This window comes from Pipistrellus hanaki (assembly GCF_964339955.1).
Source record: "Pipistrellus hanaki genome assembly, chromosome: 7".
Taxonomy (NCBI): Eukaryota; Metazoa; Chordata; class Mammalia; order Chiroptera; family Vespertilionidae; genus Pipistrellus; species Pipistrellus hanaki.
Window position 1 is genome coordinate 14,490,524 of NC_140509.1, and position 144,179 is coordinate 14,634,702.

At 44.4% G+C, this 144,179-nt stretch overlaps 1 protein-coding gene across 1 annotated transcript; it reads right to left on the reverse strand.

Moving 5' to 3' along the window:
- Nucleotides 1–264: 264 nt before the first annotated feature.
- Nucleotides 265–87,020, reverse strand: CLIC5 (chloride intracellular channel 5). The gene is made up of 6 exons (XM_084889849.1): nt 86,446–87,020; nt 38,539–38,648; nt 34,494–34,619; nt 29,493–29,599; nt 10,264–10,448; nt 265–3,842 (listed from the first exon to the last, which is right to left on the reverse strand). Exons 1-6 carry the CDS (start codon nt 86,506–86,508, stop codon nt 3,675–3,677), a joined length of 759 nt encoding a protein of 252 aa, XP_084745975.1. The 5' UTR covers nt 86,509–87,020; the 3' UTR covers nt 265–3,674.
- Between the last annotated feature and the right edge of the window lie 57,159 nt (nt 87,021–144,179).

The following is a 144,179-nucleotide window of genomic DNA, read 5'->3' on the forward strand; positions in this document are numbered from 1 at the left end:
TCAGACACAAAACTAAGCCAGTGATCCCTTGGGAGTCGTGGACTTAAGTTTAACTATGAGCTAACGCTTCACCTTTCCAAGGTCTAAGACTTCGTTATTTTAATCCATTCCGCTCCTGAGATGGCTCCAGGCCAGGGGCTGAGACTCATAAGACCCTCCCGGCTATCTGCTGCCTCTGGGCCAATTTAATTTTAGGTTCAGACTCCCATTGGTTTCTGAGGATGAAAACTCAGATAGGCCTGCACCTTCCTGACTCCGCCTCCCCTTTACTTTTCTTTTTCCAGACCTTGCTGATTCCTGGGACTCTGGGATCTTTAGGGTCTTTTCCAGATGTGATCCTTTTGTGACAACTCTATGATGTTTCTGTCAGCAAAGTGGCCAATGGACCCTGGTAGGCTGAAGAGCTTCTATTGCTTCATTTGACAAATGCTAGAAAATAGGGGTTTTTTCCTAATGAAAATTCAAGATCCTTACTGGCCATCCAGCGGAGAAGTGGACACAGAGGACAGTGCTGTGCCCTGGGAAGCTGAGCTTTAGTCTGAGATCCTGTGGCCAAAGAAACTGATGTTTTTCACTTTTCTAGGCATTAGTTTTGTGCCAGGTAGCTGTATCCCTCATTTCAAACAAGATCCTCCTATTCGTGCCTGTGATTCTGAGTTGTCGGGCAATTATTTGACTGCCTTTGTCAAGAGATGAAGGCCAGTGATAAAAGGAACTATGCTCTGGATCCGTCAAGATTTTACTTACCCAGCTCATCTTTCAGAGTTATTAAAATCTTACCCAATATCTTCACTCTGGGCCAACCTGGGAGGTAGGCAGTGCTGAGTAGATGGGTAAATGCAGCATAGTCATTGCATTTGACTTGTTTTGCCTCTGACCCTCACAGGAAGGAAGGAAGGAAGGAAGGAAGGAAGGAAGGAAGGAAGGAAGGAAGGAAGGAAGGAAGGAAGGAAGGAAGGAAGGGAAAATCACGTGACAGTAACAGTTAAGGAAGATAAATTAAAAACCAAAAACGGGATTTCAACCCTTTTGGGGCCACTGAAATGCTTTCTGTGGGAGCAATGTTCATTTGGGACCCATAACAAGGGTTGCCTCCTGTCTTAAAATTGGAGTGTGGGGTCGAATTTCAAACCTTCAAGACTCTGAGTTGGTCCTGGGGACACCTAAGAACCTACCACACTTGCTGGGAGATGATTTGCTGTATATGACAAGGTGATGGCCTAGCCTCAGAAGGCTGAAGAAAAATCTCTTGAAAAAAAATAATCAGAAGGTAATATTATTATGATGATTATTTAAAAATACTCTGATAAATCTGGCCATAAGACCTTCAATCTCTAAGTCAATAGTTGCATTATATAATAATCTAATGTTGAAATAAAAAGATATTCCTGAATTAAAGTATCTTTCCATCTCTAACTCCTCCCCCTCTTTTAAATGGTTATAATTAATCATAACTGCCTATTAGTGTTATTTATGTAAAATTGAGTCAGCCACAGATGGAACATCTAGAAACAACAATATTGATTTGGTTTGGCTTGTTTGTTTTTAAAAACTGCTTTTACATACTCGCCAGTTGTTGGAATTCTGAGAATCAAGTCAGGGCTGTTAGTGGGTGCCAACACCGCTGGGGGAGCTGGCCCGCCTGGGCTCCCTGTTTTCTCTGTCCCCCAATGTGCTTCTAGAGCAGCGCCACGTAGGGGCTCTGGAACGCTGACTGCCTCTAGGGTCCTGGCCTGAGCTGCCAAGGCTGGGGAAGGATTTCACACTAATTAAAAGGCCTCCTGGGATCATTCAAGCTTTCATCCCCCAGAAGGCCAGTGGGGGCTTTCCCTTATGGTAAAAGGACTATTTCCTCACCATTTTTCCCATTTTAAACACTTTGGGGGTGGGGGGGCGTGGGGCCGGGGGGAGAAACAAGTTTCCAGGGAATTGTGGAAAGGATCCTTTAGAGGTGAAAATGAATCAACTCATTCTGCTTTTTCAAAACTCTCAGGCTTATAAAATGTCCTACTGAACAATTTCCTCTTCCTCAGTGGGCTGAAGGAGACCCCCTGTTTCCTCCCCTCTGCTCTGATTAAGGGGTCCCCTTTTCCTCCTGAGATCCCTGGAGACAGCTAGTTCTGGGGATAGCTTGGGCTGGAATTTGTTGATGTTTGTATGGCAAGGACCCATGCTGTCCTACCCTCCCTGAGCAATGAGTCAAGTCCTGGGGCTTTCCGGCATTTGGGAACCTCACTCGCCACAGGCAGGCAGCACAGAAAGGAGGATTGTTGAAGGTGAGGGTCTGTGGCAGTGGATTTCCTCACACAGGGCATTCATAGGAGAGGGAGCTGATGATAAGTTCATTTCTCTTAGTTTCCTGTGCACTGGTCACCATACTCAAGCAGGGTAAGATTTTAAGGAGGCGAAACTCAAGAGGAATGACTTGGGAGAGCAATATTGTCTAAAAAATAGTTTCCTTTTGTTCATCTGGTCGTTGAGTCAGGTGGTAGGAACATTAACCCAGATGGGCATACCTGTTTTCTTCAAGTTCAAACAGCATGGTTTCCCAGTCAGAAAAGCTCAAGGACTTTCTTCCTAAGGTTCCATGACCATGCCACCTCCTCATTGTGACTCTCCCCCAGGGGAGGCTGTGGGAGCCTGCAAAGTCATTTTTGGCCAATTCTTGGGTTTTTGCTATAAGGTTGGTAGTTACATGACAACATCAGTTCAAGACTTAGTTTAGGAGAGAGAAGACCTGACTTCAAAATTTCCAGGGAACATTGAGCATCATAAAGGATTTTTTAAATCTTCACCCTTCCCTCCACCTCCCATGCTCTTCTACTTTCTCACAGACCAAAATTCACTTGTAGATAAACATAGTCAAACCCAGGCATGTAACCTGCAAAGAAGCAACTACCCCTAAGCAAGCAAACCCCATGGCTGGTAGACCCCTAGGGCCTTTTGGCATCAACGCTGCTCACTTCCCCTCCTCCCCCGTGCCCCCAGTTTGGAATTGATGCCAATTTCCTTTCCTGGCAAGGCCTGGACAGTATAAACACAGAGGTCGGTGTCAGCCAGGTACACGATGGCATCGTGACCGTCAGAGCACTGCAATGAACCGAGACTGGGCCTGACGTGGCTTTCCAGTCTAGCCTTCAGAGTCCAGGAGTGTCAGGAAGTAGTGAGTGACTCAAGGTGTGTCTGCCCGATGTCAAAATCCACAACCTGCTTGGTCCCTCTCCATTCACTCTCTCCGACCCCTAAGAGCAGGGGATCTTTATGTAATAAGAGCTAAGATGGCATTTGTCCTTGGCCTCGGAGTTATGAACAAGGAGGAGAAGGAAGAGAACAGGGCATTGCAAGTTTCTAATGCATCTGAGGAGATGTTTTGATATTGGCAGAAGGGGCCAGTGTAACACTGACCCCAAATACGCTGAACCCAGACGGGACCCAAAGGCTGAGAGCTTGACTAGGTCTAGCATTTCTGCTTGCGGAGTCCTGTGTGATCAGATGGGCTGGCGCTGACCTTCACTAAGACGGCAGGCTGGAGTTTGAATGATGCCAGCAAGGCATGGCCTGACCATTAAAGACGTGTCCCGAGGCAAAGTGGAGGGGGGTCTGTGAAGAGGAGTCCTTTGGGAGAAGCTGAGTTCTGCAGCAGTGACGGGGTGAGGTGGCCGAGATGGCCAAGCTCAGGATCGGCTGAGGCGCTTGGCGACGTCGGCGTAGGCCAGCTCGATCTCTGAGTCAGCGGCACAGGTGTTGGTGAACTCGTCCCGGGCGTAGGCGTTCTTGAGGTACCGCCACAGGCCTGTCATCTCTGCCGGGAAGTCGTAGTTGCGGTATTTCTTGGCCACAATCTACAACAGAGATGGTGTGAGAGCAGGAAGTAAGGCATTGAGGAGGTGTTAGAGTGAGACCCAGGATGTGCACACAGCAAACCCCCTACCCGCTATGCATCACCCCAGACCAGCAGCAAAGTGTGTGATGCAAGGTGCCAATGCTGCCTCTGTATTTTATTTTGGTTTGCATTCTTTTATTTTGTATTTCTTAAATTAATATAATTTTCCCTTTGACCTAATCATTCTGCTTCTAGGGATTTTTCCTTAGGAAATAATCATGAATATACACAAAAATTTAGCTACTACACGTATGGGATCACAGGACTGTTTGGAATGGCAAAAAAAAAAAAAAAAAAAATGGTACACAACACAAGATGTCCAGCAACATATGACTGAATGAACACATTATCGTACATAAAGGCAATAGTATCCTGGACAGCCAGTAAAAATGATGCTGCAACAAGAATTCCAGTGACCTGAAGAACTCTTCCAGGTATATCATTAAGTTTAAAGTACAAGATACTTGGAGAAATATATATGATGACTATTATTTTAATTATAATCAAATTGTTTCCTATGTTTCCGTATCCATTTTATTTTACATAAGATCCTTATTTATAGAAGGGAATCCTATGTAATAAAAGCCTAATATGCTAAGTGTCCAGTCATCTGGTAGTCCGTTCAACCAATCAAAGTGTAATATGCTAACGATATGCTAAGGCCACTCAACCACTCGCTATGATGTGCACTGACCACCAGAGGGCAGACAGTAGATCGATCAACCAGTCACTATGAACTGCACTGACCACCAAGGAGCAGACAGTAAGTTTTAGCTTGCTGCTGGGGGTTCAGCCAATCGGGACTGAGAGAGGAGCGGGCCTAAAGCCATCAGTCAGACATCCCCTGAGGGCTCCTGGACTGCGAGAGTGTGCAGGCTAGGCTAAGGGACCCCCCCAGCCCCGACAAGTGCACAAATTTTGTGCACTGAGCCTCTAGTAAAAACATAAAAAGTAAGTTATATATTGAATGTATATCTAGGTTCCAGGTATATGGGAGTGAACAAAGCGATTTCTGTTCTCTCCCTATTTGCCACACTGGGCACCATGGACTTGGGCATTCGGGAAGTAGTGCTCATGTTGAGAGTTGCATAATGGTTAAAAGCACAGGCTCTGGATCCCAACTGACTGGATCTGTAATCCTGACTCCACTACTTAACAGCTGTGTGACCTTTGACTAGTTACTTAATCTCTCTGAGCCCCAATTTTTTTTTTTTTAATCTCTAAAATAGAGGTAATAATAGGGCTGGTCTTTCATAGGGCTGAGCGGCATAGTGGAGAGAACTGTAGAGACACATAAATTTAGTTAACACACATAAATGCTTGGAGGGGTGGCTGACTCAGACTCAGTGTTCAAGAAACATGACATACTGTTATAATTCATTGAGACCCACCCTTTACCCATTTGCATTGCATTCCTTCATAGGTTGGGGGAGGGTGTTCTCTTTTATCAGGTCTCACAGCCAGGAGGGCTTCACAGACATGTGGCCTGTGTGGTCATAGGGGCCTCATGCTCTTGGTTTAACGCTGTGTTGGCAATGTCTGGAAGTTCTGAATACTTTATATTCAAATATAATTTTCCCTTCTACCAGTCATTCTGCTTCTAGGGATTTTTAATATAATTTTCCCTTTGACCTAGTCATTCTGCTTCTAGGGATTTTTCCTTGGGAAATAATCATGAATGTACACAAAGATTTGTACACATGAGGGCTTGCACATTAGCTGGTCCTTCCTCTAACTTCGCAGGGGCTGGGGTGGGGATAGCCAGGGTCATCTCTCTCTCCCTCCTAAACACAGATTTCTGACTCCTTCCCTTGCTTTCTTCTGAGACAGGGGCCAATGGTCAGGATCTTCCCAGTCAGAGAACCCCCAGATCAGCCCCCATGGACTTTCACCTCATTTTGCTGCCAGTGATGTGCAGGGTTCCTCGGAAAGCTGTGCTGAGTGGCGAACAATGACGACCCACTACATGAAAGGCTCAGCCTCCTAGATATCATATTTCCAAGGAGGATTCATTCCCTCCTACGTCAGTTTTGAACTTCTATTACAACACTGAGATTGTTCTACTCTGAATCACAGTCACTGTTTCAGTGTCTCTTGCTCACTTCCCTAGGTGTGAGCAGGACAGGAACCACAACTTCTTCATTCCTGTGCCCCTCTATAATCTCAACAATGCTCTTGATGAGAGTAACCACTACAGCAAACCTTTCCCATGTGCTCTATTCCAGGCACTGCTGTGAGCACTCTGCAAGCTACTTAAATCTCTAAGTAACTATAAGGCAGAGTGTATTATAGTCCCATTCTGCAGATGAGAAAAGTAAGATAAAGAGGTTAAATAAGCAGGGATTCCATAAGCAGTTATATTTCATCTTTACCATCTGCAGCTACCCCAACATCAAAGTGTGGTTTGTGTTAAATGTAATCAAACTGCTTAATTTTAAAGACTGAATGTTCTTAGCAATGAGCAAACTGAAGCCATCAGAGATTTGGTGGCTTACACAATGTGACACAGGAAAACAATTAATTCAACCAATACTACAGAATAATCACTAATATTTATTATAGTCCCTGCTTTCTAATCCACAGGTCTCTCCACTTTGCCACTCAGGCCTGTGTAAATGACAAAGGACTAGCTCTCCTGGGAATCCCTCCAGTGCCAGTTATGCCACTCTTGTTGCTTTTCTATAAACACACCCTTGTATTTGCTTCTTTGTGGTGCTGAGGCTAAGACTGCTCAAGTCATACCTCTGCTCCCTGTTAGGCTCTACCAATAGGGGGCACTAGAAATAAAGCCTGTGATGGTGGAGGAGGGCAGAGGGAGTGCTCCTTCCTATTGGCTTCCTGTTCATGCCAGTCTTATTTGCTCCTTATTTGAAGCTGCATCCAGTTAGCTGTTTTGCCAGCACACAGGACCTGTGCCATCACACCAGCTCAGAAAGGCCAGTACCCAACAGTGGCCCCGCGGCAGAGGTTCGGTCCCAGTCTCACCAGCCGTCCTCTGAACTTGACCCCCAGCGTCAGCTGAGCAGCGCCCCACCTCAGAGATCCAAGGCCCCTCATCAAAGTCTCTACGTTTTAATAATCCCAACCTCTTCCATTTGCACCTCCTATCCTGGGAGTAGTAGCTGCCTCCCAAAGGTAGAACTTCATTGTTCGTTTTGTATTCCTAGTCCTTCAGTACTTACTACCTTTTTATATTAAAATCTCTCGGTTAAAATGACCTGTTTGATGTAGTTACCAAAGAAGGCACCCCCTCCCTGCTCTGTCCAGCTCAGGTGTGGCTAATAAGGAAAGACAGTGGAACCAGAGCCTTCAGCATGACACCCACCGAGAGGGAATGCTGGGGCCAGTGCCCACCAGTTCTTCTTGGTCTCTGCTCCCTGCAAGTTAGGGCCCCTGGGTTTGCCCACAAGCCTTTGGAAGAGGCCGTCTTGGGTAATGAGCAAATCCATGCAGGAGTGGTGGGTTACTGATGGATAGAGCGGTTTCAGGTCTCTCCATGCTGGAATTTATCCTCAAGCATTTAAAGGATATCCTATGAGCTTGAAAACAAGAAATGCAATGTATGAAAATATATTCATGTTTGCTGCAGGAGCTGGACAGATCACAGCCCAGGCAATGGCCCCAGCGGAGGCTACAAAAGGCCCGCCATGTCCTGCCTGCCTGAATCTGTGTGCCCGCCTTCGTCACAAAACTGTTGTTTCCTTGGGTGTTGGCTTCACTTGGGGAGATGAGACCTAGAAGGGAGCCAGACAAATAGAGTTCAAACCAGGCACTCAGTGAGCACCTGGGCCAGAGCCACTTGGCTTCCATGGATGAAGATGAACCTGAAAGAGAGCCAGGAGGGAGGGAGGTGGAAAGGGAGGAAAGGAAAGAGAGAGAGAAAGAGAGGAGAGAGAGACAGGAAGAGAGAGAGGAGGCACATAAGAGTGAGAGGGTGAGATTCGCACAGGAAGCTCTGACGTTTGCAGGGACTTCCAGGCTCATGTTCTGAATTTGCTCTTTCATATGAAAACAGTTAGCTCCCACAGCCCAGATTAAGTTTTGGCGTCAGAAGCCAAGCTGGAGGCCTGACTTGGCTCCCCTCCGCTCTTTCTACACTTCAGAGGTTTGCCAGGTCTCTGGGATCTGATAAGCTGGATCAGCAGAAATCCAAGGAGACAGGAGGTGAGGCCCAGCCTTTGTCCCTTGCAGGCCATCCTCCTCTGATCCCAGCCTCTCCCAGGGAACCACTCACTGAACTCCTTCCAAGGACAGGGGCGTAGCAGTCTTTCAGGGCTGGGAGGAACTGAAGAGATTATAGGATGAAAAGCACAGGGCCTGGGAGAGCCGTTTGTTTATCTTATTCAGCAAGCGATTCTTGAGCTGGTAATCAGCACATGTTTGAGTGAGAGAGAAGGAAGGAGGGAAGAGAAAGGAGAAGAGAGGAGGAGTAGAACCCATATCTCTTCTTTCAGGAAAGAGAAAAATGACTTCCAAAAAGAGTAAATGGCCTGCCCCAGCTTGCAGGGAGCAGAGACCAAGGAGAACTGGTGGGCACTGGCCCCAGCATTCCCTCATGGTAGGTGTCATTCAGAAGGCTCTGGTTCCACTGCCTTTCCTTATTAGCCACACCTGAGCTAGACAGAGCAGGGAAGGGGTGCCTTCTTTGGTAACTACATCAAACAGGTCATTTTAACTGAGAGATTTTAATATAAAAAGGTAGTAAGTACTGAAGAACTAGGAATACAAAACGAACAATGAAGTTCTACCTTTGGGAGGCAGCTACTACCCCCAGGGCAGGAGGTGCAAATGGAAGAGGTTGGAATTATTAAAACATAGAGATTTGGTACCAGATATAAGGCCAGAACTTGGGCCTCCTGACTTTTAGAATGGATGCCTTTCCATTATATCACTAGGTCACAGTATGACCGAACTGAAGTCAGATCATCCCACAGGTGTCACTTGATCCTCAGGAAAAGAGAATAAAGGATGTTTTGGGGGTGGAGTGGGGCATGCGGTACTTAATAACTTCAAAGGATGTTGCTTGGCTGGACCCACCATCCACCATTGGCTTGGCCCTGAACCCAAAGTGTCTTCCTATGGATAGGCTGTATCTGCCCAGCCCATCAGCACTGCTGTGCATGATTCCCTGCCAGGCTCAGCTCATGCTGAGCCCATGGGAACACCAGTGCACACCCAGCCAAGTGATTTCAACTGAAGCGGGTGTGTGCTGTGATTGGAGAGTAGCCTGCATATCTAGCCCAGGACCTTAGCTGATCAATGACTGAGTCTGATTCTTCTCAGTGAGAGGTAGACAGACACTGAGTATCATAAAGACACAACTAGATGATAAAACAATTGATCAATGGTATTTCTTAAAGGGCCACTACTATATGCCCATCATCATGCTTAGAGAAGGCCCTGTCTTACAGAGCTTATTGTCCGAGACAATAAGACATAAACATGTGTACAAATAGAAAACAGTCTAATTCGGCCCCATTGCATTTTTCTCCAGGCTGACAAGGGTCAAAAAAGGGTGTGAGAAGTGTTGGTTTATAGAAGTGTGGGGGACACACTGCTGTCTTCAAATGAGATGAAAAGGACAGCCCTGTCCCATGCTGTTCCAGAGAATAACGGATAGCAGGGGGCCAGTTGGAATGCTGTTTTAATCATCTGAGTTATCCAGAGTGGTGGGGCTGGTTTCTGAGGCAGAAATGTGAGGCCACAGATGCACAGGAGCCTGTCACAGCTGTGATGGATGCACAGAAAGTGGCCCAGTTTGGGAAGAGACATTGTATGGGATAACCTCGGAATTCCCTTCTTTCCAACTCACAGATCCTAAGATTCTTTTAGGAAAGGATTACACTGCCTGTCAAAGGTGGTCAGAAAGTAAAATAGTAAAACAATGATGTCCCTTCTTGCAGCCTCTATCCCTTCAATTGATAGAGGAGGAAGAGGGGTCACCTGCCGCCCTAAGGGGTTGCTAGTGGGAATGAGAAGGTGGGTCTGTGCGCATGCGAGCACAGTTAATACAGATGTGAGGGGTGTGGCCAGTGGAAACCTGTGAGGAAGAAGAGGCAAGGAACAGGCTTTTGGAGTGACAGGACTTTGTATAACTATACATGATAACGCAATAACAGCTATTATATTTTGAGTCCTTACAATAACATGCACTTCATGCATGTTATTCTCCCAACAACCCTAGAAATAAGCAATCTGTGGGTGAAAATTAAACTATACAGGGAGGCTATACAGCCAGTACGCACTGGAGACTGGTTTGGGGTCCCTATTCATGTGACTTCTCAACCAGCAGGTGGCACTATCCTTGACTTAACCACACAGGTAACCCCAGTTTAAGATGGAGTTGGATCTGGCCAGCACCTGTGGGAGAGGTCTCTTACCTTGACCACGTGGAGTTTGGGCAACAGATTGCAGTCGGCCAGGGTCAGCTCATCCCCATCCAGGAACTTGCGCCGGGACCCCCTGTCATCGTCCCCACAAGTGTTGGCGTCGATCTCCTCCGGCAGAGGAGTGCTCAGGTAGTCATCCAGTTTCTTCAGTGCCTTGTTCAGGCCTCTCTCGAGGGCTGGCGTGGGACAGCAAAAGAAGTGTCTTTAGTCATCCCTGCCACTGGTTACAGCCACAGTCTTCACAGTGAAATGGCTTACCCCGAATCCAGTTCCCCTCAACACACTACCAGCTCCCCAAATACAAATACCTGGCAGCCATTAGCACGATGCAGAGAGTATCAAGTAGCCTGAAAAAAGAGACCTTGACCAAATCCTTTTTAAGGACAGATAGATGTTATATAGATGACAGATCGATAGATAGATGATAGAGATGCAATCATTGGCATACAGATCAGAGCTTAGTGCTTATCTTCAAAAGATGTAACAACAGCCAACTTTCATTTTCCTTTCTTGTGTATGAATATTTTCCCAATATCCCACAATTAACCTTTACATAAAGAAAGGCCTGTTAAATAACTAATAACTGTAATAGCAGCCCTAGGACAGAGATATGCACCGGATTTAGTGGGAGCATTGACCATAGCTAACCCAACTGAGAAGGGAGGGAACAGGCTTCCTGGAGGACAAGACATAGGAAAGTGGGAGCCCCTGCTTGGGACTTTCCCCAGAGAACCAGTGGGTGTCAGGAAGTTGCTCTAAAAATCAATGCCGTCCAAAAGGAAAGGGCCAGGGACCAGGGGGTGGGCTCCACTGGGAACGTGCCATCACAGCCGAATGGAAACCTGCCAAGGCCGCAGCTCTGAGGATGAACATTTATAGGAAGAGAGAAGGTGGCAGAAGACTTTGACAGTCTTGACCCAATAATTATCTCTCCACTTATTCATTTAGTCTCAAGAGCAGAACAAAATGCTCAATAGAATAACTCCAGGAACTCACTCTCACTGAGTCGTTCCACTCAGAATCGCACAGACCACTTCATCATGGAGCGTTGACATGGCAACTGCCCACCTGAGCCCGGAGCAGGGAGCTGGAGGTGGTGGCTGGCTGCGTCACTCAATGGCCACTGCACCTGTTTCATCAGCTGCAGCCCCTACCAGCTGGATTTCCCACACTCTGATGCTGAGATCAGAGGAGTCAATCCTGATATTAACTCTAGCGAATAAATGGGAGGTACTGTCCCTGGAGGAAGATCTAGGGACTGTCTCTTGTTCAGAGTTTCGCAAATGTGCCTCCTGTTAGCCACTCCTCACATAACCCGAGTCGATCTTTTCATAGAAGGCCTTTTGTTTGAGACAATGAGATGACACCAGCCCAAGATAAATGAATCAAATGCTTACTGGAATGTTTAAAAACAGACTGGATGTTGGCCATAGTTTCTCAATACTTCCTTCTCCCTGGTGTGGCATTTGAACTTGAACTTCATCATCTGCTTTGTGTTTCCAGCTTGGGAGAACGGAGCAAGCAGAACTCGGGGAAATGCTTGCATTCCCCTTAGTAACTGTCTAGACTGGGATGGGATTGGAAGCCTATTCAAGGGCAATAGCTGAGGGTGGGTACCCAACAACACTTATTATGCTCCCTCCCCACCCTCCAAGGACTTGTGATTTATGTTGGGTTTGTTTGCATCCTTAAATCCTCTAACCATTTCAGTTTGGAAGATTATGATAAAATCTTAATTAAATGAAGAAAGAAAAAAATCTAGTAGAGTGCCTGTTGAAATTTGACCATCTGATTATCATCCAAGGGGAAGAGACATATGAAAGGAAATGAGACAATGCAGGTTCTGATTCCAAATGCCCTGAGCAGGCCTCTGCTCAAATCTGTGCCCAAGTCACTGGGTCTGGGAACTGTCATGTCATTTGGTGAAAGAGGCCCAGCCCAGGATAGCAATGGGAGCTTCTTGGGTGGCTTGTTCTGGGTAGTTACAGAATAGTCATGGGGATGTAAAGTGTAACACAGGGAATATAGTCAACATTGTAATAACTAGGTATAGTGTCAGACGGATACTAGTTTTATCGGGGGTGGATTACTTGGTATGTTATATAAATGTCTAATCAGTGGAATGTACACCTGAAGCTAATATAATATTGTAGTTAACTGTGTTTGAAAATTAAAAATTATTTTAAAAAGTTAAACTGTATTTCCAGTGATATCTTGAGATGGAAAGGTAAAATTTGGCAATTGGCTTAGTTGTTGCCTTATGTCACAGCTGAGTGGCCCATCCTGAGTGTGTCAGCTTCATCACTTCTCTCTGTGTGTTTGGATCAGGAATGTGAAGGTGCAGTTGGTGGGACTTATGGTAGAGAGAAGAGGAGATGAGGCGGGAGGGACGGGGCCGTGTGGTCTGGAGCTAATCCTGTACTTAAATTTTGATCCTGCCCAGGATGGATCTACTGTGAGGCTGCTAAGGCTTACACTTCAAGGCCCCATGATTGTGTGGACCCTTTCCAAGACCCTGAAGTTGACTTTTAAAATTATTTATTAGTATTTATTGTATTAGCTTCAGATCCTGCAAATCTTGAAAACATCCTCCATCTTGGCACTTACTAAATATGACCTGGGGTGAGTTTTCCCATATCAACTATGGGACTAAAAATCTCTAACCCTCATGCAGCCACTGTGAGATTTACTCTGATTATGCAGGGACAGTGCCTGGCCCATCGTAGGAATGAATGATAGCTACTGCCATTGCATCACCAAGTGTGACAGTCACTCTGCTCTCAGGCCCTCACCCCACATGCTTGGTCACTGTGTTCCTGAAAAATCCAAGGTGTGGCAGAGAGTGAGAGGTTCTGAGAAGCTCCAGTGTGAAGCCCGATCCCCCTGAGGAGGAAATAAACAGCCAGATGGACCTTCTGCTTCTGCCGACTTAATATACAATCACAGCCCCGTCCCTGTGCCTCTAGGGACCTTTCTCAGGGACAAGCCATGCTGAGGCACAGCCAGAGGGAATAGACCCGCAGGCCTGTGTGCTAACACGCTGCCTATTATCGAATAACAAGTGCCAGCGCCAACACACTGCCTGCCAGGTCTTTTCCGTCCTACCTGCCAACTCAGTGCTCTGACCCTGGCTCAGTCTGGCATCCATGGAACTTAATTATCTTTCACCGAGAGCACCCAGGCCACAGAACTGATAGTGTTGCACTTCCTGTTCTGGTGAGAGTGAGGGGATGTAAAGGCAACCAGAGTCACCGGAGGATGTTGATTCCCTCAGTGTTTGCATGTAAAGCCCTCTCTCCAAAAACTTCTTCTGAATAGCAGGATGGGTTACCCTCAGACCGCAGCAAACAAGCCTGAGGGCAGGGGACCCCGAGACTCAGAACCACTAACATCCCAGGCACTTGATGGATACCCAGGCCTTTAACTGCTTCTTCCTCTCTCCACCCCTTCCCATAAAGATTTATTCTGTACCACACACAAACGCACTGGGTAAAATATGGGATGAGGAAACAAGGGGGAATAGTTCATAAATATCCTCAGCCATATGCAAACAATCTCAAATTTATTTTGCTCTTTTTTGAGGAGGGAAAAAAATACCCACCCATTCCATGATCGCTTCCAGATTCATTGAGGTTGATATTACATAAGACCCAATATTGTTTTCTCGTCATAGAGAAATAATGACTTGGGAATGGCAATTTGAGCTAAGAAAATAGTATACTCTTACCAGGGCATGGAGGCTGCATGGGGACCCAGGAGCCAAGATGCCAGCTCTGCTTCCTAAAGGCTCTTGCAAGCACAGCTCAGCCCTGGGTCACTGGCGAGCTCTGTGCACCCAGGCGCTCACTGGCACATGGCCATGCAGACCCCTTGCTCGAGCAGAGCAGATGCCAAAGGCACTCCTTGAAAGACAGGCCCAGCTCTGGGGGCCCAGGGTGCTGTGCTCAGTTTCCCTGGCTTGCGAACTTGGGAGAGATAAGAACCAAGGGTCCCCTCTGATGAAATCTGCAGGCTGGATGGAGGTCTATTCAACTCTCCATGGTCGAGACTGCGGCTATGGGGGCTGGTCCCAGACCCAGCACCTGCCGTCCCACTGGGTTCCTCTCCTCGCTCTAGTCCTGCTCCCAGCACCAGCAACAAATGCACTGACTGAATGTCTGAGGTGGCCCACCGAGATGCTTACGCCAGCTAGCATTTAAATGTGAAGCTATTGAGATGCACCTTCGTATTCATCTCCTTGTCACAAAGAAACAGGTCTCCGACTTATCAAAGGCTCACATGTGCAAGCAAGCTGTTCAAACCACTACTGGCGTACAGAGAAAAGGTACCTGCCTATTTTTAACTGTATGGTTTTCCAACAAGCTCCCCACTCCCTTGGTGGTGGGAAAACAACTTCAATGTAGTGTCTTCTGGATTATAACTCAGTCTGAGGTCATAATCGAATGGTCCCTGCAGAGAATTCCCAGTCGCTTTTGCATAGAAATGTTGTTTCTCAGACAGTCCCCTTGTCTGCTCTTCTCCCTGAGTCCTGGGGGTGGGTGGGGAGGAGTCTCCTGTGACCTCATGGCACCCTGGAGCTATGAGTCCCGGGACCCACGGGGTAGAAGGTCTGGGGAAGGTGACACAAGTCCTGCGTCTCTTCCCAGTTACACTGAACCTACTTCCTTCCGGAGTAACCACGGGGTGCTGCCCCTAGAGTGTGGTCAGAGGTGGGCTGCTGGCCCCCCTCCAAAACCCTGGAAGGACACCGAGCGAAGTGCCCCATGGGGCTTTACGGACATGTCTCTAGTCCCATGGCACCCTTGCCTGCCTCCTCTCCATCCCCAAGCCCCCTGGCAAGAAGGAGTGGCCTTTCCTGTCCGTGCTCCTATGTCCACCACAGAGCAGCAAGCCTCCCTGTGAGCTGAGCCCTCCAGGCCTGGCTCTTAATGTGCTAAAATTAAGAACTAAAGAAAATTTAAGACAATGGCTTGGCTTGCAAAGCTACTGTCTTGTTGCAAATGCTATTTTAAATATCAGAAGCTAAATATTGAATTTCTTTTTCTTTCTTGGAATTTCTCTAAAGAAACCCTCATTTCTCATGGGACCGATGGATGCCTAGGGCAGATTAGAATCAGGAACTCAGAGAGGCAAAGAGAAAATATTTTAAAAATAGCAACCCTACTATATGAATTAGGAGAAAAACCAGGATTTAAAACAGGCTGTTGGATTCCAAAATGTAAACTTCTTCCACTCGGCAAGGTGTCGCTGGGTGCCAGGACCACCCCATGGCTCCCTGGCGGCCATCTTCTCTTAATGCCACAGACATCTCTCACTCACCCCATCCCCCTGACAAGAATGCAGCCATCATAAAGTCACTCCTTATGCCCTACTTTCCAGCCAATTTTTAAAAATATACTTTTTAAAATTGATTTCAGAAGTAGGAAGGGAGAAGGAGAGAGAGATGGAAGCATTGATGAGAAAGAAATTCGAAGCCCACTCCCTGAGCATGTGCCCTGACTAGATATCAAACCGGCAGCCTCCTGATACATGGGATGATGCTCAACCAACGGAGCCACAGCAGCCGGAACTTCCAGCTAATTTCTGTGATAACATATTTGTGTTCTGTTATGGATGCCTTGATGCCAGGCATTCTTGGTGCTCACGGGGACCATGACTGGGTCTACAAGGAGAGAGCCCACCGGGACCCTTCACATCACTACTCAGCAACAAATTCCAACTCTCAACTTGGCCTGTACTTGAACCCATGATGTCACACTGTCTGTGTGACAGCAAAACACCTGGGTGGAAAGCAAGACATGCATTTGGGTTTTGCCTGTGAAGAAAGAATTATCCAGATATTGAGAAAAACCCAGAGGACTGAATGAAGTTTTCACTTTCCATCTTTCTCTTTTGAAATCAAAGGATAAAAAAATAAATAAATAAAATAAAGTACAGTGGTGGTTCCAGGGAGCTAACAGCAAATATTTCTCTTGCCATCCTATATTCCTGGAGAGAAAATACGAAGATGACCATAGCTGGTATGAGCATACTGACTTTTGATCATTTTAAACATGAGTGATAATGTCATGGGAGAAAAATGAAATAAGAATTTAATAGCACCTCTCCCTCACCTTTGGGAGGAGGCAGCCTTCCTTTAGAAGAAACTGAGAGAGGTCAAATGGCAAGGCGCCGGGGGCCAAATGTGCAGGGGAGAGGCGGGGCTGCAGGAGGGGTGACAAGAAGTGATGAGAGCCCGGGAGGCAGAAAGGCAGATGCTGCTGTTCTGAGGCAAGGCCCACATGTTCTCAGGGAAGTGTGAGGACAGTTGGCTTGGTGGTGGGCAGTGTAATTCCCTGTCCCCAAGAAACTTGGTGGGGACTTCTGTATGGTGATAGAACTTAAGTTGGTGAGAGGATGGGGAGAAAGGGGAGAGTGAGCGAGCGTCTAAGAGCAAGCGAGCAGCTCAGAGCAGAAGTTATCTGAAGGGAGCTTGTCTGAGCCTCCCAGAGCTCCCTGGTGCAAGGAGAATCCTGGAGCTGAGAGGATGGAGCTCACCCTTGCATTTCCCAACAAGTCCAGGATCCCGAGTCTCCTCGAATCTCCTCTTTGGGTTTGGCATTGTTCTCTCCAGGTTACATGGGTGTGTCAAATGGTCTTGGTCTGATAGTTTGGAGAATTCGTGTCTATCTTTGGCATCAGACTGAGAACACTGGACGTGGCCTCATGGCCCAAGAGAGGATCTGGCCGAATTGGCACGGGCTGTGAAAGACCCAGGGGCTCCCACGGGAAAGCAGTTCCTGGGTCTCGGTTACTAGGCACTGGTGCAAACAGGAAAGAGGGGAGACCAAGAGTGGTTTATGAGAAAGCAAATTGTAAGGACAGCTTCCACAGATCCCCTCCTGCTCCCTTCGTGCTGCGTCAGCCAGGCTGGAGACGCAAGGGCAGCTCATGCTACTGTGGCTGTCACTTGTTTGTTTTAGAAAGGATTTTGGCCTTGAATGGGAGAGTGAATTAAATGACAAACTCCCGTGGCTATTCCAGTAAGAGGAATACTCCCAAGGCAGGATCCAAGTCTTACAACTCCGGTGGATTGGGATACAGGACCTTGCTGGACGCCCGACTCCTCATTGGCAGAGAGAATCATGGAGTGAATGAGACGCTGATATGTTTCTGGGAAATTCAGGGATTTCTAGAGGAAGAGACCGATCTCTGTATAGCTTAAGTATATAGCTTCCCTCCACCCCCAAGCCTTGTGAAGAATTGTAGCTTTTACACTGCTCCACAAATCAATCTGAGATTTGGTCTATGTTTAGAAATATTGTTCCCCATAACAACAACAAAACATGTTTTTAAAGGCAAGTTTTTGGCTGCGTTCAAAACACCAGCATGGTGAAGAATTTAAGGTGACTTCAGTGTGTCCTTCATAAGACTTTTTTACAGGTGTGAAGGGAAATATGGACAGTATAGGCAATTCCAGATTCAGATAATTTTCTGGATCTCCTAAAAAGCCATAGTAAATTGGAAGGCAAAGATAATCACGTAGGTCTTCTGAGGGTTTCTTTTGTGTACACAGCCTGTACCAGGTAAGCGCCCCAGATGTTTATTTACCAACAGGAGGAGGAGGACACACAGAGAGGGACTGACTGAGTGGAGCCAACCCAAAGAGGAAACTGCAGGAACTCACCAGGGAGGCTCGCTGCTGGTGCCACTGGCAGAGAATGTGTTCCCTGTTAGGGAGCCCTTCCAGGCTTTAGCGATGGGGCGGTGGCGGCCCCTGCTGGTCGACTTAAAAAAAAAACCTCCCCCGCGCCTCTCACAGGGAACATGTACCGGTATGTGTGTTTTCTATTAGGCTTTCCAGAAACTCATAAATGGTTGTAAAACCCATTGTGCTAATAGAAAGAACGACATAAATGCTGACTGAAGCTATTAATGCTGGTTGTAGTTTATGTAGCAGACTGCATAAGGCTGAAAACTGTGAGTTTTTTATGGTGACTTTATAACACATTTTTAAGTATCAGGCCATAGATTAGGTTAAGTGCTGATGTCCAAACATTTGGAATGAGCTGGTCAGGGGAGATTCTAACTTCCTCGGGTGGCAAAGGGGGGGTTCCTTCTGTCCCAGTGCTTAGGCCTAGACACTGTTCTTCTCCACCCTTGCTTCCTCCAAACACTCAGGCTGACACGATTTAACCACATTTTGGCTTGCTTCATCCTCAAAGGCCCACATCTTTTATACAAGAGCCATTAACAAATTTAAAAACAGCCACCCTGCCACCACAGCTTTGAATTCAAATAACTACTGCTTTTAGTCATTCTGTGACTGTCCTAAATTTGCTGCCAGCTGCCCTTCTTTCATTTGTTAAACTGGTATCTACGGAGAGCCTGCTGTGGGCCAGGTGTGATGCCCCTTGTCCGTCCAGGATTGCCGAGTCCAATGGGGAAGCTGGGTTGTTGAGTGTATTTAGGGAAACACACCTGGTATTTGTTCAGTTAGTATCTGTTGGTTTATGACCTGATTTGATCACAGGTTCCTAAATGACCTACCTGCTCTTGCTTAAAAACTCAGCACCACATGCATTTTAAATAATGGATTCTATTCACTGTATGAAGAGCACAGACCCTGGGACCAGCAGCCGGGTTGGGGTCCTGGCTCTGCCATGTACTGGCTTGGGCAGGCTGCTTAACCTCGTGTGCCTCAGTTTCCTCAGCTGCAAAGTGGACATCGTAACACGGCCCGGCATGTAGGGTTACAGTCAGCCATGCCTACAGAGGGCGTAGAATGGCGCCTGGCATGCCGTGAGTGGTTCTGAGGTGCAATTCATGATGATGTTGGTGTATAAGAACATAAGCATACAAAACTGCGAATAACTTCTTCGGATTGCAAGGAAACCGTCTGCTTGGTGAATACTGTCCTTGACTCGGCCTCCGCCCCGAGGAAGTCATCCGAGATGCAGTTGCCGTCTTCTCTGTGGACTCAGCTGACCCTTTCACTCTGACTTTGCTGCCGTGACCACCGCCCCACCAGAGCGAGCCTTCTTCCTAACAGCGCGATGAGTAGCCTTAGAGGGGAGGCTCCCCAGGGGCCGGGGTGGCTGATACTTTTGTAGAATTCCCCGGACGTGCTGCAATTTTACCCGCCACCCGCTTGCTTAGAGCAGTTTTCTGGCTGCCCTCACTTGCCCCAACGCAGATTACAGTCTGCGGGGAGGAGCTGCTTTTCACTGGGTGTTTTAGTTGCACAGCTTTGACTGTGTGAGTCTTGCATCTTCCAAAGTTTGAAGTAAGAGTGTGGCAGATTAACAGTGTGATTTGATGCTTCCCAAAATCTAGGTGGGGGATTTGATCACTCCAAAGGAGTTTGAAAAGTGTGTCTTCTCTGTTGTTGTTGGCATGGCTAGGTCAGATATTTTCACCATAATTTTAAAAAACCACCTTAAGTTAAAAGTGAATTATATGCAAGAATTCATTCTTGCATGGAAGAAGTGCCCCTGACCTTGAAGAGTGAGGTTAGACCCTTCCAACACGTCTCAGGTGATGTGCAGGCAGGGTAGGGGCATGGTGAAGTGCTTGAGTTACGTTCATTCATTCATTTAGCAAATGCCAGGGAGCACCTGTTCTGAGCCGGATGCAGAGCCGGGCTCTAAGGACAGGAATGAGGATTCCCACATGGAGGCTGCTCCCAGAACCCTATTCCCGAGCCCCTCCTGGACCAGCAGCAGCAGCAAAGTCACCTGGGAGCTCTCAGGTCCACCCCACCCCCAGACCCTCTGTATCAGCGTCTGCACTGGAGCAAGACCATCCAGGGGACTCAGTGTCCCTCCAAACAGCCTGGACAACAAGACAAGCAAAATGAACGGTCACATGACAGGTAACTCCCAAACATCTGCGTCTCTTCAGCTCCTGGGGCAGCTCAGGCTGAGCTCACGAGGGGCCGCAGTGGGCGGGGTGCCTGCCTGAAAGGCAGCTCTAGAGCACATTTTAAAAGGGGGTGGGGGGGTTTTAGGGCCAAAGTTCTGCGAAGCAACTGTTTTCCCCCAACAAATTATCCTCTCTAAGCGGCTGGTCCCTTCAGAATACCAGACTGGACTTGACCCCTGCTGTCCATTCTTATGAGTGTGTTTTACTGTTATTTCCTTTGCAGCCACAGAGCGTAACCACCGAGGAAGCCTTCTTTCCTGTGCCGTCATTGGCCCCGGGGCTGCGGATGTTTCCACGCTGCAGCTTCAGCGTGTGAAACAGAGAACATTGCCATCCTGGGGAGCAGTGGTGTGGATCTGACGAGGAAAGTGGATAATTGTCTGAAGTCTAAAGTTTTGTTGGAAGGTTCACACGCCACCTGGATCTCACATCTTGTCATTGTCAGCCCCGGCTGCCAAATGTGGGGGAAGCCATGCTACCTGCCATTACGCAGCGCCCTTCTCCACAGAGAGGCGGGGAAGCTTTTCCCAAAGCAAGGTCCTGATCACAGATGAGGGTCACCAGCGCAGCCCTCCTTATAAACCCGCTACAGTGATGCAGCTTAGACTCCCCCACATAGACCATCATGCTTCCAGGTCATGCAACTTCACACACATTTTTTTCAAGATTAATGCATACATGTCCCTGTGAATTCAAAGAGATATGTAATGACCCCTGATAGTGCACAGAAATTGCAGAACACATATAAGCTCTTTGTGTGTGTGTGTGTGTGTGTGTGAGAGAGAGAGAGAGAGAGAGAGAGAGAGAGAGAGAGAGAGACTTAACTCTCCGTGTAGACGGCACAAAGACAAGAAGTGTTGGTTGCACAGGATGAGGTAGCAGTCGCCAGAGGTGAAAGAGCATGTAGCTCTTGTTCAAATTAGTCCTTTAACGTTCCCTTTTTCCCAGGCCTTGATAGGAGGGCAGGCCAGGCCAGGAGAACTGCTTCTGGTCAGACTGCGGGAAATTCCCCCACGTGGAATGGTGTTGGTGGTCTCCGCGCTCCTCCCACCGGGAGCCCACAGAGCCAACACGCTCCCTCCACTAATGAATGCGCCCACCCACGCAGGACCCTCCCCACCATCCCGCCCCTCCTCCCCGAGCTGCCCCCTTCCACCAGCCACGTGGCCACCGACCGCCTTCCTTATGACCGCCCAAGGATTCATTTCAGGAGCAACATTTGTTAAATTATAAACTGCCAGCGTCTGCCTCAATAAGGAGCCAAATCCAAGACCCTCTGGAGGGATCCCATGGGCAGTCCTGGGAGGCGCCAGCGGGAAGCAGGGCCCCATCCCCTCCCTCCTCGCTCTTGGCCTGACCCTCCTGGTAGGAGGCATGTGCATCCTGCAGGGAGGGCGCCAAGCCTCGGAGGTGGGTCCCTCCCAGCCCAGGTTATTTGTTTTTCCTGGTAAGAATGCTAATCAAAGCAAAACTTCCACCCAACAAACAAACAAACAAAATACCCTGAGCTGGCTATTTGCACGCTGCACGCAGGGTGGCCGCGGAAGGCAGCCTGAAGGGCTCCTTTGTGACCAGAGGCGCTTTCTGGAAGGAGACGGCGATGGCTGCTTTATGAGAAAGTGGCAAGACCTCGTTATCTTCACCACCCGCCAGGGTGGGCCGGGGACCACCCGGAGCGCAGGGCGATAACCCCCGCCCCAGCCCTTCTGCAGGGTCCCGTGGGCCTGAGGTGGGACCCAGCGGTCTTACTCCAAAAGAAGGGGTCGGTGTTTCCGACAGAGCAGACACCTCGCTGACTTCTGCTTCCGAGCAGTGCAATTATGACTCCTGTTCCCACCGCATTTTACAGAGCAGGAGCCTGCCTGTGAGGTGGGGGCCCTGCCCGGCCCCTCGGAGAGGCCGGGCCTGCAGACTGAGCCCACCCTGTAACAGGGGGCTGAGGGCAGGGGGAGGAAGAGGAGAAGGAAATCGGCGCCCTGTGATTGAAGTGGCTTGGAATAATAAATACACACACTCTCTTTTAAACACGGCTCACCACATCCTGGGGAATCTGGAAAAATGCTCCACCTTGCCTCCCCGACACCCTGCTCCCGCCCCCCCCCCCCCCACTCACCCCCCGACAGCAGTTTGCTTTCATGCCGCGTGGAGAGAAAGCATGAGCCTCTGATAGACGGGGGCTTGTCGGTTCAGGGCTAACAGCCCTCCCAGGCCGCTTTGAATCCTTTCAAACACTTTTCTATTTCAGGTCAAGGAAGTTCATAAAAGTCAAGATCGGAAGTGGTGGAAGAGGGAGAGGAAAAGGAGAAAGACGAGGATGGGGGCAGCGGGTCATGGGACAGCCAGTGACTTCTGGAGGATCCATGCGACCTGGGGGACATGCCTGACCTTGGGTGTGGGAGAACAGATGATGGAAGATGACCCTGAGCCCCTGAAGAAAACCTGCTCTCTGCTGGGACCCCCAGCCAATGCTTAGGCAGAACTGAGTCAGGGGTCCTCAAACTTTTTAAAGTGGGGGCCAGATCACGGTCCCTCAGAGAGCTGGAGGGCTGGACTATATGAACTACTAATTCCTACTGTAACACCTCGGCTGCGCTCACTGCCCAAAAAACCTGGCAGGCCGGATCAGAGTCCTCTGCGGGCCGCATGTGGCCCGCGGGCCGTAGTTTGAAGACCCCTGCATGCTTGAAAACCCACAGACCTCCTCATGAGAAGCATGATTAGCTATGCTTAGTGCTGATTCCTCCACCAGCCAGAAGAGGGCAGCACATACTCCTACATTACACTAAAAGCTGGGTTGCCTGTGAGCTCCTGAAACCAACAAGAGCTGTCCCAATACCATAGCTCTCACATGCTGGTGACTACTGTGTGCCAGGGACTGTCCTTCTTGCTCTTATGCATTTATTCATTTAATTCACGTGACAATGCCACAAGGAAGAGCCCTGTTATAATCTCCACATCGGAGATGAGAAGATATAGTAATGAAGAGAACTTGCCAGTGTATCTGGGACTGCCTGACACTGAGCTCAGTAGATTACAGTCCCAAGGTCAAATCCACCCACTGCCTGTTTTTGCACTGCCCTCAAGCTAAGTACGTTTTTGTTTTTTCACATTTTTTGGATGGTTGGGAAAAGTCAAAAGAAAACTTTCCTGACACCTGAAAATTATGTGAGATTCAAATGTCAGGGTCGCCGAAACCGGTTTGGCTCAGTGGATAGAGCGTCGGCCTGCAGACTGAAAGGTCCCAGGTTCGATTCCGGTCAAGGGCATGTGCCTCGGTTGCGGGCACATTCCCAGTAGGGGGTGTGCAGGAGGTAGCTGATCGATGATTCTCTCTCGTCGATGTTTCTAGCTCTCTGTCCCTCTCTCTTTCTCTCTGTAAAAAATCAATAAAATAGATTTATTAAAAAAACAAACAACAACAACAAACAAATGACAGGGTCCATAAAGGAAGTTTTCTTAGGACAGCCGCATTCATTGTTTACAGTTCCAGCAGCAGGGCCCAGCAGTTGTGACAGGCTGCAGGGTCTGCAAAGTCCAAAATATTTACCATCTGACCCTTTACAGAAAAAGTGCCCACTCCTGACCCAAGAAGTAAGTGCTGCCTACAGGCAGGAGACAGCAGCAGACCTGACACGTCACTGGGCATGGAGCTGGGCCAGCCAGCCCAGAGGCCGGAAGCAATGCCGACCTTGACCCACTTTCTGTCCAACAAGGTGGCTCAAGGTCACGCAAAAGGGAGGGTTTGACCTTTCACTGCAGAGCCTCTAGGAAGTGGTAGAATGTTCGACTGAGAAAGGGCTATGGGAATCAACTATTATATTCCATCAAGACTAAGATGCACATTTTTTTTTTCACATTTGACACCTCTAAAAGCAAAACATTATAGTTTAAGTCAGTGGTCGGCAAACTCATTAGTCAACAGAGCCAAATATCAACAGTACAACGATTGAAATTTCTTTTGAGAGCCAAATTTTTAAAACTTAAACTTATTCTAACACCACTTCTTCAAAATAGACTGGCCCAGGCACTGGTATTTTGTGCAAGAGCCACACTCAAAAAGAGCCACATGTGGCTAGAGAGCCGCAGTGTCTTACAATAGGTCACACCTTAGATGAGGCAGGTCCAGCCTCCTTCGTACGCTCCCATGGTTGGGACACTCACTTCTTTAATTGAGAACAGATTTCATTACAAACTTCCTAGCATTGATCTGAAGTCTGTGAGCCTCCATTTCTATACATTAAAGTAGCTTCTCAAGGGTCTTACAGATTTGATTCCGAGTGAGGGGTACATGCTGGAGGAATCACTTTGACCACTGGTGTGGGAGGAGAGAACAGGCTGCGGGGCCTCGGTCTCTGGGGGTGGTTCCCCAGGCTGGCAGGTGGGAAGTAGGGGTGAGCATGTGTGGACACAAACCCTGAGAACATGACAGGGGAAGAAAGACTGCAGTGCTACAGACAGATGTGTGTTCCACCTTTTAGCAGAGAGAAACCAGGAGCAATAAAATAAAAAATTAAGAGATCACAGTGTCTTCCCTCAGGGACAGGAGCACGTCTTTGCCAATGCTACAAGGGGACATGTCGGTCATAATACAAAGTGACAGGCATAGGCAGGCTGCTCTGAATCTTAGAAATGACAAAGAGAAGCAGGAAAGATGGTGACATGGCCCTCAGGCTGCAGGGAGGTCTCTCGGGTCCTCAAGAGAAGATGGGGAGAGCCCTAGCCGGTTTGGCTCAGTGGATGGAGACCCTGCGGACTGAAGGGTCCCAGATTTGATTCCGGTTAAGGGCACATGCCCAGGTTGCAGGCAGCCAATCAATGACTCTCATCATTGATGTTTCTCTTTCTCCCTCTCCCTTCCTCTCTGAAATCAATAAAAACATGTTTGTTTGTTTTGTTTTGTTTTTAAAAGAGAGAGAGAGAGAGAGAGAGAGAGAGAGAGAGAGAGAGAGAGAGAGAAGAAACATAGTTTTCAGGTGTGGAGAAGGCACAGTGAGGACCAGAGGGTGGAAGGGTGCCTGCAGGGGAAGCCTGGAGAGAAGTCACATCGCTGGAAGCCAGTCGCCTGGCGTCTGCAGCCAAGGGGGAGTCCCAGAGGGAAAGACCAAAGAAAACGAAAATAACAGCTCCTTCCTGCCTGCCTGCGACTCAAACCTCCAAATCAGGAGTTTGTGTTCTTCTTCTGGGAGCGCCAACTGTAGCTGACCAGGTCCCTGCTGCCTGCTGGCGGTGGCGGCCGCGAGCGCGGAGCCTGCAGGCCCTGGGAGCTGCTGTTACTGTTCCCTCACCTGGAACTGAACCGTGGGACGTGCAGCATGTGCACACACAAAGTCCTGTTTCCCCCAAACCAGGGGTGGCAGTGGGGGACCCCACATGAGAAGAAGGTGAGCCCATGCAGCATCCTACTCAGTGTGGGGTCTGGAGACTGTCAGGAGGAAGTCATTTAAATGGAGTGAAAAGCAAGTTTGAGAAGGGAGGGCGTGGAGGTGGAACCCGGTCACCTTGCAGCGAGGGGCTGGCTTTGGCAGTTACAGAGCGGGGCAGTGCAGCAACAGACACAAAACCGTGACCTCGAGGTCAGAGACAGCAATACTGAGGTGTATCCACCAGAGCCAGGCCGCCTGGTCGCTTTGATATATACATTGGAGATGAGGAGAGTGCACCAAGAAACTGGGAAACAAAGTTAAACAAGCAAAAGAGCCTACCTGGGTAGGAGAGTTGGAAGTACTTTGTGGGGAGCCACACCCGCCACCCATAGTTTTCGACGCCCATAGTTGTCTCATTTTTGTGATAACAATGAAGTTAACATTTAGTGAGCATTTACTATGTGTCAGGTAGGGTGCTAAAGGATTTGCAAGCAGTAAGATGAATGAGTCTGCATTACAAGCCTTGGATACGCTATCAATTGCCTTATGGCAGCTGAAGAAACTGAAAGGATTGTTGTTTGTCTATTTTCCTGATGCCCAAATAGGCTCAGAGAGCCAGTCCCTCAGGCAGAGCTGTGCAGCTGTGAGTGGCAGGCCTGGAATTCAAGTCAGCCAGCAATTGCCTGTTTCTATGTTTCAGCCCTCAATCGTTCATCACAGGCAATAGACTTTGCTGCATTTGTCCTGGCACCTCTAAAATCCAGCACAGTGCCCTGTACACAGGAAATGCCCTACACATGGGCTCAGACTTGTAGCCACTCCATGCAACCTGAGTTTGTTGAATGAATAAAGGAATGGCTGAACCTACATTCTAACGGATGACTCTCTTGTGTGCTAGCTATGGGTGGCTGCCCCCAGTGGGGTCTGGGTTCCTGTAGCTGAGGACTTTGGAGGAACTGTGAACAGCAGGGGTATTTTAATATATTTTTATTATTAATTTTAGAGAGGAGTGGAGAGGGAGAAAGAGAGAGTAACATCAATGATGAGAATCATAGATCGGCTGCCTCCTGCACACCTCACATGGGGAATCGAGCCCGCAACCCAGGCATGTGCCCTGACCGGGAATCAAACCATGACTTCCTGGTTCATAGGTCGACACTCAACCACTGAGCCATGCCAGCCGGCCAACATGGGTATTTTATTTTGTTAAAATATGTTTTATTGATTTTTTTACAGAGAGGAAGTGAGAGGGATAGAGAGTTAGAAACATCGATGAGAGAGAGACATTGATCAGCTGCCTCTTGCACACCCCCTACTGGGGATGTGCCCGCAACCAAGGTATTATACATGCCCTTGACCGGAATCGAACCTGGGACCTTTCAGTCCGCAGACTGACGCTCCATCCATTGAGCCAAACCGGTTTCGGCTAACATGGGTATTTTAAATGGCGTTCCTGTGCCCACCCTGGGTATGGAGAGTGATCCACCCCGCAGACCACATCACAGTGCTGGGTGAGAGGGCAGGAAAGGACCAGGACCACAACCATGTGTGCACAGGAGGCTGGGATAGTAGGTGGGGGGAAGGTTGAAAGGGGAAGAGGGGGGCTTTGCTCAGAGAAAAAAGCTGGAAACACAAAAAGAACAATCTGAAGAAAGGACGTTGGAGAGGTAAATGCAGAGCTGAAGAGGCAGGGGGAGGTGGAGGGTGGTGCAGGATGGAGGTCACAGGAAGGCTGGGTCTAATGCTGATGTCAATGCATGATCTACAGAGGCTGCTCCCCCCCCACCTCCTACAGAGCCCCACAGAGCAGAGAGGGGGTGCGGACTGTCTCAGGGGATGGGGGACTGGGCTGTGTGCGGGGCCATGGCGCTGCTCTGCAGAAGACTTGACCTCTGGCTTCTGAGACTAAGAACCTTGGACCCATTGGCCACAACCAGGAGGTAAGGGGTGAGGGAGGGAGGGGAGTGGGTCAGCGATAGTTACAACGAAGGATGAGCACGTGGTGTCCTGTAAAAAGGCAGAAGAGAACAGCGCCAGGGACTGGGATCTGGAGCTAGACTCTGGGAAAGCAGAACTGCAGGCGCTTGGCAATGTGCAAATGAGCAGGGGGAGAGGAGTCACAAGGGTAAAACCCTCAGGAGAAAAACAGGGCGAAACAGAAGAAGAGGAAACAATGCAAGTTGGCCAGTGTGGAGTTTATAAGAAATGGATACTCGATGCTCAGTGGAAACTGTAGCTCTGGCTCTGGGGATGGGAGAACTGTAAGTACGGATAATATGTAAATACTGTTTATAACTTGGAGAATCTGGAAGGCTCCGATGAGCTGAACTTTCTGAGGGTGCTCTGACAATAATGAAGGAAGATGTTTGTGGCCGAGAGGAGCGGGCGCTGGGTGTGGGATCTGAAAACGAGGGTCCAGAGCCAGCTCTGTGGGTTTGAGGGGAGGCAGGGACAGGCCCCGGCCCTCCCGTTTGCCTTGCGACCTTGGCCCTTTCACACGATGGTGTGAGGGCTGCCTCAGTCTCCCAGGATGACAACAACCGAGTACCACAAGCTGCTTGCCTTACCACAGGAATCTAACCCTCCATTTTAGAGGCCCGAAATCCATGATCAGGTGTTGGCAGGCCCAAGGATCGAGAGGGAAAGCCTTTCTGCCTCTTTCAGCTTCTGGTGGCCCAAGGGGTCCGCAGCTTGTGCCTGCTGCCCTCCCATCTCTGCCATCTTCACGTGTCCCTCTGCCCTGTGTCTGTGTGCCCTCTCCTCTTTTCATAAGGGCACCAGTCATCAGACTTAGGGGCCACACTCAATCTCATCTGGAGATACTTTACTAATTACATCTGCAAAGACCCTTTTTCCAAATAAGTCCACACTCAAGAGGTCCTGGGTGGTCACGAAAATGTGGGGGACACTCCTCACTCCACCACAGGGTCCAAAGGCAACAAAGCAAGGGCACCGAGTATGTTCAAATATTTTCCACAGCCTTCCTCTTCTGGTCCCTAAAAGACTACTCTCCTTCTAGTGCCTCCTTCTGCACCTCCAATGGCTGCCACTGCCCCTCCATAAGTCCTGTCTCCCCGGCAGGCACTGCAGGCTCTGACCGCTTTTCCTGGTTCTGTCGCTGGTGTTTTCCCACCCTCCCCAAAGCATCCACCCAATGTTTCCAGACAACTGACTCCCTTTCAACCTTTATGACCCAGCGGAAACTTTTTCAAGAAGCTTTCTCAAAGCCCTATAGGAAAATTCCTCCGGCTCTGCGCCAGCCTATCGGGCGACCTCATTAATTCTCCCACTCAGAGGGCAAGCAGACATTCTCCTCCTTTCTCCTTTCCTTCGCTAGGGCCTATGTTCTAGGTGTCCCACACGCTCAATTTGACTGTTCTATTCATTCCAGTTGCATCAGTTCATTCTGAAAGGACAATGCCAAAGGAGGGACTGGATGTGTTCTGAGCCTCAGTGAGGCGCTCCAGGCCCTCTGAGAAGCCGCAACAGTCCCGAGCCCCACAGCCACGGCCACTGGAGAAGGAGCTGGCTCCGAGAAGTGGTCCCCCGCCCCTTCCGCCCCTGCCTTCAGCCTTCCCTGCCGTGGCCTCTGACAGCCCCCTGAGAAGTCTTCCAGGGACCAGAGGAAGCTGTTGTTCCAACAGGACTTCCTGAGAGCACAGCCAGGGTTGTAGGTTTGGAACAAATGGACCATAGTATGCAGAGAAGGAATCCTCCTGTGCACCAAGGCTGACTTGGCACGCACACTGCATCCCTCCCCCCAGTCCAGCAGTAAGGCCCATGGTCTTTCCTCCCACATTAGCCAGAAAGCGGGATGGACAACCCCTGCCCTGAGTCTAGGCGGGGGCATGAAGACCAAGGGGCATTGCTTCCTGTACCTCTCTGACCTGGGTATGAGATTCCCTGGGCAGGGATGGCACAGCCAGGGAGTCTTGGTGGCAGGGAGTCACTCACCAGCATTGTTCTGCTGCTTGGTGTTTTTGATGTAGGCAGAGAACTTGGAGAAGATGTCGATGCCTGCTGTGTTGGATTCCCGGTGCTTCGCAGCCAGTCTGGGGTACCTGCAATGAAAGTCACGGGGTTCTGGGGTCAGTGAGAACCTGGAGATCCTTTAGGGGAGAATCTGTTCCCGTCCAAGCAGCACCCCTGTCTCTAGCTGGATCTACAAACCCTTTGGGGCGTTACTCCCTCCTTTAGGAAGGGCGGGCATCTCGGCCCTCGTTCACCAACGGAGGACACGGAGGCGGCCGGTGAGCTGCCTGCAGGGACAGTCTGGAGGCAGGAACCGGAACACCATTCAGAGGACCCAGGAGGTGCCGAATTCCTGGACCACCAGCAACAATGCACCAATTAAAGGCCTGAATCAAAAATGTACTCAAACTTGGTTCTGTAGCAGGCGAGGTCCCTGACAGTACAACAACGCACACTAAAATCACTACCCACTGCCAGGCCCCTCATTATATCCTGGAGGGGATTTTGAGAGTGAGGATATGCTAGACACCTTGCCACTGAGGCCTCAAAACCACTTCCCGAAAGGAAGTGTATCATGGTCCTCTTCTGAAACATCCCCCCCACCCTCCTTATCTGTGTGCCAGAAGGTGAGCACGGAGCTCCGTCAGCAGCTAGAGTGTTTTCTTTCTTTCTTTTATATATATTTACTGATCTCAGAGAGGAAGGGATAGGGAGAGAGAGAGATAGAAACATCAATGATGAGAGAGAATCATTGATCAGCTGCCTCCTGCACATCCCCGCCTGGGGATCGATCCCACAACCCAGGCATGTGCCCTGGACCAGAATCAAACCTGGCATCCTTCAGTCTGCAGGCCAATGCTCTACCCTCTTAGCCAAACCAGCTGGGGCGAGTGTTTTCAATTGTGTCATTTCTAAGCATAAATACAGACTGGCAAGGATCCAGCCCCTCTCCCTTGCACATCCTTTCATTTTGAAGTCAGAAAAATATAAACGGTACGCTGGGGTTAGGACTGTTTACTATTGAGATAATAGTCCTTGAGACAGAATGAGATAAATTTACCTGTGTGGGAACCCATGGGTTTGACCCCATTCACACCATTAAAATGAACAATTCTGATATATATATATATATATATATATATATATATATATATATATATATATATATATATATATATATATATATATATTCATATGTATTCTGTGTGTTTAGCCAGGCTGGGATGAGGAGATGTAGGACAGTTGCTTGGTTGTCATTATCATCAAGTCTGTGTACCTTTGTGATCTCTGGGTGAATAACTGCCAATGGTGAGATGTTTGGTTGCTTTATATTTGAAAAGCAAAACAGGTTTTTTTTATTTAATGTCTTAAATAATTTGAACCAAAACGCCTTTAAAAATTATTTGTTGTTCTTTCATTTTTTCTGATTCTCCTCTGGCCCATTAGCTAGGACTGTCCACTCTTGGGCCATGATAGGTAGCTGTTTAATTTCAGATAGACTCTGCTGTTTTACCCTCAAAGCCCCCAAATCCTTTCTGTGCCTTGGCTGAACACTATAGATGAACTCTCTCCATCTACCAGGAGGGGGCGCTCTGCGCATGTTCTACACACACCACACACACACACACACACACACACACACACACACACACACACCTCTGTCTTCCTTAGTGTTACTGGAAATTTATCAAATTCATCTGCTCTGATTGGGGGCACGCTTTACTGCAAGATGCCAAGTAATCTACCAAGACCTGAGAATTTAGGATAACCCTTTCCTATTTTCGCCTTCTCACGGAGAATCTGGCATGCTCTTAGAACTGATTGCCTTAAGTTATTAATAGATACCCAAGGCTTTGTTTTTGCTTGATAAGGTAAAAATGGAAAGAGAAAAGGGCCTAGAAAATGCATTTTTATTTAGGCTTGGGTTTGTTAAGTGTGTTTTTTTTAATGCCATCATTTGTTCACACTTCCAGTACTCTGATCACTTCTTTATGATCAGTCTGAGACAAACATGGGTGCGTGGTACCCAATCCAAGAGAGAGGACAGGGTCCACTTGTGGGTGGTCAGGGAGACCGCTGTAGTGCTGTTTGTTTGCTAAGCACTAGGACTCATTGAGACCTTCCTGAAAAAGCAATATTCCCCACGTGAAGTCTGTCCTTTGGGGAGTGTGCCTTCAAATATGAATCTCACAGGTTTCAGTAACTAGACTTGAGGTTACTGTGTGCAGGATATTAAGGATATTTACTTCAGCTCCATATTCACACCATATTTTAAATATGCAACAGGGGGGCTACAGAGTCCATCCTCTTTCTCCAAAAGGCTAGAGACTAGTGTTTCATTCACAGAAACATCTGTGAAATAAGGTTGTGATGTCTGGTGACAGTCAAGGCAACGGCGAGTTTCTCTAACTCAGAGGTTGGCAGTCTACAGCCAGCAGGCCAAATCCAGCCCAACATCTATTTACACAATTAAAACAAGAGAGATGTTACCTTGTGATGTGTGAAAATAACATGAAATTCAATGTCAGCGTTCATGAATAAATGTTATTGGAGCACGGCCATGGCCATTCATTCACAGACTGTCTATGGCTGCTTTCACTTTATAAGAGTGGGGTTGTGACCGAGACTATGGCCCACAAAGGCAAGCAGACTCGCCATCTGGCGCCACACAAGACTTTGCAGACCTCTGCTCTAACTAATGAAAATTTTTCTCCACTGTTTTTAAGACATCTTATTTCAAATGTATTCATCTTAGACATGCTCTTTAGCTTCATTCTGGGAAGTAAAACAGTTGCCCCACCCCCCAAAAAAACACACTTTCTTTTGTAAATAGTAGCAAAAATTCATATATGATTGTAGATGGAAGAGCTTTCACTGGCCTAGAGTCCCAACTGGCTTCTCATTGGCCAGGCATTGACCATCACACCTCTGAAAAAGGGCCCAGTGCAAGTAAATCAACATGCCGTTCGCGCCTACCGGCAGCCAGGCCTTGACCCTGATGTTGGGGCTCCCCTGGAGAAAAAGAGAGCCAGTCTTCCTGTCCTCGTGGAGTGACCTTTGCTGATTTCAGGGGCTCCCCAGACAGCTTGAGTGTTGACTTTCCTTTTTCTAATGAGCTGAAAAGTGAGTGGACTTGCCCTCTGTCCCTTCTCCATTATCTCTGCTTCCTCTTCTCACCAAACCTTCCCTGAGAAGCAGGCTAATGGCTTCCGACTCTTCCGACCTTTGATTGTGAGTTTGCCTTGTCCTGTCTCTGCTCCTTAAGCAAATGAGCCTTGGAGGTGGACGGAGTCTGGCTTATTCATTAAAAGACACCCACTGGGATCTGTGATTTTAAGATCTAAGCTCACCCGCTGTCCTTACAGTCACAAAAGAGGCATTGACTTCTTTTTCTAACTCTTCAAGCTGCTATTCAATGAGCTCTTACGCTATGTCACTCACCAGGATACGTAGCACTATCTTCTACAATAGTCCCTTGAAATAAGCATTATGGTCATCATTCTATAGATGTGAGAACTAAACATTAGAAAGATTTTAAGCCCTGGCCAGTGTGACTCAGTTGGTTAAACATAGTCCCATGCACTGAGAAGTTGCTCCTTCAATTCCCAGTGAGGGCACATGCCTGGGTTACAGGCTCGATCCCTAGTAGAGGGCATGCAAGAGGCAGCCAATTTATGTTTCTCTCACCCTCTCCCTTTCTCTCTCTCTAAATCAATAAAACCATTTTTTTAAAGGAAAGACTTTAAGTAATTTACCTGTAGCAGACATCACTCATGCTCAGTAAGTATCCATGTGTTACTCTGCTTTTCCCAGCTTCTCACTCTGCTTGGTTGGGGTCACGTGATTGGATCCTCACCAACAGGGTGTCACCAATTGGCTCCTCCCAATTGATTTCTTTTTCTTTTCTTTTTTTAATCCTCACCCAATTTTTTTTTAAATTGATTTGAGGAAAAGAGAGAAACATCAATTTGTTGCCTGCCTGCAGGCACCCTGACTGGGCAATCTGGGCATGTGCCCTGACAGGGAATTGATCCCTTGACCTTTTGGAGTATGGGACAATGCTCCAACCAAGGGAGCCACAGCAGCCAGGGTTCTCCCTGTTGATTTCTCTACCTATAACTCTTCCAATCTCTGCCCTCCTCATCTCCCTACTCCCAACCTGGAAAGTAAGCCTGAAAACTGACTCTCCAGCAAATTCACTTAGAATTTTTCATGTATCCTTCAGGATAAAGTCAGAGCTCTATACATAATATTATTTTTCTATTAAAAAATAAAAGAACTTTGGTGATTGTCTTAATCCCTAATTATAATTGAATATAACAAACAAGTCCAGTTCCAGCTACTTTTAGACCCCATCTGCCTGTTACTCCTTTTTTCCTTGGGGAGCAGCTTACGTACCTGACAGGAAACTACAAGCCCCGGTCTCCCCTCCCCGTGCCCTTTCTCAGAAGAGATGTTGCTCTCAGTGTGTTTTCTCATGTCTAATTATAACCTCAGACCAGACCTGGTCCGATTTACAACTCGTATTCATGCCTTCATGTGGCTTTGAGTTGTGGGTTGCCTCTCTCCTGGCTTATTTTCATTTCATTAGCTTTTCCGCTCTCTATCTGAAATGAGGGAGATTTTGCCCTCATGCGGGGGGGGGGGGGGGGGGGGGGTCTTCAGGCAAAGTGAGCTGGAGAGAGGACTTCTTTAGGGAGGTGGAGGGTGCTAAGTTCCCAGTGCTCCTGAAGTCATGATCTGCCCACTTTGTAGGGGTGGGGCGCCCCCTTTTGGAGTTGGACTTTCTGGAGCAATTTTGAGATTGGCAGCTCTTCGGGGGTGAGGAGGGGTGCCCTGGCCTGTCTCTTTGAAAAGAGGGTCCTATGCTCTGAATGAACCAGGCCCCTTTGGAAATCCGCCCCCTCAACGTTAGCACTGCGATATTTTCAGTTCCCACATGGCCCTCCCTGCCCTTAGCCATGGAGATAAACAGCTCATTACTTTTCAGGGGTCAGAGTCTCCTCCAGGAACTCCTCGATCTTATTGACGTCCGTCTTCACGTCCCCGTTGAAGGTCAGGAAGGGCGGATGGGTGCCGGGGGCGAGGTTGTGCAGGTCGGCTGGCTTTCTGTGGAGAGAGCAAGATTCAGGGGTGGCTGACACCAGAGCAAGTCACGTTCAGGGAAACCTGGGGTTTGTCATGCATTACACTCGGGTGCTTTCCAACATGACTGTCAGCAAGACAGACTTACATTATAGGGCGGGGGGTGCAGAGGGGGGGCTAGAAAGGTTCTGAGGGGGGTGAGGTGACACGGGAAGTCCCTGGGAGAGGAGCAAGCTAGGAGGAAGGAGCTGAGTACTATTTAAAACAGAGAGTAAATGGCAGGTGACTATGTAATTAGTGCCAAGCATTCAATACCCAGGGCAGAGGATGGACTTAGCTTTCAAAGGTTCCTTCACTGCTTAGCTTAACAAAAATGCCCTGCCCAGAATTCCCAACTTCATACATGAAGGAGTGCAACCCTGGCACCTTTACGCTAAGAAGTGTCCTCTGCGTGGCTAAGGGTATATTCAACAGGAAGGGGAGTGAGCTTGGGTCTGACAGGGCCCTGTTCGTGCCCACCGGGGCTTCTGGGCTCCCACCAGCTGTGGGGATGCAAGAGAGGGATGGAGCCAAGTCAGGGGGAGGGGGCTGGTAGATGGGGGGGGGGGGGGGACAGCGAGGGAGGGGGAGCACTGGGAAGAGAGGAGGAAGCAGAGGAATCCATGGAGCCTTTCAGAGGGCAGTAACATTCTGCCCAGGCTCTCTCAGGTGCCACACTTGTGGGAGCCCTGAGCGGAAAACAGCAGATGAGGAAACTGAAGAGAAGTAAACAGCAGGAGAGGAGGAATCTGTAATGCTGCAAATTCCAGGCCTAATCAGTCTGGGAGGGGAAGAGAGGAATTTCAATTACCGTGGGGCTCCCACATCGCCCCCCAAACACACTCTGCCCAGCTGCACTCAGCACTCGGAGCTCCTCAGAGGACTGAGACTGCAAGTACTTTTAAAATCTAATTTACTGATTAATCTAATCAGTCCCTTTGTTTGCTTTGTACACGCGTCCCTCATTTCAGACAATGTAAGAACATTCTTTACCTCCTCCTCCTGTTTTTAGAGCTACAATGCTTGGGTTCTCAGCTGGGAGGGGAAATCCATACCAATTTTATTTTTTAGCAATTACCTCTCTAGCTTAAAGATTCAGAGATTTTTATTTATTTTATATATATATATATAGATATATAGATATATAGATATATAGATATATATATATATTTTTTTTTTTTTTATTTTTTTTTTTTTTTTTTGCTTTCCCCCCTCCCGCCTGTGACTGGAGAGAACAGTGGCCTCTGGAGTCAGGCATCCTGGGAAGCATCGCCCACAGCTGAGGCTCCGCTGGGCGTTGCCAGTGGATGCTGGTCAGCTGTGGTGCTCTCTCTGGTCCTCTTCAGCATTTATGGTTGAAATTATATACTTGGCATTTACATACACATTGCCAGGTCTAATTCACGGGTTACCAAGTATACTAGCTTCTTCCCCTGACTGAGCTGCATCTCCCTGAGGCAGGGCTGATGCTAAGAACAGCCAACACGTGCAGAGCTCTTGCTCTGAGCAGGCCCAGCACCGTGAGCAGATGCTTCACACGGCTGCTCACTGACTCCTCACAGTGACCCTAAGCAAGGCAGACGAGGAAACCGAGGCTCATGAAAGTAACTTGTCCAAGGTCACTCAGCCAATAAATGCTGGTGCCAGGAAAATAAATCAGTTTTGGAAATTGCTAAACTTCTTGTAGTGTATTATATCATACATTTAAAAAGTTCCTTAACTATATATATATTTTTTCTCCCTTTCTCTCCTCCTCCCTCCCCTCCTCCCTCTCTTCCTCCTCTTTATCTTTTTCTTTCCTTTGGCAGTGAGAAAGTTTGCTTATCTGTAAAACAGGAGTTATGATATTTGCTGTCCTCCCGCACAGGTGTTGGCAGGCTCAGATGTGATAACAGATGTGAAGGAACAGCACAAGCACGTGAGGAATGCAGGGTGGCTCCCTCTGCCATTCTGAGCTCCAGGTAACACACAATCCATGTTTATGGGTGGTAATCCAGAGGCCTCCTCCATTCCACTGAAGAAAGCTACTCCCTTTAGTTGTCACAGACAGTAACTTCACCGCAGATGTACGCTCATTTATTTGACAGATATTGGCTGGTGTCTAAATCAGCGGCTATGACTGATATAAGAAAACAAAACATGACTCCAGCCTCTTCCTGAGGGACTTAAGTTCTCATTTGGAGGACAAATGGTATGCTGTGAAGACAATGGCATTTGAGCCAGGGAGAGCGGGTCTGGGAGCAGGCCCTCCAGTTCAAGATGGCACTTGAGAAAGTCATTGAGATGTGTCCCTCTCAGTTTTCTTGTATAAAATGAACAAGTCAGGCCTTCACAAGGGCATCTGCTGTGTGATACTTTTATGAAAAAGCGCTCACTAGTTGTAAAGTGCTGGGCCTGTAGATACCACAGTAGGTGAAATGCCAAATGAGGACACTAGGCAACAGGGATAACACATGTTGGGGAGTTTGGAGGAGGCTGAGTGACAGATGTGCCTGAGAGCAGAGAGTGGGGAGGGGTGGTTTCCCGAGGGAGGGCCACACTGCAGGGGGCACTGGGACAACCTGTCCTTTCAGGAAGATGGGCCAGCCTCTGGGAGGCAGGGAGCATCTGCCAGGTGCTGGAGGCTGGCGAGGACAGGGCAGCAGAAGGCCGTCCAACCGGACGGCAACCGCAAGTCAGAGAGAAGCGTGGAGAGAATGTTAGGAACCAAGGAAAAGACAAAGGCAAAGGAAGGCTGCAGAGGAGTTACTCCGCAGGCGCTGGGAGGTGTCAGAGGTGTCCTGAGCAGAGGGAGCCATGTGATCAGAGCATCATTTTAGAGAGAATAACCTTAATAAAGGGGAGGGGAAGAGAGAGAGAAACAGACAGACAGACTGACAGACACCTGGAAGGATCCAGAAAAAGGAAGACCAGTTTGAAGAGAAAACAATGCAGCTGGCAGCAGTGGGTCCTGAACCAGGCGTGGGCTGTGAGAATGAACAAGAGAGCTTGGAGTAAGAGATGGCCCAGTGGCAGAGTCCCTGACGGACAATGAAGGTGGCAGGAGAAGGGAGCTGGAAATGCTTCAGCTTAGAAAATGGGAGAAAGGAATTCAGGAGGGGAGCCCAACTCAAAGGAAATGGACAGAGAATTCTCTACAGAACGAGTTTGAAGTGATCATTGAAAACACAGGTGACATAACCAGAAGATAGCAGGTTCTAGATACAGAACAATCTGCATAAAAGTGACTGAGTGAAGATGCTGAGCTCACAGGGAAGGAAGTCAGGCATATGATAAAACATTCAGGGAGTGAGCTCCCAGCAATGCCACACTTAAAAAGATAGGCGGCCGAGAAAAAATAGAAAAGATTGAAAAGAGGGTGAGTTAATACAAAATAACAGTGAATAAACGGTAATTTAAAAAAAAAATAATAATGTGGCTCCTGATAGTGAACAATGCCTGGTATTTTTATGAAGCATTTAAAAAAGGAACACTAATAACTTTCCATCCTGTGGGTAACCCAGAGCTCTCTCACTAAGACCCCTAAGGATGGGATGGAGCAGGAGAAATGAGCTGGATCCCAACTTCTGGAAACTCAGACTCTGGCCCCTGAAGCCCTGCTAGGTTTCCCAGGACTATGGGAATGGCTGACTCCTGGATTTTAAGATGCCATGCCCATCTCTGTGCCAGGCATTCTCAGCTGGGTACCCTCCACCCATTCCCTCCTTCTTCCTTGCTCACTGAACTCTCCTAATCTGGGCATTGAAGCGCTCAGCCCCAAGCGAGACACTGGCTTTTGCAGCCTCTTGTCACTAGGGACCTGGCCGAGGGGGCTGCCGGGAACCATGGGCAGGCTTTTCCCTCCCTCGTGGGAGGTTCTCTGTCTGCAGCTAAACACGTTCCTCATTAACATAGCACCGTTTACCTTTTCAGGTCCACCGTGGTGACATTGAACACGACTCCTTTCAGCCAGAGGATCATAAAGAGGCGCTGAGAGAAGGGACAGTTGCCGATGCTTTCCCCATCGATCCCGGCCTAGGAAAAAGAGCAGAGTCCTGAGCTGTGCATGCATATCAACAAGAAGGAGCAGAGGATCCTAACTCCCAAACAATGGTCTGAAGATAACTGACTAAACCCTGCCCCAACCCAACCCCTGAAGGTATTCGCCCTTGTCTTCCTAGCGTCTCTGCAGGGCAATGCGTGGCATAGGGTGGGGGCTAGACAGAATTTGAGTCTCCAGTATGGTGATTATGTAGTCACAGCTTTCTGAAACCATAGAACCCTAGATTCTGAGGGGGGAAAAGAACTTCAATATCACATCATCTAACACCAATGATATTGGGCCACCAACTGCTGCACCCCAAGTAATCATCGAGTCTGTGCTTGGCTATCCCCACTAATCAACCAGTAATTTATCTCTCAAAGCAGCCCATTTGGAGGACAGTTCTAACAATGAGAAATGCTTTTCTTTGACTCTTCCTGACCTAAATATGTTCCTCTGTACATAACCCTTTGGGCCTTGCTCCATGAGGGTGCCATGTGTACAAACACCTCAGACCTCAGCCCTATCTCCCTGTATCTCACTAGTCAGCAGACTCAAGACTTTAATCAATACACTTAGTTCTGACTAGTACTGGACCATCAGTGTCAATAAACCATTCATTTTAAAGTATCCTTTCACCGAACAAATACATATTGACTATCGATTATGTGCAAGACACTGGAGGAAATTATACAGGGGGTTCAGAGGAATCGCATGGCCTTGTGGGCTGGGCAGGGGATAGACAGGAACAGGAATATGACAATAGCAGATAGCATTACTGGGCACTGGCATGCTCTGCTCATCACACCTCCCCTTCTTGGAACCCTCCTCAAAACAGCGTGTTTTATGTTTTTGCTTTTGTAATGTCTGAAAGGCAAGTCTATCTTTACTTCTGAGTGGGTTGCAGGGACATGAATTTTATAAGAATTCATCTCAGCAAACACACACACACACACACACACACACACACACAGAAAGGCTGGAGAACTGATCTCTATGTAATTTACTTCCCCAGAGTGGTTTATTGTCCCCAGCCTTGGTACGTAGAGGGAGAAGTCACCCACTCTCCCTGGTTTGCTGCTGGCTCCCCTGGACACCGTGGCCTCATCTGGGGACCCAGGCACCCGGCTCCTCTGACAGGGAGGCCCGAGCGGGGAGGCCCCCAGACCAACTACGGTAGCAAAGCTGCAAATAATCCAACATATTGAAATAGGGACTCACTAAGATTTTTTTTTTTTTGGGGGGGGGGGGAGTAAAGCAATGCATTCTCAAAGCTCAACACATTATTTCCCCCCTGAGGTTTGCTTTGCTGAGGCCTTAGTATGGAGGAGTGAGGCCTTGCGTACCAAGAGCCTAATTGTGTGCCTATTTCTGTCTTGTAAATCACTCCCAGCAGAGGTTCGGGTTTATAATGGAAAACTGGCACTTTTGCCAGTGTTGGTTGTAGGTAATTGCTATGAAATTACAGTTATTTTACCTCTCTCTTAACTACACCAAGAGCCCCATCCCTATTCAGTTCTCACTTTTCCCCGATGCTGGAAACAGACCCACCACTGCGTAGTCGAGATGCCCTGGGCTCCATTATATAAAATTTGAAAGATGGGAGGGCATTGGTGTGCTTGCCAGCAGAGCTAAAGTTACAGATAAAGCTACTGGAGACAGGCAACTATTACGCTAACAATAGCTTGGAGCTAACTTGAGTTTGTGATGTCAGAGTCCTCACTCAGCAGGTACCTGGTACTTGGTCCTTTAAGACATCATAACAAAGGCACTTTCCCCAGGGCTGGTTCCAATGTAAGGAACAACTGAAGAATTAAAAAATAAAACAACAAAAGACACATTCACAAACTAGCCTCTGTTTTACCTCTGGTGATAAGAGAGTGATAAAAAAAAAATTAAAGGAGGAACTAGTAAAATACTAGAATTATTATTAGCTGGACAAAAATTACATAATGATAGTAATAATAACTCATTTCTATATTGCCAGGCATTGTTCTAAGGGCTTTACATCTATTGCTAATTCATGAGAAGTGGGATATTATCACCTTTTTACAAATGTGGACACTGAGGCACAGAGAGAACCATTCATATACCTGCTGGCCATTTTGTCTTCTTTGGAGAAATGTCTGTTCAAATCCCTAAAAAGTGTGAGGGAAAACCCAATGCCTGCACCATCTCGCAGTCCAGGAGCCCTCAGGGGATGTCCAACTGACAGCTTAGGCCCGCTCCCCCCTAGGCAGGAGAGGCTCCCACCACCACCAATTCACTCTCTCTCCAAAAACCAATCCTATCTAATAAAACCCGAATATGCAAATCGACCAAACGGTGGAATGACTGGTTGCTATGATGCCCATTGACCACCAGGGGCTAGACACTGGTGGTCAATGCACACGCCAGCCATGAGCCCAGCTCAGGGCTTCTGGCTGAGCAGCACTCCCCCTGTGGGAGTGCACTGACCATCAGGGAGCAGCTCCTGCATTGAGTGTCTGCTCCTTGGTGGTCAATGGGCATCATAGCAACCAGTCTTTCCACCCTTCGGTCGATTTGCATATTAGGGTTTTATTAGATAAGATTTTTTTTTTTTTTTCTGAGAAACATCGATGTGAAAAAGAAACAGCTATTGGTTGCCTCCTATACTCCCCCTGACTAGGATCAAACCTGAAACCTAGGTATGTGTCCTGACCTGACTGGAAATCAATCCCACCATGTTTTGATGTAGGGGAATATGCTCCAATCAACTGATCGACCCAGCAAGGGCCTCCTTTTTTTCACTGTTGAGTTGTTCAGCTTTTTCTTTTCCTCCTTCATAAATTCATCAGTCCTGGGGCCTGAATGAATCATTTGTTAAATCCATGAGTTAAATGGGGTGAGCTTGTGGCAACCATTTAAAACATTAAAAAGTGTGAGGGAAAAAACCCAAGCAGACTTTGGTCCAAACAGGCTCTGAGCACTGGGGCTGGAGGCAGGAACAAAGCGGTGTGTAGGTTGAATAATGCCCCTCTCCAAACTCATGTCCACCCAGAGCCTGTGAGTGTGACTGTATTTGGAAATAGGGTCTTTGCAGGTGAAATCAAGTTAAAATGAAGTCACACTGAGTTAGGGTAGGCCCTAAATATAACTGGTGTCCATATAAGAAGACAGAGACAGAGATTGGAGTGATGCTTCTACAGACCAAGGAACCCCAAGGATTGCCAGAAAGTGCAGAAGTTAAGAAAGACAAGATTCTTCCTGGAGAGGTTGGAGAAAACATGGCCCTTCTGACACCTTGATTTCAAACTTCCAGGCTTCAGAACGCCAAGAGAATACATTTCTGTTATTATAAGCTACACAGTTTATGGACATTGGTTATGGCAGCCACAGGAAACTAATGCAAGCAGGACAGTGCACAGCTAATGGAAAGTTCTCAAGTTCACAATTCTGCTTTGCCATGGGCCTAGTGGACATGCTCACAATTGCCAGCCAGCTACACCCCCAAAGTACTTCCTATAACCTAGAGTAAATGTATTGACTGTCAGTTACTCTATGTTATACTATATTATCTATAATAATAAAGGGTAATATGCTAATTAGACTGGATGTCCTTCCTTCTGGACAAAGCCACAGCAGGCGGGGGCCAAGGCAGAGGCCCCTCCCCCTGGCTGCGGCAGCAATGGGCGGGGGCCAGGGCCAAAGCCCTTGCCCAAATTTCATGCATCCAGCCTCTAGTATTACATATTATGTTACACTATATTATATATTGTACGTTGAATAAAACTTATAAAATATCATACAGTATACATGGATTCATGCACCAGGCCAGTTTTGGCCCGATCTCTGCAGGCCAGGCCAAGGAACTCAACCAATGCACAAATTCATGCACTGGGCCTCTAGTATGCATATGAGATCTTTGGTTAATCTCTGCCCCCCTTCTCTCCTTCCCACTTCCTTCTGTTCCATGTTTCCATGCCTGTGTGTTGATAATCTGCCCCTGGCGGTCAGTGTGTGTCATAGCTACTGGTCAAACAGTCGAATGGTTGTTTAGGCTTCTATATCCAATATAATAAAAGAGTAATATGCAAATTGACTCTAACTGCGGAATGACAAGAATGACCGCTCCACCATCACTATGAGGTGCACTGACCATCTCTCGAACCCTTTCCCCAGCCAGCAGGCTCCAATTGCCTAATGGCAAGTGGGGAACTGGGGATGGGTGGCAGGGGACATGGGTGGCTCCAGGCCAAGGCCCCCACCCCACCAGTCACCCCACATACAGATGGCAACCTACAGTGGGGGCAGGACCGGTAAGCAGGTGGGAACGGTCAGCTTCTTGGTCCTTTCCCCCAGCCATCAGGCTCTGATCACACAATGGCGAGTGGGGAACTGGGGTGGGTGGTGGTGGAGGGTGGATCTGGGCAGCCGGGGAAGATGCCACTGATCTCAGGCCAGGTCTAAGGACCATACCAATTCACGAATTCATGCACCCGGCCTCTATTTTATCATTTGATATAAATAATATCAAATGATAATAATAGCATAATGTAATTTCATAGGTTGTATGATTATACACTATATGTTATATGCTGGCAAAGTCATTATATGTCTTTCATGTAGTCTTTCCTATCAACCTGCAAAGTCCCTATCAAGCTCATCTACCCCCAAAACATGGACCATGTCTTATTTACTTTGATTTTAGCAACAACAAGCTGCCAGAGACTTAGTTGATACTCAATGCCTGTTAGAGTGGATGCCTGTTGAGGGGAGGGTGACATCACTCCTTCTTTATGGCCTGACTATCTCAAAATGCTGATTTTTGCACTCTGAAGAGTGTCCTGAGAAACAAGCAGAAGACCATGGCTCTATACCCACCCTGCCTCCAATTCACTGTGTGACCCTGATTAGGCCAGTCATCTCCTCTCTTGGCCTCAGTCATTGCACTCATAACTTCCTGCAATTTTGTGAATTCAAGTGGCTAATGGAGATTTATTTAGACAGCAGTTCTCAAACATTTTGGTCTCAGAATCTTTATGTACCTTTAAAGATTGTTGAGGATCCCAAAGATCTTTTGTTTATGTTGGTTATAGCTATCAATATCTCTTATATTTTAAATGAAAGCCAAAAATATTTTAAATATTTTCTTACTTATTCATTCAAATATTATAACAATAAACATATAACACTAGAGGCCTGGTGCACGAATTCATGCACAGGTGGGGGCCATTGGGGCCTGGCTGGCAATCAGGGCCATTGGGGCCGGCCAGCCAGGGAAGGGACTGCAGGAAGTTGGCCAGCCTAGGGTGTTTGACTGTGGGAGAGCATCTGTCCCCTAGTGGTCAGTGCATGTCATAGCCTCCAGTCATAACAGTTGCTTAGGCTTTTATAGATAGATAGATAACATGTTTTAATATAAAGAAACTTTTTTTTAATGTAGTAATGTAAATAAATTGGTTGATATATACATATGATTAAGTTTTGGCTTTACAGAGACATAGCTGGGAAAGGGGGGAGTAACTTAATAGACTTTTCAGATAGTTGTGGGTATTTTTCTTTAATATCATACTGAAACTTAACAATGGTAGTTTCCTTCTTTTTTAAGAATAGTTTATTAATTTTTAAAGAGAGAGGAAGGGAGATGAGAGAAACATGGATGTAAGAGTGCAACATCAAATGGCACGCCTCCTACCAGGACTCGAGCCTGCAACTTGGGCATGTGCCTTGGAGCAGGGGATGATGCCCAACCAACTGAGCCACACTGGCCAGGGCAACAATAGTAGTTTCTTAAAGGTTAGGTGATAGATGGAATTTGAAACTCTATCAATTAAAGTATTCTATTCCACTAAAATCAATTCATCTGTCTTAAATTTTGAATGGATCTTTTTACCCAGGATGATTCTGTAACCTCACGAATTCATCACTTGGAAAATAGTGTTTCGCTGGGTTATGCAGATCTTCCAAGTGCTGATGCAGTTCATTATGCAAAATCAAAGCACCTCATTCAGTAACATCACAGCCGAGCCCAGCAGAAAAGGTTAAGTAAGAAGCTGCCAAGCTCATAGTGGCGGAGACATGGTTTCCAATATTCTAATGTTCTCTTAAAAGCTTGTATTTTATCATTGGCAATAAATCAGTTGTTATCCTTGAAATTACAAGCTCACTTTGCTGACCTTGCAGGAAATACCTGTCAAATACCAGGTCTGAAAACCCACAGCTTGTCTGCCGGTGTCTCTTTCAAGTAAAACCTGTTCTGTGAAAGGAGCGGCTGGTTCAGCTCACAGCTCAGTCCCACCGGTGCTTTTCCTTGGACAGCTGCTGTTCTCCAGGACGCATCCCAGGAGCTGCCTGTGCACTTCCCACTTCGTCAGCCGGAGGTTTAAGAGACATGTCCTCCATGGCTGAGGTTTAACCATGTCATATACTTTTCACTGCTTCGGCAAGGACGTTCATAAATGAGACAGGCTCTTCTTTTTCTGTGCATGCATGGCTCCTAGAACCATTTATACCACTGCCTCAATTTGGGCTAAAGCACCAGTGATTTTGCCCACAAAATGTCAACCCCAGAGAAAAATGATATTACTCTGAAAGTAGTTGTGACCTCCCAGAATGCCCAAGAGGCTCTCAGGGACCCTAAGAGTCCATGAAGAACATTTGAGAACTGTTTTTCTTTAAAAAAAAAAAAAAAAAAAAAAAGTTTTTATTGCTTTTCAGAGAAAGAGGAAGGGAGAAGGTTAGAGAGATAGAAACATCGATTAGAGAGGAACATCACTGATTGACTGCCTCCTGCATGCCCTCTACTGGGGATAAAGCCCCAGGCATGTGCCTGACCAGGAATCGAACTGCTGACCCTTACTTCCTGTGTCAGTGTTCAACTGCTGAGCCACACCAGCCAGGCCATTTGAGAACTGTTGGTTTGAGACATCCCATGAACACACCAGGTACATGGAACTTTGTCCCCAGACAGTGAGGGGAAGCTGATAATTGTCCAAAAGCCTCTTGAGGGCACCCCAACATAGAAGAGGGGAAAATAATAAAGATCCCAGAAGACAGATGACACTTAGGCTTGACAGCTGTGTCACTAAGCAATTTATCTCTCAACTCCAAATGCACCTTCAGTAGAAGCTCTGTGAGAACAGGGGAGAATTCATTCCAGCGCTGCTGAGTGAGCTTGAAGGCGCTTCCTCAGAGGTCAGGGCAGGAGAAAGAGGAGCTCCTTCTATCTCCAGTGTGCGCTGGGGTCTGCAGTGCGTGAGGACAGCCAGGAAAGCCTGCCTCTGCACAGGTGGAATGGGAGCCCTCTAGCACCTTGCAGCCTTGGCTGGTGAACCTCCCTGCACCCCTCTTGACGCAGCGCCAGAACCCCATGCAGCCTGCACACAGCCTGCTGATGGCCCCTGTATCCACACAGATCTGCCATGTCCTCTGCAATCCCTGTGTGGCCTGCAGGCCTCCCATTCCCATTGATACCTGGATCCCACCGTACACCTGGATCCACTGCACACCTGGACCCACTGCACACCTGTGCCACCACTGCTGATCATCTGCTCTCCACCTGATCTCTGGAGGGGCCTTTGCTTGCCCAGCAACTTCAGTAGCTCTGGCCTAGCCAAACCAATGCACTTCTATGCTTTCTGCTGGGCTGACCATTCCTTCTCCACTGAGTTCGTCCTTAACTTGGCCACTCGCCTTCATCTCTGAGATACCATACAGAGTTTTCTATATGTTATGGTTGTGCTTTTACCATGGTTAATGCTTTTTTATGTTTAAATTCTATGTGAATTACTGTGTGATTTCTCTCTCCTGATTGAACCAAACTACTAGAGAGGTTTTAATGTCTGTATTTCAAAATGCAAGAATTTTTGGCTCCTTGTTTGATTCCTTTAAAATCTGGCAAAGCTAAAACCTGAATGAGGTAGTAGAAGAAAGAAATGTCATTTTTCCACAGAAAGCTAATTAAGTCACCATTTATGACACATTTCAACTTTTTGTTTATTCCATGAACCCTGTCACACAAAGAGATTAAACATTATATTCTGTTTCCAGATAAACATTCTACAACAGTGGGGCTGGTGCTGACATCAGGGGTGATATGGTCTAGCTCTTTCTTTTTACTGGTAAGGAAATAAGCCCAGAAGGTTCTGACTACTTGCGAGTGGCTGCCCAGCCTGGTCCCGTGGCCAAATCAGGGACATGATTCCTGATTCCTGACTCCTAGTTTTCCACTCTGCTAGGCTAGCTGTTACCTTACAGAAAAGAGTGTCAAAGTGACAAAGGCCACAGGAGAGGACTTTCTTTTTTTTTTTAATATATTTTATTGATTTTATACAGAGAGGAAGGGAGAGAAATAGAGAGTTAGAAACATCGACGAGAGAGAGTCATCGATCAGCTGCCTCTTGCACACACCCCACCGGGGATATGCCCACAACCAAGGTACATGCCCTTGACCGGAATCGAACCTGGGACCCTTCAGTCCCCAAGCTGACGCTCTATCCATTGAGCCAAACCGGTCCCGGTGAGGACTTTCTTTGGATATAAAATAACTCATCTATATAGCCCTAAGTTGATTGTTATCATGTGGAGAATTTTTCTTTGTAAAACAAAGAGCTGCCCACTTTTTCTCCTTAGTGTAAGTCAGATAGTATTCCTAATAATCATTTTTAATACTAAATCATCTGTCCGCCTAATAATGTGATTGATAAGCTTCATTAGTAGGGATATGATTTGGGGTCTGTAGTCCACTTGAAGATAGGGAGTTCTACACTTAGAGAAATGCATTATTTTTCTCAGCATTTCAAAAGGCTTAACTCACTGGGGCCTTACTCAGCGATTTTTCATTCAATAAGCAGTCAGGTAACAAACAAGTATCCATTTGAGGCTTCAGAGATTCTCAGCATTTATGTAAAGTGGACTATAAAGGCTAACTCAGCTCTGGGCCAATGGCTACCTGAGCAATATAGTATGAAGAATCCCAGGTGTTCTGGTCAGGGTTCTCCAGAGAAATAGAACCATCAGAATGTGTGTATGTATGTTTGTCTTTATTTTTCCCTTCCTTCCTTCCTTCCTTCCTTCCTTCCTTCCTTCCTTCCTTTCCTTTCCTTTCCTTTCCTTTCCTTTCTTTCTCTCTCTCTCTCTCTCTCTCTCTCTCTCTCTCTCTCTCTCTCTCTCTCTCTCTCTCTGTCCTTTAACTGAATAGATGACATCCATACACATTATGGAGGATAACCTGCTTTACTCCAAGTCCACTAATTTAAATGTTAAATGTTAATCTTATCCAAAAAGCACCACCACAGAAATATCTAGAATTATGGTCCACCAAATATATCTGGGCGCCAGCCAAGTTGACACACAAAACATCACACCAGGTGAATTTAAAAATATGACCCAAGACAGGTAGCCCATCATCCAGTATCTGTCAACACCACCTTAACTTGCCAAATGGTTTCATAAACAATCAAATATGGTTATGTAAATACTAGAGGCCCGGTGCATGAAATTAGTGCACTGGGGGAGGGGAGTGTCCCTCAACCCAACCTGCACCCTCTCCAATCTGGGACCCCTCAGGGCATGTCCAACTGCATCCCTCTCACAATCCAGGACTGCTGGCTCCCAACCGCTCACCTACTTGCCAGCCTAATCACCCCTAACCACTCCCCTGCCACCTGACCAATGCCTAACTGCTCCCCTGCAGGCCCAATTGCCCCCAACTGCCCTCCCCTGCAGGACTGGTTCCCCCAACTACCCTCCTCTGCTGGCCTGGTCGCCTCTAACTGCCTTTCCCTGCTGGTCTGATGCCCACAACTACCTTCCCCTATAGGTCATCTTGTGTTGGCCATCTTTGACCACATGGGGGCGGCCATTTTGTGTGAGGGCATGAGGGTCAATTTATTATATAGGACCACCTCCAGAGGAACTGTAGGCCCCATATCCAGATGGCTACTCAGTTTCACTGTCTAAGACAGCCTTGAACTTTACATAAATTTGCTCTGTGTTTCTCCCTTCTGAGAAAGAGTTGCCCTTTCCAACACCAGTGCCCCTTCTCCCTGCCCCCTCTTTCTGCTCCGATGTGGCTTTTTCCCTATTCACTTATGCCCAAATTATTTGAATAAGTGAATGGGTCTCTTTTAAACCTCTGTCAGTCTTGCTTCTACTTAACACCCTCTTCTAACATGAGTCTCTTCCAATTACTTTCGGGATCTAGCAGAGTAGAATGTCCCGATGTGTGACTTCTGAGGCCAGGGCATAAAAGGTGGTTCAGTTTATGCCTGATTTTTTCTCTCTTCTTTGAGATGCTTGCCCTGGGACCCCAACAACCTGTTGTCAGGAAGCCCAAGCATATAAAGAGGCATTCAGTGGTGCTCTGGCCGACAGTCTCAGCTAACACTCAGCTGACAGGTGGCATCAACCACCAGGTATGCGAATGAGCGAGATTTCAGATGATTCCAGTGTTCAGCCTTTGAGCTGTCCCAAATGACGCCTGGTGAAATAAAATCACTCATCCACACCAAGATTTGGCCAAACTTCAGGTTTGTGAGCAAAATAAATGTTGTCATTGTTTAAAGCCACTAAGTTTCAGTGTGGTTTCTTACCCAGCAGATAACACACACACTCTGAACCTCAGGCTCCTTATATTCAAATTGGGGGTTGAAATCTCTACCATGCAGGGTAATTTTACAACTGAATGATAATATGTATAACAAATTTGCTTTATAAATCTAGAGCTATTGTCATATGGCAACAGATGGCAAACGTTTTGAAAGGGCTAATTAAAACACCCCTGTTTGTGAAATGCTAGGCCTTAGTAAATAGTCAGCAGAGCTCTCTTTGATGGCACAAAGACTCAATAATGCCTCGGTGTTCAATGTTTTGTGTGTGGAGCAACACATTCAACAGAGAAAGCAAACACAGGAAGAACTGTGGCCACTGTCCATTGGTTGGAGAAGAGCCTTCCTAAACTAGTGCAGTCTCTTGTTGACCATGAAGGGGGACAGCAATGTGCACGTCTGTTCTCTGAGAGACCGTTGAGCTCCTATGTGAGCTACATTCTCCAGCCAAATATGGCTTACAAGTGATTCAGGGTCCAAAGACAAGACAGAATGGAACTCAAGGGAGATCAGTGAGTGAAGCTGAGGAGTCAGGTTTTGTGACAGATTCCTGGTGATTTTCTGTTGAAGCCTTTGAGAGTCTTTGTGTTTTCACCACACTCAGGAACCTTTGCTACAGATATTTACAGAACCGTCATGCTACTTTTTAGGCATTGTTATGATTCTCATTCTAGGATCAGGAAAGTTGAAAGCTGGGATTCTTCCACCTCAGAAATGCACCAAAGCACAGGAAACCAAAGAGCAATACACATCTACAGCCTCGTGTAAACAGATTGCCTTCCCACATGGGTTTAATTTGAAGACGCTCACTGAAGCCTCCCCCGGAGAACACCAGTCCTGATGCAGGAAGCATGCCTTAATGAGGTCACTGTCAAAACATTGTCTTTCTTCCCTTGCCATATTTTTATTTGTTATTTAAGATGCTATAAAAATTAGTTCCAGCTTTTGATTATGAATTCATTTCTCTTACATTCGTGGAATGAACCTGCATACAATCTTTGAACAAGGGGCATCTTGACATTGAGCTCAGCTTCTTCCACAAAGGTTGGAGTTTGGGATTTTGTGATAGTGGAGAGTCCTCAGTTGATCCTCATTCTGCCCTTCACTCTGATTGCTGGAATTTTGAGTTTGAATATAGTATCTTACTATCACAAGTTGATAAAAAAAACTTTAGAGAAATCACAAACGAGTCCTCCTCCCTCTCACCTAAGCCCAGTAATCTCTCATCTATCCAAACCTCCCAATTATGACAGATTAAAAGCTTATGGCACTAAAATCACACCTGAGTCAGATAGGGTGACTTAAACCAGGACCCTCTGGAAAACTGTGCAAAATAAGTATTTTGTAAGATGTCAACAAAGTATTGTATCAAGCTTGAAAAATCTAGTCTAATGCTCATTTTAAAATGCTATGCCCAGGCCCCACTCTAGCATATTTTGATTTAATTAAAAGATGTTTGTCTTTTCAGGCCTAGCCACCTCTGACCAGATGTTGCTCACACTTGGGATGTACACTAGAATCTTCCAAGGAGTGTGTTAAAAAGAAAACTAACAGAAATGCTCCCTGAGCCCACTCCAAACACAGTCTCAGGAGATGTCTGTAGTGTCCTCTTTGCTCTTTTTGTCCCTATTTTCCTATCTGTCCTGGAAATTCCTTCAGATCTTGGGCCTCCTTTTATCGCTGCCCACTTCTACTGCTGTTCCTCCCCATCATCAGTCCTAATATGGACCCTAAAAATCGTGCTGCAGTTTGAGTCACCCAGGAAATGGAGAGCATGTTTTGGACAAAGATGTGTGGAGAATCTCAATGCAACACAACCACAAACAACAATGGAAACATAGGACTTCCCTGATGGGGACAGAGGGCAATGTGCCGAGATCCAGAAATCCACACCCACAGCCCATATGGTCATATGCTCAATCACATTCTCTCTCCCTAGGCACTGCCCTTCAGCCTAGGAAAGAAACTTTGCTTTTCTACAATGTGACCCCTGTAAGTCCTAGGTTCAGCTTCCTGACCGTGGGAACACTAGGAGGCTTTAGCTCCACCTGCAACCATGTGTGGTCATCGGCCATTTGGGTAGGATAGGTCCATGCAGCGGGACAAACATCTTCACTGAGGACTTGCTCAGGGCCAAGCCTGTGAGTGCAGCGATGAATGAGACAGGTCTGTCTCCTTGAGAAGCTGGCCCACACAGAGGCACAAAAGGTAAAGAGATGATGTGCAGGTCATAAATGAAGTGCAACAATGATCAAGGACAAAGGAGCCCTCCTATGAGCTCCGGGAACGTTTGGGGCCAGCAATGATCCCTGTGATGAGACCTGAAGGGTAAGATGATTTATTCAAGCAAAGTAACAGGCAAGGACATGGGAGCAGAAAAAACCATATATGCCCGGGTCTGGAGACCTGATTATATGATGTGCGGTGTGTGGTCTTGTCCTTCCAGCTGTGTCAGAGAAACCCACACAGGAATTCTCCCATTCCTCTCTTCGTCCAGCCTGAGGATGCCAGTCCAGTGACAGGCAAAGCCACAAGGCAGTCTAAAGCCTATCTTCTTGTGTCCCCTGCTTCTCCATATATGTGTGCTACTCCTATCACCACTGGTCTCTAACCCTCAGCCACATTTGGCCAACATGGCATCTTCCCTACCTCATTTCTCAAAGCCAGCTCTGAAAGCATTCTCATTGCAGTGTGATTCTGGATAATTGTTGAATGTTGATCATGGACCAGATGTTAGCAGAGGGTATGAAGCTCCTGTGGTAGGCATTCAGACAGCTGCCAGGAGGTGAGTGAGGAACTGGGAATAGGGAGAAGAGCAACAGTAGCTCCTGAGAGTCTTGAAACCAGTTAGACCTTTTGTAGGATTCAGTCATATCTTACCTCTGCCACTCACAGGACAGAGCTTCTACAATGGGTGCCTAGGCCAAAGGGCAGCACCTCTTACCTGAGGCTGCTTTAATTTCCATTGAAAACTCTCGATTTAAAATTACTCCAGGGCTGGTTGGAAGGCAAGACTTAAAAACAAAAACAAATTTTTTTTTTAAAATTAACTTGTAGGTGGGAGACTATAGAAATACTTAACTTTGCCTTTTATAGGGTAGTTATGTTTTCCTATAAACGTGCAGTTAGGCCTTAGCCAGAATGTTTGAAGAAGCAGGATATTTGGTGAATTGAATTTCCTGGGTAGCTCCAGAGGCAAACAAAGGCAGTGGAATAAAAAGCAGAGGGTCAGGAGCCCTGTGTTCCAGAACTAGTCCTGGACAAAGAACCATGTGATCTTGGGTGAAAAATGTCCCCCTTCCTGGGCTTTAGTTTTGTTATTTATAAAATACATAAATTGGACAGATGATCTTGAAGAACACTAAAGTATGCCTAAAATGTGGCGGGGAGAAGGTGAATATCACTCTTTTATTTGCATCTAAGAATTCCAATGCCTGAATGGAGACTTCGTGAGCTAGGCAGCCCCAGCTCCCAGCACATTACCTTGAAAAGCAGTTGAAGAAGCATCCCTTTTGCAAAGCTACCCTACCCCCACCCAGGTTCACTCAACCCTTTCATTTTCCAATGAGGTACAGAGTTCAGATGACTTTCCAAGACAGACCATAGGCGGGGTGGAGTGGGCAGTGGAATGAAGATGGATGAAATCTCAGTCAAAATCATTAATGTAAGTAATCTATAATAATAAAAGCATAATGTGCTAATTAGACTGGACATCCTTCCTAACATCTTTCCATCTTTCCAGACAAAGGAGAAGCCCGGGTCCCAGGTGCCAGATGTAAGCGGTGCCAGCATTGAGGGGGAGGGGGGGAGTGGGGGGAGGGGAGGAAAGCCTAGCCTTGCAGGAATTTCATGCGTTAGGCCTCTAGTTTAGATACAATCAGACAAGCTATGGGAACTGAATCATTTCAAAAGTCACCTTTATAGATGATCTTATTAGCCCCTGCTTATTTGTCATTCTACTCTCTCAAAGGGTAAAATGCTGAAGACACAGGGAGAAAAGGTCTGATTATTGCAGGGTATAGATTCTAACCAAGCTTTATTCTGCGGTAAAGTGGAGGAGTCACTCGGGGTAAAGACAAGAAGCCAGGCTCACACTCCAAGTCCCAAGCCCTCCCACCCCTCCCCTACCCACCAGGAGCCACAGACCTCCCCACCCCTCCCCTACCCACCAGGAGCACAGAGGAGAAGCTGTGTGGCTAAATCCCTCCTCCCACACTCCTTCTTCCCACCAGGTGACTGCTTTAGAGGAGTTTTCCTAACACAGCCTCACAGCCACACACATGGAAACTAGGTTTTGTGTCAAGGAGACCTGACTTTATTTTCTCTGCCTTGAACAAACTCAATCTGAGCTTGTTCCCAGCTGAACTATAGGTTCGAGCCCAGGCCCAGTTGTAATTGAAAAGGAATCTGTCTTTGGTAACCCCCTAGGCCCAAAAGGGAAATGGAAGGCTTTTCCAAATGGCAGACTAAAGCGGGAAATGTTCTATTTATTGTACTCCCGTTAAAAAAATAAACTTACCACACACACAACAGCCCACACCATCACCCAGGAAGCCACAACCTGGTGTGAAGTTTGTTTCTTTTCAGAAAGGAAAATGTTTCAAAGCTGATCATATTTTCTCTCAGAAGTCCTACAACAGGAGGCAGGTTAAACCCCACCCCCTGCTCTCTGCCAGGCCATTGTGAGTCAGAAACCCTTCCGGCTAGTCCCAGATGTTCTGTAAGATAAATGCATCCTTGAAGGAATCCTTGCCTCAGTGTGGTCTTCTGCATCTGTGCCTTTGGAAAACGAAGAGATGGCTGGATGATGTGGAATTTGGGATTCTCTGGTTCTCTCCCTGATCACTTGTTCAGCATTATTCATTATGTATGAGGAAGTTAGAGATGACCCTTGTTTGTGAAGAGCTATAGTGTAAATTCTCCATGTCATGACTCAGAAAGAAAAAAAAATGTGCAGTGGCCATTATAAAGATATGAGATTACCCACCCCCAACCCCAAATAAATCCAAAACAAGCGAACTCCAAAATAAGTCCAGTGCAAAAATTGTTCTACTCTACCAGACCTTTCTAGAAGTCTCAGAAGGTGGCTTGCTGCTGCTGGGGTACTCAAGTTCACAGGCACCAAAACACCTTGCTTTCGCTTCTGCATCCTAATACTGGGTTCCACAGAGTGGACTCCTCAAGTCTGCCCCTTGGTCTATCAGAAGATAAGAAGTGTTTCTAGCTCAACAGAGAATGCTTGGAATAGAAGTTTGTGTCACTGTGGATATTCATCAAAGCATAGCATTTGTATTTTTGTTTGTTTGTTTAATTCTTTATTGTTTGTTTAAAGTACTACATGTGTCTCCTTTCCATCCCCCCCCCCCCCCATTGACCTTTGTATCTTCTTTTAGTTTAAAAGTACCAGGTAGAATATTTGCACCTGTTTGTTAAAAATTGTACTATGACTGTGTCCTCCACACCCAAAACCCAGGCAAACTATTTCTACCATTGTCAGCCAGGACAAGCCAATCACAATAACTTCCAGTTACTTGCAAACTCTATCTAAGGAAGGAAGCCTGCTATTGTTGGGCTATGTTTAGACTAGATGATGCTAAGCAGTGGCCTTCAATAGCAGATAGACTTCTAGATCTTATCTAATGTTGAGGATCAACACCTCCAAATTATCTTTTGATGGAGGCTCAAGAGTGACAAAGCCTATTCAACTGGCTTCATCCCCCAACTATTGGAAGAGGCTGCTGGAAGCATGATGTAGAAAATTCTGTGGTCTCCACTAGGATCCCTGAGAAAGAAGGCAGTGTAATTTGGCGATGAGGTGCTTGATTTAAAATGCAAACCTTGCCGAAACTGGTTTGGCTCAGTGGTGGAGAGTCGGTCTGCGGACTGAGAGGTCCCAGGTTCGATTCCAGTCAGGGGCATGTACTTGGTTGCGAGCACATCCCCGGTAGGGGGTGTGCAAGAGGCAGCTGGTCGATGTTTCTCTCTCATCGACATTTCTAGCTCTCTATCTCGCTCCCTTCCTCTCTGTAAAAGGATCAATAAAATATATTTTTTAAATAATAAAATAAAAAAAATAATAAAATAAAATGCAAACCTTATTTCTGCACACAAAGAGCACAAGGCTGCTAAAAAGGTCAATGAAATGGGCAAAACTAAAATGAGAAGCACCATTTCCCCCTGTGTTCTCCCAATTTGCTCTTACCACACTTTTTTTTAAGAGGGTCTCTTTCTACCAAGTCATAAAATAGACCCTGTTTTATTTTTCTCCTTTCAGCCCAGTGATATAGTTCAGGTTCAGGTATATTCATTCTCATTGTTTAAAATGTAGCCTGCAGGCCAAGACCATAGCCTCAGACACCTAATGTGGGGCTGGAGAGAAACAAGGCCTTGAAGACAAAATTGTATAAGGGGAGTATAAGATTATACACTGGTTTTGAGCAAGGCATTTCTTCTTTCAATCTTTTCATCCAGGTAGGGGGTTGGGGGTGGGGGGGAAGATGGCTTGAATTGGCATCAAAGCTCTCTCCCTCATCTGTAACTGGGAATAACAGCATCTGTTCACCTGTTTACGAGTTCTCTGTGAGATCAAGTGAGGTTAACTTGTGGGCATGTGCTCTTGGAGGAGAAGGCACAATAACACTACAGCCCCACCCCAGTCCCTGTGCATCCGTAGACTGGAATTATAGCTAGAATACCACGCCCTACAGCAGGGGTCCTCAAACTTTTTAAAGTGGGGGCCAGATCACGGTCCCTCAGAGAGCTGGAGGGCCGAACTATATGAACTACTAATTCCTACTGTAACACCTCGGCTGCGCTCACTGCCCAAAAAACCTGGCGGGCCGGATCAGACTCCTCTGCGGGCCGCATGTGGCCCGCGGGCCGTAGTTTGAAGACCCCTGCCTACAGCTTCACAGTCCTTTTAGGAAAATGAACATAAGCCCACCCGTCAACCCAGTCCCATGAAGTGCTTTCTATCTCTCCCCCAGAATTCCCAGCAATGGCCCTGAAAGGAACAGTTTCCCTGCTATAGCCTTGTTACTCAAGTTGGAGCATCAGCCTCCCCTAGGAGCTTGGTAAAAATCTAGATCCTCAGGCCCAACCCCTGACTTACTGAGAAGGCTGGTCTTCCTGCCTTTGGAAGACAAAGGCCTCAAATAGCAACAATGCAAATGCCTTCATAGCCTATGCCTTAGGTCAGTGATGTCCAGTTCTTCTTTTTTGTTTTAAAAGGTATATCTATGCACATCTGGATTGCACAGTACTCCTACTCGGAAAAAAAATCTCTACCCTTGCACGTGGTAATCTGGCCCCACTGCATTCTAAAAACATCAGCGAATCTCAGCTAAATTTCCGTACCTCGTGCGGAGGAGGGGCCGGCTTGCCAATAAGAATGGCAGCCTCCTGCTGAAAGTGAACACTGAGCGGAAACCGGAGCTGGGGTAAATTATTTATTGAAATTCCATGATGTGGCTTGTCCGTTAGGAGCCAGCAGAGCCTGGAATTGTTGAAGTATCCATCCTAATGCAGGCCTCACTCTCTACCCCCTGAATTCCCTTGCCTCTTCATCTGGGGGACCAGTCAGATGTTGGACGCTCACCTGAGAGGTTAAGTTATAGAAAACTGGTGTGTTGTGGTTAGTGAATGGGGCTTTCTGAGGGTGCCACTCTGAGCAGTGCCGTGGTTTGGAAGGCTACCTGTCTGCAGCCCCCACTTTATAAAAAGCCTGCACAGAAAGTGTGGAAAAACAAGAAAGCCAGTATATTGATGATGTGTTATAGAATTGTACACCTGAAAACTGTATAATTTTATTAACTAATGACACCCCAGTATATTCAATAAATAATAATAATAGTAATAATAATAAATAATAATAATAATGGAACACCCTAAATTATTTCTTTACTTTTTGGAGCTCCTACTCAGAACCCTCCAATGACCTTTCACTGATAACAGGATAAAATCCAACCACTTGCGCTGCCTCCCAGAGCTCTCACTCTCTCTTCCCAGTTTCCTCACTGTTCCCCTTTAAGGACTTCCCCTTTGCCTCCCCACACCTCCCAGTGAACGTCTTACCCACCACTTCTGTCAGAGTTCCACTTGCTCTATTTGTACGTTGTCTGTGCCCTTTCTTCTGGGTTGCATTTTCCTGGCTCTGTTTTCAAATACCAACTCAGGCCCCACCCTCCTGGCAAACCTTTTCTAATCATTTCTATTAGAATTATTTTATGGATAGTTCATTCCACTCATTCACCGACAAATATTAGTCATCAGCCAGTTGCTTGGTCCTGTTCTAGGTGCAAGAGCTATCCAGCAAGTCTCCACCAGCATCTTCCCCTGTGCCTTGCTGTGGCACTAATGAAGACCATGAAAAGGCAAAATGCAACCGCAGGTAAGCTCCTGCACTGTGCAATCTACTGGACTTTATCACTTCCTAGCTTTGTAATCTTGGGCAAGTTTCCTGGCCTTGGTTTGTTCATCTGTAAAGTGGGAATGCAATGTAGTATTACATCCCTCATAGAGTAGTGGTCAGAGTTAAATGAGGTAGTTCATATAAAGCATTTAAGGATAGTTTGTGATACAAAATAAGCATTACTTATACTACTATCTTCTATCTGATGTCACATGCCGGTCAGCATTGTCTATCCCTGTGGTGCCTTGTTTTCTCTCCCTGCTTCCCACAGATAGGAGCACCGTGTTGGCCTCCTTGTCACTGTGTGATACAATATTCCCCTCTCTGACTGGGGGTTAGTGCAAAAGGGGTGGTTCCTGAAAAGTCATTGGAAGTTTTTAAATAAAGGCATAAATGGGAGTTCTTAAATATTGTAAATATGTTCGTGAAAGTCTATGGGAATTTTAGGGCTTTCATTAAACCATATTTATTGAGAATGTCTAGAACTGGGGTTCTTAAATGTTAGCATGCCTCAGGGCCATCGGGAAAGCTTGTTCAAACTGTGGTTCTGGGGGAAAGCTCGAGAGTTTATATTTCTAACAAGTTCGCAGGAGACACTTCCGGCATAGGAACCACACTTTGAGAAGCTGGGCTCTGGGTGCCAGGGATGGAGAACAATGAGGGGGCTGGGTCAGCTCTCCAAAGAGCCACCACCAGGGGCTGAGCAAAGCACACAGCCAAGTGGGATGGACCATAAAGTCTAGCCATAGTTCCATCCTTCACTAGAATAAGACCTTGGACATGGCACTTCCGTCCTCTGAGCCTTGGTGTCCTTATTTATAAATTTAGGATAGGAACATTCCTTCAGACCTCACAGTGTGGTGAAGATGCAGGAAAAACGCAAAGTGCTGGCTGAAGATGTAATTGAAGAGTCAAAGGAGGGGACACATCCTCCCATTTTTTCAGTCCAAAGTGACCCCTTGAATGCAAGAGAGACCCTCTAAGCAAGTCACAATCTTTCCCAATTCACTGAAGTATTATTTAGTACCTTAGAGACCCAACTACCACCTGAAGAGATTCCTTAATAATGTAAAACCTCAAAGCAGCCTGAATCAAAAGTCCCCTCTTTCCCTGAAAATGACATTTAGGGAAGGTCCACCAAGGGTATGTGATGCCATCTGCCCTTCCGGGCTTCCGTCTTGTCTTGGATCCTATTGGACTTCCAGTAGTTAAATACTCCTACCACGTAAGGTCAGCACCTGTAGGAACCACCCTCGCTAAGTTACATTTTAAATATCCTGGCCTCAGTTTTTACCACACACACAAAAAAGACATCATACCAAGTTTTCTACTGCGTTTGCTAATTTTAAAAAGTTGATAACGTTGCTCCTTACAGTCCTCAATGTCCCCCGCATACTCCACATAAAACATCTGGTGAGAAATGGCCTTAGAACCCAGTGCCCCATGGAAAAACGTAGTTAATGTTAAGGAAAGCTAATTCTAAAATGTGACTAAAACACTGTAAAATGTGTAGGCTATATGATTTTATTTAAAAAAAAAAAAAAAAAAAAAAAAAGCACAAAAGACCGAAAAAGAAAGGAAAACGTGATCAGTAGTTATCAGAGGAAGGTGGATTAGGGATGATATTCTTTATACTTAGCTATTCCAAATTTTCTACAAAGAGCATAAAATACTTTCATAAATAGAAAGCAAACAACATTATTTTTTCAAAGTAATTTGTTGGAAGGGAATTTTATTTCCTCCAAGAAAACAACATTATTTTTCAAAGTAATTTGTTGGGAGGGAATTTTATTTCCTCCAAGAAATCAGATGGCTTCATCTGCTCTCAGAAATTCTATAACTAGTTGTGGTTTTTCTTTTTATTTTGATGCCTTCCAAGAAGCTCAAAATCCTATTTGAAGCACAGTCTCAAAAGCTATGTGGTTCCTTGTCACAGGTTGTTAGAGTCCTTATTTTCATTTTCTATTTTATTGCCATTTCCTATTAAAAGCTTATACTTATTAGACAAGTAGAACCTTCTCATCCTCTATAATTTCTGAAATTTCTAAACCTATGACCTTTTTAGAAACTCAATAGGGGAGCACAACTAAGTGAGATTTTTAACAAAATAATAATAATTTTTATAAAATGTAGCTCCTAAGCATTTGCAAAAGTGATCTCATTTCTCGGAGACTTATGAAGCTGAAGCAGTGGGTACATCTTACTCAATGTTTGGCAAAGGCCACCATGTGCATAACGTTCCTTCTGTGTAAGCAATGGATTCTCAGATGAGATGCAATGAAGACTCCCCTGACTGTGGACTCTGTGGGGGTCAGGAAAACAGTGTTTCCCCATCATTCTTCAGCTCTGGTGGGCACCAGCCCAGGGACCACTCTGAACCAAGGCCAGTGTCCGATGGAATACAGAGAGCAGACAAGGATGACTCTGAGGTTTTGGCCTGAGGACCCTGGGAGATGGCAGAGCTAATGTGAGAAATGTGAAATGTGAGGAAGCCTGGTTTTAGGGGACAGCTTTGATATGAGATGTGGTGGCTGTACAACCAGCAGTTTGGAACCGTGAGAAAACACAGGACCACAACCGTGCAGGGCTCATGCTTTTGTCCCAGCCCCACCCTATCAGTTGTGGGTAACTTGAAATAAGCTCCACCCACTTGCCAGGAACTCAGTTTTCTTGAGTTGAATGAGGTCACCTCTAAGACTTTTCCAGATGAGTCTATGACATTATGTTTATATAAGCTCCACAACTCGGGGGAGATTTCACACACAGAGATAAAGACTTGGGTCAACTCCGTTGGTCTCAGGTTGCATGGCTGCATAGATGAGTGGTTTTAATAAGGGACATTTAAGAAGTCAATGATTAGCTTTTAGTACTGACTGGCAGTTTTATCTCTTGTCTGGGAGTCCGTTTAAATGACATGCAATTGGAGTTTGTGGGAACTGAAAAGAATAGCAATAAATGGAATAAGCCTTAGTAGAGAGGAGAAATGATTGGCTCATAAAGTGATTTACTGAGGCTGGGTGCCTGTTTTTATGAACTGCATGGGAGAATCCTGTGTGTTTTGGGAAATGGAAGAAAATGCAATGCCAATAAAACAGAGGAACTGAGCCTCCTTGTGGCATATATTCAGCGAGATCCCATAGTTCTCCTTGTAAACCTCAGCCCTCTCTCCAGGGACTTCTTCACAGCCTGATCCCACTTGGTCTAAAGTCCACGCTGCAGTACAGACAGGGAGGAATGTAGGGAATGGCTGGGTAGGGCTTTGTTAGTATTCTTACTAGAAAGCCTTGAAATTCCACACCTTCTGGGAAGAGGAGTGTGCAGTCATGCGCAGAACCACCCAAGGGCCAGTGAAAGAATAATAACCCTAAACTTCTGGGGGAAGGGGGACGTGGAGGGTCAAGGTTGGGAAAGTGATGTCAAGGAAGAGGAGTTCTTGCCCACCACATGCCATCACAGCGTGCTGGAAGAGGGAATGAAGCGTTCTGCAGAGCTCAGCTCAGGCCTACATTGCACCTGCACATCTCAGCTTACCAAGGGAGTTAACGGTGTGTGGGGACGTGGGGGGAGAAGACACAGGGAGGTGTTAAGTATGGACAGGCTGGTACATAGAAACAACAGCTAGGTCAAGATAGGTTGGGGGATGTCTAGTTAAAAAGAGAATACAAATGAACATTTATTCATTCACTTTAATTGTTGCATATATGCATTCATTTACCAAATATGTCCTCAGAACCTGATAAGGAAAGGCTAAGCCCTCAATTATGGAGTAGAATATAGTACCTTTGTCAGCTAAGTCTTTATCGCCCTCTCCTATCTAAATCATAGGAGATTATTTCCTTCATAGCACTTTTTGTAATCTGAAATTACTTTGCTTATTTCTTTATGTCCTATCTGTCTCACCCTCTAAAAATATAAGCCTTGTGAAGGCAGGAACCCTGTCTATTTTATCCACTGCTATACTCCAGCATCTAAAACAGTGTCTAGCACATAGTAGGTCCTCAAAAATGTTTCTTTGAGTGAATGACTCAGAGATTAACATAACCCGGGTGCTTGGAGAAGAGATTCTAAGAGAGTGTGGAAAAACACCTAGTGGGGCAGTAAGGGAAAGGGAAAGTCAGTACAGAAATTTAATTGACCCTCCACTCCAAATTTTAACATATTTGGCATCTCAAAGATAGCAAAACATCAGAGTAATCATCAATGTATTGGTTCCTTGTGTGTGGGATGAAAGGCCTGAGCAGACGGTGCCAATGCTCTTTCAGGTGGCTGTGCTGGAGAGGAAAGGACACCGGGCAGAAGGTCAGGAGGCTCAGCCCTACATGCATCTGTAACTGGCTGTGTCACTTTGGGAGCTTCAGTTTTCCTCTATCAGTAAAATGCAGATAATGACTTATGGACTAATTGCCCCAGTTTTGTTTTGAGGTCTCAGTTAGTAACAGTGTGCATAATCCATAAACCTGGACAACACCTGAAGCTATTTGCCTGTCACCAGGAGGCCTCCTGGTCATGCAGGGGCGTCTTTGGGGACTTGCTGCCTTGCTGGGGTTGGTTACTCAAAAAACGGAGCTCTAAAGTGGACTGTAAAGGAAATAAATAAGTCAATATGTGAGCTCCTTTCATAAAGAATCTTTCATAAAGAATCACTGAGTTTTCCATATTTTGTTTTCAAAGAGGAGAAGACTGAAGCCCAAGAAGTCCTTCTTTCTCTCCACAGCATTACTGAGCAGCTGTGACAGGCACTGTCTTCATACCAGGGCAATAGGGTTAGTAATCGCTACCCTTGACCTTATGGCAGCCTCAAGAGCAGACCCAGATCATCTAGCATGCTCTTTAGAAGACATGGTGACATGACTCAGAGTGGTGACAAAGCCATTCAAAGGGTTTTAGAGGAACACCCAAAGAGAATCCTGAACCAGGATGGGTGGGAGGGAGAGGCTGAAAGGCTTCCTAGAGCTAAGTCTAGGCAACGGGGATAAGGAGAAAAGTGCAAGATAGAGAGGGAAGCATGTGCAATATCTGGGAGGAGGAGATGCGTGGCCCCTGTGGGAGCCCTGAGCTATTTGCTCCGTATCATTATCACTTGGGCGATGAGGTAGGGAATGATGAGAGATAGGTCTAGAGAAATAAACAGGGAACAGAACCTGAAGTAATTCATTCTACCCAGAGAAGAAACCTAACTATTTTAATATCACATATTAATTTAAAAGTCATTGTACCATTTTAGTGCAGCAGAGCAGGAAATATGCCCATTTAACCTCCTTATTAATTTCTTCCCATAATTACCTTGCTGTAAAAAGCTCACCTCAAAACACTGTTTCACCAGGCAGTGCCAAAGTGAGTTGACTACTTCCTAATCAGTTGTGTTGGTGATCTCTGTCCCTCCCCATCCACTCCTCATCCCCTCCATAGGGCCAGAACCCTGGGAGGGGATGAGGAGTCAGGGGCACTGTATCAAGGGGTTCCCTGCCCTCTGGCTGCCAAGAATGGGGGTGACCAGTGAGGCACCAGAGGAAGATAGGAAGTATGCAGGGTCATGAAGTCAGGTACTATGGGGCTACCCTAGATTGTCTGCACCCCTCTACTAAAGATTACGCTCCTTCCAATGACTGGGTTTAGGTAAAGGTTCAGGTCTAGGTAGAGGGTCCTTGCTCTTGCTCTCCCAGATATATTTATCTACTGTCTCCTATGTGGTTCTAAACCCTATTTGTGAATAATCCCTTCACTGAATTCCCTTCCAAGTGCCCAGTCTGAGGTGCAAATAGTTTCCACTGAGCTCCTGACTGACACACCATCATTGTCTTCCCTGTGTCACTGGCTTCTTTGGGGTAACAGGAATGCAGGGCTGTCAGATCCCTTAGTGTCATTGGACAAGGCCACCTAGAGGGTGAGGAACACTGGCTGGGAGTCAGAAAGCCCAGGTTCCAGTTCCATCTTGGCCCATGCATAGCTGTGTGTGACCTCAGCCAAGCAAAAAATCCCCTGGGAATTAATTTGGATGAAAGAATCTTGTTGCTTAAGAATAGAGGGCAGGGTAGGCATGAATTAGAGTTTGGAGGTTATGGTCCCTACAGCTATAGTGTTTTGTGTAAATCCTCAGAGCCATCTTGGGGTAGGGGAAGGCTGAGCCAGAGCAGACCCTCTTTTATCATATATATATATATATAGTAAGGTTCCATAAAATATTTAGTTTGACCAAAAAAGGATTCCTTGCCACCAGGAAGTACTTGAAAACTATTAGGATTGAAGAAGCTATGAGGTCTTTTCAATTGTTAGAGCTCTGACATTTCCTCTCTGCTCATTCATTGGACAGAGAACCTTGTAAAGATGTAATCTCCACTACAATCCACAAGTATGGCAGCCAGTAGCTCAAGCACTCCTGGCATCACTTAAGTGCTTAGATTACAAAGGGGCAGCAATTGTGGCCTTGCCCAACGTGATGCTTGTACAGGGACAGACAACCTGGAGCCCTATTGCTTGTGTACACACTTCTAGGACAGCATTAACCTGAGTCATTTTCCATGAACTGCTCATATGTATCAGCGGCAGTTGTGTCTCACTTGAAAGTCAGTGTGGCTCCTTCATTGCTCATGAAACTGGAAACCTGATTCTCTTCCATTGGCAACCAGTGAAAGATGCTGAGAATAGCAACATGAGTGATACTGTGGACTTAACCCAAGCATGTGACCCATTAACTTAGCTGGTATGTAGGTAACTCTGAAAAACGCCTGCTTCCTAGAGATATTTATTAACATCACTTCTCACTCCACAAAACCTTTCTGAGTAACTTCTCTGCCAAAACTAATTGCTCCTCCTTCCAAACTCAACATTAGCACTATCTTCTGCTGCCTTCTGAATTTAGATACCTGTTGGTGTACATGAACAAGTTCTATTTCTTCTACTAACCTATAGTCCCCATTGGAAAAAAGAAACATTGTGCACAGCTCTATATTCTCTGCAGTGCTTTCTACACAGAGGAAACTAAGAAAATGTTGATTGACAGATGGTAAGTGTTGACTCGAGAGGATGCTTTTTGTTTGTAATCACAACACTAAGATCTTAAAGAGGTGCCTTAGTCTGCTGGGACTTCTATAAAAAAAAGTCACAGATTATTTCACATGTTCTGGAGGTTGGGGAGACCAAGATCAAGATGCCACCTGATTTGGTTCCTAATGAGAACTTCCTGCTCACTTGCAGATGACTTTTTTATCTCCTCACATGGTAGAGAAAGAAAGAAAGAGATCTCCTTTCTACTTTTATAAGGCCAACAATACTACTGGATTTGGGCCCTGCCCTTATAACCTCATTTAACTTCAGTTACCTCCTAACAGACTCATCTTCAAATATAGTCACTTAGAGGGTTAAGGCTCCAACGTGTGAATTATAGGGCAACACAATTCAATCTATAGCATTTCACCCTTGCTCTTCCCAAAGTCATGTCCTTCTTACAGGCAAAATACATTCATTTCACACCAACAGCTCCAATAGTCTTAACTTTTACAGCACTCTACAATCCAAAGTCTCATCTAAATTTCATCTTCATCAGGTGAGAATGCAGGTACCATTCATCCTGAAGCAAAATTTATCTCTCGTTGTGAGTCTGCGAAAACAGACAAGTTATATGTTTCCAAAACACAATGGTGGGGCAAGCATAGGATAGACATTCCCATTCTAAAAGGGAGAAACAAGAAACAAGAAAGGTTGACAAGTCCCAAGCAGGTTCAAAACATAACAAGGCAAATTTTATTTGATGTTAATTATATTCAAAAATAATTCTTTTTAATTCACTGCCCACCAGGGCAGCAGTCCCACCCTCAAGGCTCTGCTGGGTGGGAATCCTGCCCCAAGGTTCTGGGAATCCCTGTCCCCAAAGCTCTGCAGGGTTGAAGGCCATTTGGCCTATCAAAACTAAGGCAATGGCCCCAGTCAATGAGACTGAGATGATGATTTCTGTTGGAATTGCCTTCAGAGTCATTCTCTACTTGAAAAATAGTGCATGTTAGCTCTATGGTCTGGGCCTGTAGGATCTATAAAATCCAACAACCTTCCTTCATTTTTGTCTCATTTTTCTGTTCTTTAGCTCCAGCCCACCATATATCTGCTGATATGACTCCATCTCTATTTTTGGCTTCTACTGAGATATCTGGTTATGTTCATGGGCTGTTACCAGTAAGTCAAATGGTTGTTGAGACATACCCTCAGTGTTCCTCTTAAAACAAACTTTCTCATTTTTTATAATATGGGTAGACTGATAATTTTCCAAATCTCAGGTCTGGTTCCCTTTTGCCTAACAAGCCCTTCTTTCATTCAAATCTCTCCTCTCACACAGCAGTAAGGAGGATCCAAGTCACACCTGCAATACTTGGTCTAGAAATCTCCTCTACTGAATATTTAATTTCATCATTCAAAAGTTCTACAAAACACTAGCCCACAATTCAGTCAGGTTATTTATCATGTTATAACAAAAATTATCTTTCCTCCAGTTTCCAACAACCTATTACTCATTTCCTCTTGAAATCCCATGAGAATTATCTTTAACATACACATATCTAGCATGTACCTCAAAGGTCTTCCCCTGTCTACCCATTACCCAACACTGACTCAAAGCCACTTCCATAACTTTAAGTATTTGTTAAAGCAGCATGCAAATCTGTATTAGTCAGAGTTCTCCAAGGAAACAAAACCAATAGAATAGCATGGTTCGCTGGAGAACCCTCACAATACACTTATTGTAAGGACTTGGTGCATGTGACTGTGGCAGCCGAGAATTCTCACCATCTCAGTCAGCAAGCTGGAGGCTCAGGAGAGTCAATGATATATAGTTCAAGTTTGAGTCCAAAGACCTAAGAACTAGGAGAGCCAATAGTCTAAGCTCCAGATCCAAGAAGAGCTGATGTTTCCAAAGACAAGAGAAGACTGATGTCCAAGGGAGTTGGACAGGAGGAGTTCCTCTTTGTTCTACTAAGATCTTTAACTGTTCAGTTGAGGCCCACCCACATCAGGAAGGACAATAGGTATGAACCTCCTCGGGTTTACTGATTAACAATGAATGGTCGCAGGGAATCATGCTCTGGCAAAGGGAATGTACCAGATGACTCCTGAGACCCTTGTGATGGTTAATTTTTTGTGTCAACCTGACTGGACTGTCAAGTGGTTCATACATATGATCCTTGTTTTTATCAGGGTTCTATTGATTTGCCTTCAAAGACAAATTATGTTTAGATTAAAATCATAAAGAATGTGGACTCAAGGCATAGAATTTTCAAAGCCAAGGTTGCTACTGACCTGCACGCTGTAGTGCTTGGCCAGTGAGCAGAGGTGCCCATGGGAGAAAAGAGGCTTTCCAGGGCAGGGAGTGATGACTTGGAGATAAATCTCTGTCTTTTGGGCCCTGGCTGTGAGTGCAGAGGTCAGTACTGAGGCCCAGGCTCTCCCCTTCCTGGGTAGCAGCATGAATCTCCTGCCCACATGGTGAAAATGGTCTGGAGGTGCTGATATAAGGGACTTGGTCTGCCCTTCCTGGCTGCACTTGACATCCCTTTGAATCTTGTTTCCCTATTGTCCAAATGTTGAGGGGAGGAGGAAACACAGCATGATTGGCTTTAACTCTGAACCTTCTCCCTGTCCCCATTGATGTTTTTTCCAGGCATCATTTACTATGAAACGTGTCCCCTTCCCCGATTGTCATCACTACAGCCTCAGAGACCCCTTTCCAGCTTCTACAAGGAGCCCAGCATCTTCACAAGCTAAATTGTTCTATAAATATTCTAATTCCACATACTATCTCTAAAGATAGAAACCTTTTGACTGGCATAGGTCAGAATTGCTTTGGAATTATGGGAGGGTGGGGGGAAGAGGAGGAGGGGGTAAGAAAAATACCCATTAAGGTGCAGATCAATGGAAGTAGTTTTCTAGATTCTCCACCTTTCTGTGCCTGATATCACTGTTTGACCAGAACCTTGGGTGCCGCCTTCACAACATCACATTCACAATGTCAGTAAACATGCAAAGTAGGCATGCATTTGAACCTGAATGGGGAAATTGGAAAGGCCCAGCTTGCTCTCTACAAGCATTCTCTTCCCTGGCTCTGTTTTGTAAATGAGGGATATTAAACTACACATACAAAAAAAGTAGCTTGAGCAAGCTAGGCATCCCATTAAAAGTACCAAAATCATGCAAGGAACAGAGTGCAGGGTGAGTCATGTCACCCTCCAGGATAGGAGATAATAGTCCTGGCCTAGTGGCTTGAGAAGTTTCACTAACAGGATGTTGATGGCTGAACTCTGGAGTCAACCCTGGGTGTTTCCGTGGTCACATCCCTAATGCTCTCCAGTGACATCTCCACCCATAGGACAACCTTTGCTCAGGAGACAGGGGACAGCGGGACAGCCGGCAGGGAATGCCTGTGCAGTAGACCCTGCCCTTCCTATTGTGCGCTGTGCCACGGAGGGCAGGACACAGAACCTCCCCTGAAACTTTCCCTCATCTGTAAACAGAGTCGTTAGGACAATTCAATTATATCATTTTGTGACTCTTTTTTCTAGGTTGCAGTCAGTTCTACAAATGAAGGGTATTATTACAATCGAGCAAAACAAGGCAGAGTCTCTATACTCCTCTGAAAACCTCACCCTCAGTTTCACTGTGGGCAGCACCAGGGCCTTGCTATTATTTTTTAAAGTGGTTTCCATTCATGTTTAAGTCACTAGTTTCCATTCTAGCAACAGGTCAGCGAGCTAAAAATAGATCTGCCTAAAGCAAACAAAAAGGAACCTCCTCTTGTCCCTCCTTTTTGTTTTAGAAGACCATTTGAGTTGACCTACAAGTGCCCAAAGTGTGATAGAAAGATGGTGTGTCGAATACCTTCCCTGAGCCTGCAGGTGAGTTTCCTTGCAGCAAAAATTTGGATAGCTTTCATACTGCAGGACGGTTACAAGGGAGTGAATGCAAAACCCCCAGTAATGTGGTAAATGTGTCCTTCCTCCCTCAAAAAAATATACTGATGCCAAGTCCAAGGTCATAGATAGATGTGCTCTTAATCTAAGCTGGGGCAGAAATAGAAATGAAGTTGGTGAGCATCCAGGAAGGTGAAAGGAAAACTTTAGTTTCCAATACAATGATGTCCTCTGTTACTTAAGACAGTAAGCTCCCTTAAGTGGCACATAGATTTGGGGTTGATGGGTTTGATGTTAGACAAAGCTGAATTCAAGAAATGGTTCAGTCCCTACTGCCCGTGTGACCTTGAGAAAGGGATGGATCTCTAAACCTCAGTTTCTGTTCCTGTGAAATGGACCCTATCAGTCCCTTCCTCTTCCTCATGAGAAGAGATTGTTTATGAGTGTTACAGAAAATCGGAGAAGAACCAAGCAATGCTTAGAGAAATGGAGTTACATTTATTATTATTATTATTAATATTATTATTATTATGTGTGGACCCAGAGGAAAATGTCTCTCAAATTCTGGACCCCCATCACATAGGAGTTTTCTGTATTTATACCTTTTTACCCTATTTATCTCCCAAAAATGGGGTGTTTCCTGTTCCCTTTGCAAGTTCTTAAAGAGCCCTATGTGCTGGGGCCCTGAGACCTCAATCAAAGTCTTGGCATGATGCCAGCACTGATAACTTCATCTGGGAAGGTTTAATGGCTTCTCTGAAATGGGAATAGTCTTATTTTCCTTATTATTAAGCAAGCAATTATTTACAGAAGCCAAGTAGCAGGGTTAAAATTTCAAACAGCAGTTTTTATATAAGAAGGATGCTTCATGAGGTGCTTGGCTATGTTACTGTGTGTGGAGAAAAGCTAGCTAAACCTACCTGTGACACAGACCCGAAGGCGACCCTCTCCCCCTTGTGCCCACAGCCCCCCTTGAGCCCTGTCTTCTGGCATTTATGCTCTTGTATAATCCTCTCCCTTTAGTGCAACTGAGATCTATGGCTTGTTTTAATCCAGGAGAATACACTAAAAGTGAAGGAATTTTGCAGATGTAATCAAGGCCCCAAATCAGTTGATTTTAAGTTCATCCAAAGGAATGTATCCTGAGTGGGCCTGACTTAATGAGGAGAAAGCTTCTAAAAGAGAGACACCTCTGCTGGCCTTGAAGAAACAAGCTACAATGATGTGAATTGCCCATCAATTAAAAATCAACCTTAAATTCCACTTAAGGGAGCAGAGAGTCTTAAGTACTCAGAGGACATCACTGTATTGGAAACTAAAGTTTTCCTTTCACCTTCCTGGATGCTCACCAACTTTATTTCTATTTCTGCCACAGCTTAGATTAAGAGCATATCTATGACCTTGGATTTGGCATCAATATCTTTTCTACACAGGGATTTTGCATGCATTCCCTTAACCATCCTGCAGTGTGAATGTCCAAATTTGTGTAAGTTGCCTGTAGGCCCAGGGAGGACCACTTGGCAGGGAACCCCAAGGGGCCTGGAGCAGCTGAGGGCCTTAGTCCTACATCTGCCAATAACCACAAGAGCTGGGAAAAGGGCTCTGAGCTCCAGGTGAGATGCTGAGAAGGGGGCCCAGCTAAGTCATTGCCAGACTCCTAACCCACAGAAGCTGACGTTATAAATGCATTGGTTTTAAACCTCTACATTTGTGGTAAATTGTGACACACCAACAGAAAACTAGTGACCACTGCTTCCGGAAATAACTTCCTAGAGACAGGCTTGGGTTAAGATAGCGCTCACCTTCGTCCCATTCGTTGAAGTGTTGGATGCAGAGATGAGAGAAAGAAAAGGAAGCTTCCCGGACACCACTGGTCCTATTTCTGAGGACTGTGCCTGGTGCCGCAGCTGGGAAAGCTCCTCATGCAGTGCTCTTGACCCTCACCTGGCTCTTGCCACCCTGTGGAGGCCCAGGTACCCAGGAGGCTGTTCAGCGACCACCTTGTTGTGGTTTGCTGACCTACCCTGTAAAGTTGGGCTAAGCTCTTATTCTCAGCTGTCCAGATGCCCTCTCCGCTCCCCATGCTGTCTGCCTGACCATGTTCCTACCAGTTCTGAAATACCGACTACTGGAACATTCGTGTCTCTAAGCCTCAGGTTCCCCATCCTTAAATTAAGGATTCTAAGAGGACCTGCTTTATAAGGTAAGGGTTAAATGGCAGAGCAGGTGATGCCTGAGCAGAGTCTAGATGCAGAGAGACAATGTGGCCCATTTTTATCCCCAGACCTGCTCTTTCAAGGCCTTTTCTCCAATGTAGGCGTTGGTAAATCCTGACTCCACCCACCCACCCAGCTCCCCACTGCCTCCCTGCAGTCCCTCCACTGGCCTATCTCCTGCTACAGCTCCTGACTCTCACCCTGAGGCATGCCCTAATGCCAGACTTGGCCTTACAGACTCCAGAAGAGGAGTCTCCCCCAAATCTGGTCAAGGGCAGACACCCTGACTCCTCATCATTTCTGAGCCCCACCTGGCAACAATCTGGGACACTGAAAGCACTCAGTGACCTTTGCTGACCTAAGATTAAATGAGACAAATATTTGCTAAAGGTATAAAAGGCCAGGAGCTTTAAATAAGAAATGTGATAATGCCTTATAGACAAGAAAGCAGGCCAGGCCAGACATACAAATAATAACAATAATAATCAGTGGCATCTGTTGAGCACTTACTAAGTGCCTGGCTCTGTTTTAAGCACTTTGTATACATTAACTCAAGTAATCCTCCCAATAACCCCCTGAGGGAAGTACTGAAATTAACCATTGTCTCTGTTTACCACTCAGAGTGCAAGCTCATGGTGGGCAGGGACCGGGTCCTCCAATCTCGTCCTGGGTCTGACACGGGAGCTGCTCACCAGATGTGGAGGGTTCGCAGGCACATTCAGTTTCACCCTCCTGTTCCCCTCACCCCACCTTCACCAGTCCTGTCCCCCTCACTCCGCCGCACACCTGACATCAGAAGCTTCACTTACACTGAAGTAGGATAATGATGTAAGTCTCTAAAGGTTTGATGCACCATATTTGCCTGAAATTATACCTATTGGAATAATAGGTAAAGCTAGTACTGCAAATCCACATTCTATTACCTGAGACAGAGGATCCCAGGGCCAATAGAATACAGGACAGGGTGTGTGTGTGTGTGTGTGTGTGTGTGTGTATCAGAAAGGAAGTTCTTTAAAACAAGCCAGTCCTGAGCTGGCTGCTAGGAAGGTAAAGGAGAGAGGAGAAGGAGGAGAAGGAGGAGAAGAGCATTTCAAGCAGGGGAAAGGGCACATCCGGAGGCCAGAGGCTGTAAGGCCAAGTCTGGCATTAGGGCAAATACAGTTTTCCACTCTCCCACCCGAGTGCCTGGGTGGAGCCTAAAGGCTTGTATTTTTTGAAGTTTTCAGGAAGGTTCTGATGTGCAGTCATTAAATCAGTGACGTCAAGTTCTAACTTGAGAAAAACTGTCCCTTTGGCTCTACACACCACAGTGACTGCTTTGGTGTCCTAGGTCACTCCAGGGAACTGATAGGCTAGGTCTTAAGTGACAAGAACACTTACGTGACCTTGGAACAGCCACCTAACTGTGGGTGCCTCCGTTTCCTCATCTCTACAATGGGGATACTAATAGTAGTATTTAACACAGAGAGTTGTAGGGATTAAATAAGTACAGGAAAAGCCGTTAGAAAGCACAAAGTAAGCATATCATAAATGTTAATTATTACTACCATTATTCTTCTCCCTTACATGAGGCGGTTGGGAATTATTGCCACTTGTTCTCACTCAGTGAAAAGGCTCCACTTTGGTGGCATAAAGGGCATAAGAGGCAGGGAAAGAACTAGGTGTAATCTGCTCTACCCCAGTTTTCCCCACGCTGGCCCAGAGGCCAAGGTGACTTCGTGTTTGTAATGAGTCTCATATGTGATCCTGGATCTACGTTTTTGTCCATCTCCATTAAAATCATCCCAACAAATTTACTAAAGTTGTAAAATAAGTATTTGGTATTAAATATCCTAATAGGATCTTCTAATCACTCAGATTAGGTATTATAATTAATGTCATACGATCGATAAGACTTCAAAGAAGATTCTGTTACACCTTTTTTTCTAAGGAAATATTGATAAGGGTTCTGTTGCAAAGCACAGAACTAACTCTGGCTAATTTAAGCAGAAAAGGAATTGGTCTAGAAAGTCATTTCCTGGCTTCTGCCTTGGATGCAGGGCCCATAAGAAGCATGTTTGAAAGGTGTAGGGCAGCAACAAAATAGGACAAATGTCCACTACACACCAATATTGAAATCAGTTGAAAATACTCTCCAAAGTATAAACATATGAATAATGAGTAGCATGCTCTTCATTGTTGCTTGGCATAGGAAAGAACCAATTTCTCGCCAAGACCTTGAATATGAGCAAGTGCGCTCGCACGTGTGAGCACACACACACACACACACACACACACACACTGAAACTGGCTAATGTGAAAGCTAACCAGCATAAGTCAACAGTAGCCAGAGACCATAAGTGGATTCCATGAATTTATACAATTTAAGTTGAGTCCAGGATCCAGCAGGCCCAGGAATGGAATGTAGTTCCATCTATTGCATACTTGAGAAATTCCCCGGAGAGGCCAAGTGTCTTGATCAAGGGCACAGGGAAGTCAAGGGCATAAACCAACCCAAGTGTTTAACCTTAGGAATGTTTGTCTTCTAAGACAACACTCTCCTTTCTCAGGAAGTCTACCTTCACTGCCTGAGGCCTCACAGATTGGCTTGCTTGTGAATTCTTTACCTGTCTCACCTGGTATGTGAAATTAGTTTGGAAATGAGGTCATTATCATGTTTTCCCGGGTGACGTCCCTGGGCAGACCCTGCTGCACCTCCCCACTGCCAGGTGGCTGAGGCCCAGCACATTGACGTCAGGGCACTGCCCAGAGAAGCAGCCTATGTCAGCAGCATGTCTCGGAGGGAGACAGGTAAGCAGTAAACATCAAGGGGATCGCTAGATAGAGCCACACCCTGAGTGCAGGGGAAGCGAGAAAGAAGAATGAGGGGGTGTGAGCTGGTAATGAGTTCCATTCATGGGCAGCTCTCCACATGAGAACCTGAGTGCATGACCGCGGACACCTTTCCATGAGGTCCCCTGTCAAGCCCCATGACATTCAGTATATGGCTAATTTGCATATTCCTCTATTATATAGGTAGATAATATATACAAATAGTAAATGCTATATAATAAAGAGCTAATATGCTAATTAGACAGAACAGCAGAATGACTATCCGGACAATCTTCCGGACAAAGCCAGGGCTGTGAGGGCTGGACGAGGCTACAAGGGCCGAGCCCCTTGCACAGATGTTTTGCATTGGGCCTCTAATATGTACATAAATAATAAAATGATAGCACACATGTTGCCCTATAAAAGGCGCCCAGTCATGATTGGAGTGGATCCGGGTGATCAGTGACTTTAAGGCCCCCTGGCTAGTTGGTTCCTGTCCTATTTGCTGAACCACTGAAGGATATCAGCACCAAGCCTGGGGAGCAGAGTCAAGGCACGAGTGACCTTTCTCTCCATCCCGGCCTCTTTTCTCAGCTTTTGAAGACCATCCTTTCCCCACGTCAAATGCTTTGTCAACGAGGCTCATCTGATAGCCACTCCTTTCCCTCCAGACTGATGTACGATGACACATTGGGTGGTTCTCCAACACTGCAAAGTGTTAACCAGCCAGGTGTTCCCACAGAGAGGCGTTTATCGCCCACTCTGGAATGAAAGGTACCTCGCCCACGATAGTGTAATTCTTGGCACACAGGTAGAAAAATGTTTTCTGAAGGGTATTAGGCCTAGATAAGCTTTAAATAGCTTTTTAAAGTGACCTAAGGTGGAAGAGGGGCCAGAAGGGATAGTCCACGGTTTTTCTCTGGGGTTGACCTTATTCTCCTGGTCAAGAGAAGCTCCTGGGGTCCTAGTAGGGATGGAGAACCTGGGGTCCCTGCATCACCTGCTCCCTCCAGAATCTGCCATGGCAACGTGTCTGTTGTGGGGAGGGGGAGGTGGCTTCCTTCCCCTTCTCTGCCACAGCTTAGCAGATACTCACATAATTGTATTATAATGCCTTCCATAGTCTTGCTACCTTTGACTATGTCACTTGTCTCAGGATGATTCAGAAAGGACCTAGCATCAAGGAGACTGGGCCCCCAGAGTGAACCTCAGTCTGCTCTGTGGCATTGTAACTGCTAACTTCTCTGGGCCTCAATGTCCTATAGCAGGCTTCTTGGAAGATACTAAAATCCCAAGAAGATTCAATGGAATCCAGTGAACTTCAGAAATAAAATTGTTTAGTTTTCTTTCAATTGATAGCTTTTTACCTTTACAGTGCCCTGGCAACCTGTCTATTTTGTTGTTGTTGTTGTTTTGTTGTTGTTGTTGTGGGACTCTCCATATGTCTGTAAATGAGTCCAGTTCTTACCAGTGCAGAAGGACTAATTGGAAACAGCACAGGTTTCTTTCTAGCCAAGGACTCCATCCATGTTGCAAAGATGCGTTTTGAAGTCTAGCCTAGAATCCTGGGGCAACGAAAAGTCAGTCCTTTAACAGAAGCCTGCTTTTGGTAGCCACCCCCACATCACACAGAAGTTCTACTTTCTCTCCCTTCCCAGGGGATAAAAGGGTAGGAAATACAGAGGGGAACTGACTTGACTTCTGAAGTAGAGGAAGTATTCAATACAGAAGGACTAAATATCCTGCCACACCCGAGGGAGAAACCCAGGGATCCTGACTCTAAGCACTGGCAGTCTTCACAGGATCAGGGTGCTGACAGATATCAGTACAGTACAGGCATACCCCAGTGGCATGCAGCACTCCTGGTGTCTCTCTCTCCCTCCCTTTAATCCTTTCCCTCCTGCTTCCTGGCCCTATATGACATCTGGGCTATCATGTCCATGTGTAGCTCATTCAGAGTAACACATTTTTTTTAAAGGACCTCTGGGGGACATGACCGCAAATGAATGGGTCGACCAGTGGGTGGGAATTGATGTTACTGTGGCAGAGAAGTCGGAAGGAGACTTGAGAACAGTTGGGTCTTTCTGTAGAGCTAACTCCCTACCTGGTAATTGTCTGGTTTTGCTTAAGCATAGAGATCAGCCTTGACCTTGGCCTATTCATTGAGACCGATGGAGAATGAAAGAAAAAGGCAAAGCCTTGTGCATTCTGCTCTAGCTGGCAATTTAAAAAAATGTCTTTGGCTTCAGGAAGAATGTTTCTCTTTGCACAGCTGCGAGGGTCTGGGTGAATCAAGGCAGCAGAGAGGACAGAGCTGATGCCCCAGCCTGAGGTCTGAAACCCGGGTTTACCAGGTCCCAGCTCTGTGGCCTCGGTCGGAGGACCCTGCCTCTCTGAGCTTCAGTTTCCTCATCTGTAACGTGGGAGTAATTACAGGACCTACCACAGCATTCAAGGAGTCAATGTGAGTAAGGTGTTCAGAACATCACATGGCCACAGCTATTCGGTTATAAATCCATTATCCGGCATCCCAACATGCAGAGACCAAAGAATGAGGAATACTTCCTCTACTTCATAAGTCAAGTCACTTCCCCTCTGTACCTCCTACCCTTTTATCCCCTGTCATAGCCCAATCTCTTTCCCAACACTTTCCACTTCAAGCACCATATACTCTGGGGATGGGGATAAGCAGCTATGCCAAAATAAAACAACAACAACAAAAACTACAAAAACCTGTGACTCCATGACTGTTTTTATAATTCTATAGGTCATGGAATGGATTCTAAAGTCAAGGACCACTCTTTAGGAAGTCTGTTTATACTATGCTCATTGGGGTGACCTATGAGCAGCTGGAAGGCCCACTGCCCGTCAAAGTTCTCTCCCACATTTGCACCATTTAAAGGGAAATTTCCACCGTGAGACTCCCTTTTCCAGGTTCAGCTATTCACACGAACCTTTGTTAGGTCATGAGGAATGTTCCCTTAATGGACCATGCAGCAGTCACGGAACTCTGGTTAATTACAGACGTCTGGGACCCTCTCCCGAAGACTCTGATTCACAAGTTTGTGCTGGGATTTGGAAAGTGTCCCAGGTGGTTGGTGAGATCATGCAAAGCAGGGAAACCCTGATCCAGTGATGACTGCCAAGGCCCAGTGTCAGGATCCCCGGTTTCTCCCTCAGCTTATGCAGAGCAACACAGTGCACAGGCCCCGGCAGGTTACCTTGTCTGTGATGAGAGTTAAATCTCTTCCTCCCTCAAAGGGACTGTGTGAGGATAAAACCAAGAGACTCAAAGATGCTCCAATAACTCTACGGACCCATAAGGAACCATTTTAAGAGGGTATAGAAAATAAGGTGAGGGCAGGGAATGCACGCCTCGTGGACGTGTCTTCAATATGAGGTTAAAGCAGTTGAACTTGATGTAGCAGGTAAAGGAGTGGGTGTGATAAAGACAGTATTCTAGGAAGATTAAGCCAATGGTATCAAACATGGTAGATGAGAGGTGAGAGAGGCTCTAGGCAGGATGCCCTCTTAGAGAGTGAAGAGGAAATGAAAGGATAGGAAGCAAGGAAATAAATCATTTCTATGGAAGAGACAGGTTGTTGTTTGTCAAACCTACTTCCCTTTTTTTTTTTCTGGCAAGGCAACTAGATGGCACTTGAGGTCTGAACTATGAAAATAGGTTGGAAGGGACCTAGCCACTTCCAGGCAGGGACCATGCACACCTTCCAGGTGATCCACCTGTGCTGCCCAATGCAGAGGCCATCAGAGAAGTTGGCAGCCCTCGGGTATGGCAGGATATGGAGAGGGAGGAGCCTGAGCAGGGAAGACAATTCATCAAACATGGCATTGGGCTATTGTATGAACAAGTTCATGGGCTGTGGTTTCAGCAGTGGGGCGTAAACTGACCAACAGAATGCCTTACTTTTGAACAATGAAAACTCTAGTTTACAAAAGGGGTTTGAATTTATCTTATTGACAAAATAATACTGCTAGACAGATCAGATCTCTGTTATACTCATGAAGTCCCCAAAACAGGAGAGGACACACAACTTTCCCAAGTGGCTCTCCTCTCCTGGAGTTCTCAGGTCAAGCCCTGTCCAGAACCCTTTATCCCCACAGGACAAATCTGAGGCATTTGTGATAAAGAACCACAGACAAATTAGAAAGACACTGTGGATCCTAGATTTTATGATATGACTGTAAAATGCCACAGTATCCAAAAGAACAAATGAATGAAAGGCAGGTGAGATTGCCCACACCCTCCTGCTATATTTACCGGTCTCTGCTCACTGATAGAATTAGGAAGAAGAGGCCTGCATTGAGGGGAGAGGAGCCTTGGGCTGAGTCAAGAAATCTATATCGGTTGCCATGACAGCGTCCCCAATTGGATTTTTAAAAGACAGTAACTGGAACAATGGTTTTCACTTCTTCATTCTAGGCAATGGGTTCTCAGTCTCCATTCACTACACATGCTCTCTTTTACCTTTAGTGGTTTTCCTTCAGTGGTACTTGTTTCTTTCCCCCTTACTATAGGATGATAAACAGAAGTAGGGAAATCCTCTTAAAATTCCTAGAGGTTGGTTCGGGGTGTAGAGTAACCAGCAGAAAACTTCTGGAACACCACAGCCTATAGGGGACCTCCCACTTCAAAATACTTCTCCACTGATGCAGCAGCACCAGGCACTCTATCTTTAGGTAATAAAGCACTTCCTCACTTCTAAAATATAATTGCATTGCCCACAAGCACTTGGTAGCACATGCAGTCTTCTACATTATAAATAAAAGTTCCAAATCGCTCAGCCTGCCATCAGTGGTGCCTCAGGATCCAACCCTAACTTATATTTCTGTCCACCTTCCCGACATCCCCTCACACTCTCTGCCACAGCCAGGCAGAACACTTAGTTCTTCCGTACACATCCGGCCATTTCTTACTTCTACATGAGCCATTGTCCACAGAGTTCCCTTCGTCTGGGATGTTACATTTATTTCCTACCTTTTTCATCACCTTGACTAACTCAGCTTAGGCCTCATTCCTCCCCTCATCCGGGCATTTTCTAAAGGGCAGTCCTTATTTCTTTACCCTTCTCCACACTTCCTCCTTCAGGGAAATTATTCCTTCAACTTATTCTGCTCCTAACAGAAGTTCATAGTCAAACCCACATCCCTACTCTTGACCTTCCCCTCATTCTTCATTCCGATTTTCCAGCATGTAAAGGATATTGTGCTTGCCTGGTCTGTCATTCCCTAAAACAGAACAGTTCTAAAACCATATTCTCCTCATTAATGACAAGTCCCTTCGTCATGACACTATTTCTATCAGTCACAGGGATTTGTGGTTAAAAGGAAACAGAAAGCTCAAGCTCAATTAGTTTATCAGCACTCAACCCATTTACAACATTTTACATGGCAAAATAATGGGCAAGCCCATCAAGGGTGTCACCATTCCAAATATGGAAACCAGTCTCTCCAGAGGTGAATTACCCGAAAGTACAGGTGCACATATTTCTTTCAAGGCCTGTGCCCAATTTTGTGTTCACATCACTCTCTCAAAGCATGCTGTTCCGTTCAGCCCTAGTTTAGGCTCATTATCACCTCCTGGCAGGAACACGGAAGAATCCTCCTCATAGGCCTCTGCCTCAAGGCTCTCTGTATCCCAACGAGGTCACAGTGAACACAGTCATAAGGGCAAAGGACAAAATCAGCAGCAGCTCACATTTTATCTCACTTTCTTCCTTAAATCCATCCGCAGCATGCATCCCAAAGTGTTAGATTATGAATTTTTCTGATAAGAGCAGGCAAAACTAGATGATTTTAAAGAGGTTTTCCCAAATCAGAAATTCTATGATGTTTTATGATTTCTGGTCCCATTTTACAGAAGAGGAAACTTGAATAAGTTTCACACAAACAATGGGTGGCAGATCCAGATCTGGAATCCAGGTCTTCTAAAAATCTTCCCGCCACATCATGCAATGTAGCATATGGACCTTTCTAAGCAGGGGCCAAATCAAGCTCCGGTTCTGTGTAAAAACTTGGTTACTTACTCTCCATTACTCACAAGGGGGCAAAAACCACTGCCTGCCATTCAAAACCAGCCTCACTGGTTGTGTGTGTGTATGTGTGTGTTTTCATCTTGTTTTCAACTGCACTCTCCATATACCATTCCCTTCAGCCAACCTTGTATAGCCACTGTGTCCTGAACATCCTCACCGCCATACCGTTGCTGGACTTGACCTGTTACCCACTCCTAGCTACTCTGTGCACCCTAATAATTTTTAAAGGACAACGCTGTTCCTGCCTCCTCCCCAAAGTAGGTCTGGATACCTCATTCAAACCACACTGGTCCCCTCATTTGAACCCTTCATTTCATGTCCTGCCACTCATGTGGCCCTAGGCCTCCTTACATTTTTGCTTCTCAGCTGTGAGTTCATGGACTGCTGGACCCCATCTTCCTAGCTTCTGCTTCCCCTCTCTGCTTCCAGTTTTCAGTTTCTCAGAGTAGGTGGCTCCATACACACGTTTGTAAACTGGCCAACTGATTGATTGATTGGTTGTAATCCCTTCATTCCAGAAATTCTTTATCTTACTAACATTTCCTTCATGCCTAGCTTTTAAAATTACTTGTCACTCCCATGTCATAAAAAAAAAAATTACAAAGGCATAAAATCAAGTTATAAAAGAAAGGTCAAAAGCATTCCTTTCCTCCCTTTCCTGGTTTATTTGTGGGTAATCTGGGGTGATTCATGCTACCAGCATCTCTGCCTCAGCCTCCTCCATGCTATGAAATGCATGATCCCAATGAATTTGATCTTGCCCTTTGTGTACTGGGTAGTTCAGCCCTATTCACCCATGGTCCGGGCCAAAGGTTCTCAGTCTCTGATGATCTCCAAATCACCCAGGGGTAGTTTTGTAGGTACAGATGCATGGGCCTCACCCAGTCCTCCTGAATCTGAACCGCTGTGGACAGGACCTGGGCAGGTCCATGTGAAGAAGCTTGGCAGTGACTTTTTCACGCCGTGAGGCTGAGCACCATTGGCCTCGCCATGGTTCACCGTGAATGCTACAGTAAATACAGTCCGAAGACTGGCAGAGCTACGGGTGCACCTAGAGTTAACAATCCCATTTCTTTTTCCCAGATAAGATTCATTTCAGTTCTGACAGCAGACTATCTGACTTATCTTTAAAGAATTTCACAGTTCAGAGCTAGGCTGCTCCTTGAGTAAATATGTGAGTTTCCAAAGTAGATTCGCACTCATGGGCTGGCTGAGAAGTGTTCCCAGTAGCTGGAGCTGACCCCTCAGAACACCGGCAGGGACAAATCTCAGTGCCTCTGGGTGGGAGGCACTGACTCACGTTTTCAGGAAACCCCTGCTTGACCACTTGGCTTCTTCACTATTTCTCTCTCCATCCTTGTGACAAAGACAGCTGAGGATGCCTCCTTGGTAACAGTTTTAAAAGACAGCAGGTGTTGAGAATCTGTTATGTTCTCCAGCTCTCTGAGCAGCAGCCCCATCAGAGGCAGACCGAACAGGGATGATGTGCTCCAGCTCCCAGTGTCTGCGTCCTGGCTCCAGCAACGAGGCAGGGGCGGTCAGGACTGAATCTGACCTCTCCAACACATCAAGGGAAGAAGCTCAAGGGTTTACCGCAGCTTCTCACCATTTGGGCTATACTGGACCTTCAGAGGGGGTTTGACTTATGCCCCAGACTCATACACAGTTTGTTCAATACTCACACCAACTCCATTATCACCATTGCCCTGGTAAAAAAAACAAAAAAACAAAACTGTGGCCCAGAAAGGCCAAGCAGCCTGTCCTAGACCACACAGCAGGTAACCCACAGCCTGACACTCTTCCATTGTACCTCCTGCCACGAACATGGGCCTAGCACCCAGCAACTCAAGAATGAGAAGCTGTGACCTGTCTAAATCTTTGGGCTCTTTGCTGGGTGAAGTCACTCAGATAAACAACATAAGTCAGTAGGAAATCAGCAGCTGACACCACTGCATCTGCAGATCCCCCGTCCTCACTCCCACTACATGCTGAACGGCACCTGAGATGTGCCTCAGCCGACACCTGACACTAGCCCTCCCATGGGTGTGTTAACAGGAAAAGACGCACTCACTGACATAGCAGGGAAGATGAATTTGTGTATCGGATTATTGACTGCAGATCAAAAGCTGGAGGTGGTGAGGAAGAAAAACATTTGCTTAATGTGATGAAGCAAATGAAAAGCCTGCTGAACCCAGGCTTAGGCAAGCTGCCCAATGTGCCCGAACAGCCAGCGGGCCGCAGGGGCCTGTGAGGGAGCGCCACGAGACTGGCTCTCGTCTGTTCTGGAAGTCAAATGACCACACGTGGGTCATCATGACTTGGCTTGACCCTGCACCCCTGTCAGAGCCTTCCGGATCACTCAGTAAATGGAGGGATTAGTCATTTCTGCCGGACAATCGGCAGGACTCCATTCTATTCCCCCCGCTCCCCCATGCTGAACGGATGACTCTTTGACCCCAGGCACTGACGGTTCTGGAGTCCCGTGGCTATCAGCAACTGTTAGCCGAGCACTGATTGGGCACAAGCTCTCTACCTGCCACACTCCTGATCACGACGCCCTGAGGCTGTTGCAAGTTCTGGACATTAATCTGCACCAGGCAGCCCACCAGTTTCAGCTGTGGCATAAACTGCCTGCCTCTCAGACCCCCCTCCGTCTATGACTCAGAAGCTCTCCTGTAGAGCCGTACCTGGGGGTGGGGGTATAAAATTGTTTCTGGCCCCACCCACAGGAACTTGGATGTAGTTGGCCTGGGGAGCAGTATGGCATCAGGAGTTTTAAAAGTTCCCCAAACAATCTGGAAATGCAGCCAACCTTGAGAACCACTGGTTTCTGTAGAAACCCACAGTCATGGCCCCAAGAAGCATTTATAGCAAATGGGTCCCCCATCAGCACCTCACTTCGTGGCTTTCTACATCCTGGGGTGAGGCTGGGGATGGATGAGTCAATGCAGATGGGAGGAATGCCTTGATCTCTCACTGCTCAGCACATCCTGTGTTTGCCGTTCTAAATCACTTTCTGTTTTGCTTTAACTTCCTTGCTCTTTTTTCTTTCAATAAAAACACTCAGCTCCAGCTATCTATTCTCTAACCTGTTTCCTCCCTTTATGATCATAGTCCAAGCTACATATGATCTCATTTATTCTCAAAAGAGCCCTGAGAGTGAGGAAGGAGCCAGGCTTTTGTATCCTAAGGAGAATCAGGGACCTGCAGATCAAGAAAGGTTCTGGGAGCCATGGAATTCACATCATTATTTCACTTCCATGTGCAATTTTCCATTTACAAAGCGCTTCCACCTACTGGCTGCTGTGGAATCTGGCTATTGACAGCAAATCTGTGGTGACAGTATTTTCATAACCAGGGAGCCACGTAGCCTGATTGGCCCTGATCAATTCCAGAATGCACCTGTTGTCCCAGCCTAATTATTTGTGGCCCCTTTTCACTCTCATAAGCATCTTGATTTAGACAATAAATGATATGGTTGGTCACCTTGTACATAACCACCTTCTTGTTTCAAGAGGGGCCTATTGAGACTTGGAGAAGCTAAGTAATCTGTTCAGAGTCACTCAGCTAACTGGAAGCAGAGACAACACTTGAACTCGGGTCCTGTGTCTCCAGACCTCTGCTCCCACACGTGGATGTTATGGAACAATAGATTCAGAGCTTACTTCCTCCAACCTTTCTTATTATAGATGAAGAAACAAAACACATTGGGAGGTGATCTCTTAAAAGTCACAATCAGAATGTTCCCTGGGATGGAAAGCCTTGGGGTGCAGAGCAGGGATGGCCAGGCTCCTTGACAGCATCCCATGAGGACATGGGAACAGATTAGTAAGTTATCAGTAATTGTCTTGGATGCCTAACTTGAGAGCCTAACTTGACAAAAGAAGGTACAAGGCCTGACATAAGGGTGTTTACAAAAAAGAATAAGAAATTAGAGTCAGAACCTCTAGATTCAGAAACCAGAACTAGATGCTATTACCCTCTGCTCTGGGCATTTCATGTACCCTCCGCGAGCACAAGTGCAGTTCAACCACAAAATGGAAGTGATCGTCGTTCTTATGTCCTGAGGTTGTTACAAGGAGAGCAAACTGCAGCGCCCCGAGTGCTGACGGCAGCAGGTCTCACGAGGGCCCTGTGAGTCATGTTTGTTTGTTGCCTTCATTTTTCACGAGTGGACTAAGGCTCGCGGACAAGGATGCTGGGGATTCAAGGAGATAAAGTATGTGACTAAGTCCTAAAACGCTGCCTTCTCACACTATTGTTATTAGCAGCTGTGATGGCAACAGATCACGATTATCAACTGATGTGGGCCTGAGTCGTACGTCCTTGAAACTCCCTGGGTGACGGAGGTTGTGTATGACACACCCAGTGGACAGGCGGGGTGGAAGGGTTGCTTCGTGGGAGTGTTGAACATAAGCAACACCATGACTCGTGCTGGGTGGGGCCAGCCTGCCTGGGAGGCTTCCTCAAATGTGAGCTGACAATTACCCTGCTCTTCAGAAAACACCTCGGGTACCTGACCCCTTCAACAAGAAAGCCTTTCTTCCTATGGGAATCATAGAGCTCAGAGAAATGTCAAACTTGGAAATGCCTACTTTTGTAAATCAGGACATTGAAACTGTGCAAACCAAGGCCAGTGTCTTATTTCACAGCTAGAGGGCCAATGCACGAAATTTGTGCAAGGAGTTTGGCCCTCGCAGCCCCGGCTTCGACCAGAAGGTCAGTCAGGAAGGATGTCCAGGAGGTCGTTCGGCCATCCAGTCTAATTAACATATTACCCTTTTATTATTATAGATTATTTTCCATCTTTACTTGTCCCTGTCAATGATAACTACTAACCAGAAACTGAAAAAGCTTTCCTACCTGTTCCCTGCATCAATCTGGTTTTTGAGCTGACCAAGGCCTGCTGGCTCTCATGGATTGCTTTTCTTTGGGGAAAATAAAACAAATGACAGCACGGGCATTTTAGAATTCTTTGGGGGCAGAGCAGCTGTGCAGTGAGCTTTTTACATAAATGGAGAAAACCTCCAAAGCGGCCAACAAGAAATTCCAAAGGTGCCAGGAGAATTGGTCTCCACACCTAGGAGTGGGGCACAGGGTTTCTTTGGCTCTAAAGAGTCAATTTGTGTTTCAAATATCTTTCAGGAACTTGACACTGTGAAACTACCTGCTCCCAGGGAATCTGAGAAAGTCCCAGAATAGCTTTCTTCAAGGAGAGCAGCAAGACTCCCGGCTTTGTTCGAGCCCTCCCTATTCACTCCCCACGCCGCAGGCCTGGAGGCTGAGGCTCAGGTCACCACTGAGGCCCCCACGGCTCAGCCTCCCAGGGGACAAGACCCCTCTCATTACCTGGGTCTGCCAGAGGTCCTGGAAATCCTACCCAGAGGGGTCCCAGAAACCAAATGAGGGCACCAGAAGCCACAGTTGAGGGGAGAGAAACAGGCTGAGAAAAGCAAGTATCACTAAATGACGGGTGCAATTTTTACAGATAATTAAACACAGAGAGAGAGAAAAGAGGGAGGGAAAGAGGGAGAGAGGGAGAGAGGGGAAGAGGGAAGGAGGGAGGGAGGAAGAGAGAGAGAGAGAGAGAGAGAGAGAGAGAGAGAGAGAGAGAGAGAGAGAGAGAGAGAAGAGGGAGGGCGGGAGAAAGAGAGAGAGAGAGAATGAATGTAAAACCCATTGGGAAAATTTTAACAAATCCTCGTGGCACCTGGGCCAACTAGGACAGATCGCTTCCCCGGACCCAGGAAATACACATGCCATTTACATTTCAGGGACCCTAGCCTTCCCTCCGATCTGCACATTTCTAGAGAAACTGCATTTGAAGGGTTTCCTCCCCCTTTGTGAAAGGTCTGGGCTCTCGGGCAGCCTGCAGACTTCCCCTCCCCCAAGTCCTGGCGACTCTGCCTGCACCACCCTGGAGGCAACGCTCCCGCCGCCTCAGGTTTCCCAGCTTCTGCGGTGTCGCACCCGAGGACCGATCAAATGTTTCTTTCTTATTACGCCGGCGGCCGGGAAACGTGCAGGGGCTTCCATCCTTCCTCCCACAGGTTGCAAACCAAGTGAGCGGCTCTGGCATGACGCTGCTTCTGCCTAGGGAGCGGGGCGGCTCTGTGACTTTTCCCTGCGCCCCTGCACGCCAGCCTGCCCGGGCTGACCGACCTGTCCAGCCCTGAGCGGTTCCTGACACCGCCCTGCAGAACCAGGATCACGACAAGACTAATGTTGGGAGGAATGGAGTGTTTGGTTTTCTGCTTTGCAGGGAACAACGCAAGCAAACATCTTTTGTTTCCGTGTGCTTCCCCTTTAGCTCTGAATAATGGAAAAAGGCTTTTAAGAAATGTTATTTTTGCTTTGCCAAAGGTAATGACCACCGATGCTTCCTTTTATTGCGCGCGCACACAGACACACACACACACACACACACACACAGAGAGAGAGAGAGAGAGAGAGAGAGAGAGAGAGAGAGAGAGAGAGAGAGAGAGAGAGAGAGTTTTAGAAGACAGGTTAACGGGTCCAGCCAGGCTCTTAATCCCTCCCTACACCTGAGGATGCCCCTCAAGGAAAGCCAACATCCCGCGGGCAGGGCTCGGGACCCATCGCCGGGACCGCCTGTCCTGCGGCCGCTTGGACAAACTGCCGGCCAACAACTCTCCAAGAAGACAGCCAGACAGACACCTGCCAGACCGCCCCGTGCTCCCTCCGCCCCGGAGCCCGGAGGCCAGGCTCGGGCTTGCAGACGGGCCGCCGGGGCCGGGCCGCCGGGCTGCGCTCCCCGGGGAGGGTGCACGGGTGCACGTGAGCCGGCGCAGGTGCGGGGGCGCCCGGGCGCCGACCTACCTTCACAAAGAGCTCGATCTCGGGGTCCCTGTCGTCCCCGTTGGCTGTCGCCGAGTCCGTCATGCCGTCGGCGCCCGGGGCCACCGTCCCGGGTCGGGGAGGCGCCAGCCCTGCGGCGCCCGGGCCAGCGCTCTGCGCTCCTGCTCCTGCCCGGAGGGGCCCCCCTTCGGAGCGGCGCCCTGGTTAGGTGGTCGCCCCCTTTTCTATTCCTCCAGCCCCGGACCGCGATGCCCGAGGACCGGTCCCGGTGACGCGCGTGAAAAGGAGAGAAACCCGGGAGCGGGAGGTGCAGGGATGGCAGCAGGTCCCTGAGCAACAAGTGCCGGCTGCCTGCGGGAGGTGTCACAGGATCCGCGCCTGTCAGCGATCCCGCAGCCGCCGCCAACGCGCCCAAAATAGCCGTTGCCCGCGGGGCGGGGTCAGCTGGGGTGCGGCGGGAGGGGCGCTCCGCGAGCCGCGGGGCCGCCCCCGAGACTGGCCACCCCGCCGGGCTCGAGGCGTGGACCCAGCGGGTCCCGCCGCCACCGGGGCCCAGAGGATGTCCTAGGAAAGGGAGAGGGAGCAGGAGAGGGGGGCTGAGAGAAGAGGAAGAAGAGAAGGGATGGTTTAGGCCTTTTAAGTTTCTATGATGCAGACTGTCAAACTACAGGGGTAAGGCAAGGGAGGTTGGGGGTGGGGTGGGGCTGTAAGAGATCAACCGAGGGACTTGTATGCATGCATATAAACATAAGCAATGGATACAAGACACTGGGGTGGGGGCAGGTAAAGGCATATGCTAGGGTAGGGGAGACTGGGGGAGAGGTCAAGGAGGCGGGGATAGAGACATATGTACTACTATTTATAATGCTTCAAGCAATAAAAAATAAATAAATGAAATAATTGCATAGACTTCAAAAAAATAAAGCCATTGTAATTTTTAAAAAAATCAAGTTTCAATGATGATGCTTAACCTCCTTCAAATGACATACTACCAGCGTTATCCCCTGGGAAAGGCCCTTCCTGCCTTAGCAATGCTCAGAAGAGAGAGTTGGTGAGGGGGGCGGGAGAGGGAAGGAAAGACCCCAACACAGGGCCGTGGCCATCCTCCTGCTGGGCCAGTAGAGTCAGGGGTGGGCGGGGATCAGCGGCTGGAAGGTAGCGGGGTGAGCCAACCTGATCAGGTGTGGCTGAGCCAAGAATCCCTGTCTTTAACCTTCTGGGCTTGTTATTTCTTTTCTTTCTTTCTTTTTTTTCTTTTGCTTTTTATTCTTTTCCCCCCTTCTACTCTTATTTCTGTTTTCTGTTTGCCTTTAAGTGGAGCCTGATACACTTAGAAAAAAATGCCTGGAATCTTACATTTCATTTGTGAGATTCGTCTATTCTGCTGTGTGCAGGTGTCAATCACCCACTTATATTGGCACAACATATTAACCATTCTTCTGTTTATGGGCATTTGCATAGTTTCCAGTTAATGACTACCATGGTTACTGTTGCCAACAACATTCTATCTGTCAACATCCTTCAGTGAATACATGCACACTCTTCTGTTAGGTACATACTTAGGAGTGGAATTGCTAGGCTGTGTAGAGTATGCGAAGGTGCTGCTTGAGTAAATTCGGCCAGATGGTTTTCCAAAGTGGTTGTACCAATTAATATTGCCACCCTTCGTTTCTATTAAAAACAAGTACTAGGTCTTTTACATCTGAACTCTGGTCAAACTCTGTCTGTTTCCTTTGCCTTCTTGTTAGCTAATCTTGTTTGTGCTCTGTCTTGCTTTATTTACAAATATAATTTTTTTCAGAGCTTTATTTAAAAAAAATAATCATTTGACGATAAAAATTAGTAATAGTTGCCCTAGCCAGTTTTGCTCAGTGGATAGAGCGTCAGCCCATGGACTGAAGGGTCCCAGGTTTGATTCTGGTCAAGGGCATCATGTACTTCGGTTGCAGGTTCAATCCCAAGCCCTGGTTGGGGCTGGTGTGGGAGACAACCAACGGATGTGTTGCTCTCACATTGATGTTTCTCTCTGACTCTATCCCTCCCTTCCACTTTATCTAAAAAAATAAAAAATAAAAAAGTAAAAATCAATGGAAAAATACCTCGGGTGAGAATTAGTAAAAAAGCAAAATAAGTAATAGTATTGATTATGTACCAGGAAAAAAGTACTAAGTACTTTACATGTCTTAACTTGTTTAATCTTTACAGGTAGTGTTATTTCCATGTTACAAGTGGGGGAACCAATGCATAGATGATTCAGTAACTTGCCCCCAGCCATCCAGCTGGGAAATGCTGAAGTCAGAATTTGAACCCAGGAAGACTGAGCCTGTGCTCTCAGCCACTCTACTAACTGCTTCTCCCAAACTCAGTACATACAAGCTACTTTGTGGAAACAAGACACTGCCCTTGTCTTAATAGAAATTAAAATCCATTTCAGAGTAGTGGTCACATGAAAGGAAAACTAAGGCTGTCACATGAATTAGGCAGATGGGGGTGCTACATAAGTCAGCATGTAGAGGGATTATTCACCATGACGGGTGGAGAAGGAAAAGGCCTCCTACAGCAGAAAGTACTTCAGCTGAACCGTCCTGAATGTCAGGTATCTGACAGGCAGAGAAGATGGCAAGGTCTCCTGACAGCCCTTTATGGCAGGCTGTTTGCCCATAAACTCATGTCTCCTCACTGAAGAATCAGTCGCCAACCCCAGCTTGGCATCCCACACAAAACCCAATAACTTCATCAAGGTGAGGCTTCATTTCCCTCCTCCTCCATGGTTTTGGGCTTACATCACCAAAGCCCTTAGAGAAACCTTCAGGGCTGTATATTCTGAACTAATGACTGCATGCTGTGGGAAGGACAAGGTTACAGAGGGAGACTGGTCCCCTCACTGCGCACTACACAGACTCATCACTGTCCTGGCCTGGAGTGTGGACAATATTTGCAATAGCGATGTGGCAGAGATAAATAAAATTATATGTATAAAAGTACAGTGATGTTTTTGTTTGAAAGATGCTTTACACATGTGATCACTTTCCTGGTTATGATCTAAACAATGTGTGGTGTGACCTCTACCTTTTAAATTCCCAAACCTAGCAGAGTTTGCTTTCATTCCATCTTATCCAAATATCTGCTGCTTACTGGAAAATGGAAAAGTTTCTTTTTAATTTATAGATAACACTCCCCATTTGGACACCCCTACAGAAAACTGATAATTTATAAACCTTCATGTTGAAAAAAAAAAAAAAAAATCAGCTTTGGCCATAAAATGTTTCTAGTTTTAAATTCTGCTTTAGTTCAAGATAAGAAGACTTCATTTTTCACCTTTGAATATCAAAGCTTAATCTCAGTTAGAATCAAGTCTAGATTTCTTCAGAGAAAACACTTCCTTGATCATAGACTGTACTTCTAATAATCATAGTTTCACAAATTTGGTGCAAATTTTGAATAAATATTTACCAGAAAAGCATGTCAAAAATATACTCAATGCTCACTTTGTAACAATACGGAGAAGATAGCATGGCCCAATGAAAGGATGGCATGCGACTCCATGTAACATCCACACTTTTTAATGATTGTTGAAAGAAAGAATTACAACTTGTCTTATGGGTATAGTATTGAATATATTCAGGTTCAATGATATGATATAAATGGTTAAGTTAAAGAGGTTTATATAGTTGTGTGGTTTCTATGCTTCACTTCAAGTGGTAAATTATGAATTCTAAGCAAACTGAGAAAAGTTAGGTATGTATATTATCACAGCACCTAAAGCAACAACTACAAAAGTTGTACAAATAGGTATAATAAAAACCAATTGATAAATTAAAATATACTTTCATAAAAATATTTTTTGCCCTTAAATTTTGGAAAAGAGAGCAAATAGAAAATTGGTAATAAAATGGTGAGTCTAAATCCAACCATATAAATGCTTACACTAAATAAACATGATCTAAACACATTAATTAAAAGCTGGAGATTGTTGGACTGAATTTAAAAAAAAAAAAAAAAAAAAAAAAACACACCTAGGACCCAACCACATGTTGTTACACTTTAAATATAATGATGTAGATAAATTAAAAGTAAAATGATGGGGAAAGAAATATTATGCAAACACTAATCAAAATAAAATTAGTTGCTATATTAACATCAGACAAAATAGATTTCAGGAGAAGAAAACTATCAGGGATAAAAAGGAATCTATACTAATAAAAGGGTAATATGCTAATTAGACCAGGAGACCTTCCAAATGTCCTCCTGGACAAAGCCATGGTGGTGGGACCGAGGCAGAGGCAGTTAGGGGTGATCAGGCCGGCAGGGGAGGGCAGTTGGGGTTGATCAGGCTGGCAGGCAGAGTGGTTAGGGGCGATCAGGGAGGCAGGAAAGTGAGTGGTTAGGAGCCAGTGGTCCCAGATTGTGAGAGGAATATCCGACTTCCGGTTTAGGCCCAACCCCACAGGCAGTCGGACATCCCCCGAGGGGTCCCAGATTGGAGAGGGTGCAGGCTGGGCTGAGGGACATCACACCCTCCCCCACCCCCCATGCATGAATTTCATGCACCAGGCCACTAGTATTACATAATGATCAAAGAGTTAACTCAATGAGAAGATATAGCAACACTAAATGTGTATGCACCTAATAACAGAGCTTCAAAATGCATGAAGCATGAGCTGATTAGTGAAAGGGAAAGAGACAAATACACAATTATAGTTGGAGACTACAATACTCCTCTCTTAGCAATTGATAGCACAAGTAGACCAAAAAAGAAAAAAATCAGCAAGAATATAGGAGACCTAAACAATGCTATCAATCAATTTGACCTACTGAGCATTCAGACTATCCCACCCAAGTGACAACAGAATACACACTATTTCTAAGTACACATGGAACATTCACCAAAATAGAGCATATGCATCATAAAACCAACATACTTAAAAGAATGAAATCACACAAAATATGTTCTTTAGCCATAATAGAATCAATTTGACCCATAAAAATTTTTTTTCAGGAAAACACCTAAATATTTGGAAATTAATACACTTTAGAAATTCATTTGCCAGCAATAAAGTCTCAAGAAAATAGTTTTAGGAAATTTAAAAAACTAGAAAATATATGGAACTGAATGCAAATGAGCATACAACATATCAAAATTTGTGGGATGCAGCTTAATGAGTGCCTAAAAAGAAATTTATACTTCAGGTGCTGTTTTTAGAAAAAAATACACACAGGACAATCCCATGTGGAAGCAAGAATGAAGAGCAAATAGAACTCTCATACATAGTTGGCAAACAATTTGTTAATTTTGCATAAAGTCAAACATACACTCACCAAATGACCCATTTACCATCTCCTAGGGGTTATCCTAAAGAAACGAAAACTTAGATTCTAACAAAAATCTGGGCATTAATATTGATATACTTATGAATATAAATGATTCATAATTTACCCAAACTGTAAAGAACCCAAATGTCCCTCAATGAATGAATGAATAAGCAAACAGTGGCACATCCATACAGTGATACACTACTTAGCAATAAAAAGGAATGGATAGGTACAAAATATGGTGAATCTCAAATACACTATATTGAGTGAGAGAAATAAGTATCAAAAGGATACATACTATATGATTCCATTTGTCTGACATTCTGGAAAAGACAAAATTATAGTGATAGAGAGGAAATGAGTGGCTGTGAAGTGTTGGAGTAAAAGGGGGTTTGACTGTAAATGGGCAGCACAAGAGGATTTTTTCAGGTAATAGAATATTCTGTGTCATGTTTGTGGCAGCGGTTAGAAACATTTCTGTAGGTGTTAAGGCATACAGAGCTGTATACCAAAAAAGAGAATTATCTGCATGTAAATTTTAAAAATTATCAAGATGCTTAAAAAACTCCAAAAAATAAAGCCACTAGGTTCTATTTCCACCTCCCCTTTTCATTCATTCTTTGCTTCAAACCCTTAACATCAGATCTTATCTTAGCATTGGCTGCAGAAATATAAAAAAGATCTATTCCGTGAGGCCTAGTGCTCCTAATCATAGCTAATCAATAAAATAGAACAAACCTTCATTGAAATAAAAAAAATAAAACAAAATAAGCATATTTAGACTGAAAGAATGTGTATATGTGTGATAAAAGGACATTTATTATGAAATAATGATTATTTTTACACAGTTTCCAGATAGGTCCACCTTACCCAGTATCAGAGGATAGCCATACTATATATATATATATATATATATATATATATATATATATATATATATATATATATATAAAAGCCTAAGCAGCTGTTATGACCAAATGATAGGTCGACCAGTCACTATGACGCACACTGACCACCAGGAGACAGACACTCAGCACAGGAACTGCCCCCTGGTGGTCAGTGCACTCCTACAGCCAACCTCCCTTGGAGGGCCAACCTCTCATGGTCCCTTCCTTGCAGCGGGCTGATCCCTATCGGTCCCACTCCCCTGGCCGGCCAACCTCAGACAGTCCCTTGCCCTGATAGGGACTGGGTGAGACAGCCCCATAGGCCCCAATTACCAGTCAGGCTGAGGAACCCCACACATGCACACATTTGTGCACCAGGGCCTCTATTCAGTTATAAGCTCAAAATTTCATGTATTTAATGATACTTAGTTGAACCCACTCACTCTGCCCACAGTGGCAGCTATTTCTATGAAAATTAGGTTGTTCCACGCTTACATTCTCTACAGGGAATCTCTTGAACAATCTCAAGGGTTTGATGTTCAAGCTAAGTGACTGGTAATTTTAAAAATTACATATATTTTTGTTGATTTCAGAGAGGAAGGGAGAGCGAGAGATAGAAACATCAGTGATGAGAGAGAATCGTCACACCCTACACTGGGGAGCAAGCTCACAACCCAAGCATATGCCCCTGTCCAAATCAAACTGCACCTCCTGGTTCATAGGTCAGTGCTCAACCACGGAGCCACGCCAGCCAGGTGGGACTGATAAATGTTGATGACAGCTGCAGAAACAAGAGTTATTTTGAGTCTCTCTGGGAGGACCAGGTGGGTGTGGACAAGGAGATGTGAGTCCTGGAGGAATCACACCTGGAGAAAGCCACAGATGGGGCTGCAAGGAGGATCAAGGTGGGCTGTTTCTATTCATTCCTGTATAAAGTAACTAGAGGCCCAGTGCACTGGTAGGGTCCCCAGTGGCTGCTGGCGCTGGCCGGGGCCTCTTTCCCTTTCCCCAGCCGGTCAAGGGAACAATTTGCATACTACACTTTATTATATAGGATGTGCCCTTGTGTGTGCCCAACACTGCCAGTAATCTTTGTCCCCATACCAGTCCTTCTACTGATGGGCTGCACCTTGTCAAAATCCATCACTCATCCCATTGATTTACTCATTACTTAGTCCTCCAATCAGTGTTTTGGAGGTGCCTATTGTGTGCTAAGAACTGCTCATGCTTTTCCTAGGACCATCTGAGAGCATGCAGTATGCACATCCCTCCTGGCAATGAACAGTCTTTGCTCCTGCATTATTCCTTCATGGGCTGAGGCAAGTCTTTCCCACAAGCTCCTTGAGGACAGGAATCCAGATTTGTGACTCTTTTGCATGACCCACAGAGTGGAGCAGTCTCTTGCTACAAACTCATTAACAAACTGGTAATATTCTCAGTACAGTGCGCATGCTCAATAGATAATTGTTGATGGACTCAACTAATGAATAACTGGCACCTCTTTAATGTACAGGTAGAAATTCTGCCTGTACCTGCATTACTCAAAGGCTGACATCAGTGAAATGGACATTACAGTTGAGGTTTTTAAAAAGTATTCTAATTTTGAACTAAAACATGGGAAAGAGTTAAGTAATAATAATGACATTTACTAAGAGCCCATCATGTGCCTGGAGCTCTGCATCCCCTATTAGCTCACTTTATCTCCATAATAACTGAGTAAGGCAGGTGCTAGTAGTCCCCTTTCACAAATGAGGAAGAAAACATTTAAAGAGGATAAGTAACTTGTCCAGGTCGCATGGGTAATTATAACTAATACAGCTGGTATTTTGATGCAAGTCTCTCCATCGTTAAAGCCCATTGGGGGATTCTGGAACCCTTCCTTACTCTGCTTAACCTTACAGACACTCAGCCATGAGCTGCAAAAAGAAACATGGAGGTGGCACAAAAATAAATAAATAAATAAATAAATAAATAACAACAAGCCCTCTAGAGATAGGAAAAATATGGGAGACAAAAGTCAGGAAAAAAGGGATCTGAGGTCATACTCTATTGCATCACCATGTGCTTTTGGCAGGATTTACTGCTCTGGTGACTGTCCTCACTTAATGGCAAAGTTCATATTTTAGTCACAGCAAGACCACATAAAAATGCAAGTATTACTCAAATGCACTTAAAAAAAAAACAAAAAAAAAAACTTGGATAGGGCCCAAGATAAATACATGTAACACATTTTTTAAAAACTCTTCATTCATACATCTTATTTTCTTTTGGCCAATAGGCCCATCTTGCCAATTGAGCAGAGATAGCCTTCAATGAGTAATTAAAAGGCAAGGTATGAAAGAGGACCAGGGTTTTGGGGAGAACCAAAGTGAGAAACCTTGGGGAGGGGAAATCAGCATTTATACAGGTGGGAACAGAATACAGGATGTTTTGAGGAAAGTAGACAAATGCCCATGAAAGTTTTAAAAGGAAAGGTGAAGGGTACTTGCAATGATTGACAACTAGAATCCATTCACCATTTTGTTAAAGGACCAGCCCAATATTTCTTAGGAATCTACACCTCTATACACAGCCAATTAGGTTTAAGTGGACATCTGGGGTGGACAGGAGAGTGGTGTTGGCCAATGCGAGGACTAAGTCCCTGAGCACAATGATTGGTTCAAAATGGACACATGATCAACTTTGATCTAGTGAGATTCAAATCTGGCACTTTTGTCAGAAATGTATTTAAAAGACCATTTTTGTTTCTCCTGTGCTTATGGAGAAACCCAGTAAGACTCTAACTGAGAGTAAGGTCAACAGAGAAAAAAAAAAAAAAGGGCCAAGAGATGGAGAGGAAGCCCACATTTTGATGTGTTGTTTGAGTGACTGGCTCTCTTGGTGTGCCGGAAACTTGATATCCCTAGGCTTTCCTGACCCCGATAGTCAATAAAGTCCTTTTTAGGCTCAGACTAACTTGAATCGGGATTTCTGACATTTGTAATTGGAGATTTATATCCCCAACAGTTAGAGATTTGTATCCCCAACAGTTAGAGACAACAGTTAGAGAATAAAGAAGGCTATGGTCAAGATATAGTTCATATGACAGAAAAAAGATCTCAGAGATATTGTAAGGGGGATATGAGTTAACAACAGTGATACACTTTAAAAAGGAGGCCATACCCTAAGATGAATAAAAAGTATCTAAATATATATACATATACATATACATATATATACATATACATACATATATATATATATATATATATAGGCTTAAGCAACTGTTGACTGGCCAGTAGCTATGATGTGTACTGATCACCAGGGGGCAGATGCTCAATGCAGGAGCTGTGTCCTGGTGGTCAGTGCGCTCCCAATTGGGTCTGTGCCAGATGGCCCTGATCGGCCCCTATCGCCAGCCAGGTTGAGGAACCCCCACCTATGCATGAATTTGTGCACCAGGCCTCTAGTCTCTATATATATTCAACTGAATGGCTGAATGACCAAATGACTGGTCCACCGGTTGCTGTGATGCACACTGACCACCAGGGGGCAGATGCTCAATGCAGGAGCTGCTCCCTTGGTGGTCAGTGTGTTCCCACAGCATGAGCACAGCTCAGCTAACCTATGGGTGCCAGATGCAGGGCTCATTGTTGGCTGCTGCAGCCTGGAGACCACAGTAGAGTGGCAGTGAGCCTATCAAGTGGCAGTGGCAACAGGCACAGTGGGGCCAGGATGAGTAGGAGCTGTAGGCAGGACCAGCAGGCAGCACTGGTGTGCTGGTTTCAGCCCGATCTCTGCAGGCTACGCCAAGGGACCTTACCAGTGCACGAATCTGTGCACCGAGCCTCAAGTTATTTATAAAAGTTCCAGATCCTCATAAAACCACTTTCTAGGTTTACAAGACAAATACAAAATGAAAGTAAAATACGTTCAGAAATCGAGAAAGTTGCAGAGATGGGCCCTAAGTGTAGGTTTAAGGGGATCATAGACAGCTACAGAATAAAATGATAACATCATAAAACAATGTCAATAAGTAAAAATAAAACATCTTCTTGAACAGCTTATTTTAACCTTACAACAGAGAAAATATCTAACTGTACAGTGAAAAAAGCACTGGGCTCAGATCAAGAAGTTTCAAATTCAAGACTTGGCTCTTGTCACTTTCTAGCACTGTAACCTGGTCATCAACCTTCTATACCTCAATTTCCTTATCTGTTAAATGGGAATAACAGTACCTTCCTTGAAGTTTATGTAAAGTTTAAATAATACTATTTATGAACAGGCATAAAGCATCCACCATTTGGACAGACCTATAAAATTAAGAACAAAAGAGCTCTCTCTCTCTCTCTCTCTCTCTCTCTCTCTCTCTCTCTCTCTCTCTCGCCCCATGTGGACTAGTATAAGACAGCATTGCATTTCAAGGCAGTTACTCACTTAATTCTTCACTGGGACCCTAATTCCAAGATTGCAACTATCATTACTCCATTAGCCAGTAAACATAACTCACCAGAAAGCTCTAGAGCTGGGATTTGAATCCAGGTCTGTTTAACAGCTAAGTGTCTGCTTTTATTGAGAACTAATTAGTATTATGATTTTTATTATTAATGAATTATATAAATAAACAGAAAATTTAAGTGAATACCTACATACAGGCCCAGACTAGAAGTGAAGGCTAAAGACCAGCTACTGGAGCATTTAAATAAGAAATGCTTCCAGGTAAAGAATACAGTACTGACCCTGTGATGACCCTGACCATGATGGATGACCTTCAGCCTTTATCTCTCTCCCTGTCATTGTTCCAGCTCTTTAAGCTAGATTTCTTTCCTGAAAGGCATTGGATATTATTGGGAAAATTACAAATTCCTTCTTAAAACTAGGCAGAGTTGATCTAACTGAATTGTTGTTATTCTTTAAACTATAATCTATTCTGAGGTGTCTGTTCCTCCCAAGAATTCTAGGTACATATCTATATTGGAGGTTTTTCTTTTTTCTTTCCATTTATTTTCTTGCCTCTCTGTCTCTCTAACACCATTTTAGTATCTCAGAAAAATAAAATAAAACATTTCTATGCATTATTAGTGGGTCATAGACACACACAGAGAAAATTTATTTCTGCCTTGCTGTAATAAGTGGTACTCTTTAAATCAGTAATCAGGGAGTAAGCTTTGCTTCTATTTTTATCATATATTTTGTCCAACTGTGCAATCTTTTATGACCCGCCAGGAAGATTAACCCTATTCCCATAAAGCTTGGTAGACAGAAAATCAGAATATTACCTTGAATTGCTTTAATTCCCTTTTTCCAAGGAGAAGGCAGAAAGCACTTAGCAAACATACCTGGGCTGGCTGCTGGGTGCCAGGCACCATGCTCAGTGCTGAGGATACATTTGTGAATAAGACCCAGCCCCTGTCTGCAAGGATCTCCCAGTGCCTGAAATACATGGGGGGTGCTCTCATTCCTCACCCCATTTCTAGCTTGAATAAATACAATGTGTTCAGGGAAATACAGGGTAGGGCAAAAGTAGGCTTACAGATGTGAGTACATGAAAGAGTTTATTCTTTTTTTTTTTTTAAGGTGTTGTGTGTTTTTATTTTTAATATATTTTATTAATTTTCCACAGAGAGGAAGGGAGAGGGATAGAGAGCTAGAAACGTCGATGAGAGAGAAACATCGACCAGCTGCCTCTTGCACACCCCTTTCTGGGGATGTGCCCGCAACCAAGGTACATGCCCTTGACGGGAATCGAACCTGGGACCTTTCAGTCCCCAGACCGACGCTCTATCCACTGAGCCAAACAGGTTTCAGCAAGAGTTTATTCTTGTACCATTATTTAATATTATATTATTATATATGAACAACTGTAAGCCTACTTTTGCCCCACCCTGTAGAATTTAAATAAATCTGACTGTATTGAGAAAATATGTCCATGCCTAAGTTTCCATAACCAGAGGATAAGAGAGCACTTGGGTCTACCAGCTGCCTCACAAATGAGTCCTCTTGTACTAAGACAGCAATGGCCAGAGTTAGTTTATCATTTTCATTTCTCTACTAATCACCTATTATACACCAAGTACTCTTAGAGACACTGGGGTGTATCTTGGGGGATAAAGCAGTTGTGGATAGCCCCTGCCCGGTGGATCCTGTAATCCACTGTGGGAGACAGAACAAACAAGTAAACAAATAAATACAATTACAATGATAAAACATGATAAAAATATTATTGGGGAATCTGGATTATAATGCTAAAAAGTCACAGTCGAAGTTGAAGGAACCTCCGTTGTAGGGTATCTGTAGGAAGGAGACTTTTCAGCTCAGAACTGAAAGATAAAAAAGGGGCAGACCTGAAGTATAAAGGGAGGAGGGAGAGAATAGCATTTGCGAGGGCCCTGGGGTAGGAGAAAGTGTTTTATGCTGAGGAGCAGAAGGCCTAACTTGAATTTCCCCACAGTATTTCCATGGGATCTCATCATGGGGTCACATTTTCACCTTTTCCTATGAAATTGCATTTGATGTTTGCACAACATGGAAGTTAAGGATTCCAAACACCCTGCAGATGAAATCCAAGTATAACTTTGACTCCACAAAAACTTAAAATTGACCAAAACCTTACCATTTACATAAACAGTTGATTAACACATATTTTGTATTATATATATCCTATATAATAAAAGGCTAATATGCAAATCAACTGAACGGTGGAACAACTGATCACTATGATGTGTACTGACCACCAGGGGGCAGATGCTCAATGCAGGAGCAGGCCTAACCCATTGCACATCCCCCGAGGGCTTCCTGACTGCAAGAGGGCACAGGCCAGGCTGAGGGACCCCAACCCCCCAGTGTACGAATTTCATACACTGGGCCTCTAGTATACATACAGATATATTGCTGAATTCTTACAATAAAGTAAGCTAGATTAAATAAAATGTTAAGAAAATCAGAAGGAAGAGAAAATATATTTACAGTACTTGTATGTACTTATTGAAAAGAATCCACACATAAGTGGACCCACACAGTTCAACAGTATTATTCAAGGGTCAACTGTACATTATGCAAACCTTGTAATTTTAGTACGTGTGGGAGAAAATCTGCCAGGAGTTTTTTTTGTTTGTTTTGTTTTGTTTTCAGAGAAACAGTTCTAGCGTGAAGGAATAATGACAGGACCACTGAATGTGTACTGTTTGCAGCAAATGACTTCCTGCATCGCTCTGTAACTATTGATAATTTCTTCAGTTAAATACACTTTGAAAAGGTTTGCAGTGACCACTGTACAAAAGCCAGACATTAGTCTAAGGCTTCTTTGCAGTACACATTTTCATCTCAAGGTCCCTCACATTTGGCTGTCTCCCACACAGCAGGCTTGGGCATGTGGGAGAAGCATAACCCATTCCCAAAGACTATTCTATATAAGTGAGTTTATGTTTTAAAAGTTGCTTTGAATTTCATTGGATTACATTGAAATTCATCCTTTTTTACCTTGCTCTTTTGGTATCTTGTAAACCCAATCATTGTCACTTCTTCTCTCATAAAATTAAGTTCCAAGATGAGTAAGGCTGAATGCAGACCCAGTCATTTATCACTGGTTAACATAGCACAGGGCAATTGCATCAGGAGAGACCAGACTTCATACTCTTAATTAAGCGTTAAGGTCTAAAGAGTCAAAGAACTGACTTAAGCTCTGCCTTACTCACTGCACCCTGCTCCCTGCGGGAAGTCACCAAATTAAAGGGCAGAGGGATGCAAAACAACCACGCCAAAACGGTCTGGCCAAGTTCATCAGTCAACATCAACTCCTTCTTTCTGGTCATAGAAAGGCTGTATGCTGCCCACATGGATGCTGACTGGACCATACCCTTTGCCCCCATCCCAGTGGGCCACAGGCAATTGCATTTGCACACCACTGGGTGAGCATATACCCTGCAGAAAAGAAAGGAGGAGGGAGTCCTGTCTGAACAATAAACAATACTGGCCCTCTACATGCACCTGTCACAAATGAAGACAAAATGTGGAAACAATAAAAGAGGAAGGAGCTTGCTCATACCATGCTTGTGCCTGACCATACCTCACATTTGCTGCTATTTGCAGATCTATTTACAGGCTCCTGGCCTCCAGTCAGCTGCAGGGGCCTTTAAGATATACACAATCCATTCTTTCTCTGTCTTTCAGTTTTTGGTTTGTTTTTTTTTAAAATAGACTTAAAAAATAATCCACACACACACAGTTTTAGGTTCATGGAAAAATTGAGGGAAAGTATAGAAAGTTCCTATATATCCCCAACCCCCACTCCTGCACAGCCTCCCCCACTATGGACATCCCAGGCCATAGTGGTGCATTTGTCACAATCAGTGAAGCTCCGTTGATGAACATTATCACCCAAAGTCCATGGTTTATGATAAGATGCACTTTTGGTGTTGCACATTCTATGGACTTGGACATGTATAATGACATATCCATCCTTATAGTATCATTCAGAGTAGTCTTGTTGCCCTAAAGATCCTCTGCACTCTTGCCTGTTTATCCCTCCTTTCTCCCTAGTTTCTGGGAACAACTGATCTTTTTACAATCTCCACAGTTTTGCCTTTTCCAGAACGTCATATGGTCGGAATCATACAGTATGTAGCCATCTCAGATTGTTTTTCTTTTTCACTTAGTAAAAAGCATTTAGATTGCTCCATGTCTTTTCATGAAGTCTATTCTCTTTTTATCCCTAGTGCCTCACACAGAGTAGACACTCACTGAGCTCTTGTTGGATAAATGGGTTGAATAAATGAGCAAATCAATGAGTGTAGTTTGTGTGCAAACAAGTACTCATGCTGAGGCCTGCTAAATGCACCTCTCTTCCAAGCATCTTCAAACAATCATATCATTTGCATCTGATTTCCAAAAATGTGTCTCATTTTATATAAGAGCTACCATGAAAAGTAAGAGAGCAGTTATTTCTCTGATTGTCCCCACTTTAACCATATCAGGAAACTCAGATTCAGAGAAGTAAAATAACTTGTCCAAAGTCCCTGCTCTGGAAAGTGGCAGAACAAGCAGTGGCCTCCACAATGCTCTGGTATCCTGGGGTGCCCCTATCTTGTGCATCAACTCCCCTAAAGCTAACCTCTGGGTCACTCAAATGCACAAATATCAAACAAGAAAGTAAGTTCTGCTGATACAGTGACAAATGTGAGCTATAAAATCTTGCTACTCAGGGAAGCACATCTTCTCACAAAGAAAAGTGACCTTGACTTTGACCTTGCAGCCATAACAGCAAACCCCAGGCATTTTTGTTGTTGTTGTTTTTTCGCCATAAGCAAACTATTGCTGGGCAGAAGAATTGATTTCCGGGAAGGAAATTTTAAAACAACTGATCAGTGAGTAGTTCATTCTCATTCAACAGTGAAGAACGCACTGCTGAGCTTTCCCTGCTCCTGTTCAAGAAAAAAACTTCAGGGATCTAGTTCCAAATTCATTCCAGATCTGCTGTTGTGATGGATCTTTGAAGGGATAATGCACTTGCCCTGGGAGTTGGTCCTGACTATGAGTGAGTTCTAGGTGAGGGTCATCAAGGCCCTTCTTTGAAATCCAGTGCCATCTAGAATCCATTCACTCATGCCCAGATCTTACCATTTAGCCTTTCTCTCTTCTTTGAGAGCTTAAAACTAATATATAACTGTTCGCTGAATATTTTCTAGTTTCCTCAAAGTCAACATTTCAAAAATACTACACTAATAATCTTCCCAAAATCTTTTCTTGCATTTTCTTTTCCAGGCAGTAACACCATCATCTATCCAGCCACACAAACCAGAAACCAAACCCATATTTTTGTTTGCTAGTAATTCTTCCGTCATCCCAAACCCAATTAGTCACCAATTTCCTGCTCTCCAGTCTCTCCACTTTTCAGCCCTGTTACCACAGCTGCAGTGCTTCATCCATGAAAGGTCATAGAACATTTCTAACTGCGCTTTCTCTCAACCACCCACCTTGCCCCTGAGGTCCACCCTCCACCAGGTGGCCAGAAGGAGCCATCCTCAGTGCAGGTCAGGTCTCACCAGTCCTTCCGTGGCTCAGTGTGGACCCTGCTCTACAGGGTGATGGGATGGGTTATGTCCTATCTGCTCATCTGGACTCATCTGGTCAGGCCCTAACGATTCTGGAAACCCTACTATTGTTTGCTTTCCTACATCCACACGTTGCTATTTCATGCCTCCATGTCTTTGCTCTCCTTACTTACAGCACTTTGCCTTTACTTCCTCACCCAGCTGACTGTTCCACATCCTTAAAACTCAAGCTTCCAAAGCCCCCTATGTGAACCTCTCCTCTTGGTCTGTTACACTGAAGTTCTTTGTTTATGTATCTGTTGTCCTCTAGAGCTAAGATCTTCAAGTTCAGGACATATCGACGCATCCCTCTACCAATCACTTTTTACATTGTCATTATCACTTTGCATAGCTATAGCCTCAACAAAGCTTCAACTTTTTAAAAGCAGGGATGATGTTCCTCATCAGTCTCCCTGAGCCTAACACAGAGCCAAATGAAAGATGAATGTTCGGGTATGCCTCTCTGTCTACATTCACTCATTTGTTCATTAATAATTTTTAAAAAAGATATATTTTTATCGATTTCAGAGAGGGAGAGAAAGAGAGAGATCAAAACATCAATGATGAGAGAGAATCATTGATCAGTTGCCTCCTGAACACCCCCTACAGGGGATTGAGCCCGCAACCCAGGCATACGCCCTTGACTAGAATAGAGCCTGGGACCTTTCAGGCAGCAGCCCAACGCTCTATCCACCAAGCCAAACCAGCCAGGGAACAAATACTTTTTTAAAGATCCTATTTTATTCCTATCACAGTGCTTTGCAGAATATAAGATGTGGCTTCAGTTCTCAAGGACTCATACACTGAGTAACAATAAGCAGTGCTTTTTAATAAGTTGCTGGTTCTCATATCTTGATTAAAGGGAAAATGGCTCCCTCAACCCTTACCCTCTCCATGGGGTTAACTCCCTTGAGCACATGACTATTTGCTGTTTTCCTACAGGTGCCAAAGTGATAATAAGAAAACACAGAGGTTGCCGAAACCGGTTTGGCTCAGTGGTAGAGCGTCAGTCTGCGGACTGAAAGATCCTGGGTTCGATTCCGGTCAAGGGCATGTACACTGGTTGTGGGCACATCCCCGGTGGGGGGTATGCAGGAGGCAGCTGGTCAATATTTCTCTCTCATTGATGTTTCTAGTTCTCTATCTCTCTCCCTTCCTCTCTGTAAAAAATCAATAAAATATATTTTAGAAAAAGAAAACACAGAGGCGAGCCTTGAGTCTTGGTAAAAGATATGAACAGTTCACAGGAACACAGGGACTATTAAATGTATGCAAAGCAATGCCACTCAGTTAAGAAAATGGAATTGTACTACTGAGAGATTTTATTCACTCATTTAATTGGTAATTTTTTTAAAAAAGATGCTTGTGAAAATTATAGGTGAATATATACTATGGGTAACGAGTGTACATTGGTACAATCTTTTTGGTTGGCCTGTAATCTCAGTTTTGAAGGTATATTTGGGTCATATGAAGACTTAGCAGGTCCACTGATAGGAAACTCTTAAGTGAGCAAAGGATGTATGTTCAAAGATGTTCATTGTATCACTGATTGAAATAAGAAAAAACTAAAAGAAACTAAATATCAGCCAGCAGTTTGATTGGTTACATTTTGGTGTATCCATATCAGCAAACATTCATATATGAAGTGACATGAAGAGATAGTATTCGGGATATATCATTGAAAGAAATTGTGGAAGAGAGCATGCATTTGTTTCATTTTTGTAAAATATATCTAATTTTATATAATATACACGGTCTGGAAGGCTACATACTAAACTGTAAATAATGGTTATTTGAGGATAATAGAATCGGGAGGGAAAGCTTTTCAATTTTTACTTTTTACAATTTTACTTCGTACATTGTCAGAATTGTGTTCCCTCCACTACATGGGCTACCCCGGTGCTGTGACGTCAAAACGTTTATCTTTGGGAAGCCAATTTCCTCTCCCACAGACTTGTCCCGGGTTCAGAACCCCGGTTCCTTACCAATATTCTCACACTAACAGATCTTACCTTCCTCTGGTTCATTCAACGAAAATGTATGGAGACACTCCTACTCCCCTGGTCCTCACATCTAAGGGAGGAACTTTGTGAGTTGCTCAGGCTACAATCACATCTGCATCTGAAAAGGGCAACGTTCACACACACACACACACACACACACACACACACAGCCACACTCTTACAAAGGGCATCATAAGAGAAGGGAATTAACACAAAGGCCAGCATTCCAAGAAGGGTGTGGGGCCAGCAGAGTTTCCTGGGACAGTCTGTACCAGAATCACTTCGGGAGCTTCTTAAAAACAGATTTCTCTGAGCGCCTCCCACAAACATTGAGCCTGAGGGTGGGACCTGGAAATCTGCACTTTTGCTAAGTCTTGGGTGATTTTCTTCCCCCTGGAGCCCCACCGCCCAGGCAGCAGAGGGAGCGCTTGGGGGCTAGACACATCCTGGGGTCACCACAGCTGTCCTGCCTTTACTCTGCATGTGACAATTATTTATAAATTTTGTAAATTAGGCAAAGTGTTGATTTCACCATAAAATAGCCTGTCACTGGTGTTGAACCAAACAGAAGTTGGAAGGAAAAGAGGTGCTGGCATCTCCAACTGATACCAGCAACAGGAAAAACAGCAGGAGAGCAACGTGTGATTCCTAAATTATTTATGATCTGTGGTACCATAAAGCAGATATTGGACTTATTAACTTTAAAAATATGTTTCTATTGATTTCAGAGAGGGAGAGAGAAATAAAAGCATCAATGATGAGAGAGAATCATTAATTGGCTGCCTCCCGCACGTCCCCTACTGGGGATCGAGCCAGCAACCCTGGCATGTGACCCTGAGCGAAATCAAACCAGGCCGATGATCTATCCACTGATTCAAACCGGCTAGGGCAAGAATGATATTTTTTTTAAAAAAAATCAACATTTGATTCTTTTAGGACACCTAAAGAGCCAGTTTTAAGAGTAAGCAGAGACAATAGCCTCAAACTGCTATGTTAATACAAGAGATTATTCATGTTAAAGGCAACAGTGGGGCTTAGAGTACAAAGACCTCCGGTGGGACCTCAGAACTCCTACTCATCACGTGCTAACAACACTGAAATAAAACAGACACTGCAGATGATGCCAGAGGAAGCCTCTCCCTGTCACAGGAGAGGCTGGATGTTGGAATACTACAAACTCAGATCTGCCCTGGGTGAACCCTTCCTCTGCTCTCTAGGCTCAGTGGTTCTCACACTTGCCACATTTGGGAGCTATCAAAATGCTTATTCTGCCCTATCCTGTTTGGCTCAGTGGATAGAGCATTGGCATGCGGATAGAAGGGTCCCAGGTTCAATTCTGGTCAAGGGCACATGCCCAGGTTGTGGGCTCCATCCGCAGTAGGGGGTGTGCAGGAGGCAGCCAATCAATGATTCTCTGTCATCATGTTTCTACCTCTCTCTCTCTCTCCCTTCCTCTTTGAAATCAATTAAAAAAAAAAAAACATTATAAAATAACTTTATCTTTAAAAAATGTTTTTTCTCCTCTCCCATCCACACACTGGTCCTGGTGTTGTTGGTCTGCAGTGTGGCTCGGGCACTGGGATTATTTTTCAAGCTCCCCAGCTGATTCTAACAGACAATCAAAGTTCGGCGGCTGTTGTTGGGGAGCCCATTGGGTCCCACAGATGGAAGGCAAGACCTGCCCTTCAGGTGGTCCTGAGCCAGCGAATAAGCCCAGGACAGGTGCTTCAGGATGAGATGTTTCAAAGATCTTTTTAAAAACAAAGAGGTGGTCGCAGCCCTCTGCGCACTACATGTCACCTCCATTCGATGGCCGCTGCTTTCTGCCTGATACAGGCTGACATCCCACCTCAGGGACTGGACTTGCAACTTTCTGTCTCAGACCTTCTTGAAACAATAGCTCTGTGGCCCTGGAAAAATTATTTAATCTCTTCAGCATAGTTTTCCTATTGATGAATAGGACTTTTAGTGCTTATTATGAACTATTGTCCTCAGCATTAAAAGACATAAAGGAGCCGAAGCCGGTTTGGCTCAGTGGATAAGCGTCGGCCTTCGGACTGAAAGGTCCTAGGTTCGATTCTGGTCAAGGGCATGTATCTTGGTTGCAGGCACATCCCCAGTAGGGGGTGTGCAAGAGGCAGCTGATCGATGATTATCATCAATGTTTCTAGCTATCTCTCTCCCTTCCTCTCTGTAAAAAATCAATAAAATATTTATATTAAAAAAAAAAAAAAAGGAATGGAAGCATCAGACAATTGCCAGGGAGTCCCTGAACAGCACATATATTTAAACAATACCTCCTGAAACAAATGGCTGCTCTTGTCACTTAATCCAAGTGCCCAGTGAAGAATATTTCCTGCCCTATTAGCCTCCCCCCCCCCCCCCCCCGCTTCATCTAATAATAGTCAATGACTTGAACATTTCTGTGGTCTTTGGAGGAAAAGGTTAGAGCACAATATAAAATAGGGAAACGGAAGTGGCTATTAAAAGCCAAGAGACCTGAGTTCCTGGCCTGGTTTTGCCATTGATACTCTTGAAAACTTGAGACCTGTCACTTAAACTTTCTAGGTCTGCTTTCCCTCCTGAAAACCAGAGAGCCAGAAACGTCGATGAGAGAGAAAGATTGACCAGCTGCTCTTGCACACCCCCTACCAGGGATGTGCCCGCAACCAATGTACATGCCCTTGACCGGAATCGAACCTGGGACCTTTCAGTCCACAGACCTACGCTCTACCACTGAGCCAAACCGGCTTCGGCTGATGCTTCCATTCCTTTTAAATGACATAGCTGACTCTGCTCCCCATCGATGCCTCCAGCTCTGCTATCCTTTGGGTTTGCTTGCATCTGGATGTTGAATCGCCCAGAGCTGTGGTTGCAAAACTCAAGAATTGCATCAAGTCTGTGCACAATCCGCGTCTACTCCAGGCTCTCACTTTGGTGATTTGGGCTGAAGTCACTGGTCATTTTGCACAATTAGTCATCACTCTAATGTCTACTTTTTTGGCTGGAGCACAAGCTGACCCAGTGGCTGTGTCATAGCCACAGGAAATTTTTAATGCCTCCCTCCCCGCCCCTTACCTTCCCCTGCCCCGAGCCATATAGCCTGGCTTGTGTCCTCCCTGTGTTCAAATACTCGACTCCTACCTTGCCAGGAAGCCTTCTCTGACTCCTTCAGCCTACAGTGATTTATTCCTTTGGAGACCCAGGGTCATTTATTGTTTTACTTGGAAATTTATTTATTTGTGTTCTATTATTAATTTTCTTTCACTCCATATGTCTTATCTGCCAACCAGACTGCAGTGTCTTGGAGATTAGGGAAGACATCCTAAACTTCTTTTTTATTTCTCCACAGAGCACACGGAGTGCTAGATTGTTCTCAGGAAGTATTTGTTGAAGAAGTGAATGGATGTTGAATGAATTCAGGGGCATTGCAGAATAGCATGCATTTGATTAGCGAATCCCAAGGGTTCCAGTTTTGTAAGCCTTATGCGTTTTGCAGTATAAGAGTTTTATAGCTTGTTTTGAAAATAACATGGGAAGTCTTGTCCTTGGGAATTCCTGCCCTCCAAATTCTCTGTCTGTCCTGATACTAGAGAATTAAAAATAATAATTCAGGTCTCCATAGTATATTCTATTAAAGTTTAAAAATCCTATTTTAAGACTCCCCCAGAACAAGTAGAAAAAAATACCAAAATAATTTTTCTATTATCCTTAGTTTAATAACTCCTATTTAACCTCATGTGTTAACATGTTTTGCAGGTGCTACGTTTTATCTCCTGGGCTTCCTCCAGGAATATCCCTGGACCTCCTCCCTAAGAAGACTATTGCTGTCACTCTGGTTGGTGAATGACTTAATTATTTGCCCCTTTACTCACAACAGTGCTTAGGGATTCTTTTGTAGACTGATATTCAAACCTCCGTTTAGTTTTTAAATATAATATTTGGTCACAGTTTATCCACTGAATGGTGTGCTTGGCTAGCTTGAAGAAAGAAATTATTTCAGTTGTGTCATTGGGCAGGAAGGCCCAAGAGTGTGGGCACATAGACTGTGCTTAGAAAACAAAAACAAAAACAGTGAGAGCACAAAGGAATGAATAAATGCGTAAGTGGACAGAGCATCTAAAGAATGGCACCAATGTCAGAACTCTTCAGACATTGGTTTGCTGAACACTTCTTGCCCATCTTGGGTGATTGCTGCGTGGCTGAAAGTGGGGGGCATGTAAATGAAGACTCCCAGGACTGGTACTTAATTACTGACAGGGATTCATCAAAAGGCAGATTGCTCAGTGGGTGGAAGATACTAAAATTGTACTGAAAAGGTAAAACCAGTAACAATGAGCCTCAAGGTTGAAGCTGAGAGCTGGGCCTTCAGAAAAAGTCCAATCTTTGTCCCAGTAGGACTTATTATACTCAGAGGGCTCATTTATTAATACTAGTTTTTTTATTTAGCAGACCTCATTGGCAAGCTCATTGCCAGTCTGTGATAGCAGGCCTACAAATCCTAAGTGGCAGGCTTCTAGGACTTAGCTCATTTGATTCAATGTCTTTATTTTCTCTCTTTTCACTTCCATTGATTAAAAAATAATTAAGCTCAGATGTTTTGTCCATGCAGTTAGTGAATGCATGGCCCCGTAATATGTGTAGAATAAATAGATGGATGTTGAACTCATCTACTTTTGCTGTGACTGCAAAACCTGGGCTCCAAATGTAAAGACCCTGCCTTTCAGAAGGGTGCTGCCCACCCAGGTGGGTTCTCATGTCTCTGGATCCCATTAGTATCCAGGGGCAGTGCTCCATCTTTGGTAGAAAGGGACAAACAAACAGATATCATGGTTTTTACTAATTTGGATGTTGTTTTTCAAGTGAAAGAAAAAGTTGTTTCAGTTTCTAAATAGTCATCTTCCTAGATTTTGTAGTTTCAGCAAAAGTTGATGAGTTGGGAAAAATAAAAATTCATTAAAATTACTTGTACTTTGATACTTAGGTGATGAATAACTTTATAATGCTATAAAATTAATGTATTCTGGTGATAAAAATATAATGAAATACTTAGATAATAATTCAGCTACAAATGAGGAAACTATTTTGAAAGCAATAAATTTTATAGAAGAAAAAAATACTATGAATAAATGAGAAATTAAACTTTATTTATGGTGGAAAGCCAAATATTCTTAAGATAACTAAGTCCCCATAGTATAGTTTATAAACTCTGGAATACTGACTTTAAAATTCCTTCAGGAGAATAAGCAGGAAAAAAAAATATCAAAAATATTTTTCCCCAGAGGGATTGATAAAGAATTTGCCATCTAAATTTTAAAACATTTCTTACCCTTTGATACATCACGGAATGACCTAGAGAGTATCATGCTAAGTAAAATAAGTCAGTCACAGAAAGACAAGTATCACATGATCTCACTCATATGTACAATTGAATTAACAGAATAAATTGATGAACAGAGACATGGAAGCATGGACCAGAATGCAGAATCTCAGAGAGAAGTGGGGGGAGGGTAGTGGGATAAGAGGTAACTAACCAAAGACCTTGTATGTATATATGCATAATTCATGGACACAAACAATTAGGTGGTAAAAGTCTGGGGTTGGAGGAAGGGTCAGGCTGAAGAGGGTGAATGGGGGAGAAACTGGAGAGAAAATAAAATAAAATTAAAATGGTTAAAAAATAATTTGCCTTTTAAATTCTAAAATAAGTGACAATTACCCAGACTATATGATACCAGGTTAAAAGCAGGAAAAAAATATATAGACTAGGACATTTCAAAACTAGATTAAAACTATTAAGAACTTACTAAACTAAAAAATAGAACAGGCAACTTAAGAAATAATAATTATTTACTACATAGAGATGATTAAACCATTGTACAGAGAATATATTAGATTCATACCTCATATCATATACTGTTGGGGAAGGTCACCAAGAAGATGTGACCACCAGTTTGACCCATGAGCTGAACCTGGGTGTTTGGAGGTTTCTTGTCCCCGCCCCAGTGCTTTGCAATGTGTGTTCTGCTTGCCTTCCCTCCTCCTAGAAGCTGCTAGAAGGACACAGCCTTGAAATAAAAATGGGGTGTTGAGCCCATCTGAACCGGGTATGTGACTGACCCCAGTTAAAGCCTCTATACAAACTCTTGATATTTTGGGGAGAATGTTGAGAGGTATATTCATCTTATGGCCTCCCAAGACAAACCTGTATATAAATTTCCTGGTTTATTAAATCTGCCTCCTACCAGTCTACACTGGTCTGCCTATTTCTCCAGTCTCTTCCTGCCCTTCGCAAACAGGGGCCAGTTCCCAATTATATATCTGGGAAGCCCTCTACCAGGGTTGCAACCCAACATATACTACAATATATGTTGGTCAGAGCAAAATGATAAACATAGAAGAAAATAAGCATATTCTTTCCAACTAAAAGAAGGAAGAAGCATTTCTGATTCCATAATTTATTATTAGATATAAAATAGATGTTAGAATACAAAAAAGCACACACAAAAAGACTTAAAAATAAATATAATTAATCGAGAAACTTAAATATAAATTTTACAGGGAAAGTTTTTCCACAGAAAAAAGACTCTTGATCTAATTATTTAAGGTCAATGTTCAGCTTCCATTCAAAATGAGGTCACAGGAAATAAATGGGGGGTTATATACAAGAAAATGTTGACACTACATTACCACATGGAAAAATGCTCAGTCTCAATCACAACTAAAGAAATATAAGCAAAAGAACTTTAAAACACCCAGTACATCAATTAAAGTAACTGCAGGCATTGGCAGTTCAGAGAGTGGGCTATGGAGTCAGAGAGATAGAGGCATGGAGCCCGGCCTGGACATTTTTTAGCTGTGTCTTTGCTTGAGGGTCTTAAGCTCTCGTCATTAGTTTTCTAATCAGTAACATGAAGTTATTATACATCCTGATGGATTTCTGCAAGGACAAAATTAGTGTAAACAAACTTAAGTGTACAGTATTTGGCACCTATTGAATGTTTCCATTAATGGTAGGTGGTGGTAGTGGTGGTGGAATACAATGATGGTGATATTGGTAATGGTGTTGGTGGTGGTGAAGATGGTGCTATATGATGGTAATGGTGATGTTCATATTGTAAATGAAAGTGGTATGATGGTATGTACTAAGGTGGTAGTGATGAAGATGATAATGATGGTGGATGATAATTGGTGACAAAAGTGGTGGTGATGGTAACAGATCATGATGGAGGTGGTGATGAAAATAATGTGGTGATGGTGGTGGTGGTGGTTTTGTTGATAACGTGTATTGTGATAATGGCTGGTATTGTGGTATTTGTGTAAGTGATGGTGATGGTGGTGGTGGATGATGGTGGTGGTGGTACTAATGGTGATGGGTTTTTGGTTGAATTAGTGATGATGATGATGATGATGATGATGATAATGATGGTAGTGGCTTTAATATTCTAAGTACTAGTGATGATATGGTAAAAAAAAAAAAAAAAAAAAAAAAAAAAGTTAAAATGATAAATACCAGTCTTGATGGATAAATCAGAAAAATGAAATGCTGAAATTCAATGCTGTTGGCCTCACAATTTATTTTCTAGTCTTTTTAGAAAGCAATCTAGCCATATATAATATATTGTGCTCTCTGACACAGATATAAAATGCTTGTGAATATACATTAGAAAAAAATGCTCCAACTAAAAAATGGTCTAAAAAGTACTATTTATAAATGCAAACAATCCAAACCTTCAACAACAGGGAAATGACTAAGCGAATCATGACATATCATGATGCTAGAATAATATTGTATAGCTGAAGTGATACCTGAGGAGATACACCCAGGAAATAACTGTGTCAGAACAACACAAAATCATTCATTTGAGTGTGCATCAGAGTGCATTTGAGTGTTTTTACCAAAGAGCAGAAGAAAATACAAATAAAGTTTAATTAAGATTTATTGTGAATTAAGCTTTTTCCTTTTATATATACTTGCTCAATGGACCCTTACTTTATAAAGTGTCATGACTGAACCGTGAGCTATATCTCCTTCCAAATAACTGGCCCCCAACTGACCAATTCTGAGTGAGGCCACCTCCTGTCCTTTTCCTGGAATCTATTTAACTCTTGTCTTTTAGTCTGAATTTCAGTTCTCTGTTCCTCAAAACAAATTTTTGTTTTAAAACCAAAAAAATCTGAGATAATAATAATTAAAAAACAACAACAGTGGTTTAGATCTAAGCATATATTGCTATTAACTTGAATGTGAGTTAGGTTTGTGGTTGTATAATAAAAGGCCCAGTATTGATAAGTTGTGAATTTAGGGGTAGTTACTTGAATTCTCCATTTCTCCCTTTGTAAAATGGGGATAACAATAATAATGAGCTCATTGAGCTGTTGTGAGAATTAAATAGGGTGCTCCCATAAGATGTGGCAGAGTGCCCAGCACACAGTAAGTTAATGTGTCTTATTATTGAATTGAATGTGATCCCTGCTCTCACTATTATAGCAATCCTTCCAGGAAGGACCAAGGGCTCTGAATTAGAAACAAAAGCATAGGGTACAGCTTCTTCTTATAAGCAATGGGAGGGGGAGTCCAGGTAACCTGTATCATTCTATTGTATAATTCTGTTATAGGAAAGAATAATGTTCTCTTTTTTTAAGTTTTGCCTCATGTCAGGAAGGAGAATCATAAACAAAAGATATAAATTAAAGTGGACTTTCAAAAAGACCCTTATTTAAAAAAAAAACTTTAAATATTATATCGTTAAAATAGTAGAGTTTACCTTGCTTAAATATTCTCAACATTTTCTTAGCTATCTCATTGGAAACACCAAATTTATTTATTAAATGCCAAATGTATCTTTGATATAAATAATGACAGATCTCTCAAGTTCGACTTAATTTTTTTTTAGTAAGTTTCTACTTGACTTGGGTTTCTGTACCTTCAAGTTTTTTCTAGGGTTTTTATCTTTGATGGTTTTCCCCCGTTGGATATTTTTAATTTTTCAAAAAGGATTAATTTCAATTCATCAAGATATAAATAACATGTAAAAGAAATGAAAAGAAAGCGACATGTAAGGACCACTTAAGAAGCAGAACAGGAAGCTATAGGCCTAAGGAAGCCCAGAGCCCTCAGGTAGCTCACTAAGTGACTGTCACACTGACATTCTCAATGCAGGTCTTCCTCTGAAAAACCCTAGAGGGCGCTGTTTTCCTGCTTGTTATCACTCCTGTCTTGTCTTCTCAATTGGAAAATGGATAGAAGGGAAAAAAAAAAGAGTGAAGTAGATAAACTGTCTAAGCTGGAAGGGAATAAGAGTATTAAATCAAAGTTCCTATTTGCCAGATGAGGATTCAGAAGCCCAGATAAATGAAGCGTTTAACCAAAGTCATTCTGCTAATCAGTAGTGGCTGAGACAAGACTAGAATGTAGACCTCAGACACCCAGACCTCTGCTCCACCGCCTGCCCCTGCAACAGTAAAAACACAATAGCCACCAAACAGGAACACAACCTTCTGGATGCACATTCTTCCTTGCTTCCTTGTTTTTGCTCCCAAAGAGCAAGGTTGCTGACAGACAGGTCGGGATATACGTAGGAGAGCCCAGTTCACAGGGACTGTCTCTCTCCTGACTCTACCTGGCCCATCCATACATCACACCTCATGACATCACCTTGTTAGCACAGCAAAGTTGGTTGTTGCTACTGGATGTGATGGTGATAATGAAACTATGGATGATGATGATGGTGGTGGTGGCTCACCTTCTGTGTGCCAGGAATGTGCTAGGTCCTTTGCATACAGTGGTGTTTTTATCCCCGTCTGATAGCCTTATAAAGCATGTGTCATTCATCCCCAGGGAAAGTGAGAATTAGGAGGGTTAGGTAGCTTTTATTCATTTCAACACAATGAATAAAAGCTACAACCTAAATTTTACCCTGTTGAAGCCATAGAAAGTGACAGGTCAGCTTGAATTCAAAATGAATCTTTAAAAAATCATCAGGGAATACAAACCAAATTCAGAACTCTCCCAACTACATCCCATGCAGGCTGTGGCAGATTCATGGGCTGTGTGTAAAGGACTTCGTTCTTGGGCGCTCAGCCTCCCAGAGCCCCGCTGACACCTCGCTCCCTTTCCATAACTAAATAATTCTTCGTCTGCTGACATGGCGCCCAGGCAGGCAGCAGCCCCCTTCCCAGCCACTCTCCTCTGAGAATAAAATGCCCTCTTGCATTTTTAATGCCACTCCCGAGACTCTGTGTCAAGTTTCCATAAAGTTTGCCAGAGGAATGAGCTGCCTCTTTTTAATAGGCAGTGCCAAGAGGTCAGAAAATAAACACATTTGACAACAAGTTTTGAAAAAATTCAAAAGCAAGATGAAATTACAATTGATCTGATGTGCTGCGTGTTACATTTTCAGAAAGGTTGGCTTCTATCATTTTACCATCTGGCCAGATGCACTGAAACTTACTTTACTTCATACAATAACAACCATGATATTATTTTTCTTGCTTCCTTCCCTTCCTTCCGCTCCCACATGTGGGAAGCATGATTCACCCTGGCCTGACTCAGAGCGAGTGTGACTTCGTGAGATATTCAGAGTCAGGTCTCCGGGGACCCACTCTCCATGACACTGGCCACCAAGGAGTCACTGACTTTCTGGGCAACAAGAGAGTTGGCCTCTCAGTTTTGGGATCTTTTGTAGAAATTCACTTAATGCTGTTGAGTCTATGGTTACCTGTTTATCAGACAAGACACCTGAATCAAAAGCAGTAGGCCAGATAAAAAGGTATTTAATTATTATTGAAATTAAAGATGAATTTCTTTTTTTAATTATCTTTTAAAATTTAAATTAGTAATATATGAATTGTAAATAGTCTAAAAAATGACAAACATTTGTAAGAGGATTATACAAATATAACCTCTGTTAACAATTTACTATGTCACCTCACTGTGTTCTACAAAAGGGTTTTTAAATATTTCATAAAGTTAAAATTACTCTGTACTATCAGTTGGTATTTGTCAAGGTACATTATCTTCCACATTTTATTCTTTTCTCCTATTATATAGTATTCATAAAATTTCTACCATGCCCTAGTCATGGGAAGCCCTGGATAAGTGATGCACCATGGATATAAGTATTTGGCATTACTGCCTTTCAAATACAGATTCTAACAGCCACCTTACCTGTGCGCAGGCAGGTGTGGTCATTTTGGGGGCAGGTAGATAGGAGTGTCGTGGGGGGACAGGGGCTGAGGAGAGGATGCCAGAATTATACCTTAGTGTCCTAACTACCTACTAGGACTTTGAGAAAACACCAGTTTGCATTGAAGGTAAAGAAAAAAGTGGACTTAATTTCCAGAGATGAAAATTAAGTCCTTAAATTGCCTCCCTTACCTCTCTGTATGCCAATTTCCTTAAGCCTGACATGGAATTTTGCTTGTTGGGGCCTTAGTTCCCTTCACTGTGCAATGAAAATCATCTCTAAGGCTCATTTCTCTAATAGCCTCTGATGTTATCTTGTCTGCCTCTCTTCCGTGTCTAATTTTATACACATAATTTTTAATTTGTTTGTTGAGGAAGGCAGCTGATTGCATAAGTGTCCAGCCCTATGAATCCTGGATCTGTCTGCTCCTAACCTAACTCATGGCATGGGAATATTTCATGCTTTGCATTTTCTTCATCCTCCCAATTTCAAACGCTCTCTCTGCCTGCTCCTTTGCCTCTTGTCCGCTTACATCTTTTTTTTTTTTTTTTTTTTTTTTTTTTTTTTTTTTTTTTTTTAGCCTCTTTGCTTCCTTATTCCAAATCTCACCTTTGTTACTGCTCGCTTTATTCACCCAGGAGGCATCCCCACCCCATGTTCATCCCGGGCTCTGTTCTTCCAGTCCAGCTCCTGGAACCCAAGTTCAGGTCAAGGTCCTGGATGTGAGGAGTTGAGGTTGGAGGTGGGGACAGATCAGAGGAGTCTAACCAATGGGACTTTGACAACTTGAACAACTGCTTCTTGTCTCCAGGGGGCGGAGCCAGCAGAAAGCATGTAAGGTCTTGCCACGTGGCTCAGCCCTCCAAATTTGTGGTCCAGACCATGGAAGCAGCAGGAAAAAGGGGCTCTTCTTGGTTGGCAAGTGATGCTAAAGGTCATACATGATTTGAGAATTTAAAAACCAGAGTGGCTGCCTGGCTGGTGTGGCTCAGTGGTTGAGCGTCAACCTGTGAACCAGGAGGTCCAGGTTGGATTCCCGGTCAGGGCACATGCCCCGGTTGCAGGATTTGATTCCCAGTTGGGGGTGTGCAAGAGTCAGCCAATCAATGATTCTCTCTCATCATTGATGTATCTATCTCTCCCTCCCTCCCCCTTCCTCTCTGAAATAAATAAAAATATATATTTTTAAAAAACAACAACAGAAAACAGAGTGGCTAGAGGCAAAGGAGGAAATAACGGAGCTTGCTGTTCCAAAGCACTTTCCTAAAGGCCTTCTATATTAAGAAGCACTACAACCCCTAGCATAAGATAGGTTTGCTACAGATAAGAGGCTGGTGACACTAATGCTACTTTGCTTAGCAAATGAAGGCTGAGAAGAGCAGCTGAAAGGCTGTTCCATTTAAAGGCTAAACCATTCAAAACCTTTCCAGAGTAACCCTAAACCATTACATCCCCCATCATCTTTACATCCTTTTCTCCTCCTGGGAAGATAGGTCGTTTTCTGACAGTAATGATGTTTAAATAATGGTGTTTTTAACCTCTGCCCAAGCATACATCTCCCAGAGAGTTATGATAGCCACTGGAGAGTGTAATTAAAAAACAAAAACACAAATGTTAGTTATGCTCAAAAGTATTCCTGTGGCTAAGTATTACCCATGTTTCTACAAGGACTTAATTCTTCCTTCCTCTCTCTGTCCCTTCCTTTCTTTTCTTCCTTTTCCTTTCTTCTTCCTCTCTTCCTTTCTTTTCTTTTTCCATTTCTCGCAGGCAATTTGGGTAGTATAGAAGAAATGAGTGTGTCGAACCATTGAATTGTCTTCAGAGAGGAGGAGTGTACGTGCACTCACACACCCAGCAGAATAGCACATAGTAAAATATGGGCTTTGGAGACCAAAAGACACAGATAGGTATGAGTCCTAGTTTCAATATAGCCTCTAGGTGCAGGTAAGAGCCATCAAGGCAGAGGTAGGAATGGGCAGAACTAATTTCAACAAGAGACTAAACAGTGGGCTTGCTAAATCATCTCAGGGGCAAAAATACAAATTTTGTGTAAACTAAAAATTGTTTTTCTTTGTCATCAATTAGTTTTTGATGTGCTGTGTAAATAGCCTCAATCAGAAAGTTTGAATTATAGTGATTCTGCTGTATGGAATGTTTTATTACAATTTTTAAAATGTTGGGAAATGCTGGGTTCAACAAGGTTCAACTTCTCTTGATTGAGTTTTCTGTTCCTTTTATAGGTTAACATGCTCTGTGATTCTGTAAGAGGAGGAAGTAGTAGGCAATGTTTTTCAAATTTCTTTAGCCCAAGGAATAATGCCATATTTTGTGGAGTATGTCAAGGGACTTGTTTTGTGGGATATACCTCCAGAAATAATTGCCAGTCTTCAGAGATCATGCCACTGTATGAGGACTGTCCATACATATCCTCAACAGTAAACCATTTTAAAAAATATGTTTTATTAATTTCAGAGAGAGGAAGAGAGGAGAGAGAGATCGCAACATCAATGAGGAGAATCATTGATCAGCTGCCTCCTGCACATGATTCCCTTCCTGGGGATCATGCCCATAACCCAGGCATGTGCCCTGACCAGGAATCAAACTGTGACCTCCTGGTTCATAGCTCAACGCTCAACCACTGAGCCACACCAGCTGGGCAAAATGGGAGACTTAAAAAAAAAAAAAAAAAAAGATCTTTTAAGAAATGGAAATCAAGACAACATGCCATTTCTTCACACACAGAATAAACTTGTCATTCCGAGATGCTCAACCACATAATTTCATTAATCCTCCTAACGGGAGACAGTGCCCATTAATTGCCAAGGCTGAATCACCCGTTTTAGGGCAGAGTTATGAAGAGATGCCAAACCAATTGCTGCTCTATAAACTTTAAAAATTAAAATACTAATAGATGCATTAGCCTGCCAAACACAGGGATATTCCCCCAACACTAAACAAATGGCGTTGTCAAGGAAATGGGTATTTTCTTGTGTGCTCTTCGCCACGAAAGGGAAATGGGCCCAGAGGCACTTTGGCTCAGGGCTCAGCAAATACGTATCAGGCTGAATGGACTCCACTAGAGGCTTCCCTTTTCTCTTGGAGTTTTTAAAGTCAAGAAACTGCCCTTGACATTTCCAACAGATTCTTCAACTTATATCTGTGAACATCTCAATGTATTGTGAAGAAAACCAAAATGAAGAATTAAGGACAGAGTTACAGCCTTCCCAAGTCCTATCTGTTATATATAAGATTATGTATTTTATTTTACATATTTATATATACTCAGACATATATATAAATCTATATAAGTTTATGTATAGATTTATATATGTATATATAATAGAAGTATATAACTATATGTATATGCAAATATATACTCTCTTATTAAGAAATCTTTGAGGTGAAGCAGTAGAAATTATGAAAATGAAAAATGCCAACTACAAAAATGTTCTAGCTCAGCCATCAGTAACAGCCTTTGTCCGGAAATCCTAGAATGCCTACCCAAACAACCCAGACTTTAATTATTATATATGATATCGCTCATGATGCTCTCCCCTAGTGTTTGCTATTACTCTCTCCTCTGAGCACTTGTGAGCTCCTGCAAGGTAGAAACCATGCTCCCACTGGGTGTCCAGGCCCTGGGCAGTGACCCACCTGCACCCAGAGGCTCTGCAAATTTTATTTTAAACTTGGAGACCAGCTTGCTGGCGCTGCCTCTACTACCCTGTTTCCCCGAGAATAAGACAGTGTCTTATATTAATTTTTTCTCCCAAAGTTGCACTAGGTCTTATTTTCAGGGGATGTCTTATCTTTCCATGCCCTAGGTCTTATTTTTGGAGGATGTCTTATTTTCGGGGAAACACGGTATTGTCTCAGTGTGACAGGGGGCCAATTTCTGAACCTCCGTGGGCCACAGTTTCTATACATTTAAAACAGGCAAGTTGGATCAGATGACATCCATGATCCTCTCCAGAACTAAAGATCTCCTAGTCTCTGTTTTTCTACCTCAAGGTCTCCACCTGCAAAGTGAAGACAAAGTCCTGATTTAGCTCTAGGAGCAAGCCATATGAAAGATTTAGTGACTCTTCTTTTTTTTCTAAGTATTTCTCCCTGTGACTGTGGCTCTGGCCTTCTCTAAATATAGGATGATGAGGTAACCGGCCATATACCATGCTCAAAGAATGCACAAATGTCATTCCCTTTCGTGTTCTAACTGCTATAACCTGATAACAATTTCACAACAACAATTCCTTGTACTTGTTTAGTGTTTTGCATTTTATAAATACTGTCTCATATAGTTCATCTTTTGACACTCATAACTGCCTTGCAAAGTCAGATAGTATTCCCATCTCCCAGCTCTGGAAGCCATGGCTGATGGCACCCAGTGGCTGTGCTGAACATTCAGCCTGGGTGTTCTTTCCACTGTGCTCACTGTCTGAGCTTAGGTTTCATGGAAACCAAGTACATCAGGGACTTGGGTGGGTGGGGTGGTATTTAGAACTCATCCACTCAGTTTCTTTTTGCACATGCACTCAGCAAACATTATGAATATCTCATGTATTTTAATTTCAAGGCTAGCATGAAACCAGTAAATTAATCCAGTATTTTCTACAGTGTATTTGAAACACTGATATGACATGAGATTTCCCTGAAAAAACAAAAACAAAAAACACCTTGCGGTCAAATAGCTGGGAAATGCTCCATCCCCACCCTCTCTTAGAGATTTGCAGTAAATATTTGCAAATTAAAAGTGCCTGGAAGTCCTGGATAAAGAACTCTGTTTAAACACTTTTAAATTTAGTAGTTCCCAAACTCTATTTAGAACCCTTTGTGCATAAAATATTATTGACAGGTTTCTACCCACAGATCCTCCTGAGAGTCTACTGAAATAAGAGTGTAGACGTATGAAAAGGAATAATATCACAAGAATAAAGAAAGAGATAAGGTCACCAATGGACAAGGGGTTTAGACAAACATCTGGAAGAGAGAAGGCAGCTAGGAGCACATTGACTAATGGTAGAAGAATTCTTCAACTTGTATCTGTGAACAGCTCAAAGTAGTGTAAAGATAACCAAAATGAAGGATTAAAAAATAAAGTATATATATATATATATATATATATATATATATATATATATATATATATCCCTCCTTAAGTAAAGATAGAGAGAACCATAGTCCCGAATAAATCCCAAGGGGGTTGCCAGGACCCTAGAGAAGCTGTGAGTTTGAAATTGGTCAGTCCTCTGGTAGGCCGATGTCATGGGGGGTTCTAGTGGAGGGACTCGCTTCAAGTCTCTCTTAGAACAGCTGTGCTAGACAGAGTTAACTCCCACCCACAGCTAGAGGTGGTATTTACCTCCAGGCTCCACAGGAAGCCATCTGATTGAGACAGGGCCAGGGTGGATTCTTCCTCCTCTGGCATTTGGAGACCCACTCCCTTGCTGTCTCCCTGAAGTAAGGGTGGCTGATAGGCTCCTCTGTCTCTCTGCCTTCACCAGGTAGCATTCCCTCTTTGTCCCCTTTGAAAAAGGGATAATTAGAGAATAAGAGTTGTTAGGAATTAAAAATGTAAGTGCCCAAAATAAAAAAAATTTCATGGAAGAGCTAGAAAATAAAGAATATCTTTCAGCATGGAGGGGGGGGGGGAGAGAGAGAGAGACGAGAGAGAGAGAGAGAGAGAGAGAGAGAGAGAGAGAGAGAGAGAGAGAGAGAGAGAATATGAGAGACATAGCAAGAAGCAGGGGCCAAACCTACAAGTAAAAATATCCAGCCAATAGGAGTTACAGAGAACACTGAGGGTAGGGCCAGGCCATGCACACAATGCACTCTCAGTACCACCATTCCAGTGCCAGACCCCAAGCCCTGCCCCCTGGAGCTGGCGAACCTTCTAGTAGGGCAGACAGGCAATCTCCAAATATAATGCAATGCCCGGCGAATAAAGAAAACAGGAGGATAGAGAAACAGCAATGAAGAGGTGCTGTGGTAGATGGTGAGGAGGTGAAATCTGAGCAGAGACACTGAATGAAGGGAGGAATCAAGCCTCTTTCAATCAATATTTGCTGAATGAATAAAAGGGTGAAAGTGTATAGATTGGAGAGTGATAAAGTGCTGATTTAAAGCAGGAACTCGCCTTTCTAGTCTATAAACTGAGGAGTTCCACTAGATAATTTCTGAGTCCTAATTACCAACGGCTCCTCCATCCCTTACATTCAAGTAAGTCCACTTGAATTGTTGAGGTCGGGTTAGCGATGTCAGAGAACACTTCATGCCTGGTGATGTGTTAGGAAACACCAGGCAACGGTTTATCACAGTCTCAGCGAACTCTGTTCTCCAGGGCCTGGGAGCTGGGGCTTTATACTGTGGCTATTTTTAGTTGTCTGCAGTGGCTGCTGGGACTATTGCCTCAGGAGGCTGAGAACTTTATCCCGGGTGAGGCATTCCGTTCTGTAACCGTGCCCTGAGGAGCTCTCTAATTGAGATTTGATGATTTACAAGCTCTCTGACAACTAGATACCTCCTTCAGGAAATGCAAGATCAGTTCTTGTGCTGGGTACTTAGCAGTCAGCAAGAAACCTCCCCAAGTACTTTAGTCAATAGTTCCCATTCAAATCCTTTAGCTGAGATAAAGGGCACAGTTTGCTTTGGGATTGATTAATGCTTGGGAAGTCTTGGTTTGAGGTGGGCCAGGGGACAATGCCTCTTATATTGGTTTTTCACAAGGGCATCCCGAGTTTGGTCCTTAGCAGTTTAACAGGGACAGCTGTCCTTCAGGAAAGCCACTAGAAAGGTCTGGGGGACTCCAAAGCTAGGTATTCAACATGCCAGTGCTGTCACTTCTCTGCTCCAAGATAGTGGCTGTGAACCCATCACTGCCACACTCGTTCTCCCAAAGCACAGATCTAGCCTTACAGCTTCCTAGTTTAACACTCTGGACACTCCCTGCTGCAGACACATTGCATTCCTAAAGGTTTCAGCTACTTCAGAAGGCCTTTTGCTATTCTAGCCAATCCTCAGGTGTAACTTTGCTTCTCCCATGCCTCCACTTTCAGCCCCTTATGGTCCATCAAATTATATTATTGAACTAGAGGCCTGGTGCACAAAATTTATGCATGGGGATGGGTGTCCCTCAGCCCAGCCTGCACCCTCTCCAATCCAGGACCCATAATCCTGGACCACTGTCTCCTAATGGCTCATCTGCCTGCCTGTCTGGTCACCCCTAACTGCCCCCCACTGCTGGCCAGGTTGCCCCCAACTGCTCCATCCCTGCCAGCCTGGCTGCTCCTAACTGCCCCCCACGCCACCACTGGCCTAGTCACCCCTCACTGCTTCCTCTGCCATCTTAATCACCACCAACTGCCCCTCTTGCCAGCCTGGTTATCCCCAAATGCATTCCCCTTACCAGCCTGGTCACCTATAACTACCTCCCCCTGCCAACTTGGTTGCCCCCAACTACCGCCCCCCCCTCCCGCTGGATTGGTCACCCCACGCAGCCTGCTTGTTCAGTCGTTTGGTCGTCCCTTACTAAACCTCTTGCTGGCCTGGTCATAGGCAGCCATTTTGTGAGGGAGTGAGGGTTAATTTGTATATTACCTCTTTATTATATAGAATGTTCACTATAAAGATTTATTCCATCCTCCCTGCCTGTTATGGACTGAATGTTTGCATCCTCCCAAAATTCAAACATCAAAGCCCTAAGTCCCAGTATTTAGAGATAGGGCCTCTAAGGAAGTAATTAAGATGAAATGAGATTATAAGGATGGAACCCTGATCCTCTAGGATTAATGTTCTTATGAGAAATGACACCAAAGTGCTCACTCTCTCTCTTCCCTGTGAGGACACAGTTGAGAGGACACAGTTGAGAGAACTGTCACCAGACCTGCTTTGCTGGTACTTTAGAGTTCTAGTCTCCAGACTGGAAGGACATAAATGTAGGTGCTAAGCATTCCTGTCTGTGATATTTTTTGTTACAAAGCCCAATCTTATTGATACAATGTCCTTACGCATGCAATCCCTCTTCACAAAGTGTCCCTGTGGCCATTTCTATGGGACCAAACCCTTCAAAGAAATGCTTCCTTTTGCTCTGAAGTTTTCTATGATCTTCTTAGCTAATAACATCTCCCTTTTCTAAATTCCCAAAGAACCTTCTCAGTACTTGCTTTTTGAAAACTTTCACTTTTTTACTTCAGTATTGTAAATATGACATCTTTCCTACTGAGCTGAAGGTCCTTGAAAGGATGGGCTCACCTTTGTGTCTCCCATAACTATCTGGCACAGCATCATCAGCACATTAAATCTTCATAATTCTTGGAGATGGTGAAGCTGAGGCACAGAGAGGTGAAGTAACTTGCCCAAAGTCATCAAACTACCAAGGGGGCAGTGCTTGGATTTGAACCCTCTCTGTGCACTCTTCTTCTTTTGTTTCATTCTGAAGCATCTTCTTTCTCCCATGTGTCAGGAGCAAGCCTCTACCTTGGAGGAGGTGGACCGGCCTGTTCTACAGTGGGACCCATCTGTGAGCTTCAGAGTGAGAGGTAAGAAAGGGCTGCCGCCGGCCTCACCATGGAGTCAGCTGACCTCACCCTCGACAGCCATGCTCTGGAACTCTCACTACATATAAAATCAAACCCTGCTTCTAAAGCCATTGTCAGGGTTCCTGTAACAAGTAGCCAACTCCTCATACAGGGAAGTTAAAAATTCACAAAGAACTTTATAAATGCTTTGGTGATGTCATAATAAGGAATGAACAGAAGTCCCCCCTAAAGGTGAGGCTTGGAAGTTCTCTTCCTCCCTCAACTCAAGCTGTAAAACCATTGGTTGAGACCCTGGGCAAACCAGTGACCTCCTCATACATCCTGCTCCACACACTCTCCAGCATCATTCCAGGGCAGCCCACTCACGTCTGGGAATGGGAACTCTTCTGGCCAGTCACCACTCAGCCTGAATTCTGTGTACCTTGCACTGTCCTGAGAATAAGGACAATGAAATGCTTCACGAGATTCCCCTACATTTCCAATAGTCCCTTAGGAAACCCATAGAAATGATCCCGTGGTCACATTAGCTCCATGACAACAGAGACTTGTTCACCACTGGACCCCAGACACCTGGACCAAACCAGGCACAAAGAGGACACTTGCTAAATATCAGCTGAATTAAATGGAATTGAATTATGTTACCTTGTAGAAACCAGTAGGAGTTAAGTATCACTAGCCCATTTTACAAAGGGAAGTCAGTTTTGTTCAGGAGTCATGGGTCAACCAGGAGGTGTCATGCACTGTTCAAATGCTGACTGGGCAGCAAGGCCCAGTCTTTGCCCTCAGAGTTTGGAATGACACTGACTCAGCAGAGAGGTCTTCTTATACCAAATGGTCTCTCTGGTGTAATCCAGGAGTGGCCCTGGAAAGCACAGTAAGACTCACCCTTCAATTTAGTAATTGAATGGATCCTGTCCAGAGCTCTGAGGGCATGAGTATTTTGATGAGACAAGCTGAAGCATTCTTCTGTGGGTTTGTTTTTTCTAAATCAGGTATATTTACCAATCACAAAAGAGTAAAAATCAGGAAAACCAAACCAAGTAAATCATGAAAAGATCAAGGAAATGCAAATTATTAAGACTTCTATTAAAAAGAAGAGCTGTGCCTGGCTCAATGGTTGGGTGTTGACCTAAGAACCAGGAGGTCATGGTTCAATTCCCAGTCAGGGTACATACCGGGGTTGTGGGCTTGACCCTCATAGGAGGCATGCAGAAGGCAGCTGATCAATGATTCTCCCTTATCATTGATGTTTCTCTCTCTCCCTCCCTCTCCTTTCCTCTCTGAAATCAGTAAAAATACTTTAAAAGAAGAAGAAGAAGAAGAAGAAGAAGAAGAAGAAGAAGAAGAAGAAGAAGAGCTAGTCGATCTAAATACTATAAGTAAAAACCAACAATTCCTTGGGAAAGAGATTGAAGTGGCACTAATTTTGTACCTAAAACTTTTACATAAATGAGCTTATTTTATCCTCATAATGATCCAGTGAGATGCTAGGTGAATTGGTCAAGATTGCAGAGCTAGTAAGTGACAAGACCACAGTATGAATCACACAGTGTAGCTCCAGGGTTTCAGCTTTAAACCACTGGGCTTAACTGCCTCCCAAGGTGACATAAGAATGAGTACAATTTAATTGCCGAGGCCTGGTATTTCCTCCTTGATCCTACCTGCCACCCTGGTTCCTACATTTCTTTCAGAGTATAAAGCCTGCCTCTCCCACGAAGCCTTCCCTGATAAATCCAGTCCTCATCTGTCTCTGAATGTCCTCAGTGCTTATTTGGTACTGTGAACCATATCTTCTGGAACTCGATTCTACCACAACTCTCGTATTCATTGTAAATGCTTTGCGGTATTCATCTTCCCCCTGAGCTAGCTGGCCAGCGCCTCACAGGAAGGGCCCCTCTTAGACCATTTTCTATCTTTCACGGAACATGCAAGTTCAGAGTGCAGGCTCAATAAAGATTCTCAACCTGATGATTTGGAATGGATCAAAGAGATACATAGGAAGGGACAGGCAATTGACCTGAGTTCATTCTTGTATCTATAAAATGTTTATTATGGAATAAGAACTCACCACACTCAAAATTGTTCAACCTTTACCCTTGTGTTTTCTCAGGAACAACCTCCTCCCCTGACCCCAGATAACAGGCCCTGCTTTTGTTTGGCAGTTGTTTGTTTGAGGAGAAGGACCCTGATCTCTGGGTGTGGGTTCCAGGCTCACTGCTACAGTTAGCCCTACAATAGCACTATCCTCCACAACCTTCTGTGATGATAGAAATACTCCATATCGGCACTTTCCATACAGGAGCCATTGGCCACATGAGTCTGTTGAGCATATGAAATGGGACTAGCATGACTGAGAAATGGAATTTTCAATCTTTTTTCATTTAAGTTAATTTACATTTAAATAGCCACTTTCAGCTAATGGCTATTATTTTGAACAGCACAGTTCTAGAAGAATCAAGCCAGTTTGTGGAGGGTGGCTGCTATAAATAGAAAAAGACTAGCCACCAAGTCCTTTCTTTTTTTTCTTTTTTTTTCTTTTTTTCTTTTTGCCACCACAGAAGTGAACACAAATATTTCTGCAGAGGGAAAAAAAACCAACCTGCAGTTGTGGTCCAGTTAACAAAAGGCACTTATGTCAATTACTCATTACCACCTCACATATTTACCGTGCCATTGTTATCATTGAAACCTCAGAACATTAGTGCTTTCCTAAATGGTGAATTCCCTTATTTATTTTGACTGTTGCCAGGTTACAGTTGTGCACCAAGCCCTGGCAATCATGCAAGGCTGACGGCTTCTGACAGGTCTGGCACCTATACTGACCCACAGGATCATGAAGGATGTGGAAGGTTCTGCTCAGAAAGCATTGGGGACCTGGGGAATGGCTTAAAGCCCATGTTCTTAATATTATAAACTGTACAAAACCCTTGGTTTCAGGGCAAAAATTCATGCTTCTTTCCCATGAAAAGTCATCTCATATTTGGAAAGGAGTGTTATCTAGGAGCAGAGCTGCCCACCAGAGCATTTTCCTATGTGCATGGTACAATTCATACACAAATTCATTCTGGACACATTGGGCCTGGGTATCAGAAGGTATTAGAAGATATAAATTTATAATAGAGGCAACCAAGAAATCATGAAAAGGCAGAGATTGAGAAGAGCAGCAATGGAAGAATTAGGAAAGATCACCAAGACCAAAGTTGTGTCATTAGAGACCAAGGTTAAGATCATCCATACCCTTGTACTCCCAATTACTCTGTAGGGATGTGAAAATTGGATAGTGAAAAAGGATGATGGCAAAAAAAAAATTATTCATTTGGAATATGGTGCTGGATGAGATCTCTAAAGATATCCTGGACTACCAGAAAAATGAACAAGTGGGTGTTGGAGCAAATTAAGCCTGAAATATTGCTCATGGAAAAAATGACAAAACTGAAGCATTGGGCACATCATAAGAAGGCAGGATTCTTTGGAAAAAACAATAGTGTTGTAAAAAATAAATGGCAGCAGGAAAAGAGGAAGACCAAACATGAGATGGATTAGCCCCATAAAAGAAGTCATAGGCATGAGTCTACAGGAGCTAAGCAGGGCTGTTTAAGATAGGACATGTGGAAATGACTCCTTCATAGGTCATCAGGAGTTGGATCCCACTCATTAGCACATGACAACATTAGAAAGTAGCTTGAAAATGGGATTCCTTTTGGTTGTAGTAAGTCCACTTTTCCTAGAATTTCCCAAGGTAACTCCTAGAATCACCGAAGGCTTGAATGGTAAGAGCTTAAAAGAAGAGAAGATGATATGATATTTTGGCTTGTTTTGGTAAATGATCAGCTAGGACATCGATTTTCCTGCCTCCTCATTTTTGAGAACTTAAAGTACATAATAAAGGCTTTTCAAAATACAATATACTCTTAAAAGATAATAGAAATGAGGAAGGTCAGCAAGCAATCTTTGCCTAAAGAAAGGCCAAATATTTGCTATAGCTGTCCCCACAGAAGTCATTAGCATTAGATTTTACTTCAGTTGAGCTTCATGACTATACTCCAAACTGCAATTCAACTTGAATTCCAGGGGCCAATATCTTGGAAGAAAGGAGAAGCAACTGAAGAAGAATGGGGATCTTAAGGCCAATTAGGACAATTTCCACTGCTGGCCAGGATGGAGTAAAAGGAACCAGATTTAATCTTAGCGACTAGAACATTACCTTGAACACTAGTAAAGCAGACAAACTATTTGAAATGATGATTTTCAGACATTGGGACAGGTAGTACAGGACCCAAATAAAATTGGCAGTCTCTCTGAGTTGAGGAGAAAAAGTTTGGACTTTGGGAAGGTCAAGGCAGCAAGACATTGAGGATCTAACAACCAGAAAGAATGGAGCTGCAGAAAGAGAGAGAAAAGGAGAGAGAGAGAGAGAGAGAGAGAGAGAGAGAGAGAGAGAGAGAGAGAGAGAGAGAACCTATGGGGAATTAACTTAAAATGGTTCAAGGAACTAAATATAAAACTTAAATCTATAAAACCGCTAGAAGAAAATAGGAGAAAAATCCTTGTGACCTTGGGTTGGACAAACATTCCTTAGATAGAGCACCAAAAACACAGACCATAGGGGGGGAAATTTGATAAATGGACTTACTCAAAATAAAAAACTTGTGTCTTCAAAAGATACTTATGAAATGAAAAATGAAGCCACAGACGTGTAAACTATTTGAGAAACACTTGTCTGATAAACGTTATCTTATGTATATAAAGACTCTTAAAATTCAATAAGACTTAATGCTAAAATAATAATGAGCAAAATATTTAAACAGATATTTTATCAAAGAACACTCAATGATGTGTAGTAAGTACATGCAAACATTCATAACATCGTTAGTCATTAGGAAAAGGTAAATTAAAACTACAATGGAATACCAATGTACATTTACCAGTGTGCCTAAAACTTAAAAGACTGACAATACAAAAATAAATAAATAAATAACTGACAATACCAAGTGTTAGAAGGGAAACAACCAGAAGTCTCATACAAATTCTGAAAATAATTTGAAAGTTTTTAAAAATAAGGTTAAGCATTCACTGACCATATAACCCAGTAATCCCACTCCTAAATATATGCCCAAGATAAATGAAAACAGAATCAACACAAAAGTTTATATGTGAATGTTTATAGCTGCTTTATTAATAATAATGTCAAACTTGGAAAGAACCCAAGTGTCCATCAATTGTTCATGCATGGACAAATGGTGTTATAATCATACAATGAAATATTACCCAGTAATTAAAAGAAACCAACTGATGATATATGTACTAACATGGATGAGTTAAAAAGCATACAACTAAAGTGAAAGAAACCACACACAAAAGATTAAACAGAGTTTAATTTCATTTATATGATACTTTTAAACAGATAAAACTAGAGTGATAAAAAAAAAAAAGCTGGGGGGTAGAAAGATATTAACCAAAGAACTGGTACTGTATGTATATATGCATAACCCATGGACATAGACAATTATACAGTGAAGGTCTGGTTGGGTGGCGGGGGAGGGAAGGAGGCAGGGTAGAGATTTCAATGGGGGGGAATGGGGAACATCTGTAAAACCTTCAACAATAAAGATAAATTTTTTTAAAATCTCTGTCATTGCCAGGAGTCAAGGGGTGGCTGGAAAAAGATGCATGGAGATAGATTGAGAGGGAACTTTTTGAAGTGATGGACATATTTATTCTATGCTATGATTGTAATGGTTGTTACACGAGTGCATACATTTGTTCAAAACTCATTGAAATTTATACTTAAAATTGCTGAATTTTAATGTATGCAAATTATGTCCCAATAAAATTAATCCCCCTGAAAAGCAAGATACATAATAGGATATATGGTATAAGACCATCTGTATTAAAGAAAGGGAAAGAAAAAAAAGATAATTTCAAATATCTGAACATACACATATTTGCTGGACTGGGGATAATAGGTCTTAGGAAGCACTTAATAAAAATTCTAGAATGAATTGCCTCAGAAAATGGAGATGGGATGACTGAAGAAATATGGTGGGGAAGAAACTCTAGCTTTTGTATCTTTCAAAGTTTGAATCATGCAAACCATTAAAGCTTCTAATGTGGGGAGCAAAGACAGTTGGGCTCCCAAACCTGCTATTCGTCAATATGATTTGAGTCACAATTCTGCTTCTAAGTGAGGGTATCCCTATCTTTGTTATTCACAATTTCCCTTTTCCCTATTTAAAAACTCACAGAGCTGCCTAATAGTATGTTCATTATATACTTCAGAGGACACGAGAAGAATATAAATTTAAGATGTGAGGAGGCGTTTTTCCATGGGAGGGAAACTATTTTACTATAGGAGAGAAAAGCTTTCATACAGAACCCGGGGACTCTTGGGTTTAACTCATTCAAACTGTTTTTATTCATTACAAATGAAAAATGTAATGTCCAGCCGGGACCGGTTTGGCTCAATGGATAGAGCGTCGGCTTGGTGACTGAAGGGCCCCGGGTTCGATTCCAGTCAAGGGCATGTGCCTTGGTTGCGGGCATATCCCCAGTAGGGGGTGTGCAAGAGGCAGCTGATCGATGACTCTCTCTCATTGATGTTTCTAACTCTCTATCTCTCTCCCTTCCTCTCTGTACAAAAATCAATAAAATATATATTTAAAAAAAAAGAAAAATGTAATGTCCAGAGAGTGTAAATGACTTCTCCAAAGTTTCATGGTCAGTCAGTGCCAGAATCCAGATGGGGACCTAGCTCTTCAGTCCTATTACAGAGATACTATCAATAAAGCAGGTGACCTAACACAGAGCACGGTCCAAAGTAAACATTCAGGAAATATGACTCTCCCCTTCTCTTTTTCCCCTACCTCACCAGTTGGCTTATATCAGGACCCACCATCTACTCAACCCCACCTCCAAGGCAAATATCAGTGAGTACAGGACACTGATCAAATTCCCCCAAGGACACTAATAAGCTTTTCCTTCAAAAGAGAACTACTCTTCCCACTATCAGATCAGTTTAATTAAAATATGTGCAAGTCCCAACTATGGGCCAGGCTCTGTGCCAAGGGTGGGTGTATGTGCCCAGGTAGATAAGATGCAGCGGAGAACATTCCCCCATGGCACTTACAGTCTAGAGAGGAAACGGTAGTGACACACCCTTCCTCCAGATGATGGCAATGTTAGGTGACAATTCCTAAGCTGGAGGGAAGCACTGAGGTAGCAACAACCTGGAGGTTCAGAGACAGCTTCCCAGGGAACGTAAGTCCAGAAAGAAAAGGAGGAGTTGGTCTGATGCCAAAGGGGAGGAGATGCTGCAGGCGGAGGGACCACCAAGGACAAAGTCAGGTGAGGCAGAACAGCATCTCATCTGTGGGGAGCTCAGCATTCCTGGGCATAATCAGTGAGGGAGGAGGGGGAGGGAGATGGGACCAGAGAGGCTCTCGGGTTGTTAGGAACAGGACATTAGACCTTGAATATGATGCTCAAAGGTGTTGGCGATGGTCAAGGCTTAACACAGGGGAGTTACTATCTGATTTGCAATTCTGTCCCAAGGGATGGTCTTTACTCCAGTAGGCAGGTGAAAGTTACCTGAGTTCTGTTCACTTTGGCCAACATTTACAGAGCCCACTCTGTCAAGCCCAGCATACCCAGGACACTGCACTGCAGAGATAAGCAACATGTAGTCCCGTCCCTCAAGAAGCTGACATTCTGGTGACCTATCTTTTAACAATGGGGGTCCAGAAAGGATACATCACATCTCTAACTATTCTAATACTGTTATCCTTCCCCAGTGTTTTTATTGGCAGCCCCATCCCAGTCAGGTGATGTTCTCTTCCCTCACTTTCTCCTGGTCACTGGGCTTGGTTTACATTCTGTGTCTATTGACAGAACAGTATTTGGTCAGTTATATGGATGCAGAAACACAAAAGCAGGCCCAGGAACAGGACACAATGAATTAGCTGTGATGACATTGTTACCACAGGCAGCTCCTTGCACTGTTTAACACCAACTGTGGGGCAAATCCTCGAGTCCTTTCACTGGAACATCCCTTCACGGCTCAACAAATCAAAGTTCTCAGAATACTGGCTTTCTGCCCAACTTCAGGGTGATGCTAGGAACATGCCAGGCATTCTTATGAATGTCTGAGAACTAACAGGATGAAGATGCAAACACTGCTGATTTCTCACAGAACCCCTTGTATTTGGTGAGAAATATGGATCCAGGAGTAGCTGCTCATGTCCAGAGGTTCCCATCAATTCAACTCATTCCTACTCTCAGGGCTGCAATGGGTTGCAGAGAGCCTCCCTCCCCAAAGACATGTCCAATCAGAACCCGCACATGTGACCTTACTTGGATAAAAGGAGTCCAAGTAATTACTTCGATGTAATTAAGTTAAGGATCTTGAGATGCAATCATCTGGATTGGGTTGGGTCCTAAATACTTGGGCAAGTGTTTATAAGGGAAGAGAAGGGAAAACACAGACACAGGAGGAAAGGCCTTGTGATAACAGAGGTAGAGAGGGGAGAGATGCAGCCCAAGCCAAGGAATGACAGGAGCGATCAGAAGCTGGAAAGCTCAAGGAAGTCTCTCCCAGAGCTGTCAGAGGGAGTGTGACTCGGCCAATACCTTGACTTCAGATTTCTGGCTTCTAGAACTGAGAGAGAATAAATTCCAGTTGTTTTTAGCCATAAAAGGTAAGGCAATTTGTTTCAGCAGCTCTATGAAACTAACATAGGGGACTTGGAGCACACTCTCCCTACTGCTGCGGGCCACTGGGCCAAGCCTTCCTCTTCCCTCAATGTCCTAAGGACCTCTGGGTGATGTAGTCCCTCCTTCCATCATTCAATCCTCGTGTGAGTGGCCATAGATCAAGTATATGAGAATGGATAGAAAGCAGGCCCTCCTTCGACACTTCATAGCTAGAGAGAGAGATAATTGCATTAAAAGGGCATTATAATATTTCAGTGTATGGGCTGAATTGTGTCTCCCCAATATTCATATGTTGAACTATAATATATCCCTTGTACCTCAGAATGTGACAGAATTTGGAGACAGGGTCTTTAAAGAGGTGACTAAGTTAAAAAGAGATCATTAGGGTGGGCCTTAATCCAACATGATTGGTGTCCTTATAAGAAGAGGAGAATAGCACACAGACACACACAGGTGAATGACCATGTGGAGACACTGGAGAAGAAGGTCGTCTATGAACTAGAGAGAGAGGCTTAAGGAGAAATCAATATGGATGTACACAGAAGACTTGATGAGTACCCAGGTAGGCAAGTGGGATACATCACAGAGATAGATAACATTGAGAGTTCATGGACCCTCCTGAGATCATGTCACACCCAAAAGATTTGTGTAGAGTTTTGCATATTCATAAGCATCTAGCACCCATGGTTAGGGATACTAATATATTTAAAAACAAACAAACAAAACAAAACGGCATTGGATCGAGAGGCCTAATTCCTGGCTTATTCCCAATTCACAGGCAGCCTTGAGCAAATTCCTGAACTTTTCTGTTTTCAATTTTCTTGTCATAGCTTTACAATTCTGGTGCTTCTCTGATTAATAACACTGATTCACAGAGCCCACAAGCTCTTGGGGCACCTAGAAAATAGTTTTGAATAAAATTTGGACTTGATGGTGTTCCCAGCACCTTAATTCAAAAGAAAAGTGACCAGAATATAAATCTTTGTTCAAACCTGCTCATTGTTCCATTTTTGTATACTCCCTTGGCTCCGTGAAAGGACAATGGGGCACATGCAGTAGGCTTAGACTTGCTTCCAAGGACGTGTGTTCCCATGTCCTTATGACTGACATTAAAGCAGGTGTTCTTAGCCACTGTGGAACAGGAAGACCCTTTCAGGGCTCCAGCTATTTCCAAACATCTAAATGTGCAAGTAGTCCATCCAGGTAGGCCAGCCACACAAACTTTTTTATTGGAAACTATGTTGACACACCTTCAATTCAAACTTTGTGTTGAATCCATATGTCCCACCATTATAAATAGCTAGATATACAAACACACAATATATAAATCAATATCATACTTGCTAACTTTCTCCAGAAATTTGTCTGTATGAAACCAAGGATCCAAGTATTTGGCCCTATCCAGACAGTTGAATGAAAAATAACTTAAAAATACACATTCTTTTTTTATATACACAATGCATTTATATCTAAACACCTGGGCTAATCTAGAAAGGAAGCTTGGTGGATGTCTGTTTGGTCCTCCTCTACAGAATAGATGGAAATTCTAATTGGCTTATCCATCACCTTACACATTGCTTCGCTCCTGATATCCTCCATACATCTTATTACTCTTCATGATGAAATCCAAGTTCCCTAGTTTGCCATGAAAGACTGCCCTCCTACTTCCCAGCCTCACTGTCTGATCTGTGCCCACCACCCCCTCTCCAGCCTCATCTGCTGTCATCTCACCTCCTGCCTTCGCCCCAGTCCAGGCACACTGCCTCCTTACGCACCAGTACTCGATCCCATTGTGGGAAGATGAATGAAGTCTCCCAAACTCACCCATGTCCTAATTCTGGGGATCCATGAATGTTACTTTTTGTGGTGGAAAGGACTTTGCAGACTCTTAAAATAGGAAAGTTGCCCTGGATGATCCTGGTGGGCCCAAACTAGTCACCAGCTCCTTATGAGAGGGCCCCAGGAGGGTCAGGTCAGATGGAAGCAGGAGGGTGGGGAGATGCTGGCCTGTTGGCAAGTGAGAATGAGGAGGGAAAAGAGCAGATTCACCCCAGAACACAGCCCTACCAACTCCTTGATTTCAGCTCCATAAACTTAATTTAATTCCTGCCCTCTAGGACTGTAAGAGATTAATTTGTGTTGTGCCAGAAGCTAATTCCAGCATGTCAGCAGGGCTGAATCATCTGGAAATGGCTGACGGCATTTCCTCAAATCAGAAAAGGATGCATAAATGATTGCTTGCTGCCAGACAGCTGAGGGCATTTCAATCTACATGTTATTGCCTCCTACTGGCCAAACACCTGAACAGCCGAAGACAATTCCTCCAATCTGACCATGGATTCTGTATAATAAACCCTGGCCTTGGATATGTATATCTACCTTGCTTTAGGACAATTTGTGTTAATAAAAAGCAAGGGATCCAGAGAGACAAAAGAACTTGGTTTCTTAAGCCAAGCTCTTCTGGCCCCCCAAACACCTTTCAAAATTATGTTTTGTCTCTGGACTTTTGATTAATTTGCACACTGTGCTTCTCAGATTCCTGAACCTCTTCTAGATGCTGGATTAAGACAACTGGCAGTGTTGTTTCAAGCCACTAAATTTGTGATAGTTTGTTGCGACAGCAATAGGAAAATAATCCACCCTATAAAGATTTATGTTTTTTATGGCACAGCTACCATTGGGCATATTAGATATTTACTCATTTATTTATCCATCAGTTGTCTCTGCCACTAGAACATGAAGAGCATGAGAGCTAGGACTTTGTTTTCTTCATGGTTATAAATCCAGGGCCTGGCACGATAACTATCTGCTGAATGAATAAATAAAGGATATATTTTAATTAAGTATTTGGCCAACACCCTGAAATGGCTGACCCTCAGTACAATGTTGGTTGGACCTCGTTATAAGTCTATGTGACATTTTCAATGACTGGTCAGTGTAATTTAGGAATCACATGTTGCTCTCCTACAGTTTTTCCTGTCACCATTGTCAGTTGGAGATGCCAGAACAGGCAGGAACATACACAAATGAGTACAGGAGTAGACACAGCCGACCTGGTCTATGCTGGCACAGCCCAGGAGAAGAAACCCCAGGACTGTACAGTAACAAAGTCCCACTAGGGAGGTGGTGCACACACCTAAGCCCCATCATATTTGGGGGTTCTACACGCACTCTGGGTTGTTGGGAGGAGTAGGAGAAGCATGAGCAGGTCACACTCAGATTCTCCACTCTCATGCAAGCAGAACAGCCCGTTTTATATATTGTATTTATATAATGTATTTACATGCAACATAATAAAGATCTACAGAGGGAATGAATGACATAGAAGCAGGGATTCTATTTCCCCTCTTTTTTACAAGTTCTGCTGACTATCCTTAAAAAGGTGGCCACACACAGGAGCTTGGGTCTATGGTGCATTCTGTAACATATTGGTTAACATAATTCTATTAAAAAGAATGGAAACTGCCTAGCTGGTGTTGCTCAGTGGTTAAGTGTTGACCTATGAACCAGGAGGTCATGGTTCAATTCCCAGTCAGGGAACATGCCCTGGCTGCAGGATTAATCCCTAGTGGGGGATGTGCAGGAGGTAGCCCATCAATGATTTTCTCTCATCATTGATGTTTCTATCTCTCTCTCCCCCTTCCTTCCTCTCTGAAATTAATAAAAATATATTTTAAAAATATATAGTAATATTACTAATATCTTGCCTTCATATGTAAGAAACATGTAAATATGAATATTGTGGGGGGATGAATGTTGGGAGAGTGTTTTCCATTATAATTAATTCCTTGAGTGTTTTTTATGTTTTAATAATATTCATAGCCATAATCTTTATCACATATCAGTCTGATACAAAGATCGCCAAAGTCCTTTGCTTAAATATTGTAAGTGTTAAACATTAACACTGATAATTAGTGTCTTACTACTACAGCACTGGTTTTACTTAATCAGGTACCAAAAGGGCAAGCTCAGTGACAGAGGTAACATTTATTGACCATTTATCTGAAGCACCTGTAACAGTAGAGATGTTAAGAATGAAACTCCAGCACCAGTCGGAGGATTTGACTTTCTCTCACAAGCCTTGGTTTTGATTTTGAAAATTATGCTGATGAATGAAATGGGATAATGTACTTCAGGTCTGTCACAAGGTAGCGATTTCAGCAGCAATTTCTGCTCACATCTGTAGGTCAACTCTTAAAAAACGCTTTGCCCATAGTATATAGTAGTCAATGATTAGAGACTCGCTTTAAATTCATGTTGCAGCTGAAACCGGTTTGGCTCAATGGATAGAGCACATGTGTCAAACACAAGGCCCGCGGGCCAAATCCAGCCCGCCAGGCCTTGCAATGTGGCCCGCACCGCGCTATCATCACTGCACTCCGCTGTCAGTTTATGACATTGTTAGTTTATGACTGTTCAGTAAACCATTCGGCCCGCGATTTAGGCTGGATTTTAGATTTTGGCCCCTTCTCTGATTGAGTTCGACACCCCTGGGATAGAGCATCGGTTTGTGAACTGAAGGGTCCCAGGTTCAATTCCAGTCAAGGGCATGTACCTTGGTTTCGGGTATATCCCCAGTAGGGGTATGCAGGAAGCAGCTGATCGATGTTTCTCTCTCATCAATCTTTCTAACTATCTATCCTTTTCTCTTTCTCTCTGTAAAAAAATCAATAAAATATATATATTTTTAAATAAAACTAAATTCATGTTGCAGTCCTGCAACTCTGAGCCTTCCTGGGTGAACCCTGGAATGATGGATTTAATTAGTCTTACTCTTGACTACATATTGAGATTTCAGGACCCTGACACCACGCACCCTTTCCTGGTCACTCAGAGCAAAATGAAGCATCAATTATGCCACCTGCGAGAGCAGATGCTCCTGTCAGAGGCAGCCTTACCTTCACAAAGAGGTTGATCTCGGGGTTCATGGGAGCTGATTCTTCTTCTTCTTCCAAATCATTGGCAGCAGAATAGCAGGTGAGGGAATATTCACTGGCCTTCTGGACGGTGAAGCTTGAAGGAGAAGGCAGGCTCCCCTCCATCATGCTTCTGTTCTCCTGTGGCTCTTCTGGGCTCGTCTCCTGGTATTGAATTGGTGAGTATAATTCTTCCGTTGAGATGTTCTGGGCCTCCTGGGGCTCATCTGGTTGAGGATCCTGGGCCACGGGACATACCGCATAAGGCTGGAGGTAGCCTTCTTCTTCTGATTGGAAAAAAGCCAAGCTGTTTTCCTCACCTCCGACAGCATCAACTGATACAGATTCATATTCATGGGTTTCCAGCTCAGTGGCATATGAATTGTTTTCTGAGCTCCAGTCTTCATGGATGTTGTGATAAAGGGGACCTTCATTTTCTGCTGGCTGGTCTAGAACCTCATACACGGTCTCTTTCTGGACTGTGTCATAAGTGGTACTAATGTCTTCATCATTCATGTTTATGTATTTGAGGGATCCTTTTGCAAGCAGATCTGAGTAGAACCCAAATAGGTAAAGGAATAGAAGATGCTGCACTCCCTTGCAAAAGAGTCAGCAGGCTTTTGAAACACAGAAATTAGCAGCCACTATCAGTGACAGGTCTCTAACAATCATTTACCAGAGACATTAATCAGCAAAGCACAAGTCCATTGGCACAAGATAAAGCTTACACACTCAGTTAACTCTTTCATTCCCAAGGGCATTTCAACTACACTCTGGGGTTTTCCTTATGTCGGTACTCCAGTTGGTAATAAACTCTATTTTCATTTTTTATCTGGAAATACCACCAGGTGATTAAGTGACAAAAGGAGAAAAAAAAAAAGATGATGCTCTGGTCTATGGACACATCAGTACAGACCACCAAAAGGAAGTGGCTCCAAGATTTATGGCTTTGGGTTTTATTTTTCCCTCTTCAATCTGGGTGGTCATCACAGACAGCAAACATTCACTAAGATTTTATTATAAACAGGATACTGAACTGAGCACTAAACATGTGTGTTAGAAGATATGTTCTCTGTTATTAAGGGACTACTAAGTATAGTAAGAAGGCCAGGAAGATAAACTAAAGCTCTAATGGACATAGAATAAACTATTCAAGGTTTACTTCTCGCAACTGGCCCAGGTCTGTCGTAAGCAGCAAAGAACTGTGTACAAATTTGCCTGGAAGATGTCAATACGGGCTCTTTGTTTTTCAATCTGCTCCTCTGTTCTGCTAATTCCTACTTCCCATCACCACATCACATGCATCTTTCCCTTTGAAGTGATGACCCAGATGAACTGTAAAAGGACTTCAATGTCTAGAAACCATGTGAAAATTGAGAAGCAATGCAAGGTTTCAAAGCTTTTGGTGAACATTGTGACAAAACTCTGTTGTATTATTAGCTCCAATATTGCATCCAAAAATCTTGTGGAATGAACTAGAATTATGGAGTTTGGGAATTCTAGAATTCTCGCCAAAACTGGTTTGGCTCAGGGGATAGCGTGTTGGCCTGCGGGCTGAAGGGTCCCGGGTTCGATTCCGGTCAAGGACATGTATCTTGGCTGCGGGCACATCCCTGGTGGGGCGTGTGTAGGAGGCAGCAATTGGTCGATGTTTCTCTCTCATCGACGTTTCTAGCTCTCTGTCCCTCTCTCTTCCTCTCTGTAAAAATCAATAAAATATATATTTTTTTAAAAAGAATATAGAATTCTAACCCAAAGAATAGCTAAGAGGAGAAATGCCAGAAGCAGACTATTGAAACTAGCCCCTCGTATTATTGAAAACTGAGGTTTGATGGATCCAAATACCTGATAACTTACTATAGGTTCCAGAACCAGGTGTTTGTAACTGATGGAAGTCCCAGCTCAACTCCTCCTCATAATTTTAGCACTGGGGAAGACCCAAGAGACCGTTCAGCCTGACATTTTATTTTATATTTGAGAAAAGCCTGAAACCTTGAAAGGGGAAGTGAGGGTTCCAAGTCCACACAGAGGTAAGGATCTGACTTCAGCTTCAGCTTCCTAATATCCAGCTCGGCAGTCTTCCTGCTACTCTTGCCCTTACTTTAAGTAAGCGTTTTCCAACATTTTTCATGATCACACCCTTACCTTCCCTGCTCCTGTCGTCCCCCCCAATCCTTTCTAGATATTTTCCCCATGAACTTAAAATACTGCAAATATACTAGATATGTTTACATACCGTATGTAATCTGTGCTTTATACATAGAGAAAGATTTTTGTTCCCCAAGAACCAATTTCCATCCCTTTTGTGTGACATTGTTTTTTTTCTTTTTAACCCTTACCAGAGGATATGTTCATTGATTATAGAGAGACAGGAAGAGCAAGAGACTGAGAGAAACACCAGTGTGAGAGAGAAACATTGGTTGCCTCCAGTACACGTCCTGACTGGAGTCCAGCCAGCATTGGTGTACAGAACAATGCTCCAACGAATGAAGTGAATCTCCGGCCCCGATGACATTGCTCTTTAAAAAAAAAATGTTTTTATTGATTTCAGAGAGAGGAAGGGAGAAGGAGACAGAAACATTAAGGAGAGAGAAACATCAATTGGCTGCCTCCTGCACACCCCTTACTAGGGATCAAGCCTGCAACCGGGGCAGGTGCCCTGATGTGGAATGGAACCTGCAACTTACTGGCGCTTGGGATGACACTCAACTAACTAAGCCACACCAGTCAAGCACGACGTTGTTCTTTTTAAGAATGATTTAATTGCACAAACACTTTCAGTGGGTAACTATAATCAGGCACTAAATTATATGCCACTCTGCACTATTACCAAAGTATAGTTTTCTACAGCCTGTGCATATGCACACAGCCTGCTACGAAGTTCTCACCATGGTGATGACCCAGTGGGGCCACAGGGTTGGTCAAACTAAGGGCCCAAAATCACACAGACATTTTATCAAATTAGTCCCCTTTATCCCTTCTCAGGACACACCCGTCATGACTTAGTTACTGGCTGTAACATGAAACTAGTCATCCTGTTACAATGCAAGTCAGGTCATTCCACTCCTGCTTAACTCCCATTTCTCTCAGTAAGAGCCAAATTCCTTACAATGACCCACAAAGCCCTACAAAATCTACACCAGCATCTCAATGCCTGTTTTCTCTCTACTTGCTTCCCTGGCTTCAGATGACTTGGCCTCCTTGCTATACCTGGAACACCCCAGAATGCTCCCATATTAGGATCTTTGTATTGGCTGTTCCCCCTGCTCAGAATGCATTTCCCCTGGATATCTGTATAGACAATTCCCCAGACTCCTCTATGTTATTTCTTATACCTCCTCTTCTCAGTGTCACCACTCTGCTGTTTTGTTTAATATGACAACCTATCTCAACTCCTATCTGTTACTCCCTCCTCAATATTGAAAACTCTGCCCGAGTTTTTGTTACTCTTTCCATAACATCTATCACCTTCCAATGAGATATACACATTACAGTAGTTATTATGTCCAGAGTTTATATTCTGCCCTCTCCCACTTCTATATAAACCTCAAATGGACACAGGTTTCTGTCTGCTTTTTCATCATGATCTGAAGCACCTGACCCATATTAGATATTCAATACATATCTGTTCAATGACTTTTTATAATGATTTGATATCTTTGCCCTCCACTGGACATGTAAGTTTCATGAGAACAAAGCCTATGTTCATTTGCCCATCACTGTTTACCTAAAGTCTGGCAGACATAACATATAATAGGTGCTATTCAATATTCGTTTTATAAACAAGTAAAATGGAGGAGGTGTATCTAGAATTCATGTCCTCTTATTCCTGGTCTACTGTGTTTCCACATTTATACGTATAATCATAATCTTATCTCCCCACTCTATTATCAACTCCTTCAGGAAGAGAACTGATAAGTGGATCTGCCACAGGATTTTGTATAAAGCAAGTTGGCTTGTTTACTTGTAAAAGGAAGAGTTCACCAACCAATTTATGAATCAAAAATATTTTGAGGGCTCCATATGTCTGTTGCTTATAACCCAGGGAAGGAGATAAGACATGTATTCATTAGTTTGAGAAGTTCTGAGACTGCTTGGGTGCTTTTGGGATTTAAGTCTGTCCATGTTTGGAAACTTCCAGTGGGCCCAAGCTTATACAGGAAGATGTCTAAGAATTATCAGTCCACTCCCTTTCTATGCCCCTGATTCTATTATATTCACCAGTTTATTCTGTTCCTTAGAATCTGAGTCCATAAATGTATCATTCAGATGCAAAAGGCCATTTTTTCATGTTTCTATGCAAAAAGAAATCTACTCACTCCCAAAATAATTTCATAGTTTTAATGGAGACTTGGGGGCTAAGAGGAGCCATCATATTAAGTAGCACCATTTCACTGGCCCCACCCCAAATTCCTCTCACCTCCTCTCTCCTTTCCTTTCTCCCGCTTTAACAGGAACCATCGGTTCTTCCAGCTTCTCCCACACAGCCTTTTTCAGACAAGCTCCACTCACAATTGGTTTTGGGAGGGGTTTTCTCACCTTCCTTCCCAAATAGGCTTTCCAAGAACTTCTTCAGAACAAACCCAGTGTCCTCCCTGAGAGAATTTTAATGGACTGGATGGTCTCCATCTTATTGCACTTATGTTCAGATTTGGTGGCTCCAAATATAAACATAAGTGTCCTGGTGACACTTTTGGAACACTGAAGACCCAGTGGTATGATTTCCAAACAGAAGCTATATCTCTGAAAGGCTTGATCTTTAAAGCATGGGAGTGGCTTAGCTCCCAGGAAGATGAGCCCAGTGAGAGCCCCTTAGCCTAGGGGCAAGCTGTGAGCCTTGTTCTGCATGGATCTCCCTCCTCATAGTTGTTCTTATCAGTGGTTTGCTGATGATGAAGAAGGGGAAGGAGGATAGGTCAAAAATGGCTGTTTGAAAAGGGCTTGGAATCTGTTCAACATTTCAAGGTGAGGGGTGATGAAAATTATAGGTCTAAATTTCCTACTGAGCTCAAATACTTGACTGTAGCTAAATGTGGCCACTTGAGTTCAATATCAGTTCATTCCAGCCAATCTGAACATCTTCATAACATAGACTCCTAGGACAGAAAGGTATAATGAGGTCCTACCCTACACCAGGTCCTGGAATGATTGACTGGGGCCTGCTGCACTTGGTAAACCTGTGACTCAAACATAACCCTCTAGCCTGGGCTTCAGGAAAATCATCACGAATGTCTGGCCTCTGAAGGGGAAGAAAACAGTTACAGAGAGGGGAAAGACTAGTGAGTTATTTTAAAGGGCAAGTTTATCTCCAGTGCCAGTACCTCCACTTACTTTTCTGCCCTCTTCTCTTTACCTCACTCCTTCCCTCATCACTGCTTTTCTCCTCTCAGGAGCTACTTACTCTCAACAAGCTAATAACTTAGCCACTCAGTAATATTTTCATTTCAAAAAATGCAAAGGCTGACGTAAAGGAATGAATAGTAAAAACTCATTTTTCACTTTTCAGGGAAGATCTATTTCTTACTTTTTGTCTTCTTGATAGCTCTCAGTTGGCTTCTATGTCAAATGAGAATAATAGTTTCTATTATTGAAGGATTTACTTGAACAGAGTAGGTAAGAAGCTTATTTATTGCAGTCTCTGGCTGGCTCTCAATTGGTACTACTGTAATCCCCTCTCATCCATGGTTTTGCTTTCCACGGCTTTGCTTTCCATGGTTTAGATACCCGAAGTCAACCATGGTCTGAATATAGTAAATGGAAAATTCAAAAAATAAGTAAAATTCATAAGTTTTAAATTTTTGTCTCTCTGAATAGCATGATGAAATCTCACACTGTCCCATCAGGAAGTTAATCATCCCTTTGTCACCGTATCCACTACTGTACATGCTACTGCCCATCAGTTACTCAGTAGCTGTCTTGGTTATCAGATCAATGGTGGTTACATTGCAGTGCTTGAACTAAGTAACCTTTATTTTACTTATTAATGGTCTTCAATGCAAGAGTAGTGATGCTGGCAATTTGGACATGACAAAGAGAAGACATAAAGTGTTTCATAATTTAAGTGAAAGGTATGTATTTATAGGAGGGAAAAAACATATGGTATATATAGTGTTTGGTACTATCTACTATTGCAGGCA

Bases quoted from the DNA above. Each gene is read 5' to 3' on its own strand.
- CLIC5 (XM_084889849.1), bottom strand. From the start codon at position 86,508: ATGACGGACTCGGCGACAGCCAACGGGGACGACAGGGACCCCGAGATC. The intron at 29,600-34,493 runs GTAATGAGCTGT...CTTTCATTGCAG, and splicing joins GAGACTCTGACCCCTGAAAA to GTACCCCAGACTGGCTGCGA. The intron at 10,449-29,492 runs GTGAGTGACTCC...GTCCCACGCCAG, and splicing joins CAAGCAGCAGAACAATGCTG to CCCTCGAGAGAGGCCTGAAC.